Source organism: Cervus canadensis, chromosome 16 (assembly GCF_019320065.1).
Source record: "Cervus canadensis isolate Bull #8, Minnesota chromosome 16, ASM1932006v1, whole genome shotgun sequence".
In the NCBI taxonomy this organism is placed as follows: Eukaryota; Metazoa; Chordata; class Mammalia; order Artiodactyla; family Cervidae; genus Cervus; species Cervus canadensis.
This window is the reverse complement of record NC_057401.1, coordinates 41401879-41546057: the sequence shown is the minus strand read 5'-3', so window position 1 is coordinate 41546057 and position 144179 is coordinate 41401879. Positions and strand designations below refer to the sequence as shown.

The following is a 144179-nucleotide window of genomic DNA, read 5'->3' as shown; positions in this document are numbered from 1 at the left end:
CTAACTACTTAAGAGAAGAACAATGTAGCAAGATGAGGGTCACTAGGTCCCTTTGGTGGCTAGAGAGTTATTTTGATGGGGAAAACTATTCCAGAAAGAACAGCATTTTTTTTTTTCAGAGCATGGAATCAGAAAACCAAGAGCTGTTGTGGAGACAAAGAATTTGGCTAGAGAGTCTTATATGAATGGGAGCAAAGCACCATTGAACTGAATATATAGATGTATTCTTTGGTCTTGGAGGCTTTGAATCATATTTGTACTTCAGTTAGTAGGCAAAGATTTTGAACTGGGTCTGTGCCTGAAACAGAACTGTTATTTAGGGAAAATGTAAGTTTCATTCTAGTCTATATTTGAGTTCAGGGGCATGTTAGAATTTTATTTTTGGTGTTGTTGGTATGGTGTCAATGAGACATGTGACAGGAAGAGACTATAATTTTCCTATTTTGAGCAATTACCTTCCAGAAAGACCAACCAGAAAATACAGGAGCACCAATTAGGTAATTAAAACAGTAGTCTTGGCAAGAGGTCATGAGGCTTCCCAGGTGGTGCAGTGGTAAAGAATTCACTTGCCAATGCAGGAGATGGAAGAGGCATGGGTTCGATCCCTGGATTGGGAAGGTCCTCTGGAGTAGGAAATGGCAACTAGCTCCAATATTCTTGCCTGAGAAATCCCATGGACAGAGGAGCTTGGTGGGTTACAGTCCATGGGATCACAAAGAGTCAGACATGACTGAGCACACCACCCCCCCAACCCCCCCCCCCCCCACACACACAAAATGAGGCTTCAACTAAAATAACTCCAGGAGTGGAGAAGGATGGAAGTTTTAATACTGATTTCTGGTCTGTTGTCTGGGCACAACTCTCAGGCACCTGACCTCAAGAATGGTAGCATTACTTTATATCAATCCCCTTAATACAGCATATTTACCAGAATGCTTTAATCAAACTCAACACAGGAATAAAAAGTTAAACATGTAGCTAAGACACCTGCCTTGGTCAAGTTATGGCAAAGAGAACACAAGTGTCAGAGAAACATAAGACTACATGAAAATGGATTCAGCAAGAGCTTCTCAAACTTGTAGGGACATCAGAATCACACGGGGGATTTTTTAAAAATAAAAATGAAGATGGCTGAATCTCACCCTGGAGAGTCAGATTCAGCAAAAGTTGAAGTGTTTATACCACATACTCATATTTGTAAGAGATTTTTATGTGATCCTGGTACATAGTCAAGACTTTACTAATCTACAAATGAGGATCTGCTAATGAGGGCATAAGCTGAGCACACACATCTATCAGGCCTTTAGGGCAAGCTGCTTCATAGGTGATGATCTGTCTCTGGCGTTTGCTGTGTTCCTACATGATTCTGTCCCATAATGTTCCCTCTGCTGCTGCTGATTACTACTAGAGTTTGTCAACCTGAACTTCGTGTTTCTGTGGACATCTTGATAACACAGTCCTGAACCTCTGAACTGTAGCATGAACTCCATGACAAAATGTTGACTCAACTAAAGAATCTTCACTCTGTTGTCAGGAAACTCAGGTTTAGTGACCTGATGCTGACTTCTTTAAAAATGTTCTGCCACTAAAGTCTACCTCAACTGTAGTTAATTCAGAAAAGAAGATTCAAAGCTCTGTAGCTTATTTATCAAGAAATTCAACAGCTAAATTGAATGTTTTGTCACAAGAGAATTTTGTAAAAGGTCATTTATATATCTATGTGTTTTTGGTTGTGAAAATAGATATGTACCTCTCTCTCTCTCTCATACACTCGTACACACACACACGGCTCTTAAATTTTACTGGAATAATTAATTCACCTAACATGGGTTGGCAATATCTTTCCAGAGAATAGTTTATACTTTTGGACTCATCATTTATCTTACCAGGTCAATTTACAGCAGAGCTGTTTTACTGGAAGAAATGCCAAAAAGTAAAATTTACCTTTCATCTTCTTTGTAATAAATTAGCTTAATTTTCTATGTTATTTTTCTTTGCTTCAGCTTGCTCTTGGAAAAACTATTATTTTATCTCACATAGGAGTTGCCAGCCACTGTCCATGGACTGTCTCCATCAAGGAGATATATTTCATTTGGCTAGAGAAATATTTCATGGTATTTAAATTTGAAAGTTTTAAGATAACAGTATATCATGTCCAATTAAACAATTCATAACATTTTATATTGTCTCTGACCTGAATCTATCTCCATGCATGCGTGTTTCTTGACTTATCTTTAATAGAATTTGAGCTTGAAATATCTGATCTAAAACTGGCTTTATATATCACCATACACAAAATCCAGTTACAATTTACATATGACAAAATGCATCAATTTTATGTGCATAGTTTCTTTACTGACAGATAAATACACCCATGAAATTAACACCACAATCAAGATACATAACATTTCTATCACCCTGAAAGTTTCCTTATGCGTTTTTGTTCTAAAATTTAACATAAATGTTATCATAGAATATGTGTTATTCTATTAGCTTAATTAGATTACTATCATTTTTGCCTTTGAGATGCATCCATGCTGTGTCTCTATTGCTGAATAATAATTGCATTCCAGGGATATGCCACTTTTTTAAATTGATTGACAAGTTGATGGACACTGTTTCCAATTATCAGTTATGATGAATATAACTGGTATGAACATTTGCACACCTTTATGTTGATATTTGTATTTATTTTTTGATCCTACAGGCAATAGCGTTGCTGTCCCCTTAATTTTCAAACAGTTCCATACTTTTTCTTATCTAATCTGAGTTCATTTCAATAAACATCTATTGAGCAACTATTATTTGTCAGGCACTGTAGTAGACTCTAGATATACAAAACATAAAAGCCAAAACTTGTTTCTCATAAGAAAACAAGTCCAGAATAATAAAGCAACTTTTGGCCTTCCCTGATAGCTCAGTAGGTAAAGAATCTGCCTGCAATGCAAGAGACCCCAGTTCGATTCCTTGGTTGGGAAGATCTGCTGGAGAAGGGGTAGGCTACCCACTCCTGTATTTTTGGGCTTCTCTTGTGGCTCAACTGGTAAAGAATCCACCTGCAATGCAGGAGACCTGGGTTCAATCCCCAGGTAGGGAAGATGCCCTGGAGAAGGGAAGGGCTACCCCTCCAGTATTCTGGCATGGCCTGGAGAATTTCATGGGCCGTATAGACCATGGAGTCGCAAAAAGCCAGACATGACTGAGTGACTTTAACTTTCATTTTTAAAAAGTACCAAATGGTATGATATTTTCTAAAGTATATTTAAATCATAATACTTGAAGGGGGCAGCAAACTTTTCAAAAAGGAAATGTGAACATAAGATAGCAAAATATAAGAAATTCCAATTGGTGCTAACACCACAAACAACAAAGAGTAACACACTTTAGGGAACTGCAATTAAATGAATAGGCGAGGATATAAACTCCATGACAGGTATTAAGTATAGATAGGTAGGCAGACCTTTTGAATCTTATTAAGATGAAGAGAGCATAGGAAAGATTTTGAACAGGGGAGTAAAAATAAATACATCAGAGCTTTGTTTCAGAAAATTTGCACTGCAGCAGTATACCATGATTTGGAAGAAGTTGAAGGTCAGAGCCAAACTTCTACAAGAACTGAAGCAGCTTTGGGAAGGTTTGTCGACTGATTACCCGTTAAGAGAGAGAACTCCTACATTTTTTATTGTCTAACCCACTAGATGGAGATGCTTTTAATGAAGGTTTAAAAATATCTAACAATTGGTATATAAAGATAAAATTACCATCTTCTTAAATTCTCAAGGAGTTTGAGGTTTTTGTGGTACATCTAGGTGGGTATGTCCAATAGGAATTTTGTTGTACAGATCTGAACTTCACAAGAGGGTTCTAGGCTACAGGGGCAGATTTTTGATTCATGGGATAAGTATCTGCTAAACTTATGGATGTGAATTAATTCATCCTTATTGTATGTGGAATGATAATGAAAATTATAATGAGGAAATCTTGGTTATCACCAGCAGAAAGGAGCCAAGGGAGTTGCAGTGTACCGAATATTCAAATCCCTCCAAAATCCATATTTTGAAATCCTAACCCCAATGCGATGGTATTAGAAGGTGGGGTCTTTGGGAGGTAATTAGATCATTAGACTAGAGCCCTCAAGCCTGAGGTTGGTGCCCTCATAAAAGAGAACCCAAGAGCTCCCTCTTTTACCAAAGAGTACAGAGAGAGAAGGTGGCATCTATGAACTAGGAAGCAGGCTCTCACCAGATACCAAATCTGCTGGTACTTTGATCTTGGACTTTCCAGCCTCTAGAAATGTGAGCGATAATTTCTGTTATTTATAAGCCACCCAATCTGTAGTATAGCCGTCCCCAGGAGACAAAGAGATAGTGGCTTTCAGTAAGGAGATTGAAAGGAGAAGCAGGGAGAAATATGGTAAGCCATGAGAGGTACAGAAGACATAGTAGTATCTCAAGATGAGGAAGTGAACAGAAAGGCCAAAGCTGAAGAGGTTAATGAATTTTTAAAATATGATGGTTAGGAAACTGTTGAATCTACAAAGAAGTTATGTAGAAGAATAACATGGATTGAAGGCAAGAATATACAGCAATGAGAAGTGGGTGTTAGGTTAATAAAGCTGAAACATTAAACAATGTAGTCAAAATAAAATTATGTGGCTACTAGTTTGATAAATATAGGGTCATCAAAAGGTTTTCAAAATTGGAGATATTTACATATGATTATGTTTTGAAGGATAAATTAAATAAAAATGAGAGGAAACAACTGATTAAGATAAAATGAGCTGTAACGCAAGGCAGTTGATGAAGTTAAACTTCAATAGAATGCAGTTCAGCTCTTGCTTTTTTTCTTAGACATGCATTTCTCAAAGTGTTACCTAAACCAGCAGCATCAGCATTTCCTTGGAAATTACTAGAACAATTTTTTTCAAGTCCTACCCTAGATCTACTGAATTAGAAAGCCTGGACTTGGAGTCCAGCATTCTCTGTGGATTAAAAAAAAAAAAAATCCCTCATGTATCTCTTCTGCACAATAAGGTTTGAGAACCACTGGGTCAGACAAAAAGGACAAAACAGATTGCAACAAGTTTAGAAGGAGACAAGCTTAATAAGCTGAAGGAAATCAAGTTATATCTAGCTTCCACTATATCTGTGAATTTGACAATGAGGCCAAGGACAGAGATGATATAAACATATAGAGAGAAGTGATGAAATTCTTCAGTATCCATCCCCTGTAATAGAAGGTGAATCTGGCTGCTGATGGGACATATAAAAGGATTGCTAAGTGTCCCTGAGTGTCCTCCTGAGACCAAAATGCATCCTTCTTCACAGTTATAGCATTTTTCTGCAGTAGTTTTCAGACACTTTTGGTGAACAAAGTGGGGGCCTTATCTTGGAAAATGTGCCAAAGAAATGCAGACCCTGATATCACTCTAATCATTGTGCCTTCTCCTCACAACCCTCTAAATTCTAGTATCTTAAAAAAGATGACAATTCCTTTTGTAACTCTCTTTTTCAATACACCGACTAATTTATGAGTAGTGAGAGCACCTGGGATTTAGATTCCAGTTGTGAGACACACCGGTTGTAAAGCATGTGATTTCCTTTAGTTAAATTGCTTGTAGCTGTATGAACTCATGGTGGTACTATTAATGGCTGTGTTATCTCCCCTCTCCAGAGCCATTAATGTGTCTCCACTGAACTTGCACGCAACAGAGTCTTATTTACCTCATTAAACACTGCGCCTGGCTGGACTTCTTTGGAAGCAATGTTTATTTCCTGCATGAAAGGCTATGAAGTTAAAACTTCTACAGGCCTTGTGCAGTATTCTGAGGACTATCTACTAAGAACTTGACAATACTTTCTTACCAGTAAAATTATTTGAAAACATCCTTATTTAAGAGGTACTAGTTGCAACTTGCCTCCAAAAATCAAATTCTTTCTAGAGAGTTAACAGAAGGGTTTCGATAGTAAGGATTCTGTATTTTCTTTTGACACTTGCTTCACCTAATAGTTTTGGAGACTTTTTCATCTTACACTTTACAAGACAGTAAAAGTTTTAAAGGTGAATTCCACATAAGCAAAGTTCCAAAACTGCTAAACCTCACTACTCTCCATAACCAGACAGAAGGATTCATGAAAATGCATATTTACTCTGGTATTTTACTTCTCTTGTAGTTATTGTTGTAATATGCATAGCTGGTCTTACAAGTTTAGAAGAAAAAGGAATAATTGAAATACTCTAGTTGATAAACTGTACATCGTTCAGTCATTTTAGTCAATCAAAAAAAGTACATTAGTTGCAAGATGATAGCTGTTTAGTAGAATGTCATTTCATCTCAAATAGGTGAATTAAGTGGCATGTAGTGAGGGCACAAGCTGGAGTTCTATATTTTCCAAACTGACATTTAACTGACATTTCCAGCATGAAAGGTAATGATTTTTTATAACAATCATATTATGATGATGATTGCTTCTATATTCAGTGTGTTTCAATTTACACATGGGCAATTTGAGCGTGTCCATAGTAAGTTACAATCTCTCCACATCTAAGCTCGTTCCGGGGTCTAAATTATTCATAAGGTCCTTATCATCTGGTGAGAGAATATGACTTATTTTCAAAAATCTATATTGAGATTACTCAAAGAGACTGGCCATTAAAAATAGAGAGAAATAACAAAGTCCTGTATATTATGTAAACAACAAACAGATGCTATAGAGTATGATTAAGTAAATAACTGGTCTTGAAGGAAGAGAGCAAAGATAATGGAAAGGCAAACTAACAGGTACTTTGCTAGGACAGAAGCTGAATACCAAACAGTCAGAGCTTCCAGCTGCTTTTCTTCCCTGCAAATCTTTTCAAAAAAATCTGTCCTTAATTTATTTACTATCTATTTAGGTTTCCTTTCTAGATCTTAGCTTGAATTTGGAAGTAAAATGAAGAAAAAGAAAGCATAGCAGTTTGAGATAACTCAGAGAAGTAAAGCTATTTTAAGTATTACTATGGATTCTTATTGTCACAAATTGTTCAGTTGTATAGGAAGACAAAATATTACACAAATACAGCAAAGACTATTAATGCTCCTTTATATTTTCTTAATGTGCTTTTGCTGATGCCTGCTGAGACAAAAATAATCTGTTAAATCCACCTACTTTATAAGCATTACATGAGTTTGGTTTTGTACTTTGCATTTTAGGCAAACTCTTTAATACCTTTGTATCTTCTTGAATAATTTAACTCACTTAAGGGGAAAAAGTTAACATATTAATATATTAAATTATATTCAACGAACTATTATGAAATGTTATTGCATCAGTCTCTTTGCTAGGCACTAGGGTTTGGAAGTTAATAAAAAGATGTGGCTTTCAAGGTGTTCACAGAAGAGAGGGGAGATAAACATATAAAGAGTGATACATTAAATCTAATAGATTTATTAATGCAGATAGAGAGGAAGGTAGAAGGGGCTTTGGAGGGAGGTGTAGTTAACTGCAGCTGAAAAGTTCAAGAAAGAGTTCACAGGAAAACTGATAAAAACTCTTTTTTCTCAGGATAAAATATTTTTTAAATGATACTATGAATCATTTTATGACTTTGGAATTACAACCATTTTTATAAGTCCCTCCATCAGTTTTAAAGTATATATTCATATGTATATATTTTTTATTATTACATATATTTATTACCTATTGTATTTATGTACCTATATAGGTGTGAAATGTTTTTCAGATGCTACACAAGGAACTGAAAATAATAACAATAAAAGATACCTACCCCCTTCATGGATCTTTGCCTTGTCATGGCAAAGGGGATTGCATAACTCAATGAAGCTATGAGACATATCACACAGGGGAACCAAAGACAAATGGGACACAGGGGAGAGTTTTGACAAAACATGGTCCACTGGAGGAGGGAATGGCAGACCACTACATTATTCTTGCCATGAGAATCCCATGAACATTATAAAAAGCAAAAGATGATATGACACTGAGAAATGAGCCGTCCCAGGTTGGAAGGTGCCCAAATGCTACTGGGGGAGAGTGGAAGGCAATTACTAATAGCTCCAGAAAGAATGAAGCAGCTGAGCCAAAGAGGAAATGACCCTTAGTTGTGGATGTGTCTGGTGGTGAAAGTAATACCCGATACTGTAAAGAACAGTATTGCACAGGAAACTGGAATGTTAGGTCCTTGAATCAAGGTAAATTACACCTGGTCAAGCAAGAGATGGCAAGAGTAAACATCAACATCTTAGGAATCAGTGAACTAAAATGGACAGGAATGGGCAAATTTAATTCAGATGTCCATCATATCTATCACTGTGGGCAAGAATCCCATGGAAGAAATGGAGTGACCCTCATAATCAACAAGAGTATGAAATACAGTGCAATTTTGTAAATATTTTGTAATTTTGTGCAATTTTGTAAATAAAATTGAGTGCAATTTTAAAAAAGACAGAGTGATTTTGGTTCATTTCTAAGACAAACCATAAACATCACAGTAATCCAAGTCTATTCCTCAACCACTGATGCTGAAGAAGCAGAAGCTGACCATTTCTATAAAGACCTAGAAGACCTAGAACTAACACCCCAAAAAGACGTCCTTTTCATCACAGGGGACTGGAATGCAAAAGTGGGAAGTCAAGAGATACTGGGAGTAACAGGCAAGTTTGGTCTTGGAATACAAAATGAAGCAAGGCAAAGGCTAACAGAGTTTTGCCAAGAGAAAGCAAACGTTCTAACAACACAAGAGGTGACTCTACACATGGGCATCGCCAAATGGTCAATACCAAAATCAGACTGATTACATTCTTTGCAGTGGAAGATGGAGAAACTCCATACAGACAGTAAGTACAAGACCTGGAGGTGACTGTGGCTCAGATCATCAGCTCCTTATAGCAAAATTCAGGCTTAAATTATAGAAAGTGGGGAAAAAAACACCAGGCCATTCAGGTATGACCTAAGTCACATCCCTTATGATTATACAGTGGAGATGACAAATAGTTTCAAAGGATTAGATCTGGCAGACAGGGTGACTGAAGAACTATGAACAAAGATCCTTAACACTGTATAGGAGGCAGTGACCAAAACCAGTCCAAAAAAAAAAAAAAAAGAAATGCAAGAAGGCAAAGTGGTTGTCTGAGGAGGCTTTACAGATAGCTGAGAAAAGAAGAGAAGTGAAAGGCAAGGGAGAAAGAGAAAGGAACACCCAACTGAATGCAGAGTTCCAGAGACTAGTAAGGAGAGATAAGAAGTCTGTCTTCAATTAACAATGCAAAGAAAAGGAGGAAAACAACAGAATATGAAAGACTAGAGATCTCATCAAAATTGGAGATATCAAAGGGATATTTCATGAAATGATGGGAATGATGATGGACAGAAACAGTATGGACCTAACAAAAGCAGAAGATTTTAAGATGAGGTGGCAAGAATACACAGAAGAATTGTACAAAAAATGTCTTAAGGACCTCGATAGTCACTACAGTGTGGTCACTCACCTAGATCCAGGCATCCTAGAGTGTGAAGGCACGTGGGCCTTAGGAAGCATTGCTATAAGCAAAGCTGATGGATGTGATGGAATTCCAGCTGAGCTATTTCAAATTCTAAAAGATCATGCTGTAAAAGTGCTACACTCAATATGCCAGCAAATTTGGAAAACCCAGCAGTGGCCACAGGACTGGAAAATGATCAGATTTCATCCCAATTCTAAAGAAAGGCATTGCTCAAGAATGTACAAATTACTGGACAATTACGCTCATTTCCCATGCTAGTAAGGTTATGCTCAAAATCCTTCAAGCTAGGCTTCAGCAGTGCTTGAATTCAGAACTTCCAGATGTACAAGATGGGTTTAGAAAAGGCAGAAGAACCAGAGATCAAATTGCTAACAGTCATTGGATCATAGAAAAAGCAAAGGAATTCCAGAAAAAATCTACTTCTGTTTCATTAACTACGTGAACGCCTTTGACTGTGTGGATCATAACAAACTGTGGAAAATTCCTGGAGATGAGAATACCAGAACACCTTACCAGTTTCTGAGAAACCTCTATGTGGGTCAAGAAGCAACAGTTAGAACCTTACATGGAACAACTGCCTAGTCCAAACTTGGGAAGAGCATGACAGTGCTGTATAGAGTCACTCTGTTCACTTAATTTATCTGCAGAGTACATGTGAAATGCTGGGCTGAATGAATCACAAGCTGGAATCAAGATTGCTGGGAGAAATATCAACAACCTCCAACACACAGATGATACCACTCTAATGGCAGAGAGTGAAGAACTAAAGAGCCTCTTAATGAGGGTGATAGAGGAGAGTGAAAAAGCTGGATGAAAACTCATTATTCAAAAAAGTAAGATCACGGCATCAAGCCCCTTCACTTCATGGCAAACAGAAGTGAGAAAAGTAGAAGCAGCTACAGAATTTCTCTTCTTGAGCTCCAAAATCTCTGCAGATGGTGACTCCAGCCAAGAAAATTAGGAGATTCTTGCTTCTTGGAAGGAAAGCTTTGGCAAATCTAGACAATATATAAAAAAGCAAAGACATCATTTTGCCTACAAAAGTCCACCTAGTTAAAGCTATAGTCTTTCCAGTAGTCATGTACTGATATGACAGTTGGACCATAAAGAAGGCTGATCACTGAAGAACTGATGCTTTAGAACTGTGGTGCTGGAGAAGACTCTTGAGAGTCCCTTGGACTGCAAGAAGATCAAACCAGTCAATCCTAAAGGAAGTCAACCCTGAATACTCACTGGAAGGCCTGATGGTGAACTTGAAGCACCAATACTTTGGTCACCTGTTGCAAACAGCTGACTCATTAGAAAACACCCTGGTGCTGGGAAAGACTGAAGGCAAAAAGAGATGAAGTTGGCAGAGGAGGAAATGGTTGGATAGCATCACCAATTAAATGGACATAAACTTGGACAAGCTCCAGGAGATAGTGATGGACAGTGAGGCCTGGTATGCTGCAGTCCATGGGGTCACAAAGAGTTTGACATGACTTAGAGAGTGAACAACAACAAAAAGATACCTATGGCTTCTTATTTCATGGACCTTTAACCTATTATTGGTGTCTAACTGGAGTTGAATGCATTCCAGATGACATGCAACACAGGCAAATTTGGTTTGAAAAGAAATGTTAAAATTTTTATGGATATATGTTTTAATGGAAAGGGCAGAAATCAGGGGCACATTTACAGTAATGTCCTCAGTTAAATACTGATCCAGGTTATACTTCTCATACACTCTGCTTTCATTATTCTGGTGTGAGTAGAAATCCACGAAGAAAAAGTGAAGCATGCCACTCTCAGCTGTACATTTTTGATATGTGTGCACCCAATTAAGTCAAATTTTGGACACTTCTTCTAATATAAACTGAAGTTTAGCTGCTAACCCAATGCTAACAAAATTGAAGTGTCTTATGTATATTCTATTTAACGGACTATGGTTTGATGAAGACTATTATTATGCAAACATAAGTGCAATAAAAGAGACAGAACTGACCCTTTTTCTATTGCATAAATAATCTTATCATTAGCCCAACGTTAATCTATCCCTTCAAGGTAAAAGTGATGCTGTGAACAATGAGTGGGTAAGAAACTGCTACTTCAAAACAATTTGGGCTAAGAAGAGATAATTGTCAATACACATAAATTTTCTTGGTTTTAATTTCTTTCATTTATTGTCAAAAGTTAGCTTCCTAGCTTAGGCTGAGATGCTGAATTTGGGGTATAAGATGTCCATCAGGGAACACCATCTTTGACGGGAAGTGCATGAAGTACAACTGGACAAAAACAGAAGTCAAATAATGACTCAGACCCACAAAACCTTGGCCAATACCTGAGTCAGCTTGGGCTGCTAAAACAGAAAACCATATACTGAATGGCTTAAAAACAGCAATTTATTTCTTGTAGTTTTGGAGTTTTAGAAGTTTGAGATTACAGTGCTGATCAGGTTCTGGTGTGATTTCTCTTCTGTGTTGTAAAGGCCATTTCCTCACGGTATACTCACATGGCAGAATGGGCAAGAGAGCTCTCGTGAGTCTCTTTGACAAGGGCACTATTCCCTTTCACGATGGCCCCACGCTCATGACCTAATCATCTACCAATGGCCCTACTTTCATATCATATTGGGGGTTACAATTTCAACATATGAATTCTGAGGAGACGCAAACATTCAGTCCATGACAGCAACCCCACCAGGAGCTCTGGAGTAACTATTTCCCATCAGAATTATCTGATGCCTGGCTAAGATGCTGCATCTTAACACTCCAGTGGTGCTCAGTTATCAGATACAGAATGCCCCAGGAAGCCATGAACTTTGGTAAGAGAGCTTTCTGCAATTCTGTCAGGCCCTAAAGGGTCACATTAGCGTTGAATTCAATTTTTTAAAGATATAATACCTTTATATTCAGTTTAGAGACTCTCTTGATTGATGGAAGTTAGAAATGTAGTGCCTACTAGAACAGACATCACTCTTATCAGTGGAAAAACATTGAATTTATGATTGATGTCTATGAAATCTAAGAATCTATGAAATTAATATATGTATGATTAAAAATCTTTGGACAGGATGAAGACTATCTAGGGATCATGTGAACAAAAATAATAAGAAAAATTTTTTCACACATCAAGTCTGTTTTATTTAGTATAAAATTTACAATTTTCCTATCTATTGTCCTCACAGAGATACAAAACTATAAAACCAGGAACTAAATTTTGTTACCATCCATGTCCTAATCTACATGTAGTTAGCTCTAAGTATACATTCAACAAATAAAGACAGAAAAGAGACCAGTTCAAAAAATATAAAAAGGGAGATGCATGTTAGCTAATCCCTACTACTAAAACAATCACTAAGTGATAATGAAGGAGAAAATAGTATAAATTCACAAATACTAAGTTATAAAAACAAGATAACAGTAATACCAACAATTTTTTAAAATGCAATGCAGGTGGATGAACGGAAACCAAAGTAGCAAACCAAAGAATGAAAACTATGAGCTAAATGGAAGAAATCAAGGTAGGAACTTCTGGGTGAGAGAAATTCAGTGTGGCTTAGGAGTCTAAGGTACTGGCAAGTCCAATGTGAGGTATATATGCTACTGAAACAATATTGTGACTTCCACTTTCAGAGATGGCATGGAATAAATCTGGAAATTGCCACTTTTGTCTTTTAAAACAAGAAAAGCAGTAGAAACTAAAATTAAATTATTTTTCTTATACACATTGTAGAACAGAGGTCACAGGGCAAATTATCACCTTGAAATCTGGAGAGTCAGGCAAATTCAGAGTGATACTGCAATTAAAATCGGCCAATCTAGAGATGAGATGATCGGCCAGTGGATGAGATGGTCGATGGCATCACTAACTCAATGGACATGAGTTTGTGCAAACTTTGGGTGATGGTGAAGGTCAGGGAAGCCTGGCATGCTGCAGTCCATGGGGTCACAAAGAGTTGGACAGGACTTAACTGAACAACAGCAATCTAGAGCAGAAGATACTGATACATAAATAGGTGAGACCACTTAAACGGTGATTTTGACTAATGCAAGAGGCTTGTTGTTCAGTTACTAAGTCATGTCCGACTCTTTGCAACCCTGTGAACTACAGCATGACAGGCTTCCATGTCCTTTACTATCTTCAGAAGTCTCCTCAAACTCATGTCCATAGAGTCAGTGATGCCATCCAACTATCTCATCCTGTGTCACCCCCTTTTCCTCCTGTCCTCAGTCTTTCCCAGTGTCAGGGTCTTTTATAATTAATCGGCTCTTCACATCAGGTGGCCAAAGTATTGGTGCTTTAGCTTCAGCATCAATCCTTTCAATGAATATTCAGGGTTAATTTCCTTTAGGATTGACTGATGTGCTCTCCTTGCAGTCTAAGGGACTCTCTAGAGTCTTCTCCAGCATCACAGTTTGAAAACACCAATTCCTCAGTGCTCAGCCTTCTTTATGATCCAACTCTCACCCTGTACTTGACTACCGGGAAAATCATAGCTTCAACTATATGGAACTTCATTAGCAAAGTGATGTCTGTGCTTTTTAATATGCTGTCTATATTCATTACAGTTTTTCTTCTAAGTAGCAAGTATCTTTTAATTTCATGGCTGCAGGTGTAGACTAATAGGGAAGAAAAACTTCTGAGTTCTTTGTTGAACCTCCACAGTTTCATGGTTTCTCTTGACATCATGAGGTTCTATGGTGAATACAAGAAAGATCCCCTCATGTCTGTGGCATGAGGAAAAGAGTATTCATTGTGAAACATGCTCAGAACCTTCTCCAAAAACTATGTGTATTCTCCAGGGGAAAGAGCTTCATGAGAGGGTAATTCTAAAAATCTTACCCCAACTGACAAAAGGGAACTCCTCCCCACAGGACACTGCTTCCAAATTCTACCTAACTGAAGGGGGAAAAAGCAACAACAGGGGACAGTGCTTCAAGAAAATAGGTGGAAATGTCACTCAGGATGGGAGAATCATACAGGGGAAAAAGTCATTTCACTAGAGAAATACCTGTAAAAGTAACAGAACCAAGAAACAGGGCCATTTTAAAAGGGATTTAGTCAGAAGACTACAGAATGTTTCACCTATCGCACATTTTATCACCAAACCAACAAGGTATAACATTAAATTACATCTGAAAAGGAGAAAGAAACAAAGTCTTTTGAAAGAGTACATATGGAATCCTGAGAGTCAGGAGAGACTATTAAAACAAGGACACTAGAAAGATTAGAATCCTGGCACCTTTATCTCCAACAAGCTCCTGCAATCAATAAATAGTGAATCCCTGGGACAGATTCATAGATGTTATCACACTAAAGATCCATTTACTTCACTTCTGGGCTTCCCTGGTGGCTCAGATGGTACAGAATCCATCTGCAACACAGGAGACCTGGGTTTGGGAAAATCCCCTGGAAAAAGGCATGGCAACCCACTTCAGTATTCTTCCCTGGAGAATTCCATGGACAGAGGAGCCTGGCAGGCAACAGACTATGGGATTGCAAAGAGTCAGACATGACTGAGTGACTAACACTTTCACTACCTCCCTTTCTACTGACCCATATGTTAAAACCCATATAGGTTTATAAAAAATTTTACAAAGCATGAAAAAAAATGTTTTGTTTTTTTTTAAAGCAGTTTGGGGAGACAAAGTTATAATAAAAACCAGACTCGGATAAGATACAGATTTGGGGATTATCAGACAGAAGGGTTAAAATAACTAAAATTAATTTTAATCTAGGGAAACAAATAATGTTTACTAAAAAGTATAACTGGTGAGCTCAGAGAAGAAAGAAAATGTAACATATAAAATGATCCATTAAGATCAAGGAATGTAATAAAAAGAGGGAAAGAAAAAGAAACAGAACAAATTCAACAAACAGAAAACAGTTCACGGTTTGGTATTTTATAAATCCAGACTTTCCCTAGTGGTTTATTAGGTAAAGAATCTGTCTGTAACGCAGGAGACACAGGAGACACAGATTTGATCCCTGGGTTAGGGAGATCCCCTGGACCAGGAAACGGTAACCCACTCCAGTATTCTTGCTTGGGAAATGCCATGGGCAGAGGAGTCCAAAGGGTCACAAAAAGCCAGACATTACTGAGTGACTAAGCATCACTCACTCAGATTATATTCAACTGTATCAATAACTACTGTAAATGTAAATGTCCTAAATTCACAAAATAAGACAAAATATCAGTGTGGATTTTTTTTTTTTGAAAGGAAAACCAGTAACAAACATGTTACCTACAAATAACTCAAGATTCAGATAGGTTAAATGTAAGAAAATACAGAAATATATACATGTTAACATTAAAGAAGAAAGCTGAAATAGCTATATTCATTTAAATTCTAAAATTTAAGATAAGAAAAACTATAAAATATAAAGACGATATTGTTCCATAACAATTACTAGTTCAAATTTCTAATAAAAATACAATTTTTAATTTGTATGCATCTGAAAGTGTATCAAAATAAATGAGATAAAAATGATGGAACATTTAACAGAAACAGAAAATTCCACTAAAGTAGTTTTAGGCATTAACACTTCTCTATCAGTAATTTATGAATGACGTAGGTAGAAAACTAGGAGGTATACAGATGACATATAATGCACTATGAACCAATTTTATGAAACTGATATTGATAGAGTGCTCCACTTAACAACAGGAAAATACAACTTTTTTTTAAGCTCACATGGATCACTCACCAAGATAGTCTGCATTCTGGGCTATAGGACACTCCCTAAAGATTTATAAAAATATAAATAAACCATGTTTAGAATGTTCTCAAAGTACATGGAATTAAACTAAAAATCAACTAAAAAAAAGATAGCTGGAATTTTCTCCCAAATATTTGGAAATTAAACAGAGTGACTCTAACAATCAATTGGGCAAAGAAGAGGTTTCAAGAAAAATTTTAAATTCTTTGTATCAAATGAAAATAAAAACAAAATTATGGGAATTTGGGAGATGGAGTAAAAACAGCAATTAGAGGGAAATTTATACCATTAACCAAATGATTAACTCAATCATTTGGTCTTTATTTCTGGCCACTGTAATTTCCTAGATCATACAAGTAAAGGTGATAAAAGCATCTTCATTTTAATTTAGGGGTTTTATTCCCAATGTCCAAAACAGCACAAGAGAGATAAAAGTGAAAGGAACATCTTTTGTTATTCTTAGCATGCCCCTTTCAGCCACCGTTTATGTTAATGAGGTAAGCTCTGGAAAGCCCTCTGCATGTAGGCTGGTTGCCAGGGAAACAAACCACTTATTACAGAGTTGGAACTTTCAGCGATTCTGGGCCTCTGTAAAGAGAAGAGGGGCTGGAGACTGAGTCCAGTCACCAATGGCCAATGATATTTTACTCGATCAGGCCAACGGACGAAAGGAAGCCGCCATAAAAATCCTGGGTCAGGGAGCTTCTGAGTTGGTGACCACACGGAGGCGCTAGAAGGGCGGCATGCCTGAGAATGGCATTGAAGGCTGCTTGCCCTTCTCCCGCACTCTGCCCTATGCATCTCCTCCACCTGGATGTTGTTGAGTTATACCCTTTTATAATAAACTGGTAAAGCAGTAAATAAACTGTTTTGCCTAAATTCTTTGAGCTATTCTAACAAATTATCAAAACTGAAGAGTGGGCAGTGATAACTCTAATTTATAACCAATCAGTCAGAAGCACCAGAAGCCTTAATTTGAAATTGGCATCTGAAGTTGAGGGCAGTATTGCAGGCCTGAGCTCTTAACCTGTGAGATCTGGTGAGAACTCTAAGTACATAGTGTCAGGATAGAATTGAGTTAAATTGAATTGAATTGTAGGACTCCCAGTTAGTGTCTGAAAGTGAAAAGTGAAAGTGAAGTCGCTCAGTGGTGTCCAACTCTTTGGGACCCCATGGACTGTAGCCTACCAGGCTCCTCCGCCCATGGGACTCTCCAGGCAAGAGTACTGGAATGGGTTGCCATTTCCTTCTCCAGGGGATCTTCCTGACCCAGGGACTGAACCCAGGTCTCCCGCATTGCTGGCAGATGCTTTAACCTCTGAACCACTAGGGAAGCCTCAGCTAGTGTCTAAAGACTTGGAAAAGTGGTTGGTGTAGGGGAAAAAAAAAATACATTTGCTGTCAGAAGTGTAATGTGTATGTATAGTAGAAAGAGCCTGTCTTTCCTTTTAAGAACTAATGAACTCTATATGCAAAACAGAAAAAGAGACACAGAAGTACAGAACAGACTTTTGAACTTTGTGGGAGAAGGTGAGGGTGGGATGTTTCGAAAGAACAGCATGTATATTATCTATGGTGAAACAGATCACCAGCCCAGGTGGGATGCATGAGACAAGTGCTCGGGCCTGGTGCACTGGGAAGACCCAGAGGAATCGGGTGGAGAGGGAGGTGGGAGGGGGGATCGGGATGGGGAATACGTGTAACTCTATGGCTGATTCATATCAATGTATGACAAAACCCACTGAAAAAAATAAAATAAAATAAAATAAAAATTAAAAAAAACTAATGAAAATTTGAGCAACATTAATTAAAAAAGGCTAAACTATTAGCCAAGCAAGCCAAGAAAAAAGGATAAAATCCCATAAATTACCAGTATCAGAAATGAGAAAGGGTCCGTCACTAATAATTTGATGGATATAAATGGATACAAAAGGGATAACATATTCAAGTCTATGCCCATAATTTAATAAGTTTCATGAAATTAAACACTTCTTTGAAAGACAAAAAATATTCAACTCACACAAGAAGAAACAGAAAGTATAAATAGAACTGTATCTATTGAAGAGATTGAACCAATAATTAATAAACATCCAAAAATAAAACTCCAAATCCATATGGTTTTGCTGGGGATTTCTACCAAATATTTCAGGAAGAAATGATATTAATTCCCCCAAATTTTTTCCAAAAATTAGAAGCAAAGATAATATATCTAATTAATTAACAGATAATAAAACCAGATAGAGACACTACAAGAGGAGAAAGCACCAAACTAGTATTTTTAGTAAACACAGATGGAAAATCCTTAAAGTATTAGTGACTTGGATGCGCAATATATAAAAGACATATATGACCAAGTGAGATTATTTCCAGGAAAGCAAGGCTATTCAATATTCATTCATTAAGCAATCTATGCAATTCCTTATATTAACAGATTGAGTAAGACAAAACATATGAGCATACCAATATATGTAGAACAAGCATTCAATAAACATTCATGATAATAATTCTCAGCAAATAAATAAGAGGGGAATCAGCTTAATTTAACTAACAAAATTTACAAGAACCTACACAAAACTTCATACTTAATGGTGAGAAAGTGAACCGTTTTGCACTAACATTAGGCATATGTCCAAGGTGTCCTTATCATTTTTTTAAACCTTATATTAGGTGTCCTAGTAGCTGCTCTAAGACATGAAAAAATATAAAGAGAGAGATTGGAAAAGAGATATTGTAATAAAGGTCTTTATTCAAACATGACAGAATTGTCTGTATGTGTATACCTGAGTGCTCAGTTGTGTCCAGCTTTTTGAGACCCCATGGATTGTAGCGCACCAGTTTCCTCTGCCCAAGGAATTTTTTAAGCAAAGATACTGGAGTGGGTTGCCATTTCCTTCTACAGGGGATCTTCCCAATGCAGGGATCGAACCCACGTCTCTTGTGTATCCTATATTTGCAGGCAGGTTCTTTACCAACTGAGCCACCAGGTAAGCAAGTATGCAAATGTCACAGGATACAAGAGTCACCTACTTAAAAGTTAAACACTTTCCTCTATATGCACACTTTCCCCTACTCCTTTTATTGGAGCTTTCCTAAACATTTCAGTTTGGTGCTGCCCTACTGGAATGGATATTTACTCAAATAAACTTAAAAAAAATTTTTTTAAGTCAGTGTCAATCATGATATGTCAGCTAAAAGCAACTGGAATTTGAAATTAAAAAACAAAAACAAACAAACAAAAAAACCTCTATAATAACTTCAAGAAAGTCAAGTACTTAGATATAAATCTAACAAAATATTTACAGGATCTGTAATTTAAAAAACTATACAGTGGTAATGAAAGAAACCAAAGTAGATATAAATAGAAGGTGAAACATTCTATGTTCATATACTGGAGAACTCAATATTGTGAATATTCCTTATAATTTGATCAATGGATTCAACACAATTCAGATCAATGTCTCAGCAAGCTGCTTTGTAGATACTAACAAACTGATTCTAAAATTTACATAGGAAAACACAGGATTTGGAATTACCATCGCATAAGGAAGAAGTCAGCGACTGGTTGGTTTCCCTTTCAAAGCTATCAAGTGTGAAAATTATTTGGAAGTATGAATCAAAATATAGCTACGTGATTTAAGAAAATGTTTCTGTATTCAATAAACTCAAGTGAAAGCAAAAGAGAGAGAGACAGCAGTAAAGAAGCAAAGTAGGAAAAATAAAGGAGGAAGAAGGAGGAAAGGGGGCAGAGAGGAAGAAGGAAAACAAAGACCAGAAAGAAACAGAGAGGAGGGAGCAAGGGGTAAGGGAGGGAGAAAGGGAAGGAGGGAGGGCAGGAAAGAAGAGCAGGAGAGAGAGAGGAAGAGAGAAAGAAAATAAAGAAGGAAAAGAGAAGAAAACACAAAGTATGTATATGTTAGTTAGAAGCATAGTTTGGGGCTGCTTACAAAAGTTAATTAACAAATTCACCAAATAGGCTTTTTTCCTTATTCAGAGCATACTCATGGATGGATTTTGTCAACTTCAAACACAGCTTCTGTACATGAAGTCACAAAGCTTATTTCTGAGGTAAATGAGGTATCTCTTGTTATCAAAATATTAACCATCTTTATTGCAACTTATAATTACTTGCGGACAATTTTCTAACCTCTGATTATTTCAAAATTCTCTTATTTTCTAAATCTCCATGCTTTCTTTCAGGTAAAGTGATAGGTTCATAAGCTTTTTGTTTTCAGTGAAGAATATACAGATGTTTTAAAAAGTTTAATTATCCCAGGACTCTTAATACATTTAATGATATAGAATGAAATGCTTTCATATATAATCACTGTAAAAGTGAAATAAGATTATTGAAACAACAAAATCGCTTTTAATGGAAACAACCCATAAGAGTGATAAAAAGTTGTGCTCTCTGTTCAGAGAAGAATGAGGATTAGTTAGTCGGTCAGTTCAGTCGCTCAGTCATGTTCCACATTTTGTGACCCCATGGACTGCAGCATGACAGGTCTCCCTGTCTATCCTCAAGTCCAAGAGTTTGCTCAAACTCATGTCCATTGAGTTGGTGATGCCATCCAACCATCTCATCCTCTGTCATCCCCTTCTCCTCCCGCCTTCAATCTTTCCCAGCATCAGGGTCTTTTGCAATGAGTCAGTTCTTCACATCAGGTGGTCAAAGTATTGGAGTTTCAGCTTCAGCATCAGTCCTTCCAGTGAATATTCAGGGCTGATTTCCTTTAGGATGGATTGGTGGGATCTCCTTGCAGTCCAAAGGACTCTCAAGAGTCTTCTCCAACACCACAGTTCAAAAGCATCAATTCTTTAGCACTCAGCTTTCTCTGTAGTCCAACTCTCACATCCATACATGACCACTGGAAAAACCACAGTTTTGAATAGACAGACCTTTGTTTGCAAAGTAATGTCTCTGCTTTTTAATATGCTGTCTAGGTTGGTCATAACTTTTCTTCCAAGGAGCAAGCATCTTTTAATTCCATGCCTGCAGTCACCATCTGCAGTGATTTTGAAGCCCAAAAAGATAAAGTCAGTCATTGTTTCCATTGCTTCCCCATCTATTTGCCATGAAGTGATGGGACCAGATGTCATAATCTTAGTTTTCTGAATGTTGAGCTTTAAGCCAACTTTTTCACTCTCCTCTTTCACCTTCATCAAGAGGCTCTTTAGTTCTTCTTCACTTTTTGCCACAAGGGTGGTGTCATCTGCAAATCTAAGGTTATTAATATTTCTCCTGGCAATCTTGATTCCAGCTTGTGCTTCATCCAGCCCAGCATTTCTCATGATGTACTCTGCATATGAATTAAATAAGCAGGGTGACCATATACAGCCTTGACGTACTCCTTTCCCGATTTGGAATAAGTATGTTGTTCCATATTCAGTTCTAACTGTTGCTTCCTGACCTCCATACAGATTTCTCAGGAGGCAGGTCAGGTGGTCCTTACTGAGTTATTGTAAGAATTATAGTAAGAATATATTCTTACTATATCATTATAGTAAGAATAAAAAGCCAGCAACCTCATCAATGGACTATATTAAAGTGGCATTTCTTGATACAACAGAGTTTCATATGGTGAGACAAAATAGAAGAATGAAATCAATTAAACGAGGTCTTTGACATCAGGGCTTCCTTTAAAAAAAAAAAAAACAAAAAAAAACTGAGTTATAACTAACACTGTTGTTCAGTCATGTCCGAGTCTGTGACCCCATGAAATGTAGCACACCAAGCTTTCCTGTCCTTCATTATTTCCTGGAGTTTGCTTAAATTCATGTCCATTGAGTCAGTGATGCCATCCAGCCATCTCATCCTCTGCTGCCTGCTTTTCCTCCTTTCCTCAATCTTTCCTAGCATCAGGGTATTTTCCAATGAGTTGGCTCTTTGCATCAGGTGGCCAAATACTGATATTCAGCTTGAGCATCAATTCTTCCAATGGATATTCTGAGTTGATTTCCTTTAAGATTGATTGGTTTGATCTCCTTGCTGTCCAAGAGACTCAAGAGTCTTCTCCAGCACCACAGTTCAAAAGCATCAATTCTTCTACCCTCAGCCTTCTTTATGGTCCAAGTCTTTCATTCGTACATGACTGCTAGATAAACCAGCTTTGATTATGTGGGCCTTTGTTGGCAAAGTGATATCTCTGCTTTTTAATACACCATCTAGTGTTGTCATAGCTTTATATTAGTTTTGGCTTCCCTGGTGGCTCAGTGGTAAAGAATCTGCCTACCTATACAGGAGATGTGGTTTCTATCCCTGGGTTGGAAAGATCTCTTGGAGAAGGAAATGGCAACCCACTCCAGTATTTTTGCCTGGGAAATCCCACGGACAGAGGAGCTTGATGGGCTGCAATACATAGACTCACAAAAGGATCGGCACTACTGAACAACTAAACAACAACAACAATTAAACTATGCAGATTTTCTACTTTGTAATTATTCAGTCTTGGAAGATTTTTTTTTTCTTTTTTTTAGTCTTGGAAGATTTTATGTTTCTAGAAATTTACCCTTTTTTTGTTTTCTAGGTTGTCTAATTTGTTGGCATACACTTTCATAGTATTCTCTTATGATCCTTTTTATTTTTGTAATTCAACTGTAATTTCTCCTCTTTCACTTTTACTTTATTTATTTAGGCTATTTGTCTTTTATTCTTGATGAGTCTGGCTAAAGTTTTGTCAATTTTATCTTTTCAAAGAACCAACTTTAGTTTCATTGATATTTTCTTTTTTCTTATTTAATTATTCATTTCACTTATTTCCACTCTGATCTTTATTATTTCCTTCCGTCTACAGACTTCTGGATTTGATTGCTCTTTTCTTCAGTTCCTTTACATATACATTTAGATTGTTTTTTTGAGAGAGTTACTGTTTTTTAGTGTGGGCCTATATCACTATGAACTTCATTCTTAGAACTGCTTTTGCTGTGTCCCATAGATTTCAGAGAGTTGTCTTTTTATTTTAATTTGTCTCCAGGTATTCTTTTATTTCCTCTTAATTTCTCGGTTGGCTTGTTGATATTTCAGCATGATGTTGTACAATTTCAATATGTTTATGAGTTTTTTCCAGTTTTATTCTTGTAGTTGGTTTCTAGTTTCATACTGCTTGATATAATTTCAATCTACTTAAATTAACTGAAACTTTTTGTGGCCTAATACGTGATCTAATCTGGAGAAATTCTCATGTGTACTTGAAAAGAATATAAATTCCTCTACTTTGGAATGGTCAGTATATATCTATTAAGTTCATTTGATCTAATGTGTCATTTTATGCTAGAGTGTACTTATTGAATTTGTCTGGATGATCTACTCATTGATGTAAACGGGTATTAAAGTCCCCTACTGTTAATATATTGCTGTCTATTTTCCCTTTGTATCGGTTAATATTTGCCTGATACATTTAGGTGCTCCTGTGTTGGTTCATGGGGCTTCCCAGGTGGCTCAGTGGTAAAGAATCTGCCTGCCAATGCAGGAGATGCAGGTTCAACTTCTGGATTGGGAAGATCCCCTGGAAGAGGAAATGGCAGCGCACTCTAGTATTCTTGCCTGGAAAATTCCATGGACAAAAGGGCCTGCAGTCAATGAGATTCCAAAGATTCAGACATGACTGAGCAACTGAACATGCAAACACTCATATTGATGCATAAATATTTACAAATTTTATACCCTCTTGATGGACTGACCCACTTCATCATTGTGCAACTCCCTGCTTTGCTTTCTGTTAGTCTTTGTTTTAAAGTCTATATTTGTCTGATATGAGTATTGATACCCCAGTTATTTTTTTCTATTTTCATGGAATATGTTTTTCAACCTTCTCACTTCAGTCTCTGTGTTTCTTTATATCTAAGAAGAGTATCCTTGAGGCAGCATTCAATGAATCTTTTTTTTTTTAATTCATCCTGCTGCCCTTATTACTTTTAATTGAACTATTTTATCCATATATTTAAAATAATTATTGTGAAGTATGTATTAATACTTAACTGTCATTTTGTACACTGGCTTCTGGTTATTAGTTCTTTCTTTATTAAAATAATAATTTGTAGACTCACTAGCCCTCTAGATTGATGTATATCATCATATAAGTTAATATGTAAACATTAAACTATTTCAATTGTAGAAGCTGGTCACAAATTGTTTTGAAGTAATTTAAATGTTTCTTGTTGCCAGTGTATAAAAAATTTCCAGAAACAAAACAAAACAAAACAGAGCATTGCCAATGACAAAAATGTAATTAACATTTGCATATTCCATGTTTTATTCCTTGTGTATGGCCCATCCTTGTCTAACACTCTGTCAGAAATTATACTACGTTATAAAATTAGATAGAAAAGTAAAATTTAGCTATTTTGTAAATATATCCATTAATTATTATGCCTTAGTGGTAAAGAACCTGCCTGCAATGTGGGAGATGTGAGTTCGATCCCTGGGTAGAGAAGATCCCATGGAGAAGGACATGGCAACCTATTCCAGTATTCTTACCTGGGAAATCCCATGAACAGAGGCACATAGAGGGCTAGAGTCCATGGAGTCACAAGAGTTGGACATGACTTAGTGATTAAATGGCACACATCACATATACCTTAGTATCAAATAAGTATATTCAGAACTCCTTATTAATGAACTTCTTTTAATAAGACAATAGCAGTTTATGACAAACCTAGACAGCATATTGAAAAGCAGAGACATCACTCTGCTGACAAAGGTCTTTATAGTCAAAGTTACGATTTTTCCTGTAGTCATGTGTGGATGTGAATTGGACCATAAAGAAGGCTGAGCACCAAATAACTGATGCTTTTGGACTGTGGTGCTGGAGAAGAACAGAAGGCAATGGCACCCCACTCCAGTACTCTTGCCTGGAAAATCCCATGGATGGAGGGACCTGGTGGGCTGCAGTCTATGGGGTCGCTAGGAGTCAGATGCGACAGAGCAACTTCACTTTCACTTTTCACTTTCATGCATTGGAGAAGGAAATGGCAACCCACTCCAGTGTTCTTGGCTGGAGAATCCCAGGGACGGGGGAGCTTGGTGGGCTGACATTTATGGGGTCGCACAGGGTCGGACACGACTGAAGTGACTTAGCAGCAGCAGCAGCTGGAGAAGACTCTTGAGAGTCCCAGCAAGTAGATCAAACCAGATAATCTTTAGGGAAATCAACTCTGAATATTCATTGGAAGGTCTGATGCTGAAGCTAAAGCTCCAATACTTTGGCCACCTGATGCAAAGAGCCAACTCAATGGAAAAGACACTGATGCTGGGAAAGATTGAGAGTAGAAAGAAAAGGTGGCAACAGAGGACGAGATAGTTGAATGGCATCACTGACTCAATGGACATGAGTTTGAGCAAACTCTAGGAGATTGTGATGGACAGGGAAGCCTGGTAAGCTGTAGTCCTTGGGATTGCAAAGAGTTGGACATGACTTAGCAACTGAACAAAAACAAGTTATTTCAAAATCATATTTTCTTTTTTTTTTCATCATTCCTAAAATGGATGTTTCCAAAGAACTTAATTTTTCTTTAGATCATATGTGCCAAAAATGAAATGTCTGATGTTCTGCAATATCACTTTTGTACCCACATAAAGTCAATGTTTCATCATTAAAAAAAAATACAGAATGCCATTTCATTATATAGTATTTTGAGAAAACAGGGGAAAAAAAAATCATCCATAGGCCTACAAACTGAAAACAATTACCATTAACTTTTGACTTGTTACTTTTCAGATATTTTCTTAAAAATAGTTGTTTTGTAATTCTTCTTTGCTCTATAGACAACAATACAGAAATTAAGAGTTCAAGCTCAGAGTCAGCCAGAATAGGTTTGAAATAATGCTCAACTACTCAGTTATTTTATTCCCCAGATTCCTCATCTGTAAAATTGGTGTCAAAAATGTAGGTATTTTAACTCATAAGCAGTAAAAATTAAACATGATAATGTATACAAGTAAAAGTTTTGACATAGGAACTCTTCTAAATTAGTGCATAACTGTGTATGTATAATATATTTGTGAATTTAATTCTGCAATCTTTTATACATATATTGCAAACATAAGACTTTTACATGTTATAGAAACTTCTTTATCATCTTCAATGTTATGATACTCTTTGACATTTATATAACCATTAAAACATATTTAAATATTTAAATTGTTTTAATATATGATATTAAAAGCAACAGTGATAAAGGAGCCAAATAATAAGAAGCTTCTATTAATCATGAAATCAGCAAATTTAAAACTTTTATGAGACAATTTATTTACAAATTTATTTCAGTGAATTTTAAAAGATAAATTTTCATATCACTTTTATTAGAGTTTGTGAGTTAATATGTTTCTGTATGTTGAAAAATTATAAGTCATTTCAAAGATATGGAATTAAATATGTAGCTATCAAGCTAGCAAATGACAACATAAAAAGAAATGAAGAAAATCTTATCAGTGAATTTTAAAACTCTTAAAAATGTTTTAATGTTTAATAATTTAGATATTTGTTAAAAATGAATTAAAATTTACAGAAATATTTATTTTTTCCTTCTTCCATGTTTTTTTCACTAGGGTCAATCATTATGAATTTTATGTGTGCATATTATATATTTTTATATGAATATACACATGTATTTACAAATACAGTATTTTAAAATATTTAATATTTTATCAAGATTTAAAAATTAAAATTATTAATTTTTATTAGTTCATTTTCTCTTTTACTCCAATTGATAGGCCTCATTAATTTTTTGGCATGGGTAATCTGAATAATGGCCCCCAAATATTGCCTGTGTCCTAATGTCTGGAGCCACTGAATGTTACCGTATATGGCAGAAGAGACCTCTCAGATGTGACTGTCTGATGCTGATAAGGAGATTATCTTCTATTATGCAAGCAAAAGAGCCTTTATAAGAATGATGGAGAAGGAGTCAGAGGAAAAGATCATGTGATGTTGGAAGCAAACATTGGAATTGATGTGCTTTGAAGATGGAGGAAAGCCTCTCAAGCCAAAGAATAAAAGTGGCCATGAAAAGATGAAAAGGGCAAGGAGACAGAATCTCCAGGGAAAAAAAAGCCCCCCTTGAGTTATTTTAGACTTCTGACACCCAAAACTGTATACTGATATGTTTGTGTTGTATTAAGCCACTAAATTTGTGGCAATTTGCTAAAATAACACATTTTTGGAAACTAATATACACTATACTATAGTAATAGTCATAGTTTATTTTATTATCTTTTCTTTGACTTAGCTATCATAATTTTAGGTATAACATTTAGTACTAATTTATCTTATGAGTTGATCAAGTAAACAACAAAAGCCCAGTTTAAAAATACCAATTTGAAGTGAATACAATATCTTTGATGTAGTGTAATTAGTGATATGATATATTTTCTCTTAGATTGAGTGTTCTATTTCTTTTCCATAGCTTTTTACTTGCATGTTTGTCTACCTACCTGGTCTTCTTCATTTCTATTAGATCGGTAAGATTTTCTTCATTTCTTTCCATGAGTTATCTTCTACTAGCTTGACAGCTTACATATGTAATTTTGCATCTTTGTAATTACCCATAATTTTTCAACATACAGAAACACATTAACTCACAAACTTTAAAGTGACTTGGAAATTTCTCATCTTATAAATGAAATAAACAGCATATTTTAACTACCTCTACATCAATCCTATCCCATTATCACACACTGATTTTTATGACCATTGTTTTCTGCATCTCACTCCTTCTTTCTGTGTTTTTTATTCTTACTGGAAACTATTCTTTAGTACTTGATTCAGCATGATTATGTGTGCTCTAACCTGTTTTCACTTCTGTATGTCTGAAAATATAACTTTACCCTAAACCTTGACTGTCCTTTAGGCTTGATTTTAAATTCTAGCTTGATGGTCATCTCATTATTATTGTTGTCAAAGTGAAGATAATTCACTGTTGAATGTTATTCTTTGATATGTAATTGGTGTCTTTTGTATAGCTTTTTTAAAGAGTTTCTTTTCTTATTTAGCATTCAGGTTTTTCCTTAGCAAATGACTGTATTTATTTTTATTTATCTTAATTGACGCACACTGAATTTTAAATGCATTTTTCTACAATTCTAGAAAGGTCAGTTATAATGTCTTCAAATACTATAATTTTAATATGTCACCTAATCTTGAATTCTAGAACTATTTTTGGATGCTTTAAACATATTACCTATTATTTTATCTCTTTAACTGTTTGCGTAGACTTCTGGGTAAATAAACACACATTATCTTCCATATTTCTAATGCTTTCTTTTATCAAATAATTTCTAAAATTCATCCCAAAGACTACGATACTATCTTTGAATATCAATACTGTAATTTTCACTCTTAATATTTTTGTTTATTTTTATACAATGCTTTTGATTGTTATCTGCTATTTCCATAGCATGCTTTATCATTTTTGTGTATGCTATTTTTTCCATTAGCACTTTGAGGAAGCTAAACACACTTATTTTAAATTATTTTTATAGTACTCTTATTTTCAGACAAATTGATGATAACTATAACTTAGTGGGTAGCATTCTTCAAGCTCTTTGAAGAGGTTCTTTATTGTATATTCACCTTGAATGAGAATATGCAGTGTGTGTGTGTGTGTGTGTGTGTGTGTGTGTGTCTGGTTATGCTTCCATTATGGCAAACTGCCACTTCACTCCAGTCTTGTGCAATCCTTTCTAAGAGTGAAGTTTTCAGGCTCATATCACCTAATTAACATCATAGATCTTTTCACTGAACCAGTGAACATCTTGGCACAGTTCCCATTTTGTGGCTACCTCCTCCTTCTTTCTAACTTATTACTGAAAGGTTTTATAAAAGTTTCAACTCCAGAGAGCTGCCAGAATTTTTCTCTATATTTTAAAGAAGTACAGCCCAGATCCTGATATAAAATGATGGGCCTCACTGAATTCTCAGTATCATGATGGGAAATTTGGTCATAGTTAACCATACTGGAATCAAACTACTCCAAGGTTTTTGCTGAAAATCCTGTGACTCACGTGGGATTACCCTCCACATATTATTGTGAGAAGAGTTTTCTACTTCTGAACTATAGAGAAATTAGTCATTCCTGAGCATGGCTAATCCCTGGTAGCCCAGATGGTAAAGAATCTGCTTGAAAGTAAGAGACCTGGGTTCGATGCCAGGGTTGGGGAGATCCCCTGGAGGAGGGCATGGCAAACCACTCCAGTATTCTTGCCTGGAGAATCCCATGGACAGAAGAGCCTGGTGGGCTACAGTCCATGGGGTCCCAAAGAGTCAGACACGACTGAGTGTAAGCACAGCACAGAACATGAACTGTATTATACTTTAATATACTTTAATATAAAATAATATTATACTTTAATATACTGCAATATAATTTAATATTTAATAATTTAAATATTTAATATTTAATAATATACTTTAATATTTAATTATACTTTAATATCATTATTGCCACATGTTATCTGTAGCTCCAGAGAATTAAAGTATATAGTAATCATACTATCTTTATTAGGATGCAATTTATATCTCTGTATATACAGATACATACATAGAATGCAATTTATAAAATATAAATAGAGTGCAATTTATATATATATGTATGTGTGGTGTATATATGTGTGTGTATATATATGGATACACACATATATATATATTTTCCATTTTGGGTTATTTTTAGGGCACAATTGAAGAAATGGAATTATTTAATTATGACAGTATATACTGTCTTAATTCTCTTGATATCATTGCCAAATCTCTATTCTAAAAGGTTAAGAATTAATTTTGTATTGCTGTTTTCAAAAGCACTTTTTATTTTAAATTAAGAATGCTGTAAAGGACCAACAAATATTTTAATACCATTTTTATCTGACACAGTCATAAAACCTGCTCTAATTCCTATGGATTTAAAACATCCTAAGTGTACTATATTTATGTGTTTTATCCTATTCTCCATAACTGTTTTGAAACTTAGTGCTTGTGAAACTAAAGAAATAATTCATGTTTTCTTCTTTTAGAATCAACACTGAAAACTGAATTATCTTTTAGTCACAGAGTCTGCAATAGGAAGAATAATCCTGAAAGATCAGAGCTGAATGAGTCACGGATTGAATCTCTTAGAAGATTTCTATAGAAACACACTGATGAACAGGGAAATACAGACGTCACGTGGTACTTTCAGTATAGGAATGGTAAGACAGACACAAATAGGCTCTCTTATTAAAACAGGATAAGAAGGGCAATTGTAAAAGCTAATACATACTATCCACACTATAAAAGTAACTGACCCAAATATATGAAAAATTAGTAGCTCATAGCAAAGTGAGATGACCAAACATAGAGTATAAATGGTGTACTCTTGACCAAGAGTTATTTCTCATCAGATTGTGTGCATGTTCAGTTGTGTCTGACTCTTTGCGACCCTATGGACTGTTGCCCATCAGGCTCCTCCATCCATGGGATTTTTCCAGCAAGAATACTGGAGTGGGTTGCCATTTCCTCCTCCAGAGGATCTTCCCTGCCCAGGGATTGAACCTGCATCTCCTGCATTGGCAGGTGATTCTTTACCACTGAGCCACCTGGGAAGTTCTCTCATCAGATTATTTATTTCCTATTCCAAGACATGTTGTTAAAAATTCTAACGAAAGAATGGCCTGACCTATAGAATCATGAAAATGTTAATGTGTTCTTAGTTCTAAGTAAAGAAATGTGCCAGCTCATGAGAGGAGGAGAGGAACAAAAGGCAAGGGTCTCTCAGTTGACCTTGGATTGGGTGGTTCTACTAATTCAAAGAAATTGGAAGCTGAGATATAGATGGTAGTTGTATTTAGCATCAGTAACTTTTTTATAAGGGCATGTGTGCCTTTGGGTCTTAAGACAAAAATATTATTTGTCTACTGCACCTAGAATTACAGTCCAAACAACCAATTTTAGCAGCTTTATTTTCCCCCTCTCTCATAGAAGATGGCTTTTTGCAAAAACAACATTTTTATGTCAAGATGGCATTTTGTCTTGACAGAAAGACATTGGTGGGCATAGACCTAGATATGCATTCCTTTAATGCAGCTAAAAGCAAAATAACCTTTGCATTCATGTATAGGTAAAATAGAGTTGAATCTTGAACAATATAGGGATTAGGGGTGCCAACTCTAACACAGTGGAAAATCTACCTACTGCTAACTTTGCCTCAAAAACAAATAAGTTGATAAATAGTTCACAGTATACAGATTTTCTAATATTTTGGAAGTCATAATGATGGGATTAGCTGTATAGTTTTATAAATCTTACGTACACATTCTGAATAAATTAAGATACTGGACTAGATAACCCCTTAAGATAATTTGATATTTTATCAATGCCAGTCTATTCACATAATGTTTGTGCACATGTATAAAATATAATTTCCTAAACCACTATTTTATTTAAACTATTCTTAATAATGCCAGCTTATTATTACAATAATGATTACTATTACAATTAATAATGTAATATTGTGATAATATTACAAACAATAATTACATAGTTTGAGTTAACTATACACCACGCAGAGTTTTGTGAAGATTCAAACCATCATGGAGTCACTGAGAAATTCCACAGTATGATCTCACCATATCAGATGCCAGAAAATAAAAATGAAAGTGAAGTGTTAGCTGCTCAGTCATGTTTGACTCTTTGCGACCCCATGGACTGGAGCCCTCCAGGCTCCTCTATCCATGGAATTCTTCAGGCAAGGATACTGGAGTAAACTAAAATAATGAGAGTATTATCTCTGAATTTACCATACGTCCATATTTGATGGAGAAGGCAACGGCAACCCACTCCAGTACTCTTGCCTAGAAAATTCCATGGATGGAGGAGCCTGATGGGCTGCAGTCCATGGGGTCGCTAGGAGTCCGACACGACTGAGCAACTTCACTTTCACTTTTCACTTTCATGCATTGGAAAAGGAAATGGCAACCCACTCCAGTGTTCTTGCCTGGAGAATCCCAGAGACGGGGGAGCCTGGTGGGCTGTCGTCTATGGGGTCGCAAAGAGTTGGACACGACTGAAGCAACTTAGCAGCAGCAGCAGCAGTATTTGACATGAGCATTGATTATCCTTTTTATAATTGTGATAAAAATTTTTAGGCAAGATACACTCCTCAGTTGATTCACACACTCTTGTTTCCCATTCTTGATACTACATTTGAAATGAAAAGAAGTTTCGCTCACTTTCTCTTGTCTCAGAACCTCCACTGCACTGCCTGACACATTCTGTTCTATAAAACACTTTTCCTTCCTTATAATTGTGTCTTTACAGATTGAGAAGCACTATATTTACAGTTGTTGTGATTACTAAATGAGTTAGTATATATATTTAAAGGGTTTCCGAGGTGGCTCAGTGGTTAAAGAATCCACTTGCAATGCAAGAGACACAGGTTTGATCCCTGGGTTGGGAAGATCCCCTGGAGGAGGGCATGGCAACCCACTCTAGTATACTTGCCTGGAAAATTCTATGGACAGAGGAGCCTGGCAGGCTGCAGTCCATAGGGTCACAAAGAGTTGGTTGTGACTGGTCGTGTGCACACATGTATATGTAAAATAACTGGAATATGCCTGATGTATGCGTGATATGTAACTGTTAGGGAAAAAGAGGGAAAAGGTACATTTAAATAATGTGGCATATCTCTTTCTTAAATAGAATTTGGTGGACATTATTAGAGATCTTGTCATCATATAATATTTGATGGATTTCTTTTCTATTTTCTCTGCTAGAGAGTGAGCTAGTCGAGAGCTGGTACCATGCCTCATTCACCTCCACATCAGTGCTTAATATAACAGCACCAATGGAATTCAGTGCTTTCAAGTAACAGATAAAACCCAGTTGATATATATTAAGTTTTATTGCTGAATTTCTCATCAATAATTTTTGTTAAAATAATACACATTGAGATCACTGCTTCCAAAAGGGTGTCTCAAGCTTAATTCAATTTCATATCAAATTATTTTTCTTTTTTAAGTAAGATATACTGGGATACTTGAGATCTGTGTGTGTGAGCTCTCAGTATTGTCCAACTCTTTGTGACCCCATGAATTGTAGCCTGCCAGGCTCCTCTATCCATGTTTTCTAGCCAAGAATACTGGAGTGGGTTTCCATTTGCTCCTCCAGGGGATCTTCCCAATCCAGGGATCGAATCCACATCTTTTGTGTCTCCTGCACTGGCAGGCAGAGTCTCTATCAACTGTGCCACCTGGGAAGCCATACTAACTCATATTTTAGGTATAGTTCAGAATGAATTAAATCAGGAGTCTATGGTCTTTCTGTAAAAGCAAACAAAAAACAACAGTAAATATTAGAGGCTTTGTGAGTCACACAAACTCCATCACAACTAGTCCACTCTACTACTGCAGTGAGAAATGAGCCCCAGACAATGAGTGAATGAATGAGTATAAAAGTTCAATCTCAAAAAAAAAAAAAAGTTCAATCTCATTTTATTTATAAAATGGGCAATGGGCTAGAATTAGTCCATGACCATGGTTTGCTGAACCCTGAATTAAATCAATAAATAGTTTATACTAAAAGTTAAGACCTCACTGCATGGAGTGTTAGGTTAATTGACTTATCTAGTTCTCATTAAAGTATATAAATACTTTGTCCTCATTTGTTAAAATATCTTGTAAAATAAAGAGTTTGGATCAAATTGACTTCCTTAAAAGGCTATTTCAAAATACACTGATAAATGCACTTGAATAATAATTATGTGGTTAATATATTTGGAATGAAGGCATTTAAATGGAGCCTGCCAGGCTCGTCTGTCCATGGGATTTCCCAGGCAAGAATACTAGAGTGGGTTGCTATTCCCTTCTCCACGGATCTTCCTGACACAGGGATCAAACCTGGGTCTCTTGCACTGCAGGCAGATTCTTTACCATCTGAGCCACCAGGGAAGCCCTTGATTAACATTTTACTATATGATGCTATTGGAGAAGGAAATGGCAACCCACACCAGTATTCTTGCCTGGAGAATCCCAGGGACAGAGGAGCCTGGTGGACTGCCACCTATGGAGTCATACAGAGTTGGACATGACTGAAGTGACTTAGCAGCAGCAGCATATGATGCTATATCTATTAATATGCTTGCTGTTGTTGTTCAGTCACAAAATATTGTGTTATTCTTTGCGACCACGGATTCTGACATGCCAGGTTCCTCTGTCCTCAACTATCTCCCACAGTTTGCTCAAATTCATGTCCATTGAGTTGGTAATGCTATCTAACCATCTTATCCTCTGCCATCTCCTCCTCCTTTTGCCTTGCATCTTTCCTAGCATCAGGGTCAGTGAATTGACTCTTCACATCAGGTGGCCAAAATACTGCAGCTTCAGCTTCAGCAACAGTCCTTCCAAAGAATATTCAGAGTTGCTTTCCTTTAAGATTGACTGTTTCAATCTTCTGGCAGTCCAAGTGACTCTCAAGAGTCTTCTCCAGCATCACAAATCCAAAATATCAATTCTTCAGCACTTAGCCACTTAAGATCCAACTCTCATATCCATACATGACTACTGGAAAAACATATGCTTAGACTTAAAATTGTCTAGTTGGTGATACAGTAGTCAATGTCTGCTAAATCTATTTGATAAGAAAACAAGTTTTCCAATAACTATTTCACTGAACTACTATCCAAGGGAACATACCTTGGAAAACACTGAAAAATACAGAGACTACTTTCCCTTTAACTTCTGACTTTCTATGTAATATGAAATTCAGTTTTTTTCAGAATATAGTCTCAGTTATTAGAAATAATAATGGTCACTGCCTCAACAGGGAAGATGGGACCTTTTAACATTTATAGAGTCTTTCCATAGGGAGTTTCATACTATCAATAGGAGTAATCTCATTTTCTTTCCTCAGAATCCGACCTGATTTTAACCATTTCTGGAGGATAAATATCCTGACTATTCATTATGATTTACTGTAATATTTTCTCTTTGCTATCTCTTATGGGAAAGACTGCAATTATCTTTAAGCATTCATTTTTCTCTTCTTATTTTAGTCTTTGAACTCCTACATTTTAGTTGAGTGAATGAGCCCCTTGTTGGAGACTATAATCACAGCCTCACTTGCTTAAGTTCTGGGAAATAAGATACTGGCTCCTCCCCGGTCACCCTCACTGAATGGAAATTGCTTGTCCTCCATTTCCTTTTCTCCTGTTTGTGGGCTGAGAAGTGGATATGGTTGTGGTGAACTATCTCTGGTGATGTCAGGAGGTGACTGGCAGTAGGCTCCAGAGGAAGAAAGTACAAGAAGCCTCAAAGCTCACCTGACTGAGCAAAAAACATCACCTTGCCACTCCTAGCATATCATGCCTAACACAACAGAGAAGTAAACTTCTATCTTATTACACCACTGTCATTTTTTTGATATAGTTAAACAAATAACCTTATTAATGAACTTTACTTTTAAAATGTCAGAATGTGGGGTTACTTCTGATTTTGCTCTCTAGTCCACTGAGCGGACTCTGGTCTACTGGTCAGATCTACCAGTCAAACTGGTTTGTAACCTTAACCCATACTTTTCCCTGCAGACTGGTAGCACCATGGTATTAACTGGACCATCTCAGACAGAACTAACCTAGAGGAGACTTTGGATTGCCTACATGGAAACATAAGGTTCTAAAGGCAGAAATACAGACATTCTTCTCTTTCTGTGTTGAGTTAGACAGTGGCGCATGCATTTTATTATCTGCATGTACTTTAGCAGAAACCATATCAACCACTTTGGATCATTTACTTACAGAACTGACAAAGTGGATATATTTGAACAAACGTGTGAATATGTTTCTGTGAACATGCATCTGACTGCACAGCAATTTTCTGAATTACTTACTATTTTCAATTATCCATGCTTCTGTAGTCTTCCATCAGCATGGATAATCAAGTGTGTTCAGTTAACAAACATGAATGTCTGGAAGGCATTAATAAAGCCTGCAAAATGCATTACTAAGTATTATTTTCATGTTGAATGAAATTAAATAGAAAAATTAGTGTAGATGTTAAAGAAATAGGGAACAATATGATTACGGCTCAATTTAGATATAATTTTTTATATGAACAATAACAAATAAAATCTTAGGAGAAACATGATTATAATTTTTTATTGCAGCAAACAGTCTATCTGAGGACTGCTACTTGAATTAATATAATTCAAAAAGCTGTATTTTAATGAAGATTCATTCATATAATTACTTATCTGCATAAACTTTAGATTCAATATAGGAAATAGGCAATCAAGTGCTATCATGAATAAGATAAAACATTTTAAATATTAAAACTCTGATTCTAACTTGATTTTATCCCTTTGCATCCAATTTTATAAACTAACATATTATGCACATTTTGGAAGTTTAACAGCTTTTTATTTTTAAAAATAACCTAAATGCCACATTAACAATTTTTAAAAACCAACTGAATTATAAATGCATAAGTTCATTTGGGGATATATATATATATATATACACACACACACATATATATATATATATATATTATGTTGGGAAATGTCATCACATCCTTCATCTTCACATTTTTTATGGCTTCCTGTGGTGAACACCTGTGGCTTGTTGGCAGTGAGTTTGGTTCTTGGGACTATTAAGCACTCTGTATTTTTAGAGTGGATCAACTTGGAGTTATTCGACACAGGTGTTTCTATAATTATGATACACTGGGAAATCTATAGTACTCAGTAGCTTTCAGGTTCCCATTTCTACCTAGGTAATAAAGCCCTGTCCCTTATACAGGGCAGCTTCACTGAAGTATTAATAGAAGGTTAAACATAAGTTTGCTTAACTGACTTTTAATAAACTAACCAGATATTTTCTTTTGAACATCTGACATTTAGTAACACATAGAATAGCTTCTCAAGTTGATAATTTTCATAAGGCAGGCCAAGTTACCTCAAATATCTTAAAGGAATATCAGCTATTATATTTAAAAACTATATCAATCAGGTATATTTACATTAATAGAATTTTTGGAGCCCATGTATTTTATGCACTATTGCATGTACTTAGCTTTTGAATGCATTTATATACCTGGCATACCCACTTATTTTTTATGTGTCAAAATATAAAAGTAATGTTTTGGTATTATATGTTATAGAAAATATAATATGCACATGTGTGGGCTTAATTTTAAGGCAGAGCATGTATAGAGAGCAGTTATCTTCAGGCAAAATCATCACTCCTAATATACCTCATTCATCTGATTTTAGGTACTTCAAAACTTTGCTTTAAAGCCACTAGAACTCCACCGTGGTCTACACTGAGTTTTAGATTCTTATCAATAGGAACACTTGAATGTGACACAACCAAAGGTAAATATCTTTCTCAAAGAAACATGAGTTTATAGGGAAGTTGTTTGGTTTAACAGTACTCTAATTTCATCTTCTGCAGAAGGAAGTGGCAACCACTCCAGTATTTTTGTCTGGGAAATCCCATGGACAGAGGAGCCTGGTGGGCTATCATCCATGGGGTCTCAAGAGGTGGGCATGACTCAGCCACTGAGAAATCTCATCTCCATTTTCATAACCAGTACTCACTCATCCCTTTCCCTCTGAAGTGGAGATGAAGGGGCTTGTTCAAATTAATTACCGACACTAATAACAAGGGAGAGAAGAGGAGAAGAGTGGTCTCAGCAACCTCAGTAGAAGCATGAATTTACTCCATGGTGGAGCTGCTGCAGGAACTGTGGACTCGGCTTCATTCAGGTTTGCATCCCTGCCTAAAAAAGTCACAAGATACATAGTAAACACCTAATGCATATTGCCAAGAAACATGTCTTGGTAAATGGTAACTGAAGAGAAGGTCCTCAGCCCTCCTGAGACTCTCAGATCCTTTTGCCTTTACACAGGTTTCCAGAACATCATGGTGATTTCTGCTGCTACTGTTGCTGCCGACAACTCCATCCATACTAACAGATGAGAACATCATTCAGAGAAAAAACACAACCAACTGACAGTGTGGATATTGAACAATAGTGCTATGCAAATAAGTTGGAAGCAGGATTCCTTAAACACCTAATGGACAAATAACATAAAACAGGGGAGTTAACAACCATAGAAATAACACTCCAGTCCTTGCATTTGCCCCTAAAAAAGTCAGTTTGATTAACAGTGCTTCTATAGTTCTAACAGTGTTATAGCAGTTTTTTATTTTCCTGCATTCATAGGCTAACATGAATCTGCAAAGACAACACCATTTATTTTGACACTAATTTTATTTATTTTTTGGTATATCTTTCTATCATGACTTTGGATGACATTTAACTTTATAAGTAAGGCTTAATTTAAAATTTCCTGAAAAAACTGTGTGAGTAAGCTAACTTACTCTGCTTCTAACTGTAATTTTTTCTTTACCTCCTGATTTCCATTCTAGGATTTTATAGAATTAATTGTTACTACCAAGCTAACAATGGTCTTTATCTTTTTGTTTCTAAATATTTGGAAATTCATAAAAGGGCATAAACTAGAGCCATATATATGAGTTTCTTTAGGAATCAACTTGCTGTCAACTAATACATCTGGTGCTTAATCCCTGTTGTAACAATAAAAGCTGCCTATTCTGCAGAAAATTTAATAGAAATTAAAGCTAGGATGTGAACTTTTCCACTTTAAAAGAGTGAAATTTTTTGAAGTATCACAGTTCATTATATCATAGGAAAGCTGTATTTGTTCAGCACCATGGAGCAAACACTTATATATTTCCACTCAGCCTGTGTCAAAATCTTGCTCCTCTTCCTTAAAGTGAAACATAAATATCTAGTACAGCTAATCTTCTAAATTACAGCAATAATGCCAAATTTTTATATATGAGTTCCCATTCAACAAACATTTTAAGTATTTTAAGTGCATGGGTTATCTTGTTCGCACAACAAACATGTAGTTAGATATCCCTTTACAGATAGGGAAAATGAAATATAGAGAAGAAAAATAACTTAAGGTAACACATCTGGTTAGCAGTAGAGCTAACATTTAAACCCTGATAGTTAACCTCAAAAGTCCCTGCTTCTAAATGAAATACTACTATACATTCCCCAACACTATATGTGCAATTGTTGTGTGGTTCTAGACCCACACTTTTAGTAATCTTCATGTATGCCTGAAGATTTAGTGGTGTCTGACTCTTTGAAAACCTATGGACTATAGCCCTCCAGGCTCCTCTGTCCATGGGATTCTCTAGGCAAGTACACTGGAGTGTGTTGTCATGAACTCCTCCAGGGGATCTTTCCGACCCAGGGATCAAACCTGTGTCTCTTGTGTCTCCTACATTAGATGGTGGGTTCTTTACCACTAGCACCCCTGGGAAGTATGTTAATACTTGATCATTAACATCAAATCAAATACTTTCATATACAGTCTTGATAAATTTGATGAACTTAGCAAATTGTTCATAGATAAGATTTGACTGTTAAAATTCCTAAGTTGGTGTGTCCTTCTTAACTGATTTAAGGGCTGAAACAATTAAAGCAGCTTTTCTTTTCCTCTCTTACAGATACTATTGAGTGATTTATTGCTAAGCACAGGTTTTTAGTGTGAAAAGTTTTCTGATATATTTGATGAATTGGGCCTAGGAAAAAACATCTCCCTTAAACAACCATTTTTTGAATCAACTGAGTATGATATAAGGTTCAGAGAGAAGTACTGTCTCCACTGGGACCACATATCTCTTTGATTTGAGCAGTCTTCCTGGCTACCCCAGCCAGTTTACTCTCAGGATGAATTATGGGGTGGAAAAGCTTGTATCCAGAGACATAAGCAGTGTGGGAGGGAAGGAAAAACAAACTCATTTTAAGCCAAAATGATCCCCATTATTTTGGTTCATTGTTGAATGAGAAAGAACATGATGTTACCCACTCCCCCCAATATAGTGTTAATTACAATGTGGAGTACATTAGAGGTAGAACACAATTTTAGATTTATATTTATGAGTGTGGAGAAGCTGCTGTCTACTTTCCATAATTGTTGGTAATATAGAAACTATTAGAACTCAACATATCAACACCAAATCTGCAGGTCTGGACTATCTTCCCAATTGTCTACAGCCTTGAACTCTGTCAAACTGATGTTCCCTATGACAATGTTTAAACTTGATAACTGGTAAAATGTTTTTGTTTCAAATGAATTCAGTATTTTCCCTAAAATATGTTATTCTGAAACACTGAAGGCAAAATAAAAGGAAAAAGAAAACAAACAAAAAGTATATAAAATACAATCATTTGATTTGTGAGTTTTAATTCTAATGTCCTAGCACTTAACATTTAATCAAAAGATGATTCTTTTAAAATATATATCTGATCATGGCATTTTTCTTCTAAAGGCTGCAATAGTTGCCCATTACACTTAGGAAAGAATAAAACCAAGATCTTTACCAAGATGCAAGGGAGAAAATTGGAATTATTTAAAGCGCTTTGTTTATCTCACTGACCGTGACACGCTGTATTTGGTAAGACCAGACAGTAGGACATTCTGAAATTCAAAGACAATGAATGCCACACCACAAAGAACTGCCCTGCTTGTTTCAGTACTTTTTACTGTCTGGCTCAGACTCAAACACCACTTTCAATGTAAATTACTTCCCCATTACAGAGAAGACAAAACTTATGCAAATCAGGTGAAGTTGGGTCTGAGTTTTCTTCGATTTTGCCAAGCACTGTTCACTTTTTGAGCAATCACATAGCCGTAACCTAAAGGGTCTGTAGTGCTGAGTTGCTAATTCAGACTACAAATATGGCTACAAGGGTCACAGTGACTCTACACATGAAGGCAAGCATCCAGCAGTTTTGTCGTGTCTTAAAGTACAGTTGAGCCTTTGTACTGAAGCGCGCTTTTATAAGTTATTTTAGTTTTATTTTTTCTTCATATTACCCTGTCAGGATGGTATATTCGCTTTAAAAGCATTATATATGCATAGCTTAGGCTTCCTCAGTGGCTCAGATGGTAAAGAATCTGCCTGCCATGCGGGAGACCTGGGTTAGATCCCACGGTTGGGAAGATCCCCTGGAGGAGGGCATGGCAACCCACTCAGGTATTCTTGCCTGGAGAATCCCATGGAGAGAGGAGCCTGGTGGGCTGCAGTCCATGGGGTCGCAAAGAGTTGGACACGACTGAGTGGCAAAGCACAGCTGCACAGTGTATGATTAAACACACTATTATTTTCATTTACAGACAGCAAAAACTATTTGCTATTGTTGTTCAGTCGAGTCCTACAAAAAGTCGAGTCCTTTTTCCTCTGCCCTCCTAGTTTCTCTGGCTGGGGCCCTGTGAATTAAACTGACAAAAGACAAATTAATAACAGAAAAGACAAATGAGGGATATTATCCTATACAGCGTGCATACATGCAGGAGAAACTCAGTGATGAGTAACTCAAAGGAATGGTTAGAAATTTAGTTTATCTAGAATGTTAATAATAAATATGTAGAGAAGAGACAAGACAAAAGGAAAGACTTCAGGCTTCCAAGGTGATAAACTGTGGGAAGGCAAACATATGGGGGAAACTAATGGAGTAGTATTTGTACCAGTCCATTTCAGTGCCAACTTTTTCTGTTTACCATGGTCTTGAAACTTCCCAGGAGAGGGGATGTATATGGCAGTCATCATAACTCAAGAGTTTAATCAGATAAGGGAAGCTCTGGGAAGACTTCTTTCCTATTGGTTGAACTTCAAATGCCTTCAGCTCAAAATAACAGGCATATTTTGGGGCATCATATTTCAATTCCCTATTTTAAATATGTATGTGGCTTCCTGGTGCCTCAGACAGTAAAGAATCTGTCTGCCAATGCAGGAGGTTTGGGTTTGATTCCTGGGTCAGAAAGATCCCCTGGAGATGAAATGGCAACCCACTCCACTATTCTTGCCTGGGAAAAGGCATGGACAGAGGAGCCTCTATATGTGATTTCAAAGAATTGGATGCTACTTCACAGCTAAACAACAATATGTATTATATATATATGTATAAACACACACACATTTGTCAAAAGTGGAAGTGCTCAATTCAATACACCCAAGAAGCACTGCCTCATACCTCTCCACGTGGCTGACATTACGTCTTAACCTGCCGTCATCTTCATAGTTACTCAGTTCCAGTTGTATTATTCTCCTTGTATTTTCTGAACACTTTCCTAAACATGCTCCTATCTCAGGGCTTTGCACTTGCTCTTTCCCCTCTCTACCTGGAATGCTGGCACCTCAAACATTCACATAGCTCTTCCCTCCCTTTCATCAAGGTTTTGTTTAAAAGCCACTTCATCTGAGAGGCTGCTTTATCAGCTCTAATGAACAATACCAACTCTCATCGCTACTTGTCCTCTCTGCTTCCTATAGCCCCGTAGCATTTATCACCAGTCTACAGAGTGACATGTAATGGTACCAACATCTTGGATATATTTTTGTCTCTTCTCATTAAACATAAATTTCTTGAAACCTGTAGATTTAATTTATCTACACTGATATATGAGGTGCTGTGCCTAGTCACTTAATTGGGTCCAACTCTGTGACCCCATCGACTATAGACCACCAGGCTCCTCTGTTCATGGGATTCTCCAGGCAAGAATACTGGAGTGGGTTGCTGTTACCTTCTCCAGGGGATCTTCCGGACCCCTGAACCCGGGTCTCCTACACTGCAGGCAGATTCTTTACTGAGACACCAGGCAAGCCCATATACATGCATACAACATACATATTCAAGTTTTCCCTTTTCTAAAGGCATGATGCAAAGGAAGTATGAAAGAGAATAGTGACAAGGAGTGTCTGGGATTAACATTTCCCAGATGTTTTACTTTTAGGGGCAAAATAGATTTACACCTTAGTATAAAGGACAAAGATCTACTATAAATGGGACTGAAAATACCATCTGAGTGAACACACAATCAGCAAAGTATTTGAAGCACAAATACAAGGGCAGGGACGCACCTTTGGTAAAGATGCTGATAGAGACCTTTTAATGGTACTGTACAAAAACAATGTGACATTGGTTTTATTGAAAGGAAACACTAGCTTCTAGTATTTTTTTTAAATTCAGACAGGATTTAGAGGCAAGAGTCTATTGCATCTCTTTATACTGAATGACTGTTGAGAAATAAGTACTTTCTTGAAATGATATTGAAAAGCACAGTGTTAGCTTTTGTAAAGATTATGTGAAAAAGATAATAGGGAGAAGGGTATAATTCTCGATCTAAAGTGAAGAACCTGTGAAGTGACTGTCAAAGATAGTACATACCCAAAAGTCAGAAATCAATGGCTTATTTTAACATGCTGTAAGCCATACATTCTAATGGATATACACTATGCTACTTTTTTTTTTTCCCCTCAGTCAACACTGGCTGAAGGAGAACTTATATTTAAGTACAGAAAACTCAATAGTATACACGTGGCCCAGTTTGGTGGCCAGTTCTTTGTCCTTTGCCTTTTCCAGCTTGGGAAGGAAGCCACCAATTTCAGACCCAGGACAGTGCCTCCCCTAGTGATGGGGAACCTCTCCTATCTGTCAGTGTAATTGGTCCTGATATTGTGGCTTCCAGCTGCTTAGCCAGAACCCCTTTGTCTTATGAATTACCTTGTGTGAAGGTGATGCTGGTATAAATCTTGCTGTGGACTATATGCCCCAGCCTAGGCTTCACCTTGATAATGCAGTAGGAAACCCCCACTTTAAGACACAGGCAGAGAAGAAGACAACCAGCCCAACAGGGTCCACATTTGTGCAATGACCACCAGTTGAGCTTTCTTGTTCTCTACCAAGGTGGGGACAGTCTGCACCCCCGCTTGAAGGACACATGGCCTCTTAGTTGGGACATCCCCTTTGCCCACAGCTTTTTTTCCTTAAGTGCAGCTAACAATCTCTTGCTTTGTCTCTGGTCTCTACTTGATGGCCAGCTTAAGCAGCCGTGTAGCTGTTCTGCTGTCCAAGGCCTGGTTAAATGGATGAACTGGTTCATTGCAGGAGGCACTTTCAACTGCTTACAGAGGATAGCCTTTTGTACGCCACCTCAGTGCATCTTGGCCATTTCACAAATCAGTAGAGTGCCTTTTTAAGCTGGATGTCCTTTTCCAGAGACAGAAATTTTCGGTCTTTCCTCAAACAGGTGGTTTATACCACCTTCTTGGCTTTCTGATTCTTCATGACAGCAGGGACCAGGGCTACCTTCACAACTCTTATCAAGTAAATGCCGTGATTTTCCACTGCTAACAGGAGGAAAATAACATATAATCACATAACTGATATGTAACGAGCCAGGATTTGGGCACAATTTGACAGTCACCAGAGACTATCACTTTTATTGTACAATATAAATAATGTTTAGTAAAATTTTAAACAATCGATCCTTTAACAGTCCATGAAAAGAAATGAGAATACTCAATGTTCTTTTTGAGACACTGGGCCTAATATTCATAACACACGCTACTATCATGAAGGAATAATCTCTAGCTATTCATGGTTATCTGAAAACTTCAAAAAACTCAAACCAATGGTACAGTTTATAAAAAGAAAGAAAAAGGAGGGATAGTGGGATGAAGGGCAGAGGCCAAATCAATGTATAGTTTTTAGTCTGGAAAACTCTTATTCTTTTTGACCAGATTAAAATATCCCTGCCCTCAAAAGTTTTCTATCACCAATATATCATTTGTTCTTTGTTCCCTTGTACTTTCAGAACATTTTTTTCATATTACCACAGTGATATACAAATTCTTACCCAACTTATGGAATAAACTGTGCTATTTATAACACACAAGATAAGAGCTTTTTTATGTAGAAAGCGTCATGGATTTATGATTAACCTAACTGAGTTTCTGATCACTTGCTTGATGCAATATTTCAGGATGTTACTCAACTAACAACTTGGCAATATGATTGAAAAAATATTTATAAAATGGAAAATTAGCTTACTGTCACAACAATTGGATAAATATTATAAAGATAATTCCAAGTATCAAAAGCATATAATATGTTGTTTTGCTTACATGCTGCAGTTATGTATTCATAAAGTGATTATATTGCAACAAAATAAAAATACTGTTTGTAAGCCAACTGGTAACCAGTCTATATTCCTCATTCTTTTTTAGCCCTAAATAAATCTAATGACATGGAAAAAAATTTGTAAGTATATTGTCATATTTACATAAATGTAATAACTGTTATTTCAGTGTGAAAAGGCTGCTTGAGAATAGAAATCTTAAATATGCTATTTTGTAAATAGCAATACCAACATAGCAGAGCTCATTAACAACTGATGCCGACATATAACACAAGAAGTTGTCCAACTGTTGGTAGCTGCTGATAAAATATGATATTGATATATCTTCAAAATATGTGAATTTATTTCATGAGACTTATTGTAAGGTCTTCTGCTATATCTTTTGTAGGAAAGATGCTAAATTCAATGGGTATGCAAAGAAAGCAGAAATGTAGATGAAAATCCAGATGATTTTGTTTTTGTGATAAAAATGAAGCATGAAGTACTAATTGGCTAAGTACTTGGGTGATTCTGTAAAACAGCAAATTGAAAAAATATAGAAGAAATTTAAAACAAACATCTGAAAGTTACAGCAGCAGATCTGTTTGGAAATGTATTCAGCAGGCTTCCTCTGCAAGCGATGTATAAAGTTTTGACTTGTCAGATTGCTTAAATGAAACTGCATTTCACCATGAAAGATATCTCCAAATCCTTAAATTAAAGAGAAGACAATTTCAGACACTCATCATTAAGGAGACAATAAAGAAGCACACATACACTCTTACTTCTCCCTTACCTTAGCTGAAAATGAGCACTAAATACTACTTCAAAAGTGCATTACACCACCTCCAACAAGAATCTGGCAGGTGACAGTGAGGAAATTGTTGTTCTTTGCTATAATATTAAGTTTTCAACTTAACTGTTAAAATGTTTAAAAGTTAAGTTGTGATATAACAAAAGTTTGTTGAGATTTCATATGTATTCTTAGAAACAGAATTTTTGTGGGATAGTGATATTTGCCCCTCACTCCCAGCTTTGGTCAAGACACAGGATTTGGATAATAAATCCAAAAAAAATAGAGGAAATAAAATAAAACCAAATGCAACCTTGTCAAAGAACACAGCCACTTACTTTGACAGTATTAGAGAATTGAATTTGCTTTTTAAGGAAAGTTTTACATTTTCTTATGTAAACTGGAGGTTGAATAACTCCTTTTGCCATATCCAAAATGCAAATTTCCTTTTATCACCCACTGCTCCTTTAAAATATACTCAGTGTGGTAACTGTCAGGATTCTCCTGCCCATTCAGATAAAACTTGTTCTAGGGATACTTCACACTGTTTTTCACACACACAATTCAGTAATCATAATGTTGAGTCCAAGATATCCATCACCACTCAGAATCTTTATTTAATAGCATATTTTTATGACTTAATTATATTAACACCAGCCTATTTCAGGTCAGATGCCTTTAAGATTAAAAATGGGGAGTTGACTTCTATTTGTTTACTGAAACCTCTCATAGACAATTCTTTCCCTGCCCTCTTTTCTAGATAAAAACAGTTCTTTAACCACCATTCAGCTCTAAGGTCCTGGATATCTTGCAAGAGTTTCTTTTCTGACTTCTGACATTCGCTGCAGTCCAGCTCTCTCTCCCCTGACATCAGTTCTCCATGGCCCTTTGCCGATCTGCCCTGAGCTGGGAATGTGCACCTTCAGTTCCTTGCCGCTTTGTTCCCTCCATGACTCCAGGTGGCGCTCTTGGACAGGATGACTTGCTCTCCGCTCAGTTCACATCAGATAAGAGAGAACCCTACAGGCATTCATCCATTGTTGGGACTTATCCAAGGAGTGTATGTAGGTCGACCCTAAAATAGCATCACTAGCCAAAGAGTTATTAAGTCCTTTTCTCTTGCAAGAATCCCACAGTGAGAGTCAGATCCTAGTCCACCCTGCCTCACAAATGCAGGCATAGTGTATTAAACTTTTTGTAGACCCCTGTCATTTCTCATATACTTGAGGTGAGAAGATTCAAGACACTAAGATCAACATGTTTTAATTATTTTAAATTTTCTTTGTAGATTCTTCAAATGCTGATTCATCTTTGGAATGTCACTATCTATTGCACATTAGTCAAACTTAAGCTGTTCTACTTAAAAAACCTTTATCATACAATCATGAAATGACACTAGCTTCAGAAGGTATCTTGGATCCTCATTATATCCAGATGCACTTATAAGAAGCATTTGAGAAAGAAAACACCAGAAGATTAAAGGAAGCATGAAAGAATCAGGCCATAGACCAGAAAAAACAATCAGTTTCTGACACTTAGGATCCTGGAATACATCTTCTGTTGAAAGAGAGTGATGCTGAAGATATAAAATAGATTCCTGAAGAATTTGTTCACTTATTTGTTCCTTTGTTCATTCATTCATCAAGTCATAAAAATAAACATTAATATCTTGAATGTAACACACTAAATGCAGTGAACTGGAATGCTGTGTAGGAATATCAAACAGTCATATTTTACAGAACTAATTATAATATCTTTCCGATAAGAAGTTCACATATCTTCCAAATTTTCATTAAAAAATCTCTTAAAGGTGATGTTACATGATGTTCAATATAGGAAGATGAACATGTTTTCCTTCTTGCCTACTACCTAATATTATTGGTTTAATTTGCTTTCGGTATGTTATAGTTGTGTTTGAGCTTTGCATTTTTACTCTATTAATTATGAGTCCCTTGGACTTTCAAATGAGAATTCAAGTCAACAGTAAAATACCAGTCTTAAAAATTAACTGAACTTTTGCAGGTTTAATCTGGTGATCTCAACCATATTAAACTAGTCATAGTTTTAATTTAAAAAAGCTGTGTTTCAGTGATGACAAATTATGTAGTCATAAAGTTAACTAAATATACTCAAACAAGAAACTAGCAAGGAACTATTACATCATTTATACAATTACAACACTAAAAATTACTAATTAAATTTATTACACTAAATACTGAGGAATTAGATAATAACTGAATGCAGCAGATAATGTTTTGCTGAAACTAAATCACTTCTTAAAATACAAAAAGAGTTTTGTCACACAATTAAGGATATTTTGAGTTCTGTATACTTACTTTAGTTTCAGGTACATGATGATTCCATTCTGGAATCAATTTTGGTTTTATTATTCAAACTACTCTAAAGTAAGTATATATACCATGAGGTCCCATTGGCTTAGGAGGAATATTTATTTTTTCCCTAAACTTCCATTCTTTTCTCATTAACCTGAAACCATTAAAAAGTAAAATGATTTGTGACTCACAAATCATAAAGTAAATCCATTTACTGAATTAAGTCTGATTGTTGCCATCACAGTTGTAGGTAACCATAGAGCTCTAAGGTAACCACTGAAATACTGCAGAATATACTTATTGCTTAAACTTAAAATTGAAGTAAGTGCAGACACAAGCTTTTCTCAGGGTTACCACCAAAAAGAAGGAGGACAGAGAGGAAAAGAAGTGGAAGACAGAGAAAGAAGAGAAATTTTCAGGACATCAGGATATATGGCTCCCTGGGAAATATAAATTTAGACCTTGTGTTACCATGTAATCTAAAGTACAAAGTTTAAAGTTATTTTATAAAACATTACTTAATTTTATATTAGTTTATATAATTCCTTTTGGAAGTTTTATTCATTATTTTAATATATATATATGTGTGTGTGTGTGTATAAAATGTATATAAAATGACTTGAGAGTCCCTTGGACTGCAAGGAGATCAAACCAGCAAATCCTAAAGGAAATCAACCTTGAATACTCATTGGAGGGACTGAGGCTGAAGCTGAAGCTCCAATACTTTGGCCACTTGATGCAAGGAGCTGACTCATTGGAAAAGACCTTGATTCTGGGAAAGATATAGGGCAGGAGGAGAAGGGGACGACAGAGGATGAAATGGTTGGATGGCATCCTCAACTCAATGGACATGACTTTGAGCCAACTCCTGGAGATGAGGAAGGGCAGGGAAGGCTGGCTTGCTGCAGTTCATGGAGTCGTAAAAAGTCAGACACAACTGAGTGACTGAACAACAACAACAAATAGATATATATACAAAATATGTGTGGCATGCATATAAACTTTGAAGCATAACAGAGTACTTGAGAACCTACTGGCAATTTAAGAACTGCAACCTTAATCTAAGGAATTCTGTCACTCTCCATCCAACACTTCCCTCATTCAGGATTTCAAATCCCTAATGGTCCCCTTCCCAGAAAAGAGGTGATAACATCCTGGATTTTAAACTTATCATCCTTGGCCTTTTTATACTTTATCACATGTTTACATTGAAACAATATATTGTTTCATTTCACTTATTTATTTTTTTTTAAATAATGTACTCCATATCGTTCTTTCTGTTTTTCCCCCTTATTTACTTGTTGCTAGCTCACTTTAATAATTCTAGTTTTTTTCTTCATATAATCAATTGTTATTTATTTCTTAAAATGTCAGCATTCAAGTCCATGAAAGTCTAAATTTTTTGCGACTTTTTTGCTCCCACAGATTCTCATTCATGGTGAGTGAGTGAGAATGTGTATGTGTGTGAGAGAGTAACAGAGAAAGAGAAAGAGACAGAGAGAGATGTGACTGTGGAAATCTGGGGCCTAAATCAATCATGCTTTCCCTCAGAAAGAGCTTTCATTTCCTTCTGGTGGGATCAAGGCTGTGCTACTGACACGGGACCCACCCCATGACAAAGGTCTTATCTCCTGCTGGTATGGAAATCTAACTAATCTCTCCACCCCACAGAGAGGGGTTTTTCCAGGTGGCTCAGTGGTAAAGAATCTACCAGCCAAGCAGGAAATGCCTCCCATGCAGGAGCTGTGGGTTTGATCCCTGGGTCAGGAATATTCCTTGCAGAAGGGAATGGCAATCCACTCCAGCATTCTTACCTGGGAAATCCCATGGATATAGGATCCTGGTGGGCTACAGTACCTGGACTTGCAGAGTCAGACATGACATAGTGACTAAAGAGAGCCCCACAGAGAACCCTACCATCCCCATAAGCTTAGTACTAATTTTGACCACTGAAAGTCTTTTATGGTGTGGTGTAAAACCCCCAAATCCATAACATTTATTGTTTAGCAGAATTTAGTTCTTTCATAGTAAGCACCCAATGATATCTTGTCAGGAAGACACAGTTCATACACTTGTAATAATTGTGCAGAAGTAGGTACCATAAATGGTCTGATAATAAATTCAGATTATGTCTGAGTTTATATCATAAATATCACAAATTCAGATTATATCTGATTGTTTTTATCATACATATGTAATACTGGAATTTTTTTTTTTTTAAGAAATCAAGAACTTTCATATAACCAAATAATAGAGACTAAAGAATCATGGGATTTAAATAATTGATTGTTCACACTTAGCAATATTTATCCCAAAATCCATTACAAAAGTATACATCAATCAAGTATTAATCAATTTAATATAATCATATAAATAGTCATACTATCGAGCTTCTCTGTAGACAACCTTTGCATGTGTTTGCTGGAATGGAATTCAAAGAAGAGCTTCCTGTTCTAGTTTTCATGTACTTTTGTCTATTCATATAATTTGCATAGAAAGAGATCATCAGCCTTTCATTGGTAGTATCGCATGAGTTTGAATTAATAATACACAATGTATACATTAGCACATTAAAATACTAAAAAAGCATTAGTTTACATTGGAAGATTCCAGTTACTAAAATGATAGTTTCTACTCAACTTCCTCTCCTCTACTTCTTATATTCAAGGTACTGCAGATGCAGTCATCATCTGTTTTGACATGACAATATGGACACCTAAGCTGGGTTTGGCTAATCTAATTTCTCAGCATAAGAATGTATAATTAGGACAAATCTCATATGGACTGGACATGAAATGAAGAGCCATTGATCATGAGAGTTATGTGGTGGCTAGCTTCTATTGACCTTGAAGATAAGGGAACAGAAAATATTAATCTAGAAAGAAGAAAGACTAAAGCAGCAGAAGAAAAATATAAGAAGTGAAAGGTGGAAATGTGATTCTAACTGCTTATTACTGCATGGTTCCAATATCTTTATTAAGACCTCCTATGTTTGTAAGGGTGCTTGCTCCTTGGAAGGAAAGCTATGACAAACCTAGACAGTGTATTAAAAAGTAGACACATCACTTTGCCAACAAGGGTCTATATAGTAAAAGCTATGGTTTTTCCAGTAGTCATGTATGGATGTGAGAGTTCCATCCTAAAGAAGGCTGAGAGTCAAAGAACTGATGCTCTCAAACTGCAATGCTGGAGAAGACTCTTGCGAGTCCCTTGGACAGCGAGATCAAAACCTCAATACTAAAGGAAATCAATCCTGAATATTCATTGGAAGAGCTGATGCTGAAGCTGAAGCTCCAGTACTTCAGCCACCTGATGGGAGGAGCCAACTCACTGGAAAAGACTTTGATGATGGGAAAGATTGAAGGCAAAACAAGAAAAGAGTGACAGAGGATGAGATGGTTAGATAATATCACTGACTCAATGAACATGAATTTGAGCAGCCTCCAGGAGATAGTGGAGGATAGAGGAGTCTGGTGGTCTATAGTTCACGAGGTCACAAAGATTCAGATATGACTTAACAACAGAAGAATAAAAACAACACTTGTGTTCCATGAGATGCTATGATGCTAGTATATATATGTATATGTGCCTCTTCTTTCTTGAATTTATTCTGTTATTTGCAACCAAAAAGCCAAACTAATGTCAATCTAAGCTGTGGATAAAAGCACAAAAAAGAAAATTTCTTTGTTAGCAAGATTATTATGCTTACCAGATCCACGACATGACTCTGATAACTTATTTCACCTGTCTTGCATAAAATGCAAGTGTGGTATTCCTACTGTTTGTGACAACTTAGTGACTCGGTACCTAAACAATGTGTAAAACAGTGCCTTCACCTGGTAAGAACTGTATGTGTTGATTCTTACTAATATCATCCCCATTTTGTAAGAATTTTAAGTTTATCAATTGCATGTTATATGCCACATTTTAGTGCAGCAGGGAGCAATAATCCATCATGAGGTTGGTTAACAGTGCTTCTTTAAGGAAGGGAAGAGAGGTAAAAGAAAAAAATTAAAATAATTACTCATAAGTCAGTGCTTTATCTGATACATGAAAAAGTATTTTTTTTTTAATTGAAAGTAAACCTTTAAAAAAAATGTGTGCTATATTTTAGGTCATTGTTTCTAATACGTACCATGTTGTCATTCTGGAAAGAAACCAAAAAGCTCACAATAATGCAAAGTAGCAATCCTTAAATATATCACAATTTCTCTTTGGGGTTTCACGTTCAACATAACCTGCTGCTCTGACATAAAAAGACACTTGAAATGAAAATAATTCACGGTTAATGAAACATAGCGTCATGGTCACAGTAATTTCTTGTCTGCAGTGAAGTACTTCCTTTAGTTTTTTAGCCTTCTCTAGAAGAATTGGTGTATTCAGCTTTAAATAATAGACTAAACTGGTCTCTTTTGTGTCAGAACATGGGCCAGGTGGCCAGAAAGATAACATGACAACTTTAGGAAGGAATTTTCTACTCCTTCATACCTTATGAACTAATTCTTTCATTCCTCTTCAAATGCTAGCAAGCAAAGCAAGAATGTTCTTATGAGAGGATGGAAGGAAAAGGCACATTTCAATTCAGTAGGGCAAACACATACGTGAATACAGGCATATATTTCTAAAAACTAAGCCCATATGTTGCCTCCATTTTCCTCCTTTCTTCAAAAGGCTGAATTATATGTATAACTATATATATATATATATATAATTTAAATATGTAAATCTGTATCTATATATACATATATAGCATTTCGAACAATGGATCTAGGGACTCTAAGCTGTAAAGCAGAAAATAGAAAATTTTATGATATTTATCACAATTTGAGTAAAATGTAAAATTACTGTGAAAACTATCAAAGTATATAAAATAGATTCGCGTGGTATGTTAAGCTAACTTTTTTTTTTTCTTCTACAAAGGAAGTGGCTTGGGATTTTATAAAATTGGCATCAATGTCTGTATGCATTCATGTCTGTAGACTAGTTGTCACACTTGTATCATTTCTTTCACAGACGCTCAGGAACTATTCCTCTTCTGCCAAATGCACTGTCTGAAGTTTAGGTGTTGTCTGCGGTCCTAGGTGCTCAGTTCGTACCCAGTCTGCTCGGACTTGGAGACAGCAGGAGAGCCCCCCTCAGAAGACGGGCACCACACTGGCTTTCTACTGATGTTATAACAAACACTGCAAGGAGTGACTTAAGACATTTGATATTTTACAGCTCTGTAGAAGCCTGTCTGACACAGGCTTCCCCTGGCAACTTCAAGGGCTTGGCAGGACTGAGTTCTTTTCTAGAAAGTCTAGGGGAGCATTTGTTTCTTTTTCACTTCTAGCTTCTTGAGGCTTCCTTTAAGCCTTGGATCAAGACCACCTTTTTCCAAATTCAAAGCGAAGACTAAATCCTTCTCAGACTGCATTATTCTAACTTTCCATTTTGCATTTCGATTCTACTTTTTGGCAGTAACATTGGGTCCATCCCAATAATATAGAATAATCTTACATTAATGTCAGCTGCTCAACAAATTTATTTCCACAAGCAACTTTAGTTACCTGTTGTCATGTGACAGAATATATGCACAAGATCCTGGGATCAGGATGTGGATACCCTAAGGGGTGAGGAAATGCATTATCCTGCCTCCCACAGGGACAATATGGACTTTCTCTGCTATTATGTTCAATCAATGCTAATTTTCATAAAAAAGATCACCAATTTCATAACCTGATGTCTGCATTTGATAAAAATTTTAAAATATGGATATAAAATAGAACCATTATTTGACATTCATGTAAGAGACCAGTTATTGTCAATAAGAAGACAGAATAATCATTGGAGAAACTGTTTCATTTCAAAGTGAAATTAGTGACAAACTGTGGATGCAATTTACACTATTATTGAAAATCACAATAATGAATGTCATATGGAGTATTCATTATTCCTTTCATGAGCTCAGTTTGGCCATTTTATAAATTACTAAGCAAACTGTCAATATGACCACATGATAAAACCAACTAGGGTAGTTAAAAAAAAACATAGATAAAGTAACTTGAAGGGGAATTAAGAACATGAATTACAATGTTGAATAGAACAAACAAAGCAAATCCGCTGCTAATTTTAAATTAAAAATCAACACCATCTTCTTTAAAGACCTTGACTAAATTATACCTCTGGCCAAGCAATAAATAAATGAAGCGCAGCATGCATGAAACACAAACCTGCATTTTTAGTTTCCATTTTTAAGAATTATTTTCAAATTAGGTATAATTTTTCTAGAAATAACCCAAAAAATGAACATTTGTAGTAATTTTGTATACTGTACTTCGGGTCCTCCTGACATAGTAAAGCTAATTATAAGCATTTATTATGTGTGAGAAACAAAGATTTTTACATATTTTAATTCATGCAGCCTTCAAAAAATTAACACATAAGTCAATAATATCCCCACTTCATAGATTTAGATTCTGAAGCACAGAGAGATTAAATGACTTGTTTAGGAAATATCCAGGCAGTAACAGGTAAAGCTGAATTTCTAATCCATGCACTGTGGCTTTACAAGCAAAACTTTTAAGTGGTGCCCTCCTGCCTTCTGACTTGGATCATACGCAAATATTTTCCCTCTTAAACATAAGATGACTAACAGTTTGAACTGTTGCATTTTGAGCAGGGCTAGCTAGATAGCTAGATACTGTGAAGGGCTTCATTTCTCAGGGGTTTCCTTGGTGGCTCAGATGGTAAAGAATCTGCCATCAATGCACCCAGGAGACCTGGGTTCGATCCCCAGATTAGGAAGATCCCCTGGAGAAGGAAATGACTACCCTCTCCAGTATTTTTGCCTGGAGAATTCTGGGGACAGAGGAATCTGGTGAGCTACAGAACTTGTGGTGGTAAAGAGTCAGACATGACTAAGTGCCTAACACTTTTCTTTCCTTTCACATAGTATTAGATGATTTAAATATCTTAGAAAGATTGTTATTATTATGATCTTGCCAGAGAAAATTAATGTATATCACATTATATATATATAATAATAAAGTATAATTTATAATGCATGTGTGTTAGTGATCCAGTTACTACATTTTCAACCTCAAAACACAGATGTCATGCCTTCCAAATGTAAAAAAAAAAAAAAAAAAAGATAAACAGAAACTTCAATTAAATAGACTCAACCAGGAGACCAGAAGGGGACGTTCTCATACCCTACAACAATAGCAAAGCCCAAGAAGAAGAAAGACCCCTCTTCTTTCCTGGCAAGGACTCAGTCAGTAAGAAGCCATGTTCTCTTTGTTTACTCCAGCCCTCCCAGTTTCCTTTTCCTCTCTAGAAAAGAGGTCTCCTTTCATTGCCCTGCACATGGCTTGCTGATACTTGCAATTCTCTGCTGATCCTGAATAAACGTATGTTTGCTGGAGAAATATCTGGTAGTCTCTCTGTTTCAAGTCAATATTTTGGTGGTCCATACAGGCACCAGTGAAGACCCACAAATGTTCCAGTGCTGGTGAGCAAATAGGTGTGATACCTACAATTAAGCTCATCATCACTCTTTTTCTCATTGACCCTGGAGCTTGACCACACATCTCTTTCTCCTTGACTCAAGTTCACACTCTCTTTGCATTTGAAGTTCTCCAGGCTTGATTTGGGATCTATTTTAAAAAGGTTTTGTCTTTGGTTAAAGCCTTGTTCTGTATGTGGGTACTTGTTTAGTACTTCAGTCTGATTTGACAACAGACTTTGTCAACCAAAGCTGGCTAAAAATATCTTTGGCCCATTCCTTATAAAGCAGAGACTGTTTCACCAAAATTGTGCCAGCTGTCCGGCCATTGGCCTATTTCCATGAAATTGGGATTATTCTATGGAAGTTGGTTGAAAAACCTCTGGCTTAAAAAAAAAAAAAAAAAGAAAAGAAAAACCTCTGGCTTGACTCTTCTGGGACCAAGCTGTTTCCTTAGAATTGGCTGGGATTAGCTTGCAAGCTGTTTGTGTTGAACTATTTGAGCTATAAGCTATGTGAGCTATTGGAAAACTTTTACTCTAGAGAAAATCCTCTCAGAAATGGGATTCCACTCATCTAAGTATTTTGACGGTGCCCTCATCTACTAGGATCTGTTTGATTTTATAATTAAAAACTGTGGTCCTTCCTCATGTGCCTTTCTAAATAAATGGGCCAATGTGACCAAAACCAATTTAGAATGTCAGTGGTCATTATGGGGAACTTTTGAAATCCCCAAATTTAATATCTGTAAAACTAACTGGACTACAACAGCTTAAAATTTCTAGAACTTACTGGAATGTTGATTGTGATTGATATTTTTGAGGTTTCCAAGCATTGTCAGAATCCTCAAAATGCCTCTATGCAAAATAAGATTTTAAGATTAACTGATACAAACAAATGATTAAAGAAAAGATAAAAAGGCTCCCAAAGCCTTGGGTTTCTCTTCCTTCACTTCCTTGTCTTAGGCTCAGCCTCTGCCACCATCCTCTCTCTCTCTCTTGGCTCCCAGTGGCCAGATTCCAGGGCTTTCCAGGTGGCTGAGCAGTAAAGAGCCCACCTGAAATGCAGGAAACACAGGAGACTCTGGTTCAATCCCTGGGTTGGGAAGATCCCTTCCTCCTTCCTTTTTATGCCACCTATGACTCTTCTATACCCTAAAATCCCCCTTTTTCTTTCTTGAAAATTCTACCTTCTTTTTTTTGAATTTATAAGAACTTCTCCCTTTAAAATTAAGTCTTCTGAGGACCCAGCAGTTTAACTCTTAATTTCTGATATTCCCTGGACTAAAGCTGATCTGTGAGCTATAGTCAAAGATTTTCCTAAAACAACCAAAGATCCTTACATACTTGCTCAGGAATTTAATAGTCATCCAAACTTATCAACCTGATTTCTATGACTTGTATAAGCTGGCCCATATGCTTGGCAGTGAAGGCCAGGCCCAGCATTGGATGAAAATCATTAATTGGGAAAATCCTGAAGGGTCTCTAGAATTACAACTGGGAGACCTGTTCACTGATTTATTGTATGATCAGGCTTGGGCAATCACTGGGTGACTTCACTGAGCAATTCCTCAAGGTTTTTCAAAACCTGTTTGGAACAAAATTTACACTTGCACACTCACACACACACAAATCTGGTGAACCTGTTCACGACTAATACAAACTTCAACTTGCTTTTAAAGAAAATTCTGATTTTCCTCCAGATGTTTATTTTACCCAGGTATCTCTTAAGTTTATATTTATGAATAGAGTGAACCAGGATCACTCCCTTACAGTAAAAATTGTCAGGAGAGAATAGAAAACCATGCCCACTCCAGATTTACTGAATATGGCAAACCAATTCTCTCACACTCTAGATGAATCACCTCAAAAACAAACAAAAAAACACCAAAATTCTTAATCTTCAACTCCAGTAAATGAACACTTCTAAATGAAACCCAAACCCTCCTAGTTTGTGCTATTACTTGCAAACAGCAAGACCACTGGAAAAGAGACTGTTTACAAATTAAGCACCTTAGGTGCCTTCAGCTCACTTAACCAGCCTTCCCAACTTCCCAGTCCTCAATGAAGGGGTTCCAAGGACCTACAGGGGCTCTTTCCAATCCTTGCTCTTAATTGGTTTGGAGAAACATTTCTCCAGATTGACAATGAATCTCTTCCATCCCGATTTACATGAAAGTGACATTGTGGAAGCTGAACCCCACTACCCACTAGTGTAAAACAGTCCCTGCCTTGAAGTACTAAACTAGTTCAAATAGTAGGGACCACTCCCCAGTATCTCCGTAGGCTGGAATCAAGGCTTTGGTAGGGAACAGAATCCAATTTTAGGCTTGAAGTTCATTTCCAAACTCAACATCTACTGCCAATATTAATTTCCTTATAATTTGAAAGGATGGAGGTCCTCAGCTCTAAGAGGCCACTCATTGTCTTCTGGACCACGGCTTTCACAGCATGGCAGTTGGCTTTCTCAAGGCCAACAGAGGAGCATCTTTCTGATGCTTCAGCTTTCTTTTAAATTAAAGTGAACTGACTGATCTAATTACAAGGAAGGCATCTCACCACATGCACAGGTTCATTACACTCAAGAGGAGGGAATTACATTGGGTACATATATCAGGAGGCAGAAAACTTGAGGTGTCTTAGACAATGTCTACCATAGGTCATTTTTCCAAATCTGATACAAACATTATAAACTTACTTTCTTTCAGGTGACTGATTAGAAAGGGCTTTAATTCTTAAAAATCAGCTATTTAATGGACCTTTAATGTCCAGATGCATGCTTTTTATGCACATTTTAAAGGTAAAATGCTAAACTATATTCTATTTGGAGACAGTGCTTTTAGCTACACTGATGTTTTTCACACTTCAGTTTCTCCATCCTTTTTCTATGCCAAACTGCTGTTTAAAAATATGAAAAATATTTCAGAAAAATATGAAAAGTACAGACTTGCATTTATTTTAAAATTAGTTGTGGTAAACATATTAATACTGTACTTTATATCATCTCAATATATTTTCATATACTTGGTTTATTGAAAAATTGAGACTTCATTCTGCGTTAAACCAAACAAAATGATCTATGTTAATAAAAAAATAGACACAACAAACTAAGCACAACATAAAACTAAGAATTTAAGGAACTGTTTCACCCTAGATAACAGTTCCTTAAAATCTTAGTTTTATGTTGTGCTTAGTTTGTTGTGTCTATTTTTTCTGGGAAGACCCAGAGGGATCTGGTGGAGAGGGAGGTGGGAGGGGGGATCGGGGTGGGGAATACATGTAAATCCATGGCTGATTCATGTCAATGTATGACAAAAACCACTACAATACTGTAAAGCAATTAGCCTCCAACTAATAAAAATAAATGGAAAAAAAAAGTATTTAAGGAACTGAAAACACCCTACTGAATCAAGGAGGTTCATGGGTGCCTCAAAACAACAGAAAATTCGAATCCTTGTTTGGGAGTCTCTGAAAGGGAGAAACTTAAGGCCAGTTGGGCTTCCTTGGAAGCTCAGATGGTAACGTATCCGTCTCTATTGCAGGAGACTTGGGTTGGATCCCTGGGTTGGGAAGATCCCTTGGAGGAGGGCATGGCAACAACTCCAGTATTCTTGCCTGGAGAATCCCCATGGACAGAGGTGTGTGGTGAGCTACAGTCGATGGGGTCACAAAGAGTTGGGCACGACTAAGTGACTAAGCACAGCATGAGTGATAGCAAAAGGAAAATACTGTCATCTTCACACGTTTGTTTTCTCGCCCTCAAAAATATTTTCCCGTGGTGAGTAAAATTCTTTCTCTGACTTTCAATCTTATGCTCACTTTCCAGATGCTGGTGGGAGATTCTATACTGCAAGAAATATCTTCCAACTTCATGGCAGGAACCAAAATAATATTAGCTGAAATGTGGAATTATCCCCCCCCATTGGGACCAGGAGGCCAAACAGGGAAAAGCCTTATGTATTATAGCATCTCCTATGATAGTTTTTAGAATTGGATGTGTCTCATAAAGAATTTCACCTGGTGGCAATCTACTGAAATAACATATGGCCACAGCAGATGCTTTGCTACAGCTTAACCTGGAACTGAAAGTTCACTGTAAAGGTAAGCAAAGTTAGCACTCCTCTGTATAGTAGGTTATATGACTAAAAATATATCTACTTATTATTCATAGATTATAATCATGGGCTTTTTGAATATGCATGCTATATTTAAAAACAAAGCTTAAATGATTTACACTGTTCGCATAAGGTAATTGAGCCCCATGAAACAAAATTAATTCTCACATTTAATTATCTGTTTATAACCTAGTTCTCTAATATGCAGAATATCATTTCTCAAGAAACAATGTATTATGCTAAATAGAGTCTATATTCTCAAATTATCATGTTCTCTTCAATATATAATTCAAACTAGTGCAAGTTAATGGCAATATACTTAAATATATAATTGTTATTCTAGCATAGTTTATTGCTATAAAATAAAACAAACTACTAGTGAAAGTACTTATTATAGTCAAGTTCATTAGATTAGCACAAAAACTTTCAGTTATACCCTGGCTTCTAAATATAAATTATACTGTTTTATTAAATATTATTTTACTTCAAGTCATCTACTTTGCATCCCTTATAAAGTATATCCACTACTGTTCATAATTCATGTGAGTCTCAGCTTTGATTAGGATATAATACTATCTCCAAGGTAAAATACAAGGACAGTCTGATTTACTGCCCCTATCTTAGCTCTATTATATAATATGTATTCTTTCAGATTATCTATTGTCATAAGTTCTTGAGGTCATTAACCCTCTGTTGCCACCTGAATTCCTTTATCATGGGTTACTTCTTGGATGTTTAAAATTTTGTGCACATGATCTTTGCAGTTGCTTCTGTTGTTTTTTGCTTGTTTTGCCCTTGTAGGAGGAGGATTCTTCTATTTCAATCATCTTATGTTGAGTAACCAGTCATGTTACTCATGTACAATTGGCTTAAAATTAAATATATATATATGCATATATATATATAATTTCTCATGGTCTTGTGGGCTTCTCAGGTGGCTCAGTGGCAAAGAATCCACCTGCTTGCAGGAGACTCAGAGACGTGGGACCAATCCCTGGGTCGGGAAGATGCCCTGGAGTAGAAAACGGCCACCTGCACCAGTATTCTTGCCTGGGAAATCCCATGGACATTCTATGGGGTCTGTGGTCTATGGGGTCACAAACAGTTGGACACAACTGAGAGACTGCCCACACACACGCAGTCTTGTGTCTTGACAACTCTCCAACGGATGATTCCCACGTGGCATTGCTCGTGTCGTGTGGGTGTGGTCAGATGGTAACAAATATTCAGATCTCACAGTCCCAAAAAACCACAGATCTCAAATTATTTCAGAACTATTTTTATTTTGGCTACCAACTGACACACCTAGGCATCCTGTCACCTCCTTCAACAGGTGCATGGTTGTTAACTCCCTCTTCAAGGAGGATACAGCCCTTCTTTGGAAGGTGTAAGGTAGTTTTCTTTCTTTTTGTTTCTTTTTCACATATAGAACAATTTATTCCAGAATAGTTTGTTGAAAATATTTTTTTTCTCTCATTGAATTGTTTTTGTACATTTCAGGTGTTAATTGGACATACAGGTATGAAGGAGTCATCTATTTCCTAATTCCCTATTCTGTTGCGTTAATCTGTATGTCTGCTCTCAGCATAGATATCATATTATCAGTTATAACTTACATCAATTGATTAAGGGAGGCAAGATGTGTCCCTTTTTTAAATATCTGCCCTTTAATACTGTTCTTTTCCAAATAAATCTGCACTATTCTAGGTCCATTACATTTCCATATAAACTTTAGAATCAGTTTCTCAATTTTTATTTAAAAAAGACAGTGTATTTGAGTAGGATTTCTTTGAAATTACACATCACTATGACAGTATACATATCTTATCAATACTTAAGTCATCAAATGCATGAATACTGTACAACTCATCATTAATTAAGGTTGTCTCATTTCTTTCAGCTATTTTTGTATTTGTTTTTATTGAAACTAGAAATAAATTGATCACTTAAGGATTACATTTTTGATTCTATTTGCCATGTTTGCTTTTTAATAAAATGCAATTAAATTTTACAAACTAATCTTACATATACAACCTTTTAAAAATTATTATAAATAAATAGTATATAAAATATTTATTTTGTATATTTATAAAATAGCTACTTATTTGTTTAAAGCTATATATTTGTTAGGTAGGCAGTTAAGCATGAGTCAAGCTGAAAGGGATGCAAGCTTATCTCTAAACCCCATCCCAGACACTCCCAGGGGAGCTCACAGATATTCTACAAAATAACCAGAGACTTTTCCAACTCTTAAGCATGCACTCTAGGCACAGAGGATACAAACTAACCAGAGGGGCTTTTCCAGTGCCAGCCTATGTCCTCGAGTGACCTTTAGGCAGCCGGGAGTTCACTCAGTTCAGTTCAGTTCAGTTCAGTTGCTCAGTCATGTCCGACTCTTTGTGACCCCATGGACTGGAGCACGCCAGGCCTCCCTGTCCATCAACAACTCTCGGAGTTTACTCAAACTCACGTCCATCAAGTCGGTGATGCCATCCAGCTATCTCATCCTCTGTCGTCCCCTTCTCCTCTTGCCCCCAATCCCTCCCATCATCAGGGTCTTTTCCAATGAGTCAACTCTTCGCATAAGGTGGCCAAAGTGTTGGAGTTTCAGCTTCAGCATCAGTCCTTCCAATGAACACCCAGGACTGATCTCCTTCAGGATGGACTGGTTGGATCTCCTTGCAGTCCAAGGGACTCTAAAGAGTCTTCTCCAACACCACAGTTCAAAAGCATCATTAGGGGTTCATAAATATTCTATACATACATATATCTGATTACAACAGACTGAATTATGTAAAAGCCATGCTCAAAACAGCATGTCGTCATGCAACTTTCAACTGTCAATTAAAACTATCAGTCCACGCCTGTCTAGATGAACATGTAAAGGCCCTGTCTTGAAAAACCCCCTTACCTCATCACTTCAATGCCAGTGCCTCTCTTGGCCTGATCGACCTCTACCAGAGGTTTTCTTTCTGTTCATTCTTCTCTTTCTTCAATAAACTTGTTTTTGCCAGGGGTAAGACCTCTCATTACCCATAATGATTACTCATAATCTCATCAGATTTTTCTTTGTGTCCATACCAAGAATCGAGGCCCACAAGTGAGGGTCCTCTTCGACCCCCTCCCAAGTCTGGCAACATATTAATCTTGAATCACAAATAATTATTTATCATTTATTTTTAAGTACTCATAAATTAATATATAAGGATAATACATTGATCATTAACATCTAAGTATATATTTTTCCTGACTATAGTTTCAGTCTAAATAAGGATTTTGAATTTTATTGGTGCTTCTGAAGATCTAGGTTTAATTGATATTATCTATTGTTTACATAGTCTATTGATAATGCTCTTATTCTATCAATATCAGTTATTGTAATCTTATTTTTTTCTAATACAGTAATTTTGTGGTACATGTCTTTTTCTCTCAGATTCTCTAATTGCATCCCCAAATTTTGGTAAGTTGTATCTTTGATAATAAAGATACATAAATCTTCACAACCAAATAAATTCTACTTGCCTTGTTATTTCATATTTGACACAGACATACACTAGAGTGGTTTCTAAGTTTCCAAATGTTTGGATATTTTTAAAGATATCTTTCTGGGTTTTTAATCAATAAAATAATTTATCTGAGGCCAGAGAATGCATCTGTCATTTCAAATTGAGGTGAATATCAAAGTCTAGTGTATGGTTTATTATGGCAAATGCTTCACGTATACTTTAAAAAAAAATACATATGAAACATGTATATTATCAAGGATGAAACAGATCACCAGCCCAGGCTGGATGCATGAGATAAGTGCTCGGGCCTGGTGCACTGGGAAGACCCAGAGGAATCGGGTGGAGAGAGAGGTAGGAGGGGGGATCGGGATGGGGAATACATGTAACTCCATGGCTGATTCATGTCAATGTATGACAAAAACCACTACAATATTGTAAAGTAATTAGCCTCCAACTAATAAAAATAAATGGGAAAAAAAATACATATGCTTCAGGTTTTAGTTGTATTGTTGCACCAAGAAAATTAGGTTGAGTTAGTTGATAATACATGTAAAATCTTCTGTTTTATTTTTGATATTTTAAAAATTTTAGAACAGATTAGAAATGTATAAAGACAGTACAGAAAGTTTCTTTGTACATATTACCCAGTTTCTCCTATTTTTAATATGTTACATTATTATGGTCTACTTATTACAGTTTTAGTTGTTGGGCTTCCCTGATGGCTCAGCTGGTAAAGAATCTTCCTGCAATGCGTGAGACCTGGGTTCGATCCCTGGGTTGGGAAGATCCCCTGGAGAAGGGAAAAGCTATCCACTCCAGTATTCCAGCCTGGAGAATTCCATGGACTATATAGTCCATGGGGTCGCAGAGAGTCAGACACGACTGAGCGACTTTCACTTCACTTCACTTATTATAGTTAATGAACTATATTGATATATTATTATTAATTAGAATACACAGCTTATTCCAAATTCCTTGTTTTTTACCTAATGCCTTTTTCTCTGTTCTAGGATTCCATCCAAGATAGGACATTACATTTGAATATGATTTTTTTCCTTAGGCTCCTTTCATCTGTGACAATTTCTTAAACTGTCCTTATTTTTTTCTGATCTGGATGGCTTCTAGGAGGATTGCTCAGGTACAGTATTGGGATTTAGTGATATTTTTCTCATGTTTATAGTAGGGCTATGTGTTTGGAAAAGAAGAAAACACAGGTAAAGTGCCATTTTCATCACACCGCTATAAGGGTACTTACTATCAACATAAATTAACACTTTTTATGCTGACCTTGATCACAAGGCTAAGGCAGCATTTGCCAAGTTTCCCCACCCTAAAATTCTTTTTTCCTCACTTCCTGTATTGTTCTCTTCAGAAGAAGGTTGCTATGGCAGCCCACACCGAAGAGGTGGGGATTTATGCACAAATTCCTTGAAGGGAGACTATGTCTATATATTACTGGAATTGTTTTACACATGAGATTTTTTATTCTCCCCATTTATTTATATATTTAAATCATTTACTAGTATCAGTTTGGACTCAAATGTTTTACATGGGGTCATTATGCAATTTTATTTTATTTTACACTCAAAATGTTTGGAGTTCTTTCACTTGCACCAGCTATGGATCTTCGCCATATTCCCACAAATCTGTGTGTGGCAGTTGGGTCAATGTTTTTTTGTAACATATTCCATTCTCATCTTTTATATTTTGCATATTATGGGAACCAATACTAAATCAGCCATTTCTCCAGGAAACCTTGGCTCCTTTTGTTGGAGAATGGTATCAGAAATCAAGATGTGAGTGCTGGGGATACTTGTTGATACTGGAGTTTTCACTTCCAGGCTCTTTCAGCTGAAAGAGCATGGAAATATACTCCTGTATACTACTACATATTTTCACTTATCTATATACACTTCTATACGCAACCATCTGTATCTATATTAAGCTATGCACAAATTCATTCTGATGTTTCCAACTAGAATTCATTACCCCATGCCTCATTTTAACTTCCTGTTCAGGCTTATCTATAAATTTCCATTCCACAAGTGAAAACTTTAGCTCCCACCTTATGGCATTAATTTACACATTTTTTTCAGTCCCACATGCATGATTAGAGTGTTAATATTGTTAACCTGTGCTCTCAATGTAAGCAACATCATGAGTTAATGTACAGTATTTATGTCCAGTTATTTGCCTTTGGATTTACAGACTCCAATCCTTTTCAAAGTTACTTAGGTCAGCACTACTTTTGTCACCTCAGTCAATATGCCTGTTGGATATATTTGTAATATAGTTAGATTTATCCTGCTTCTGTGTATATCTAGTAATTTTTTGTTGTATGCTATCCATTGTTAATGCTATAATGTTGAGAATAAATTTTAAGTTTTTTTGGAGGGACAGATAGCTAATTTAATAAGTCAGCTCTATCTTTAGAATATTTGTTTTTAGTTTATATCAAACATTTGAAAATTAGTCCTTTGGTATATATGTTCTTTTTTTTTTTTTTGGTGATCTGGTGGCAATTATTGCCTTATAGCCAGAAGCAAAAATCCCATAGTGACAGTTTGAAACAACTTGTGTGATTTCTGTTTGAGAAAAAGTGAGTTTTAGAAAATTTAAGTATCTTGCCCAAGGTTGTAAGTCATCACTGGAGCAGAGTTACACACCCTAGTGGTCTATTGCCCAAGCTAGCTATTACAAGAATTTGCTCCTGCTTCTGCTAAATGTGCTTATATCAGCTTCTTAGAATCTTATGAAAAAGCACTGGGGACATAAGTTATGCTCTTTAAAGCACTATACTGTAACCCATGAGTTGGATATGAAGGACCAGAGAGATATGGTACTAAAGTGACATAAATTGTTTGAGGTTAACATGCCTATACACTTTTAAATATATGTTTATAATGAAAATAAATATTAATAGTAAGTGTATACTTAATACAATCACTCCTGATTTCAGTATTATATCTATATTAAATAATAAGGGGAAAGAGGAAAAAATACATACTACTATACTCTCAAGTATATCAGATTAATTCCATTAGAGTATGAATTGCTTCCATTGCCATTATTTTAGAAACCATTAAATCTTTTAGACGAGGGAAGAGTTGAAAAATGAAATAGGACATAGCAAGCATTCTGAGGTTGAACAATGATATATGTAGTCACATTAGATGCATATTAAAGTAGATTGCTAGACAGAGAAACTGACAAATAACAATCAAACAGATAAATGGAATATGTAAAATAGGCACGTCAACTCCAGTTCTAGATGGAGAGACAAATGAAGCGGGCCAAGCACATGAATATAGATATTCACTTAAATACTGACACAGTCCTAAAGATACATATGTTTATTCTGCCATATCCATCACTGTCATATACACTGCACGTACATGTATTGAAATATTCTGAGAGAAGTTAAAATCTTTAAAAATGTAAGTGAATTTAGTTTACTTATTGTTATATGTCTGCTCTACTAGGAAGGTGTATAAGGAAAATAGACAGACTTCAGGCATGAAGGAAGCTGTGCATAAGTGAGTAAGGGCAAAATTTCTTCCTCACTTTGAATCTAGGGACTACATCTTTTTGGCTGTGAAAATTTCAGCCAGCTCTCAATACCTAAAGTCTTTCATTTAAAAATAGATACTTCAAAGGTTCTATAAAATAAAACTTATTTTTGCATAGTACCTAATATTATATACCTTGTATAAAACATTTATCATAGGAAACATGGTAACCACTTATTAAATGCATATCTTAGCATTTCTTATGAACATACAACATCTATGAACAAATTACTTTTTTCAAGGTTGATTCCAGTATATATTGGAAGTGCCACGTACTCCAGGAGATGATCACCCCCCAAACCACATACATTTCTGGACCTTATCTGTGTGTGTGTGTGTGTGTGTGTGTGTGTGTGTGTGTGTGTGTGTGTGTATGCGCTAATTCACTTCAATCATGTCTGAATCTTTGCGACCCCATGGACTGTAGCCCCCAGGCTCCTCTGTCCGTGGGATTTCCCAGAGAAGAATACTGGAGCAGGTTTCCATTTCCTCCTCCAGGGGATCTTCCTGACTCAGGGATTGAACCTGTATCCCTTATTCCTCCTGAATTGGCAGGTGAGTTCTTTACCACTAGCGCCACCTGGGAAGCCCTAGGAGGGTTCAACGTAGCTACAGAAATAGATGTGTCTAACACTGCCAAAGCCAGAAGGACTGCCCAAAGACATAGGGAACCCATCAACACCCGCAAACCTACTACTGAACACTGCCCTGCCCTTCAGAGATGAGAACAGCTCAATCAACCAGAACATTAGCTCCCCTAAGGTTAGCTCCCCTAACCAGGAAAACATCATAGAATGGTAATGATGATATATGCAATCCACCTTCAGGATAGCTATATAGTGTTTTGGTGGGTTTTTTTTGTTTGTTTGTTTTTAGTATTACCATTTAGAGATGTTATTTATAAATGTTTGAAAAGCAAGCAACTTACTAAAATTTTGATACCAGTTACCTTTCTTTTCAAAAAGGAAAATATTTCACCTTTCCTAAAGGTTGAATTTGAGGACAATCAGCCTCCAAAATGTTACTGATGCTGAAAATTTACCATCTAATAAGGCCACAATCTCTAAACCCAGTGAGATTTTGGGGGGAGTATGAAGGAGGATATCCCCATACTTCCAAGTTCACAAGGGATAACATTTATCTAATGGACTTGAACATGAGAATAGAAAAAAAACAAGACACATACCTTTCATGCATGGATTTGTCAAGGCCCCCTGTGTTTAAAATTGTAATGACCTGAAGTGATGGCAAGTGGAGTATACAGCTGTGGGAGATGAGAAACAACAATCTTTGTCTAACAAATATTGGTATGATAGAAAAGAAATAAGATACCTGATGTGATCAAAATACCAGTGTCAGGGTTTCAAAAACATAACCTCGTTTTGATCAAAATACGAAGTATAACTACAGACTAAGTGCAGACATTAAATTTTTAAAAGGCCAGCCTATTCCAGTATCCACATGCTACAAACACTCAATAAAATCATGTTCAGTTTGAGTGACTTGGGCATGAAGAATGAATGTACTGTATTATATAAAACCAAAAGATTTTAAAAGATTAACACAAATGACCTGCCTACACAAGGAAAAATGAACAAATATCCCTTTAGAGCTATTTGTTTTTATATTTCTCTTGCCTAACATTTAGATGTTAACCTTTTTCAAAATGTTGTTTACACATATGCACCCACTTTAAACACTTTGATTACTTACAAAATTCCTGTGAAATAAAAAGAAAAATAAAGGCTATTTTAAGTTCTCTTTCATATAATACAAAACTGAAATCCAAAGAGATTGCTTGGCCAATTTTCATAAAACAGTAATCAATAAACCAGGAGTCACATCTTGCCCCCCACCCCCCAAACCATTTTTGTTTTGTTTTCACATTACTACACAACAGGGAGATGTTTATAAAAAATTCACTACCAAGTATATGAAGACAGACTATTTTATATCCCATTATTTCATGATCACAATACTATCTGGCTGTCAGAGAAGATAAATTTCTCTAATGAGATACCTTATGTAAGCTGTTAGAATTTCCACAGTTTAACTACCAAGTCAGGTCAATAGTATCCACCAGTGCTTTAATAGAAGGGATCAGTCTTCTCAATGGTCTTAGGAGGCTTTATGATAAAAGATCCTGGGGAGGCAATAACTTGCACACCTTAGTGCCCTTAACTCCGCACTTTGGCTTTATCTTATTCTCAAAACTCAAGTACCCCGAAATAACATAGAAATTCTTACACCATGGTCTTGACTTTGCAGTTCTTAGATTTCTAGCCTACTTAGTTTTATATTTTGTACTAATTTTAATGAATCCTATAGGAAGTTTATAAAATGAATAAAACAATATGAATACAATAATTTTTTTAAATTTTCTTTCCTTTGGTGTAAAGTATCTTTCATCATCTGTTCAACATCTTCTCAGGTTATGCATTGTACATATGAAGGCTGTGGTTACTGAGGAGAAACTTTCCAGGTGACAAAATCAGTTACTTTCAGGATTTTTTAAACTTTTGGTACATTTAAAAAATATATAATTTTAGTGAAAATTCACAAAATATAAATGAGTATATAAGTCCATTTAGATCTATTAAAGCTATTTGCATGAAGATTTCTTTTTAATATTCTTTATTTTTAATGATGTATTTGGCTGCACCGGGTCTTAACTGTGGTATGTGGGATCTAGTTTCCTGACCAGGGATCGAACCCAGGCCCCCTGTGTTAACAGTGTGGAGTCTTACCACTGAGCCACAAGGGAAGTCTCAGGTAATTATTTTTTAGCAGAATGTTGGCTTTTTAACTTTCTTCAGCTCAATGTGAAGCAGAATGCAGAAGGAACCAAGAGAATGACATGAACTATTTTCCACCTGGCCTAAACATACAGTCCTAAGAATCTTTGATGTTTTCTTGATGCTTATAATGCCTTCACTTCACTTTAAAAAGTCAGTCAATATACATTCAATTTGCTAATATCTATTTAGCATCTGTTTTTTTCACCCCAAAGTTGAATTACTCAGGGGACTGAGTAAGGCATGCAATTGCCATACACTAATGCAGAAGAAGGTGGGGGAGTGTTCGACACATGCACAATTATAGCTGCAAAATCTCAAACCTTACCTATGCAAGCTGTAACGATGGCATATTCCCTTTCTCTGTGGATTTTGGTGGTCAGGTAAAATAAAGGACCACTAGGCAACAGTATGCATAAAGGAGATAGATATCTCAGAGAAGAAAAGCATATTTAGAGGGAGAAAAAGTTAGAAAACACAGATGTAGTGGAACACATAGCTGACTGAAGTCAGCTGTATTTCTATGGAAACTTTCTTTCTTTAATTTGGGTAAGTTCCAAAAAGTGGAGGCATTTTTTTACCGTCCTTCTGTGGCACAGAGTAAATAGTCAGATACTGTTTACTTAAGAACTCTGAGCAGATGAGAAAAAAAAAATTCACAGGCTTATAAAACCAAAGTGGTCTCTTCGTCAAATATTCAGCCTCTGGTGATGGCCAGTGTGTTTGTTTTCTGAGAATTGCAGGTTAAATGAATCAGCCAGTTAATGGAATCTAATTTCTCCAGAGGCAGATACTTCCAGAGAGAACCTCAACACAAGATGAAAAAATTTCACCTCCAGAATCCATTAAAACAGCTTAATCTAAATTATAATCCTTCAAATTTTGTAAAAGTAGTTTTGTGCAAAATCAGAAAATATTAAGCCATTCACTAATTCAGGCTGTATCCTTGAGGAAAAAAAATTTTTTACCTGACTAATGTCAAGATTCAACACTGATTCCACAATGAGCTAGGGAATCAATATCACATTAACTGCACCTATAAATAAGTGATCGTTTATTTATAAAGCATACTTACAGCCTGTGTAATTAATCCTTACTATCCTAATGGTACAGTCATACTAATTATAGCTTAACAGGGAATAAAGATGATAAGGTCTCATATAATGCCACAGCTATAGCATGGGCATTAACAGCCTAGAGTTCTCTAGTCAATATATTGAAATCTTATTTCCCCTTTCTGTCTCGTATAGGTTAAGAATTTAATGACCTCTTTAGGAGCTCTTCAATATTATAATCTCTCTAAATAAGTATTATCAAAAAATATTGTTCATATAGATTATCAAAACTTCTCAGGTTGCTTGAGATTTGTCAGTGCCTTAGTAAGAGTAAAGATCTATTTTCTTCTTATTTAAATGACACTATTTCAGAAGTAGAAAATACTTTCAGAAGCTGTTTAGTAAAAGATAGCAATATAAAACAACTATCTAATTGAGATGTCTAAACATTCAGTTTCACGACCAGTAACAGCTTCATGCTGGCCTGCCAGACTAGATCTGCTTTAAGTCCTATCTTGCCCACATGCAAGAGTCTAATCTGAAATGGAGAGGAATGGGTGAATATACAACTGAGTTCAGGAATATTTTACTATCTAAATTAGTTCCAGGATCTTTTTTCAAGTATGCCATTTGTCTAAAAAGATAATCCAACAATTTTCAACAGCCCTAATCCCATTCTAAACCTGGAAATAAAAATCTCTCATTTCTGTTTTTCTATTACAAAGCTTTGGAGGGACATTTACGTATTAACTATTTGACTTCTCACCTTTGACTTTGAAAAGATCTGATTGAATAATTAAAAATAAGTAGAGGATTTAAAAGAAAGAGGCATGTCTCTAGGTATGCTAGTTCATGGGAAACCACCTCAGGAGCTCCCCAGGTGAAATCTGAACCTGGTCCCCTACACGGATTCAAGGGGTGGTAATTTAGAGTCTGTGATACAAATTCAGAAAAACAAATATCATATATGAATGCTTATACATATATGGAATCTATAAAAATGGTACAGATGAACCTATTTGCAGGGCAGGAATAGAGACACAGACATAGAGAATGGACATGTGGACACAGAGGGAGGAAGTGGAGGGTGGGAGGCATCTGAAGAGTATCATTGACATGATTACACTACCGTGTGCAAAACAGATAGAAAGTGGGAAGCTGCTGCATTGCACAGGTGCTCAGCTCGGGTCACCTAGAGGGGTGGGATTGTGGGCTGGGAAGGAGGTGCAAGAAGGAAGAAGTATATATATACACATGGCTTCCCTGGTGACTCAGACAGTAAAGAATCTTCCTGCAATGTGAAGACCTGGGTTCGATCCCAGGGTTGGGAAGATCCCCTGGAGGAGGGCATAGCAACCCACTCCAGTAATCTTGCCTGGAGAATCCCATGGACAGAGGAGTCTGGTGGGCTATAGTCCATGGTGTCGCAAAGAGTCAGACGTGGACATGACTGAGCGACTAAGCGCAGCACATATATATATGTGCACAGTGCAGTGTGCAATATATATATATATAGACATAAAGATGATTCATTTTGTTATACAGCAGAATCGAATGTAACATTGTAAAGCATTTATACTTCAGTTAAAAATAAAAGGAATTTACTTATGAAAGACAGGAGATGGAGAAGAGTGAGGAGTCCTGCATATTTCTTCTTCACTGGATACTAATCTTATCAGATCAGGGACCCACCCTTGTGACCTCATTTCACCTTACCTTCTTAAAGGCCCCAATTCCAGATACAGCCAAAAGAGGAGTTAGAATTTCAACATATAAATTTGAGAACACAAACATTTAGCATTAGAGAGAGCTTATGTATCTCCTGGGGAGAAGGTAAAAGAAGACGATTGTCTTCAATTATTGAACTGCCTCTTTGAACAATCTCGAATATCTAACTATTTATGTTGCACCTAAATAGGACTACCCTAATCTCAGCAAATAATAGCTCTTATGGAGCAATTCACATTTCAGGTTACACTGAAGATAAAGTAAGTGCAAACCTCTTTATATAAATGGTAGATTTCCAAATAATCTCCCATTTTAATCTAGTCTAACCTAGAGCCAGTTCATAACAATATATACTTTTATAAGACTTTTGGACCACTGATTTTTTCTGAACACTAGGAAGTATGCAACTGAGTCACTAAATTAAGCCAAAACAATTTAAAATGTAAATGGAAAACTTTCTAAGGAAAATGACTGAAAGTGTAAAGTACTGGAAATTGCACCATGGTCTTTGTTTATTACTTTGCATAAATAAATTAAGGAAGCCATAATATTTTATATTAAACAGAATGCTCTCACCTATAACTCTTAGACGGTGTATAATAACCATATTAAGAGTGATCGCTTGAAGACAGAAGATAATACACAAAGATGCCCTCTATCAGTGATATAAAAATGGAGATCTCAAACTGGAGTTCAATAATTTATTTTTTTAGATCTTCAAGTTAACTCCAAACTCTTTAAATAAACATATGGTGTGTGTGTGTGTATATATATATACATATATGTGTGTGTGTGTGTATGTATATGTATATATATATAAAAGTATATAGGATATAGGTCATAAATATTGATGAGAGTGTTAATGAGTGTACACTCTATAAATGGGATGGAATTAGTGAGGATGTTACAGTAAGATGCACAGTGTTTGAACATAGGTGCTATACCTCTCCATATATGAATTTTCTTGTCTAAGAAGAGGATAACCATAGCAGCTACTTCATAGAAATATTGTGATAAATAAATGGGATAATACACTAAAAGTGATAACAATGCTTAGCATATAGGAGGTCCCAGATCAATTATAGAACAGGATTATCATTCTCACCATCACATCCATCATCATCATTATCATTTTCATGATAAAGTACAATAGGTGATTTCTTTTTCTCTATTTGCCTTTGGATACCAAGCAGTTTCACTGGGCATAACACAGCCTGATAAGAAAAGAACAGAGGCAAATTTAATTGGCAAATAAGCATTTCCTGTCATGTGGCGGCCAGATGGTATCATGCTCCACTGCACCAATTTCATAGTAATTCAAAGAGAAGGCTGTTAGGATAGTGTTGAGTCATCTCTCACCACACAGGAGTATTAAAGGGCCATTCCCCCTCTCCCATTATCTGATTAGAAGTAATAACTGTAGAAATATATGCCTAGTCTTTGGTCTGTGTGTATTTTGTATTATTAACATTAAAACAGTAGCATTTACTCATGAAGTTCAAGGAGAAATGTTTACTTTAAAAGGTGAGCTATCTACCATATAAGTACACAAAATATTTCAATAAAGAAGGAAGATAGCTTGTCTGTCCTCATAACCGACAGGTTGATAAAAGAATTGCATTGTCAATGGATGCTAAGTTCTCTAAGCCATAATTTTCTTCTGGCAAAGTGAAAGCGTTTATCTTAAAAATCTCATGAGGTACTAACTGTTCGTGATTCAATATACTACAGAAAAATTACAGCACCTTCATTCGAACCATGAATATATGTACTGAATTTTGATCAATTTGGATATCTTCATTCTTTAGCAGAATAAACATCAAAATAAAAATTAGGAAAAGCAAAACTGTGCTAGCACTAAGGGCAGTCTCAAAGATGTACCTGTCTTCAGTTTAAGGACCTTACCATCAAGGACTTAAGAAATTTTAAGCATTTGTTTTTTTTAATTCCGTTCAGTTCAATTCAATTGCTCAGTCGTGTCCAACTCTTTGCGACCCCATAGACTGCAGCACACCAGGCCTCGCTGTCCATCACCAACTCTTGGAATTTACTTTCAAACTCATGTCCATTGAGTTGGTGATGCCATCCAACCATCTCATCCTCTGTCATCCCCTTTTCCTCCTTCAAAGTTTGAAGTTCCTTCAAACTTTCCCAGCATCAGGATCTTTTTCAATGAGTCAGTTCTTCGCATCAGGTAGCCAAAATATTGGCATTTCAGCTTCAGCATCAGTCCTTCCAACGAACATTCAGGACTGATTTCCTTTAGGATGGACTGGTTGGATCTCCTTGCAGCCCAAGGGAGTCTCAAGAGTCTTCTCCAACACCACAATTCAAAAGCATCAATTCTTCAGCACTCAGCTTTCTTTATAGTCCAACTCTCTCATCCATACATGACTACTGGAAAAATCATAACCTTGACAAGACAGGCCTTTGTTGGCAAAGTAATATCTTGGCTTTTTAATATGATGTCTAGGTTGGTCATAACTTTCATTCCAAGGAGTAAGCATCTTTTTATTTCATGGCTGCAGTCACCATCTGCAGTGATTATTACTAATTCCATAATAATAAAAAGATGACAGACCTGAGCTACTGTGATTGTGAATCACGATCTATAACCAGAAAAGCTGTACAGAAGCATGTGTACCTTATATCCATCTCCCTTAAAAGACTTCAGATACTAGGTTAATTAAAGTAAATATTATTCTATTCTTACTTCATAAATGCTTAGTGTACTACTGAATCTTAATAAATATTTAATAATATTAGGAACCAACAGAGTGGCAAAGTCATTTTCCATTTATAGATACAGCTTTTTAACTGAAGTCAAGGAATTTTATCTATAAAGGCCAAATGTTCTATAACTAAAGTATTCAGAACCCATAATCTTTAAGAGATCTCCATAGCAGTATGTACATTAGCATTTAAATGGAGCAGTGTTTTTTGAAACAGGTACCTCTGTTGAAATAATATGGTAGATTAATACAAAACAATCAGTTGAGCTATGATTTTTTCAATAAAATACACACACTGCTTCTAGAATTTGTCTAGAATAGATTTTGTTTCTTTTACTTAATTTTAGTTCCAACTAAACTTTCCATTTCTTATCCCAGGAAAATTCCTTCAAAGCTCTTATTGATTGGAAATAACAAAACTGACATATCAAGGTGTTTCTACGTAGGATTGCATATATATCATATATGTAGCTGTAAATAAATCTCTGCAGTCTTTAAAGTTTGTATTATGAAGCAAAATAACTGAAGACTACAATTAGAGTTGCTTTTGATAATGAGTTTCAAAAATTCTATGGAAAACTAACATGACTTTTTTCTTTCGTTTTGTACGAATATTATTGGAAACCCTCTTCTTATTAAACACCTTCCCTAGCTGTTCTAGTTAGCTTAGATTGCATAAAGTGAATATGAAGTATAAGCCATGTCACAGCTGCCTTTTGCATACCGTGTGTACTATGAAGTAGAAAAGTTCTTTCATGGACTGAGCAAGCAAAGGAGAAGGAATAGATGTATGAAAAAGAAAACGTACCATTTTCCTTGGTTCCTCACCCTTGTATTTTCCTAAGAGACTTCCCTTCATTGCCCAATGTATTCTTCTATTTCCTGAAACTTAAGGATTTTGAGTGACAAATCTTAAAATATTAAAATTTCGAGTCTAAATGAATATCTAGGAAAGAAGATAAGGCTAATTATTGATTTTATTTCTTTCACATAAAACTGTAAACTCTCCTAAGTAGACAACATATAAATATCTTAGGAGATCTTGTTTCAAAGAAGTATAGTAATTTCAAGGACTTATTATCCAAATGGTGGGTTAAGAAAATCAATCTGTCTCATGCTACTATCAAAGTTTATATTTGTTCACAGGTGAGATTATTCAGATTGGCTGAGGTGGTCTGATGGACATTAGATGAAAATTTTAAGCTAGGCTCAAATGGACTGAATATACATAAAGAAATAGGTTTAATTTTCATATTATCTTTGATATTTACTTATCTAAATATTATTTAGAAGTTTTTTTACATCAGTGTTTTGTAAAATGCTTCAGTTCAAAGCACTGTGGATAATGTTAGCACAGGATTAAGATCTGTTATGATTTTACTTTCAGAAAATCAGAATAAAGCTTAATTCAACATTGCATTCTCTAGGATTATAACCTCCAACTAGGTATAAAAATGACTTATTTTTGTTTTTACTGTTGTTTTTACAGCACTTAGTCCTGATGCTTACTCCCTACTTGGAAGATGGGACACTTGCTCAATTCAGAAAAGCCAGTGCTAGACAATGTATATGAGTGGATGACATCAAATAATGGCTCCTAGTCTGTTGTCTAGGGGTACATTTTGGTTGCTTTAGTAGATTACACTCATTCATTTTATGATTCAACACAGAAGAGCATATATTTCATAAGGTAGCACAGGTACTTAAATGTCTTAGGAAATGCCTCTACACATAAACACTTGTTCAATATGAATAAACTTAAAAATATTGAGTTCATCTATTTCTGTTGTTGTTAATATTGTGCCTAGATTTTTGCACATGTTAAAGCAATTGACCCTCATACTGGAAAAGATTGAAGGCAAGAGGAGAAGTGGACGGTAGAGGACGAGATGGTTGGATGGCATCACCAACTCGATGGACATGAATTTGAGTAAGCTCTGGGAGTTGGTGATGGACAGGGAAGCCTGGTGTGCTGCAGTCCATGGGGTCACCATGGGGTCACCAAGAGTCAGACACAACTGAGCAACTGAACTGAAAGCAATTAAACAAGAAGTCATTAGACTGGGGTGGCTCTAATCCCTCGGTGACTTATGTAAGTTAACAAAAACCTAATCCAGAGTCAATTGTGTAAATGCATTCGTATCCCAGAAAACAAAATTTAAGCACAGCCAATCACAAACAGCAAACACAGTCAGTTCAGTCACTCAGTTGTATCTGACTCTTTGTGACCCCATGGCCTGCAGCAAGTCAGGCTTCCCTGTCCATTGCCAGCTCCCAGAGCTTGCTCAAACTTATGTCCGTTGAGTCAGTGATGCCATTCAACCACCTCATCCTCTGTCATCCCTTTCTCCTCCCGCCTTCAATCTTTCCCAGCATCAGGGTCTTTTCCAAGGAGTCAGTTCTTTGCATCAGGTGGCCAAAGGATTGGACTTTCAGCTTCAGCATCAGTCTTTCCAGTGAATATCCTGGACCAATTATTCAGCAAACTAGGCTTTCCCAAATAAGGCATGTAAGCTATAGCTAATCAAGCAAGATCCTCACTTAGCTTCTGGGTCTGCCTTATGAAGGGCTTCCCCAGTGGCTCAGCAGTAAATAGACAGCCAGTGAGAATTTGTTGTATGATGCAGAGAACCCAAAACCAGTGTTTTGTGACAACTTAGAGGGATAGGATGCATGCACGCATTGGAGAAGGAAATGGCAACACACTCCCAGTATTTTTGCCTGGAGAATCCCAGGGACAGAGGAGCCTGGTGGGCTGCCATCTATGGGGTCTCCCAGAGTCGGACACAACTGAAGCGACTTAGCAGGAGCAGAGGGGTGGGATGGGGAGGCAGGTGGGTAGGTAGTTCAAGAGGGAGGGGCCACACCTATACCTATGGCTGACTTCTGTGGATGTGTGGTAGAAATCATCACGATATTGTAAATTAATTATCCTCTAATTAAGCATAAAAATTAAAAAAAAAAATCTGCCTTCCATGCAGGAGACACAGATGTGGGTTGGATCCTTGGGTCAGCAGCCCCTGGAGGAAGGCATGGCAACCCACTCCAGTTTTCTTGCCTGGACAATCCCATGGACAGAGGAACCTGGTCGGGTACAGTCTATAGGGTCCCAAAGAGTCAGACGCAACTGAGAAAACTCATATACACTGCACTATTTCCCAACTTCTGTTGGCAGAACACTGCTAACAACTTTTGATTTGTCCACTGCAAGATTAGAATCAATCTAATTAAGTAAACTCTTAAAAATTCTAATATAGTTCAGCTAATCTTGGACGAAATTGTAGAAATGGCTTTTCATAATCCGTGCATTCAACACTGGGTGAAAAATACACTTAATAAATAGAAAGAACACATTTATCTGACTCAACAGACTAAAGTAATTTTTTTCAGATATAATTCTAGATAATTTGAATTTTGGATAATATCACTCAGGTAAGAAACAAATGTCTAACCAGTTCTGTTGTTTTCTAGATAAGGACAGTTCAGTTCCAAACTATGAAATCCCCTTGGCCACTGTAGTCAGAGAAGATACTGATGATGTTACACAAAAAGCATCATTTTTTTTTCTTGTCCCTGTCTAAGGCAGGATTAATTGCAGCTTAGATTCAATCATGAAATTATACTTAGCAAGAAACAGATCTACTAAAATATCACTCATTTTTATGAAGAAAGTATAGGTGGATCAATATGTTGATTTCAGATTTAAAAAAGAGGAGAAGTGTAGATTACTGGGAGAAGGAACATGAGCCATTGTGGTATAGCAGACATAATTTTATTTTCTAAAAAAATGATTCACTTTTCCACTAGTCACACAAGAAGAATAAATTATCAGTTACCTTTAAGTGTGACTTTGTTCTGGCCACAGGAATATGACATTTTGAGCCTGGTTTCTTAAATGTTGTCTGTTCTTCTGCATATATATTGGCCTTAGGCCTCAGGGATGAATTTGAAGAATAATGATATGACAAAGCCACAAAATGGAAGAAGCCTAGACACTTCTATTAGTGTATAGATACTGCAGATTTCAAGAATCAGGTGAGCCAGATTCTTTGCATGCCTTTCATTCTTTCCAAGTAGGAGATTTCATTCCAGTTATTTTTTCTCATTACATCCATGTATATTTAGAGACAGTAGGTGTGTGTGTGTGTGTGTGTGTGTGTGTGTGTGTGTGTGTGTATGCATGCAAAAATTTGTCTATAATTATTCATAGGTCCCTTTTCTGGAAAGAACTATCTGGACTTAATGGGAAAACCTATGAGTAAACTGGAGATTGGGGATTTGATCTGCAAAGGTCGAGTGATGAAATTTTGTGTTATCACTCTTAGGGCAAAAGTGAGGGCATTCTATGTATTAAAAGAAAAATGAAATGTAATGCTTGGAAAAAAGGATGGAGGAGATGTCTAAGAGAGCCATTCAACCTTCATTAAACTATGGAATTAACTAGAAATTGTTTTAAGATGCTGAGATTTGGGAGGTTTTATTATAAGAATTATCATGACTTGTTCCTCTTAACACACACAAAAATACAGATGGTGGTGTTTAAAAAATGGTGATTAGAGCAAAATAACCCTTTTGAAAAGTATGACTGAAAAATATGTAATTATTGTAAACTTTGAATATTTAGAGACTTAGAATTATCTGTGCATAGTAATATGGATACTAATATAGGGTGTGGTCAGCCAAGAACATGATGATATGGACATGAATAGCATGAATTAGGATCAGTAACAGAAGAGAAATTCAAAACAAAAGAGAACAGAGTTAGTGCTGGGTTTTAAAATGTCGTAGTCAGGAAGAAACTAAAAATTAGTGTCTGAACCCCCATAGTCTATCATTTAGATGTTTGTGCATATGTAGTTAATTTACTAATAAAATATTCATCTAGGTTCTACCACTATCTTAGGTTAAGTTCTTTATATTAATTTATAGAACATTTATATCCATTGCATTTCAGAGTATGACTCCCATAGTTTTCTAGCTTCACATTTTTGTTAACTTTATCATCAAGAAACATTCCTAATGTTACTGTTATTTGGTAGACCACATATGACATGTGCAGCAGGGATAACAATACCAAATTGGGCAAACAAGTCGAAACTATATTGCATGTGGTCAAGTCTTAAGAGATATTACTGTTCACTCTGCATTACTCTAGGATGTTTAAAAATTATTAGTATTATGTCTTTTGATGTAGAATCATTGCCACAATTCTATCTGTTATTATTTTAAAAAGTAATATGGGAATAACACTTGATCAGGTACTCCTTAGAATTAAGTATATCCCAGATATAAATCATTTCCTTAAGGATACATTTCTCAGTTCCTTGATTTGTATTGTTTCTTTCAGTTCAACCAAAATGCCTTAGCAATCTTAAAATGAATAGTTTGTTCCTATATAATATGCTCATCTACAGGAAGTAAAATACAGATGCAAGTAAAATTTTATACTCCTTTCACTTTTTTTCTAGTACATCAGTGGTTCTGATAATGATCAACTCTATTTTTCTTCATGATAATAACACTCTTTGACACTGTCTCATCCATAAACTCATATTATTATCCAGGCTGCATGCTGTAAGTATGTTACCAAGTCTTCCTTTGGAGCATTTGGAATACCCTGGTTTAATTGTCTAAGAAAGTACACAAAAGCAGAACATACAAAGTCACACACAGTATCAGAACTGAGGTTAATATCATTTGGCTAACATGTCAATGGAAAGTGGGAACCTAATTCACAATTCTGTTCCTTTCATCTTTATAAACCAGCCATTCTTTAGAATTGTGAATCTTTGTTTTCGTATGTTTGGGGTTAGGAAAAGAGTAGGGACAGTTCATTATAATCATCTTTAGAGGATGAGGAAAACAGACAATTAAACTAAATATTAAAGTAATTAACGACAAAATCATTGCTTTCAATTCTGAGATCATCCTTTCTATGCAATTTGAACAGTTTATAGATAAAATTGCCTAGATAAATGCAGCTTTGGATATTCTGATTCCTCATCTGATTCACAGTGACCAAATTTTCATTGTTTGGAGCCAGGGTATTTGTGTCCACCACCATAATTTGTGAGGTGTAAAACTGAGACATGCTTTTAATTTGCATTCTTATATTTTCTCAAGCAATGCAGCTTCCTCCCAGGATGTTATTCTTCATTACTCATCATTTTATCTTTTATGCATGGAAATAAAATACTCAATGGGGAAAAAACCTCCATGAAATCATGTCTTTTATCAACTATTTGGTTATCCTATTGGTTTTAGCAGTGATTTTACTGCAAGACAATTCTGGACTTCTTGAGAAATAGAAGTTTTAAAAAATTTAAACATGGGATATTATAGTGTAATTTTATTGCAAGTCTTGTTTTTTCAACTAGCCTAAGGCTTAGAAGAAAATGGATAAATGAGTTTCTGACTGTTGGTGATTTAACGTACCATCTGGTTGAAGGAAAATATTCACAGCATTTTAAAGCCTATGAAACACAAGAGTTTATTCTTTGAAAATTCTATTTAATAGTTACTACACAAATATCTGTCGATACAATTCACATAAAGTAACTTCCATGAGAGTTTTGTGTGTGTGTGTGGCCCATTGTCAATTTCCAATAGACACTTGATAAATAAATGTTATTTAAATTGAACTAGTTGGATGGATATTATGAAAGAACAATAGGCTTAGATTTTTTTTTTTGTAAATTCACACTGTATACTACTTTTTAAAAAAACATGTCACATAAAGCATACCTTCTCTAACCATCAATTTTCGTATTTATAAATGAGCGATTCTGCTGTTCAATTTCCATGGCAGTTTTTGCTCCAAAGTAAAGTTCTAGCTTCATCCCAAGAGTTCCACTTTCAACAATGTGTAGTAGACAATGATGTGAGTCCCCAAGCCTCACCCATAGCCTCTGGCTGCCACACTGTCAAGAGAGAATCTTCCTCTCCTTCTCTTGTTCTAATCCCTGTCTGTGACCTTATGCATTTGGTATCACCACAGAGTGTTTAACGGGTTCATCTCTGCCCCACAGAAGCCATAGAGGAAGCTGACTGATAATTCTCTCTCTTCCTGGATCTTGAGGGGAGTTATTAAAACAGCACTTGTGTTGAAAAGGGAAACATATTTTCAGCTTAGGCAGACTAAAGTAACTAGAATGGAAGGGAAATAGGGTACTTTAGGGATATGAGCCAAAAACAAATATTATGTCAGCTTCCTGGAGATAAGATAAAGTGCATTTTCTGCCTCAGGTTAAAAAGCACATTCTTCCAAATAACCTGAAGTCTACTGGTCCATAGTTCAGGCCCAGGTTAACTTTCTTTTTTTCCCCATGAAAAGAGTTTACATAAACTACCCTTATAACAACCTACTTTCATGTTTTTATGCCATTACATTTAAATGAAATAGTAAGATGTAACTCAGGCTAAGGTGATTAATTTTAATTTTATTGCATTGTACATGCTGAAAGCATAGAATTTATGTTAAAAAAGAATACAATTTTAAAGTTAACTCTTTTCATTTCCATGGTATTTACACATAGTATGATACCCCAAAAAAGAGTGCACACTCTTTGAAATTGAAGACTTACAATATTTAAACATTTTTTTTCTTTATATGTATGGCAACAGCTGATTTCTTGATTTCTAAAATTTGACAAGTAAAATGAAAATTTACCTGGAATGAACCCCTTCCCTAATCTCTCCTTGCTGATGCTTCATTTATTTAATTTCTTGATGGCCCAATACTTTCATCACAAAAAAGAATAGATTCATGTAGGAAAAACAGAATTATGGAGTCAAGATGATGTATATTTCATCCCAATTGAAAACTGAAAACCATATATATCTATTGGCTTCCCTGGTAGCTCAGCTGGTAAAGAATCTGCCTGTAATGCAGGAGCCCCAGGTTCGATCCCTGGTTTGGGAAGATCCCCCGGAGAAGAAAATGGCAACCCACTCCAGTATTCTTGCCTGGAAAATCCCATGGATAGAGGAGCCTGGCGGGCTACAGTCAGTCCATTGGTCACAAAGAGTTGGACACAACTGAGCACCTACACACACAGACATACACACATATAATTTATAACTTGCAATGTGTTAAAACTGTTATCATAAAGAAAACAAAGATCTGTCTTCAGAGTAAACCCATTTAAACTTTATAAGTTCTTCTGGTTTACATCTATGTGTAACATCAAGAAATATGAGCTAAGGAAATATCCCATTTTGTGTAAATCAACAATAAGAGAATGTATGAGAAAAACAGACAGCATTGAGCAAGAAACTTGGCTCTTACAAGCCCTTCTTCTTTTTCAGTTGAAGAATTCTGGGGAATTTTAGTGATGGGCCGCTTAAGGCTTGGTTTGCCTATCCTCAGTGAAAACCATGGTCCTGAGAATAAGTAAAGTTTATTTCCAGTTAGTCAGAAAAATATGTGGTTACCAATACCAGATTGAGGACTCTTAAATAAGTAACAAGGAGTCCAAGAACCTTTTCACCTGGCTGATTTTAATTAGCCACACAAATTTTTACATGAAAAATTAACTGAACCACTCTTTAAGTAATTTCCAGTGAATGAAGCTATAATTTATGTTTTTATGGAAATAGAAATACTTACACAGTTAACCTTATAACCTAAAACTGACTTGATAGCATATATCAATAATGGTGTTCTAAACACTGGGAAATAGATTCTCCCAAAGAACTTCAGATTATTATTAGTTTAATTATAAATTTCATCCACTTAATATAATTTAGAGAAAAAAAAACTGCAAAGATCTTTCTCTCTTTCTAAAGCAACAGTAGTATGTTTTATATTATTCATTTTCCCATTTTCTGTTTTATTGTTTTTAGGTATTTCACAAATACAGAGTACAATTTATGAGTTTATCACTTTCCATAATAATTTTTGTCTAGCTAAGTAGATTGTAAATTATTTAGGATTATGGAAAAGTTCAATTTTCTTTCCCCACAGAGTAACTTGCTTAGATTTTATATCATAAGAGATGTTTTTATTTATAGATGAGAAATAGGTCATAAAGGAATATGCACTTAATTATTTTAGTAGTTTACACAAACTCAAGTTTTTCACAACCATTGAAATATATTAAAATAGTAATAATTTGCACCATTAATCATTCCATTCATATTAACAGTACAAGTATTTTTCCCCCTACAGAACTCTTGCTTCTTCAATAGATGAGGTATTGTAAGTGAACTTTAACTGGAACAGTACTTGAAAAAGTCACACCACTCCACTATCAGCAAATACACAATCTGATTAGTTCTGACACTAAGACCTTTCTGGTAATCTAAAGTATGATGTCTCATGCACGTTATTGTTTAACAATCACACTGAAGGTTAAGTAGCAAAAAGAAGATGAGTGTTTCTGGACACCAGCAGTATATCATCAGCAATATTTCTGACAAATAAAAGTCATTAGTTTGCCAAAAATTTTAATGAAATCATGATTAATAAATGCATCTCAAAGGTCTGCATCAAAGTCAAGGCATTTGGGTGATAAATGTAAACATGCAGAACTTGCTTTGCCAAAAGCTGTGTGTTTCACTTACACAGCTCCACTGATTGATCTGTCCATTATTCTAATGCATAATTTATCACATCAAGAGAGACAATTCATTATATGCATAGTATAACCAGGGAGTTCCAAACGCCAAAACCTTTAGGAGACTTAAGAGGTTGCCTAGGTACTCAAATTATTTTTTCATTATGAAGTGAAGACTTCAAAAATTAACAAAAATAGCATTTACCAAAACAAAACAAAATCTCAAATGTTTTAATTTACTTAAGAGCATTTGACACATTCTTTCCTCAGGTAACATTTCTACTGCCCTCACTGTTTTCATTCCTTGTGAGGGGTCCATCTATTGTTAAACTTAAATCAATAAGAAATGGGATGGTGTTCCAATCCCTGTCAAGGAAGAATTTTGTGACTGTATTGCTTCAACCATAAACAGCAGTATGTACCATTGCTTCAAAGCTCATTGAATTAAATTATAGATTATGGTATTCCTCTCTCTTTAAAACATGAGATATGGAATAGTATAGCACATTGGGGTTTCCAATCATTCATTCTTTGATGCAGTCATCCAAAACCTCTAAGCTACTGTCATATTTTGATTTAATCTAGAACTCAATAAATGAATTTAAGAGATCCTATGAATATCTTATTAGGAAAAAATACATTCTTTTGTTGAAGATAAAAACTGTGGTGATGGATAGGATATTCCTCTGAGTTTTTGATATGTACTTGATTTTTAGAAAGCTAAGAATTTGAATACAACCTTCAGATAAATAAAGAAGGTAGCACTATAGAAATGCCTTTACATTTTAAAACATAAAGTGAGAACAGATGACTGAGCATAGTGATTAGTTGATAGTACCAAAGTTTATGCCCCCAGAGCTCACAATCACTTAACTGTACTTTCTTCCTTCTCATCAGCAGAATTTAAAAAAAAAAAAATCCAACAATTAAATTGTGTGTGTGTGTGTGTAAGTTAGGGGAAATGCACTTAGAAATATCTAGTTCTGAATTACAACTTTAAAACTATATTTTAAAGTTAAATTAATCTATTGCAATTTGATATACAGAAAAAAATGAGCCCATTTAAAAGGATCAAATGTTTGACATTGTTTTTCTTACAGATAATATGAAAATTAAGTAATTGAAATGAAATATATTTATTTGATAGCAGCACCTAATTTAGTAAGGAAAACTGTCAGAAATTATAACAGGAGACAACCTTGCAGGTTTATATACACATGATTATGTTTTCGATCTGACTGGCAATATAATCAAAAGAGCGTAATAAACAGTCACAACATTAAAGACCTCCATTTTCTACTCCTAAAACAGTTTTATATCCTGCTCCAAAAACTGCCTGATCAACTTTCATTCAGCCTTCAGTAAATTTAGTGGCTATTTTGGCATAAGGAGATATAGAATCAAAGCATTTTGGAGGCTTCTAGAACTGATTTACAAATCCTAAGTCCTAAAATTTGAATTTTAGTTTGGTTAAGTAACTGCCATTATAACTGCATTACTTTACACTCCAAATAGTCCATTTAACATTATTTGGATAGGGATTATCAATATGGTGAGATAAAAGTCTAAATATTTCACATATTTTACTTTAATATATTCTATTTGCATCTACAAATGATTATTTAGCTTTTCAGTTCATATAATTAGTATCTCTCCTGCTCTTTGGCTCAATCACCTGTGCCCTTTCAGGCCCATATCACCAGAACACCTACTTCTGAGAGGAGCTATTTTATCCCTCATAAACGTATTTGTTGGCTGTGTCCCTAAATGATTCTGTAAACCATTTCAGAGTGTGAGAGAAAAGAACTTGTCTCACCTACAGCTTTGTTCATAATGTTATGGACTGAATATTGGTGTCTCCCCCAAAATTCATATGTTGAAAACCTAGCCCCAATGTGATGATATTTGGAGGTGGTGATTTTAGAAGATAATTAGACAATGAGGGTGGAACCCTCATGAATGGAATTAGTGTCCTTATAAGAGGAGACCAGAGAGGTAGCTTGCTTTCTGTCATGAGAAGACACAGCAGTAAGATGGTTGTTGGCAACCAGGAAGAGTTCCCACTAGACACTGAACCAGACTGCATCTTGATCTTGGAATTCCCAGCCTGCAGAATTGTGAAAAGAAAAAAAAAATTCTGTGTTGATAAGCCACCCAGTTTATGGTATTTTACTACAGCAGTTTTATTATAGCAGCATAAGCTAAGTCAGTAATATCTGCTGGATTTTAAATAAGACAGTCAATTTGCTATCAGTTTGCCTTTAAAAGTATTTGTTTATTTGTACTTATTAACACTGATTTTTTTTAATATATTTATTTGCCTGTTTTTAATCAACAGATGCTTTCAATTTGAATCAACCAAACTATTTAACTGATAAACTATTTCTGAAGGGATCAAAAACGTGTATGTCATCAAAGACTGTGGAGTGAGAAAGTGCACAGAGGTGTCATATCCCTAGGTTAAAATCTCATCCTGCTCTCCACTGAGCAGCCCTGAGTAATGACCCACTCTCTTTAAACTCCAGTGTCCCATAAAATCAGAGGTTAATTTTACCATCTCATCTCTAAGATAACTTATGAAGTGGCTGATGTATAGGGAAAAAATAGCTAATATAACCTTCAAGTAATATTTGAAGTACCATTACTGTATCCAAAATTCATAGAACATCTGTCTTTACTTTCTAAAAGAAGTATAATACAATTCTGAAAATAAATAGAACAAATTAAAGACTAGAAATAGTTCCTTCTCAATACTTACTGTGCTAACAATAACCAGAAAGCAAAGAGGACAGTTGATAAGAGAATCTTATTGATTTTTCTCCCAAATTACGTTAGGCAGATTCTGTTCATCCACTCTCTTAAATGGATATGAATATGAATTCCCAGAGGTATCTTTAACGAGATTTCAGGGAAAGGTTTCCATATCACTGCACTAACAGGTTTTGCATGTAATTGACAGCTTTGGCACATAAATTAAATAAAACTTTATTGATGTGTTAAAAAAACATGCCATTTACACAAAATAAAGCAAAGCTAACATTTATTTTACATGCAACAGAAAATAAGAAACATTTGCCCTGAACCAAATGTTAGTCTCACTAGAAAAATACTTGTTTGTTTGATTTTGTTTTATTTTTGTATGTATGCTTTGCAACAGCAACAAGCAAATGAAATAAATGTGAAATTTCAGTAATTATGAAATAGGAACTCATATATGTCTGTAAAATAGATTATTTGGATGAGCAGTTTAAAGTTAAAGCAGAAAAGTAAACAGAATATGACAAGACCTGAGTACCAGTTCTCAGTCTGTCATTAACCGTATTTCTTATGTGAATTGAATAGTTTCTTTAGTGTTGGGTTCCTTATTGTTAAAAATAAGGTTTTTCAAAGGCGACTGCTAACTATAAAATGCTATAGTACCATCATAATTTGAAACCGAACGAAATCGTACTGCCAATAAAGAATAATTTACATAGGAAATAGCTTAACACAGGGAGCATCTTGTTCACAAAATGTTCCTGTATTTGTTGCCATCTCCCATTTGCTTTTCAGCGATTTAGTCAAACATGATTCATGCACTTATCTAAAATGTTATGATCAGTACATTTTATAAAGCAAAACAAAACAACAACAGCAACACCCAGAAACATTCTTCAATGAATTGCTCATGAAAGCAAATCTGAAATCCACATTTCTGACAGACCAATGGTATCATGTACTTCACACATTGAATGAATCACTTTCATAAAATCAGCTCAGTAAGCTTTCAAATTGGTAAGGAAATGTCTTCAGCTAATCCCAGGAAGAGCACATGGCTATAGGCCAACAGAATATGCATTTCCAAAAAATAGTTGGGGGCGGGGAAGTCTTGATATTGGCCATTGTCATGCAATAAAACCAAAGCCTAGTTTTCAACACATCAAGAACCGAGGAAGAGATGGTGAAAGAGGTAAACTTTGCCATGAAGTAGCACACACATGACTCAGTTAGAGAAGCAGAGGCTGTGTTGTTGATTGCTCTTATCATGCTCTTAGATTGCTCTGCAAAATACTACAGTTAATGGGCTTGGGAGGAATGATATGCAGAGAATCAACTATTTTACCCAAAATGCCAAGGGCTAGATATAGGCAGAGATGAGTGTAAAGGAATGTGGTTCATATGACTTCTTAATTACACATGACACATTTTTCCTGTTAAAGCAATGACATGGACAATTGTATATCTGCATATTTTACCTTCAAATAAAACCAGTTCTGTCATCTGCAAAGGTGGTTTTTTAAAACACAAGTGGTACATCTTCTAACTTGAAGATTAGAAAGATGATAAAACTATCACCATACTTAATTGAAGAAAGAAGAGAAGCGAAAGAAAATGGAGAAAGGGAAATTTATACCCAACTGAATGCAGCATTCCTGAGAATAGCAAAGAAAGATAAGAAAGCCATCTTAAATGAACCATCCAAAGAAATCAAGAAAAACAATAGAATGGGAAAGACTAGAGATCTCTTCAAGAAAACTGGAAATGTCAAGGGAACATTTCATGCAGGATGGGCATGATAAAGTACAGAAATGACACGGACCTAACAGAAGCAGAAGAGATTAAGAAGAAGTGGCAAGAATATACAGAAGAACTATACTAAAAACGTCTTGAAGACCCAAGTAACCACAATGGTGTGGTCACTCACCTAGAGCCAGACATCCTAGAGTGTGGAGTCAAGTGGGCCTTATAAACATTTATTATAAACAAAGCTAGTGGAAGTGTCAGAATTCCAGCTGAACTTCTTAAAATCCTTCTTAAAAAGGATGATATGAAAGTGCTGCACTCAATGTCAGCAATTTGAAAAACTCAGCAGTGAACACAGAACTGGAAAAGATCAGTTTTCATTCCAATCCCAAAGAAGGGCAATGCCAAAGAGTGTTCAAACTAAAATAAAATTCCACTCATTTCACATGCCAGCAAGTTTATACTCAAAATCTTTCTAGCTAGGCTTCAGCAGTATGTTAACCAAGAATTTCCAAATGTAAAACTGGGTTTAGAAAAGGCAGAGGAACTAGAGATCAAATTGCCAACAGCTGTGGGATCATAGAGATGCAAGGAAATTCCATAAAACCATCTAATTCTGCTTCATTGACTATGCTAAAGCCTCTGACTGTGTGGATCACAACAAACTGTGGAAAACTCTTAAAGAAATGGGAATATCAGACCACTTTACCTGTTTCTTGAGAAATCTGTATGCAGGTTAAGAAGCAACAGTTAGCACCATACATGGAACAATGGGCCAGTTCAAAATTGGGAAAGGAGTATGTCAAAGCTGTATATTGTCACAGTTATTTAACTTTTATACAGAGTACATCATTTCAAATTGCTGGGCTAGACGAATCACAAGCTGGAATCAAGATTGCTGGGAGAAATATCAACAACCTCAGATATGCAGATGACACTACTCTAATGACAGAAAGTAAAGAAGAACTAAAGAACCTCTTGATTAGGGTGAAAAAGAAGAGAGTGAAAAAACTGGTTTAAAACTCAACATTCAAAAAACTAAGATCATGGCATCAAGTCCCATCACTTCATGGCAAACAGAAGGAGAAAAGTGGAAGTAGTGACAGATTTTCTTTTCTCTGTCACCAAAATCACTGTGGATGGTGACTGAAGCCATGCAATTAAAAAAAAGTTTGCTGTTTGGAAGGAAAGCTAAGACAAACCCAGACAACAGAGTCATCAATTTGCTGACAATAATATATAACCAGTGTTATAGTTTTTCCACTATGGATGTGAGAGTTGGACCATAAAGAAGGCTGACAACCAAAGAACTGATGCTTTCAAATTGTGGTACTGGGGAAGACTCTTGAGAGTCTCTTGGACAGCAAGGGGATCAAACAGGTAAATCACTGGAAGGACAGATGTTGAAGCTGAAACTGCAATACTTTGGCCACCTGATGTGAAGAGTTGACTCATTAGGAAAGGCTCTGGGTCTGGGAAAGGCTGAAGACAAAGAAGAAGGGGGCAGCAGAGGAATAGATGCTTAGATAGCATCACCGACTCAATGGATATGAATTTGAGCAAACTCCGAGTGACAGCAAAGAGCAGGGAAGCCTGGCACGTTTCCATGAGGTTGCAACGACGTTCCAAAGAGTCGGACACAACTTGGCGACTGAACAGCAACAACAAATTTTTAATTGAACAGAGATAGGACAGCATTTACAATCTTTCATTTTAAATCTATAGATAATAATGTAGGTATAATTTTGAAATTTTTGCACTATCTCATGAGTGGATATTCTTTGATTTTAGGTAAAAAATTAATGATGATTTGCTCAATGAGCCAAGGAACAGGCAAGATTATAGTTTTGATTTTATCCGTACTGAAAAACTGTTTATCAGTTATCTTAAGGATAAATTGTGGACAAAAATGGAAAGACCAAATAGTAAAACAATGGATTAGTTATACGATAAAAGAATATACCTACTCTTTAAAAGTATCACCATTGAAATAAATATTCCTTTGCAGTTTCCACCAATATGCCTTACTTGTCAATCATTGAGAAAAAGTAATTTAAATATGTGATAATCACTACTACATCAATATTTTCAGAGTCATATTTAGAACTGGTACTGGTAATCATAGCAAGTTAACTTTAGGAACAACTAACTACCAAGTTCACTTATTACACAACTATCTGCCCATTACTTCCATATACTGTATTTCATATGGAAAAGCATCACACTTGCAAGACAAATCTTGTCTGCTGTAAAAGAAAGAAGTATTGACCTTCTTTGACTGTGTTTTGAGTATTACATCTTGTTGCTTTAGAATTACATAACTGGGACCAATAGTGATATTTTGTGATAAAGGGATCTTGAAGCTACGTTAAGAACAATAACTTATTTGCATGTATGTACTAGCTGGGGTTTCCCTGGTGGCTCAGATGGTAAAGAATCTGCCTGCAATGAAGGAGACCCAGGATTTTTTTTCTCTTTTTTTTTCCATTTATTTTTATTAGTTGGAGGCTAATTACTTTACAACATTGTAGTGGTTTTTGCCATACATTGACATGAATCAGCCATGGATTTACATGTGTTCCCCATCCTGATCCCTCCGCCTGCCTCCCTCTCCAACCAATCCCTCTGGGTCTTCCCAGTTCACCAGCCCTGAGCACATGTCTCATGCATCCAACCTGGGCTGGTGGTCTGTTTCACCCTTGATAGTATACTTGTTTCAATGCTATTCTCTCAAAACATCCCACCCTCGCCTTCTCCCACAGAGTCCAAAAGTCTGTTCTGTACATCTGTGTCTCTTTTTCTGTTTTGCACATAGGGTTATCGTTACCATCTTTTTAAATTCCACATATATGTGTTAGTATACTGCATTGGTCTTTATCTTCCTGGCTTACTTCACTCTGTATAATGGGCTCCAGTTTCATCCATCTCATTAGAACTGATTCAAATGAATTCTTTTTAATGGCTGAGTAATATTCCATTGTGTATATGTACCACAGCTTCCTTATCCATTCGTCTGCTGATAGGCATCTAGGTTGCTTCCATGTCCTGGCTATTATAAACAGTGCTGCGATGAACATTGGGGTGCACGTGTCTCTTTCAGATTTAGTTTCCTCGGTGTGTATGCCCAGGAGTGGGATTGCTGGGTCATATGGCAGTTCTATTTCCAGTTTTTTAAGGAATCTCCACACTTTTCTCCATAGTGGCTGTACTAGTTTGCATTCCCACCAACAGTGTAGGAGGGTTCCCTTTTCTCCACACCCTCTCCAGCATTTATTGCTTGTAGACTTTTGGATAGCAGCCATCCTGACTGGCATGTAATGGTACCTCATTGTGGTTTTGATTTGCATTTCTCCTATAATGAGTGATGTTGAGCATCTTTTCATGTGTTTGCTAGCCATCTGTATGTCTTCTTTGGAGAAATGTCTGTTTAGTTCTTTGGCCCATTTTTTGATTGGGTCATTTATTTTTCTGGAATTGAGCTGCAGGAGGTGCTTGTATATTTTTGAGATTAATCCTTTGTCTGTTGCTTCATTTGCTATTATTTTCTCCCAATCTGAGGGCTGTCTTTTCACCTTGCTTATTGTTTCCTTTGTTGTGCAAAAGCTTTTAAGTTTCATTAGGTCCCATTTGTTTATTTTTGCTTTTATTTCCAATATTCTGGGAGGTGGGTCATAGAGGATCATAGAGATGTCGGAGAGTGTTTTGCCTATGTTCTCCTCTTGGAGTTTTATAGTTTTATAGTTTCTGGTCTTACATTTGGATCTTTAATCCATTTTGAGTTTATTTTTGTGTATGGTGTTAGAAAGTGTTCTAGTTTCATTCTTTTACAAGTGGTTGACCAGTTTTCCCAGCACCACTTGTTAGAGAGGTTGTCTTTTTTCCATTGTATATCCTTGCCTCCTTTGTCGAAGATATGGTGTCCATAGGTATGTGGATTTATCTCTGGGCTTTCAATTCTGTTTCATTGATCTATATTTCTGAGGAGACCCAGGTTTGATTCTTGGGTTAGGAAGATCCCCTGGAGAAGGGAATGGCAACCAACCCCAGTATTCTTGCCTGGTGAATCCCACGCTTAGAGGGGCCTGATGGGCTACATCCCACGGGGTCGTAAAGAGTCAGACACCACTAAGTGACTAACACTTTTTCACTAATTGTGAAAAATGTGAAAATTAATGTGTCACAAATGCATTGTTTCATTTATTCATCACCAAAATCATGCAAGGTAATAAAATAGGTTTTGGTCATGTCCACTTCACAGATTAGGAAGCTAATGCATTATAGGATTATAATCCCCAAATCTAAAATCTGTATGTAATGAGTACAGACCAGTATTTATACCTGTGGTTTTCTCCATTCCTCTGACACTCCTCCAACCCATGACAACATAAAATCATCTGGGATGTTCTGCATATGTAAAACATCATCAAATCCCTGAAGGCAAGGCCTAGGGACGAGGATTTACTTAACGTTATAGAGGTGATTTTTGGGTTTCCCAGGTGGCTTAGATGGTAATGTGTCTGCCTGCGATGTGGGAGACCTGGGTTTGATCCCTGGGTCGGGAAGATCCCCTGGAGAAGGAAATGGTAACCCACTCCAGTACTCTTGCGTGGAGAATTCCAGGGACAAAGGAACCTCACAGGCTACAGTCAATGGGGTTGCAAAGAGACGGACATGACTGAGCAACTTCACTTCACTTCACTATAGAGGTGATTCTTAATAACATGGTCAAGACTACAGCTTTATATCAAGTATTCTGACTCTAAATTCACTTTATTTTCTAGTCTCCCACAATGGCTTTGATAAGCAACCTCTGAATATAAAATCAGCCTAACCAGAACAAATAGCCAGCCTTTGACATAGGATAACATAATGGTTCACATCACAAATTTTAGACCCAGAAAATCTGGATATGAACTACAGCATAGTAAAAAATATTTGCAAACCATATACTGGATAAGGGGTTAATATTTAAAATATATAAAGAACTCACACAGCTCTGTAACAAGAAAACAAACAATAAATTTCAAAAATGAGCTGAGGAACTGATAGATATTTTTTCCAAGAATACATCCAAATGGCTAAAAGGTACATGAAAAGATATCCAACATCACTAATCATAAAGGCAATGCAAATCAAAACCACAATGAGTTATCACCTCTCATCTGTCAGAATGGCTTTCCTGAAGAAGACAACAGAGAACAAATGCTGACAAGGAAGTACAGAGAAGTGTCATACACTGTTGGTGAGAATGTAAATTGGTGGAGCCACTATGGAAAAAACAATATGGAGGTTCCTGAGCATGTCCAGGCTGTATATTGTCATGCTTCTTATTTAACTTATATGGTGTGATCACTCACCTAGAGCCAGTCATCCTGGAATATGAAGTTAAGTGGACCTTAGGAAGCATCACTACAAACAAAGCTAGTGGAGGTGATGGAATTCCAGTTGAGCTATTTCAAATTGTAAAAGATGATGCTGTGAAAGTGCTGCACTCAATATGCCAGAAAATTTGGAAAACATAGCAGTGGCCACAGGACTGAAAAAGATCAGTTTTCATTCCAATCCCAAAGAAAGGCAGTCCAAAAGAATGCTCAAACTACCACACAAATGCACTCATCTCATATGCTAGTAAAGTGATGCTTAAAATTCTCCAAGCCAGGCTTCAGCCATACGTGAACCATGAACTTCCAGATAATTCAAGCTGGTCTTAGAAACTGCAGAGGAACCAGAGATCAAATTGTCAACATTCACTGGATGATTGAGAAAACAAGAGAGTTCTAGAAAAACATCTATTTCTGCTTTATTGACTATGCCAAAGCCTTTGACTGTGTGGATCACAATAAACTGGAAAATTGTGAAAGAGATGGGAATACCAGACCACCTGACCTGCCTCTTCAGAAATCTATATGCAGGTCAGGAAGCAACAGTTAGAACTGGACATGGAACAACAGACTGGTTCCAAATAGGAAAAGGAGAACGTCAAGGCTGTATATTGTCACCCTGCTTATTTAGCTTGAATGCAGAATACATCATGAGAAACGCTGGGCTGGATGAAGCACAAGCTGGAATCAAGACTGCCGGGAGAAATATCAATAATCTCAGATATGCAAATGACACCACCCTTATGGCAGAAAGTAAAGAAGAACCAAAGAGCCTCTTGATGAAAGTGAAAGAGGAGAGTGAAAAAGTTGGTTTAAAGCTCAACATTCAGAAAACTAAGATCATGCCATGCGGTCCCATCACTTCATGGCAAATAGATGCAGAAACAATGGAAACAGTGGCTGACTTTATTTTTCTGGGCTCCAAAATCACTGCAGATGGTGACTGCAGCCATGAAATTAAAAGACACTTACTCCTTGGAAGGAAAGTTATGACCAACCTAGATAGCATATTAAAAAGCAGAAACATTACTTTGCCAACAAAGATCTGTCTAGTCAAGGCTATGGTTTTTCTAGTGGTCATGTATGAATGTGACAGTTGAACTATAATGAAAGCTGAGAACAGAAGAATTGATGCTTTTGAACTGTGGCGTTGGGGAAGACTTGAGAGTCCCTTGGACTGCAAGGAGATCCAACCAGTCCATCCTAAAGGGAGATCAGTCCTGGGTGTTCATTGGAAAGACTGATGTTGAAGCTGAAACTCCAATACTTTGGCCACCTGATGCGAAGAGCTGACTCATTGGAAAAGACACTGATGCTGGGAAAGATTGAGGGTAGAAAGAGGAGGGGATGACAGAGGATGAGATGGCTGGATGGCATCATCAACTCAATGGACATGGGTTTGGGCGGATTCCGGGAGTTTGTGATAGACAGGGAGGCCTGGCGTGCTCTGGTTCATGGGGTCACAAACAGTCGGACACCACTGAGCGACTGAACTGAACTGCACTGAACTGAAGAGTACATCATGAGAAATTTTTGGCTGGATATTGTACAAGCTGGAGTCAATATTGCAGAGAGAAATATCAATAACCTCAGATATGCAGATGACACCGCCCTCATGGCAGAAAGTGAAGAGGAACTAAAGAGCCTCTTGATGAAAGTGAAAGAAGAGAATGAAAAAGCTGGCTTAAAACTCAACATTCAAAAAAAGAAGGCATCTAGTCCCAGTACTTCATGGCAAATAGATGGGAAATCAATGGAAACACTGAGAGGTTTTATTTTCTTGGGCTGCAAAGTCACTGCAGGTGGTGACTGTGGCCATGAAATCAAAAGACACTTGCTCTTTGGAAGAAAAGCTATGATCAACCTAGATAGCATAGTAAAAAGCAGAGATATTACTTTGCCAACAAAGGTCTGTCTAGTCAAATCTATGGTTTATCCAATAATCACGTACAGATGTGAGTGGTGGACCATAAGGAAAACTGAGCACTGAAGAATTGGAGCTTTTGAACTGTGGTATTGGAGAAGACTTTTGAGCATCCTTTATACTGCAAGGAGACCCAATCAGTCAATCCTAAAGGAAATCAGTCCTGAATATTGATTGGAAGGACTGATGCTGAAACTGAAGGTTCAATACTTTGGCCAAATGCTCTCTGATGCAAAGAGCCAACTCATTAGAAAAGACACTGATGCTGGGAAAGATTCAAGGTGGGAGGAGAAAGGGATGACAGAGAACGACATGGTTGGATGGCATCACCGACTCAATGGATATGAGTTTGAGCAAGTTCCGGGAGTTAGTGAAAGACAGGGAAGCCTGGTGTACTGCAGTCCATGGGGTCGCAAAGAGTTGGAAATGAGCTACTGAACAACAACAAAAAATTAAAAAGGGAACTACAATATGACCCAAACCCCACTTTAAGTACATCCTCCAAAGAAATGAAAATATGATATTGAAGAAATATATGTACTCCCATTTTTACTATAGAATTATTCATGACAACCAAGATATGGAAACAATCCAAATGTGAATGTGTAAGAAAAATGGACTTTATACGTACATCTGAATATTACTGAGTCATGAGAAGGAAGGAAATACTACCATTTGGGACAACATGGGTGGATCTTATAGGCACTATGCTAAAAGAATAAGCCAAAGAGAGAAAGATAAATACTGAGAGGTATGTCTTATACATGGAAACTAAAAAATTAACCAAACTCACAGAAAAAGTGGATTAGAAAAGTGGTTGTCAGGGACTAATATGTAGTGGGGATAGGGAGATGTTGTTTAAAAAGATACAAATTGTTACCTATAAGATAAATAAGTTCTGAAGATCTAATATATAGCATGCATTAAATGGCTATAGTTGTTAACACTGTATTGTGTAATTGAAATTTGCTGAAAGAAAAACTTAAATGTTCTCACTGAAAGTGTGCATGCACACACACACACACACACACACACGTAAGGTAATGGATGTGTTAACTAACTAAATGATAGGTATCTTTTCATATGCATATGTATACCAAACCATCATCATGTATACTTAAAAAAGCCTTCAACTATACTACTTCAGCTATGCCTCAATAATGACAAAAAAATAATATTTAGAAAACTAGCAAATAAACAAACAAAACACGAGACAAAAGATGGAGTTAATATCATCAGAACTCCTTGTAAAGCACTCAGAATCTGGTTTTTCTTTACACTTTAAAAACTGAATTAACCAGCACAATTGTAAATCCTCATTATTACTTTTACTTAGAAAATTATCCAGATATTTTAAGTAGTCACCATTTAGGATAAAATTAGTTTTAGAACCAAAGCAAAATTAGTCCTGTTCAATCAGAGACACATCCTTAGGCTTCTGCAAGAGTGCAATAAAATTTCCTGAATTTAAAATTACATACAATTTAAAAATTAAGAAATGAGATAAATGACCTATTACATACTGTCAGTAGGAGGATACATGAATTAATAAATAATATTGAATAACACCAAAAGGACTCTACACAACATTCAAATATATTTGCATACCCATGTATGTTATTGAAAGAATAGCAAGAAATTAGGAGCAAAAATGATAGGATTTAGTAGTCATCTAACAAGACTTCCAGAAACAAGGAAATGAAGAAATATAGGGCAATATTTGAAAAGGACATTGCTTAGAAATTTCCAGAATTACAGAAAAGCAAAAGTTTTCATATTTGAGACAAGCTCTAATTTGTGAGCAGAAAAAATAAAAGCAATTTTGCCTACAGAAATCCTGATGAAACTTCATAAAACAAAGAATAAAGAACATTACGCTTACCAATGTATAGCTTTATTTAAAAAAAAAAAAACAGAGTATCATTAAGGGATAATTGAAATGCATATAGTCACACAGCAGCAAACAAACAAAAAACATCAAAGCATAAACTACGAAAACAAAATGGTAGTTTAGTTCAGTTAAGTACCTCACTCGTGTCCGACTCTTTGCAACCCCATGGACTGCAGCACACCAGGCCTCCCCATCCATCAGCAACTCCCGGAGTTTACTCACACTCATGTCCATTGAGTCAGTGATGCCATCCAACCATCTCATCCTGTCATCCCCTTCTCTTCCTGCCTTCAATCTTTCCCAGCATCAAAGTCTTTCCCAATGAATCAGTTCTTTGCATCAGATGGCCAAAGTATTAGAGTGTCAGCTTTAGCGTCAGTCCTTCCAATGAATATTCAGGACTGATATCCTTTAGGATGGACTGGTGGGATCTCCTTGCAGTCCAAGGCACTCTCAAGAATATCCTCAACACCATAGTTCAAAAGCATCAATTCTTCAGTGCCAAGCTTTCTATATAGTCCAACTCTCACATCCATACATGACTACTGACAAAACCATACCTCTGACTAGACAGACCATTGTTAGCAAAGTAATGTCTCTGCTTTTTAATATGCTGATTAGGTTTGTTATAACTTTTCTTCCAAGGATCAAACGTCTTTTAATTTCATGGCTGCAGTCACCATCTGCAGTCAGTGATTTTGGAGCCCCAAAATATAAAGTCTGTCACTGTTTCCATTCTTTCCCCATCTACTTGCCATGAAGTGATGGAACCTGAACTGGACATGAACAGACTAGTTCCCAATAGGAAAAGGAGTACGTCAAGGCTGTATATTGTCACCCTGCTTATTTAACTTCTATGCAGAGTACATCATGAGAAATGCTGGGCTGGATGAAGCACAAGCTGGAAACAAGATTGCTGGGCGAAATATCAGTAACCTCAGATATGATGATGACACCACCCTTATGGCAGAAAGTGAAGAAGACCTAAAAACCCTCTTGATGAAAGTGAAAGAGGAGAGTGAAAAAGTTGGCTTAAAGCTCAGCATTCAGAAAACAAAGATCACGGCATCTGGTCCCATCACTTTCATGGCAAATAGATGGGAAAACTGTGGCAGACTTTATTTTTCTGGGCTCCAAAATCACTGCAGATGGTGACTACAGCTATGAAATTAAAAGATGTTTACTCCTTAGAAGAAAAGTTATAACCAATGCAGACAGCATACTAAAAAGCAGAGACGTTACTTTGCCAACAAATGTCCATCTAGTCAAGGCTATGTTTTTTCCAGTAGTCAAGTATGGATGTGAGAGTTGGACTATAAAAAAAGCTGAGTGCCAAAGAATTGATGCTTTTGAACTGTGGTGTTGGAGAAGACTCTTGAGTTCCTTGGACAGCAAGAAGATCCAACCAATTCATACTGAATTCCAATGAATTTATTCATTCCAATGAATGTTCATTGGAAGGACAGATTTTAAAGCTAAAATTGCAATACTTTGGCCACCTGATGTGAAGAGCTGATTAATTTGAAAAGACCCTGATGCTGGGAAAGATTGAAGGTGAGAGGAGAAGGCGACGACAGAGGATGAGATGGTTGGATGGCATCACCGACTCGATGGACATGAGTCTGAGTAATCTCTGGGAGTTGGTGATGGATGGGGAGGCCTGGCATGCTGTAGTCCATGGGATCGCAAGGAGTCAGACACGACTGAGCGACTGAACTGAATTGAACTGAACTGATAGAAGCTGATGCCATGATCTTAGTTTTCTGAATGTTGATTTTTAAGCTAACTTTTTCAGTCTCCTCTTTCATCAAGAGGGTTTTTAGGTCTTCTTCACTTTCTGCCATCAGAGTGGTGTCATCTGCATATCTGAGGTTGTGATATTTCTCCCTGCAATCTTGATTCCAGCTTGTGCTTCATCCAGCCCAGCGTTTCTCATGATTTACTCTGCATAGAAGTTAAATAAACAGGGTGACAATATACAGCCTTGACGTACTCCTTTTCCTATTTGGAACCAGTTTGTTGTTTTATCTCCAGTTCTAACTGTTGCTTCTTGACCTGCATACAGGTTTCTCAAGAGGCAGGTCAAGTGGTCTGATATTCCTATCTCTTTCAGAATTTTCCACTGTTTATTTTCATCTGCACAGTCAAAGGCTTTGGCATAGTCAATAAAGCAGAGAAAGATGTTTCTCTGGAACTCGCTTGCAAAGAATGATCCAGAGGATATTGGCAATTTGATTTTTGGTTCCTCTGCCTTTTCTAAAACCAGTTAGTACATCTAGGAGTTCACGGTTCACGTATTCCTGAAGCCTAACTTGGAGAATATTGAGCTTCCTAAGGACCACTTAACTTTGCATTCCAGGTCTAGGTGAGTTATCACACCGTCGAGATTATCTGGGTCATGAAAATCTTGTATGTACAGTTCTTCTGTGTAGTCTTGCCACTTCTTCTTAATATCTTCTGCTTCTGTTAGGTCCATATCATTTCTGTCCTTGCTGTGCCCATATTTGCATTAAATGTTCCCTTAGACTGTGTGAATCACAATAAACTGAACTGAACTGGTATCTCTAATTTTCTTGAAGAGATCTCTAGCCTTTTCCATTCTATTGTTTTCCTCTATTTATTTGCATTGATCGCTGAGGAAGAGTTTCTTATCTCTCCTTGCTATTCTTTGGACCTCTACATTCATATGGGTATATCTTTCCTTTTATCCTTCGCCTTTGCTTGTCTTTTTTTCACAGCTATTTGTAAGGCCTCTTCAGACAACCATTTTGCCTTTTTGCATTTCTGTTTCTTAGGGTGGTCTTGATCCCTGTCTCCTGTACAATGTCACAAACCTCCGTCCACTGTTCTTCAGGCACTCTGTGTAGCAGATATAATCCCTTGAATCTGTTTCTTACTTCCACTGTATAGTCATAAGGGATTTGATTTAGGTCATACTGAATGGTCTAGAGGTTTTTCCTACCTTCTTCAATTTAAGTCTGAATTTGTCAATAAGGAGTTCATGATCTGAGCCATAGTCAGCTCCCGGTCTTGTTTTTGCTGACTGTATAGAGCTTCTCCACCTTTGGCTACAAAGAATATAATCACTCTGATTTTGGTCCTGACCATCTGGTGATGTCTATGTGTCGAGTCCTCTTGTGTTGTTGGAAGAGGGTGTTTGCTATGACCAGTGTGTTCTCTTGGCAAAACTCTATTAGCCTTTGCCCTGCTTCATTCTGTAGCCCAAGGCTAAACTTGCCTGTTACTCTAGGTATTTCTTAACTTCCTTCTGTGGCATTCCAGTCCCCTATAATGAAAAGGACATCTTTTTTTTGGTGTTAGTTCTGTAAGGTCTTGTAAGTCCAGCATTTTATACCCAGATATCTACCTTTCACGACTAGAGGCAAAATGTTATGAAGATTATAGAATGAAACCTTAGAATAGCTGATCTCGCACTGAAAGAACTCTTAAGGAAATGTACTCCAGCTAGAAAAACAAAAAATTCAGAGGGAAAGCATGTGAAACAATTTTAAAAATAATAAATATGCAGGAAGATTTACTAAATGAACTATTTCTAGAAAACAGAAAAGCTTAACAAAAAATATATACTTCCAACTATGGTATTCCTCTTTAGCTACATAGAGAATATGATAATACTAACAACGTATATGCAGTAGGTAGTATAGGTGCTGATGAGAAAGAAAAAAGTATTCAGATAATTAAGATATTTATAAGGGTAGAGAAGCCAAGGTACAGATATACTATATGTTTCACTAATGGCAATAAGAATAGTGAACAATGCATTTGGCAACTATTATAGTTAGATCTACACTGCTTAGCAAAAGAAAGACATATTGGGACTTCCCTGGTGGTCCACTGGTTAAGAATCTGCCTGCCAATGCAGGCAACACAGGTTATATCCTAATTTGGAAAGATTGGATATGCCCTGGGACAACTACGCCCATGAGCTGCCACTACTGAGCCCGTGAGCTGTAACAACTACTGCAACAAAAGAAGTCACTGCAAAGAGAAGCCTATATACCACAACAAGAGAAAGCCCGAGCATAGCAATGAAGACCCAGCACAACCAAAAATAAATAAAATTACACATTTTTAAAAAATGAAAAACTTAAAAAAGACATACTGATATTAATAATACTAGTATTTGTATAAGAGCCACTTAATTGGCTAAGTGAACTATCACATTAAAACCCCATTATTTTTCAATCCTTTTTTCCCCTTTATTTTCAACATAATTTAATGTCAGCCTATTTTTGTGTCCTATATTTCTAGTCCAACACACTTTGCAGGGACAAAATAAAATTTTTGTCAAAAAAAGCTTTTTTTTTTGAAATGTGATGAGGAAATATAACTCTTCTATATGTCAAGGAAATGTGATGGTAAAACAAACACAGTTTGTTATTTTAAGCATTTCTTTTCAAATGGAAGACTTTCAGCTTTAGAAAGCATTTGTTTTACTCTTAGGGGGCTGTGCACCCTGTGGAGAATAAATACATAGAGAATGTAACCTTTCTTGGGCCTCCATTTTAATCACACACTTGCCTAATCTTCATTTTATTCCTTGGAGGCACTAGTCATCCTTCAAGAATGCCTTATTGTAATTAAAAAAAATACACTGGGTTTGATGTGTTGATTTTGCAGATATTTTTGTTGGAAGTGTTATACTGAAGTATAACGTAAGTGGGGTACATTACAATTATATTTATATTATGAGATCAGTAATAAACAGAAGTCACAGAATTGCAATCTACAGGTTTTGTAGATATTTCACACCTCTGTGATTGCTTCATTAAAGGTATTACATCTATGTGTGTGTATACATGCATACATATATATATATAATTTCCAAGGCTTTTGATCGTTCATATAAAATATGATAGATCTGCCACTAAAGAAATGAATTTAAAAATATTGTCCTGAGGAAAGCAGAGCAGGGGAAACTGCATTTTTCAACTATCAAAATATTTAGGGACAAAAATACTGAAGGTCTGACAGGCTAGAGTACACCATGTTACTCATATTGTTAGGGGAAGCCCACGGACTGAAACCGCCCACCCTGGCCAGGCAGCATAGCAGCCATCTACATGAGTTGTTTCATGACAGGAGGTCCTGGTAAGGAACACGGAACTAATAAGCCACCACCAACTGGAAGAGTTCTGGAAAGATCAAAAGGAGACACCGCATGTCCGACAACCACCTCCCAGGATCCTCGCTGGCATCCATCTTGGTTGGACAAGGCGTGCACCACCAGGAAGAACTCTGAGTCATAACGATCAGTTAAAGACAACCCAGAAACTAATCCCATCACCATAAAACCTGAGCCTGTGAGCCACGTGCCAGAGCAGTTCTTCTGGGTTCCCTTACCCTCCTGCTCTCCGCCCGGGTGCCCTTTCCCAATAAAATCTCTTGCTTTGTCAGCACGTGTGTCTCCTTGGACAATTCATTTCCGAGTATTAGGCAAGAGGCCAGTTTTGGGCCCTGGAAGGGGTCTCCCTTTCTGCAACAATACCATGTTTTTTTCAAGTACAATATATAAAAACATTTGACCTCTATATTCAGTCTCAGTACTTCTATATGTAGTTGGGTTATGTATCCAGGCTTAAAAGCCAAAATGGTGGGAGCAACTGGCCGACTTAGCATCACCCCACTTAATCCCTGTAAGGCATCACACTGTATGAGTCCAGTGCTTAATCTCACTTACAGGGAGGATTTAGAAAGCAGGTAGTTTGTGTGTGTGTCTTGGAAGAAAGGAGGACAAGAGGAGGAAGGATGGAAAAAAAGACAGGGAGAGAGAGGGAAAATGTGGGCTTGAGAGAGAGAACAAGAGCGAGCAAGGGAGCATACCCGTTTGTTAGAATATTACTGTAGTGTTCACTTCAGGTCCTGAAGAATTTCTCCAAGTGCAGATATTTGTTTCCAAACTCTGTGAGCTCAAGTTCCCCAAATCACTGACCCTTAGGAAAATTCCTCTGGGGCTCAGGAAATCTCACAGAACTCATTTATCACACTGTGTTTTTACTTATTTCTGGGTGTATGTATTAGTTTCCTGTTGCCACTGTAAAAAATTATCACCAACTGAGTGCTCTAAAAGAGCACACATTTATTCTCTTAGAGTTCTAGAGATCAGAAGTTTGGAGTCAGTAACACTGAGCTAAAGTCAAGGTGTTGGCAGGGCTGGTGTTCTCTGGAATCTAGGGGAATCTTCTTGTCATCTTTAGCTTTGAGTAGCCTCCAGTATTCTTTGACATATGGTCACTTTCTCTGAACATGAGTCCAGTTTGTCTTTCCATCATCACATTGCCTTCTCTTTTCCAGTGTCTTTGATCTCCTACCCTCCTCTTAGAAGGACTTATTTGATTAACATCATACCTTCCTGGCTAACCAGAATAATCCACCCCTCCATCCCCCATCTCAAGATCCTTAACCACATTTGCAAAGTCTCTGTTGTCATATAAGGTAACATACTGGGATATGGACTTTTGGGGAGGCCATTATGCAGCATACTATAGTGTATAAAACCACCAGGTTAAGAAAAGTAGGTTTTTCATCCTGGTACTCAATAGATTTGTGATAATACAAGAGCTTATTCTGAACTTAGAATGCAACAAAAAGACACCAAAATCAAGACATATGTTTTGTACTTTATAGTACTGACAAAAATCTTTCATATTAATCATTGAATTTAACTTTCACATTGTACTTATACGAGACGTATTGTTTCACATTTTGCAAATGCATATGCAATCAGAGAAGTTAATGACTTGACCAAACAAGCCTAATTTTTATGTCACCAAATTGACTGGTTTCAGCTTTAACATGTAAAGAGCTTGGAGTTGTGGGTCTCGCCCTTGTGTTAAGAAAAAACTCTGGACAAATAGAAAATCAATGACTTTTCTTGGGTCCACCAGAGAAGTATAGTCAGAAAATAATCTGTTGCCCTGAGATTTGGAGAACAGGTGCCTCCAGAGTAATAAAGCAACCTAAAGCTGCTTAACTGGGGGAAAAGTTACCAGAACCATAAACTGGTAGGAACACTTAAATGGTAATTTCGTTCAATTGAGGGAAGATAAGCGTGGACTAGCATGCAGGTAAGAAAGTGAAGGGAGGAGAGCTTTACAAGAGCCCACAGCTTCATGGATGTTCCCTCCAGGAACCTCACCAGATTCTCAGGGTGAAGAGTGAAAAAGATTCCTTCGCAGCTATGGTAAGGAGAGTAGAGTATCACTGTGAAATATTCCCAGGGCATTCTCCATAACAAAGGTTTATTCTTTAGCAGAAGAAACTTTGTTAGTACCTTATGGTAGCTAGGAGAAGGGGAGTTTTATTCCACTCTATTATCTTCAAGCCTTTCTGTCTCACCTACAGGAAAAGCAAAATAGTCAACAGTAGTGAGCTCAAGTAAACAGAATGAGAAAGTTTCAGTCAGGGAAAGGAAAAAAGAACCAGCAATAAAAAGCCACACCACTGTATAAACACTTATGAGGGTCACAGTCCTAAGCTACAGGTCCATGAAAAGACAGCAATTTATTCAGAAGACTGTAGAAGTCTGTCATCTACCCACACTTTACCCACACCAGGAAAATTTCAATGCTGTAGCAGAAGATTACAGATACATACTCTTTCTGAGTAGTAATATCAGAGAAATCCAGGCTGTCACCAGAATGGGATTCAGACACAAAAGTTGCAAGTACAAAACATGCATCAAAAATAGAAAGTATAAGCAGAGGTACACATCCTAAGAAAGAAGGAAAAGACATGATAGAAATAGAAAGCAAAGCAACGGAAATGAAGAATGCCTTTCATGAGATCATTAGTAGATCCCATACAAATTAGTAAACTAAACCTGAAGATGGGTCAATAGATACTTCTCAAACTGAAGGACAAAGAAAAAAATACATAGATAAGCAGAATAGTAAACATGGAAGCTGTGAGAATGTCAAAAGATGTAACATTCACAGCTGGGCTTTCAGATGAAGAAAGACCAGAGAAAAAGAAGAAGTGACATAGAGAAGAAGGGAATAGTGCCCAAGAAGAAATCCATAAGGTAAAATAAATCCGTTATTTTTCATATTCTTAATCAATCTAAAAAATAAGTGTTTAGAGAAATAATAGTAATAATGTATTGAGTGAGTATATCACACAAGTAAGTGAAGTGAACAACAGCAGTGTCACAAGGGAGAGGAGAGAGGACTTGGGAAGTCCCAGTTCTAAGTTACCTGCACTATACACAAAGCAATACAGTGCATTTGAAGGTGATCATTGGCTTACCAGATGGCTCAGTGGTAAAGAATCCACCTGCCAATACAGGAGATGCTGGCCACAAGGGTTCATTCACTGGGTTGGGAAGATTCTCTGGAGGAGGAAATGGCACCCACTCCAGTATTCTTTCTTGGAAAATTCCATGGACAGGGAAGCCGGATGGGCCACAGTCCATGTGGTCTCAAAGAGTTGGATATGACTGAGCACTGCATTGTTCTGTACTATGTGAGATATTAACCCAAATATATCAATAAGCATTGGCTTCCCTGGTGGTTCAGTGGTAAAGAATCCACCTGCCAAGCAGGAGATATGGGTTCAATCTTTGGGTCAGGAAGATCCCCTCGAGAAGGAAATGGCAAGTCACTCCAATATTCTTGCCTGGGAAATCCCATCGACAGAGGAGCCGGGTGGGCCACAGTCCATGGGGTCACTAAAGAGTCAGACACAACTTAGCGACTAAACAACATGGCCACCAAATATCAATGAGCACTTTATATGTGAATGTCCTAACTACACCACTGACAGATATTTTCCAGAGGAGATAAAAACTTGACCCAAATATACTCTGTGTAAAATAAACCACTTAAAATATAAACAATCCACTAAGTTAAAAATTAAAAAAAAAAACAGAAAAAATATACCATACTAACAATAATCAAAAGAAAGCTGGCACAGCTATACTAACCTCAGACAAATTCAACTTCAGAACAATGACTAATACCAAGTTTAAGGAGAGTATTATATAATGATAAAGGGGCCAATTCTCCAAGATGATATTATAATCTTAAATGGCTATGCCTGTGACAAAAGGGCTTCAAAATATATCAAGCTAAAGTTAACAAATTTAAAGGAATAATAGACAACTGCATTGTACAACAGTTGGGGAATTCAACACCCTTTTTTCAGCAATTGGTTGAGCGTGAGATAAATCAATAAGGATATAAACAAATTGAAAGCACTATCAACCAACCTGATCTAATTGACATTTACAGAATATAACACACAAATGACAGTATAATACATATATCTTATTCCTCTATCTCACATGGAATGTTTATAAGACAAGACAATACTCTTGGCCATAAAAACCCTTAACAAGAAACCACACAAATTAAGTGCTCAAGTAACAATGGAATTAAACTAGAAATCAGTATCTGAAAGACATCTGAAAATCCCCAAATATCTGCAGATTAAAGGACATACTTTTAAGTAAATATATGCATTAGAAAGGAGAAAATATAAAAATAACTTAAGCTCTGCACTAGAAATCTTGAGAGAGAAGAGCAAGTTAAGTCTAAAACCAGACTTAAAAGGAAATAATAAAATTAGAGCAGAACTCAAAAAAATTGAGGAAAAAAAACAGAGAAATATAAGAAACCAAAATCTTTTTTTAGCAAAACATTAATAAAACTGACAAATTTTTAGGCAGACTAACCAAGAAAAAAATAGATAACATACAAATTACAAATATCAGAAATGAAAAATGGTTTATCACTACTAATACATGGACACTAAAACATTAACAAGGGAAAATGATGAATATATGCAAATACAACTGAAAATTTAGATGTAATGAGCCAATGTCACAATAACCAAAATTCACACCAGGAGAGACAGATAACATTAACCTATAAGAAAACTTTATCAATAATTGTAAATCTACTAAATATATAAGAAGAAAATTTTTATTTGCCAAAATCTCAAGAAAATAAAAGCAAGAGAATCAGTCCTTACACATACTGTGATGCAAGCATAACCCCAAAACAAAACTGATTCAAATATTCCAAGAAAGAATAGTACAGAAAAAACTCTCAGAAAATTCACACAAAATTCTCAACAAAACTAACAAAGTATAAAAGGAATTATTCATCAAGACCAGGTGGGATTTATTCTAAGCATATAAGGCTGTTTCAGCATTCAAACTACACAAATTTAACCTACTATATCCACAAGTTAAAGGGAAAAAATTTACATGATCATATTCATTGATACAGAGAAAGTATTTGAAAAACCCTATACCATTCATGATAAATAATTTCACAAATGTTCCAATTAAGGAACATTCTGAAAATTACCTCATCAGTAGTCTTCAAAATTGTCCAGGTCATCAAAACAAGGGAAGTCTGAAACATGACAAAAAACATAATGTAGTTTTCTGGATGGGATCCTGAAGCAGGAAAATGACATTAAACAACCTAAGGAAATCTGAATAAAGTAGCTTCTTTAGTTAATAATTACGATGTATCAGTACTGTTTCATTAATTGTGACAAACATACCATGTATATATGTATGAATTATTAATAGTTGGAGACAATGGGTGTGGGGTGTGTAAACACTCCATTCTTTTGCAACCTTTCTATAAATCTAGCACTCTTCTAAATTTCAGAAAGGTTTATTTCAAGACAGTCAACAAAAATTAGACTGAGTAAACTAACACATTTTCTTCAAATACTGGTCCCTTTAAAAAGAATATGTAAGCCTTTCCACAAATACAAATGGTGCTATTGTTGAGAGTCATTAACTAATTTGAAGAAATAACGAGAATGTATAATGCTGTATAAGATAGTAATATTGCAACCTACAAAGAGAATTTCTGATTCATTGTCAGAACTCTTTAAAGACAGCTTTCAATTAGACCTTTAAAATGTTTGTACTTAAAATTGTTTTAAATTGTAAATTTGTCCTCTACCACCAACTTTTTTTCTAACCTAAAAATAGCTAGATTCTCTCATTTGAATTTTAAAGTATTCTCAGATCTTCAGTGAGTGTTAAAACCATGTCTTTATTTCAAATACATGTTTCAGTATAGTAAAAGACTGCGTGTGTGTGTGTGTGTTTGCACACTCACATGTGCATTTTGGCAATTTATATATTTTGTCAACAGATTCTATGAATTACTCATTTTGAAATGTCTCAACTCATAGAACAATAAAGAAGTGTTTTATATGACTGCTTCATTGAAGGTAGAGTAAGTATATTACTTTCACCTGTACCATGAAAAAAAATAGTTGAACTGGGGGTTAATTATTCGGCCCTTTGGATTTGCTCCATTTAACCCAATATCTTTCACAGGCTAAATTTTGTGAAGTGTGTGTGTGTGTGTGCATAAGCATTTGTGTGTCGGTACACAGAAAGGTATGTACACTTTTGGGGCATTAGTCTGACTTTTAATTTTTTCCCTTTGATATAATGTTAAGTAAAAAATATTAATATGAAACAAACAGAAATGCATAGAAAGAGTATTGATTGGTACTATTTTTTGAAAGGAAGACATAGGCCAGCTTATTTGAAAATCACCAGCATCACTAACCCACCCAAGAGAGGAGATTGATATTGTGGTTTTTCTTGTTTTCCAACACTGCTTTTTAAGAAGGGAGAAAATGAATATCGATGTTGTTATTATTTAGGGCTTCCCCGGTGGCTAACCAGTAAAGAATCTGTCTGCAATGCAGGAGACGCAGGAGAAGCTGGTTTGATCCCTGGGTCAGGAAGATCCCCTTGAGGAAGGTATGGCAACCCACTCCACTATTCTTGCCAGGAGAATCCCATGGATGGAGAAGCCTGGCAGGCTACAGTCCATGAGTTCGCAGAGTCCAACACAACTAAAGCTACTGAGCAGGCACGGACATCATTACGTTATTATTATGTTATTAAAATGTACATTTAACTATTTATGACTTAATCCTTTCCATATAAACCACTAACAACTGTTGTCTTAGCTCATTTTAATATATTCTCAGCTGATTATACAATAAACTACATTCAAAAAAAGAAAATTTATTTTTGAGCATTTTAAATTAGGAACTCTCCCAAATCCTGAATGGATTACCATTATCTTCATCTCTCACCCTGTATCTACACTTCCAGGCTGTATTGAAAAGGGAAGAGGTAAAGGAAAGAAAAAAAAAAAGGGAGGGAGGAAGAGAGGGACAGAAAGAAGGAGGAAGGGAGAGAGGAAAGAAGGAAAGAAGGAAATGGAAAAATCTAAACTTTGTGTTGATGCCCAAAGCAATTCATCTACATAAATATCCTCAGAATGTTTTTCAAAAATGCTCATATCTATAAAAAGGTTAAAGAGGGAAATTAGTGATATGAAATGCTATAAATTCTAAAAATGATCTGATTGTTTTTTAAGAATGGATTCTGCATATGATAAATCATATTCTTGGTTTAAGTTCATTTTTAAAATACTTCTCTTCAAAAATAATATTTTAAATACAAATTATCTATAGTTTTGTTAAAGTTCCAAGGACATTATATAATAATATTTCTTCTAAAATTTTTTAAATTACAGATTTTTATTACTATAAGAAGTAGACTTGCATATTTCCTAATGTATATATCCATGTTGTGTACATGCTTTTTTGCTGCAGTTGTGTCTGACTCTTTGTGACCCTATGGACTGTAGCCTGCCAGGCTCCTCTGTCTATGGGATGCTCCAGGCAAGAATACTAGAGTGGGTGTCATGCCTCCTCCAGGGGATCATCCTGACCCAGGGATCGAACCTGCATTTCTTGGGTCTCTTGCAATTGCAAGTGGGTTCTTTATCACTAGCGCTACCCAAGAAGCCTGTATATATCCATATTTATTGTCAAATAAAACAGACTATATATTGTAAAATATCAAGCATATAGGCTTCCCACTTGGCCCTAATGGTAAAGAATTTGCCCGAAATGCAGGACGCACAAGAGATGCCACTTCTATCCCTGGGTTTGGGAAGATTCTCTGGAGGAGGGAGTGGCAACCCAATCCAATATTCTTGCCTGTTGAATCCCATGGACTGACGAGCCTGGAGGGCTACAGTCCAAAAGGTAGCAAAAAGTTGGACATCACTGAGCAACTAAGCACTAGCAAGCAAGTATATATATAACAAAAATGTGGCTTATTTTAAAATGATAAACTGTCTAACATATTTTTTAGAAAATAAAATTTTGAATGTTAACATGTAATAACTAATATGTTTATTTTTCATAAAACGTATGAAGAAATTACCTTTGAAGTACTTTAAAGTTTTTTTTTAATTCTTTTTAAAATGTGTCTGGGTTACTCTTGGTTCTTTTCTATTGAAAAGCAAAGTTGCAAAGACAGATTATAGATAGGTAGATAGAGTTTGAAATATATAACAAGGAGCTTCCCCGGTGGCTCAAATGGTAAAGAATTTGCCTATAGTGCAGAAGACCCAGGTTCAATCCCTGGATTGGGAAGATCCCCTGGAGAAGGAAATGGCAACCCACTCCAGTACTTCTTGCCTGGAGAATTCCACAGAGAGTGGAGCCTGGTGGGCTACAGTCCATGAGACCACAAAGAGTTGAACATGACTGAGCGACTAACTTTGATCAGTTTCTCCTTATTTTATTTTTCTGATCTTCTTTATCTGTGATAAGAGTAACAATTTATTAGATGTCCATGCTTCTTTCCAAACTTTACATCTTTGTTAGAGCAAAATGTATATTTAGAGCAGAAATCAAAAGCTGAACAAAGAAAGAAAATAAAAATTTTGGTGTGACCAGTTTTACAAAACACTATGGATTAATTTAGACTTTCACACCATAAACTTTATATCTGGGCAGAGGAATTCATTGTGTTGCAGGTTAAGCAACATTAAATTTTAAAACACCACCATGATTTCATCCTATGAGCATTTGAGAAACTTTTATATTTTAGCCCAGTTGCATATTTAATGGGTTATACTCTACTAGGCAGCAGCAGCATTATGAAACTTCTGAATAATTGAGGTCTGTGGGAATGACATATAGGAATGTTATTAGGATTTTTCATTTTTTATTACAGTCAATTAGACACTGATATGCTAATAACTTTTGAGATCACGCATTTATCTGCTTAAGAGAGCAGGCAGGGAAAAAATTATCTGTGTTCTAAGCCATAGAATATAGTAGCATAGAAATATTCACAACCAAAATTTCAAAGATCCTGTTTACTCAGCAGATTGAGACAGCTCTAGTGACAAGAGGGACAAATGGGTTAGCTATTATTTACCAAACCTCTTAAATAACATTAATGGATGCAACATTTAAATTACCAGTCCTAGTAAATCTGTGTCTATCTTAAATTTATGCTTGCTTGGGCAAAATACAAGCATGTTATTTCAAGGCATACTGCCAGGCTCTCAGGGTCCCACTCTACAAGATTACAATTGTAGTTTGCAAAAACTATGCATCAGTATTGGGTATTGTGCAAAAGTATCAGCTAACCATATATACATTCAAAGTTTGTAGAAACAATTAGCTTTCACTCAGAGTTTATCCATCAGGTCACATTATGCTCTGGCTGTTCTGAAACATGCTCCTCTCTCTCCTCATGAAATCTTCTACAGTGATTTAGATGTCTGAGTTTCACACTGTTTTCTTAGCTTTTTTCCACTGTTCTGGCCTCAGCCCTCACTTGATTTAGGCTGGCCCATACGCTCATACATCACATCTCTGTCAGCCCATAACGAAAGTCAGACAAGTGACAGAGGTGCCAGTTATAGCGACAGTTTGGTTTCTTCTGAGACCTCTCTCCTCGGCCACCTTCTTGATGTGTCATCACATCGTTTTTCTCTATGCAGGCATTCCTAGCTTCTCTTCCTCTTCTTATAAGGACACTAGCTATGCTGGATTAGTCTCCACTCTTAACAGCCTCATTTTAACTGAACCCCCTTTTTAAATAGACTTCCCTGGTGGCTCAGACGGTAAAAGCACTCGCCTGCAACGCGGGAAACCAGGGTTTGATCCCTGGGTCGGGAAGGTCCCCTGGAGAAGGCAACGGCAACCCACTCCAGTATCTTGCCTGGAAAATCCCATGGATGGAGGAGCCTGGCAGGCTACAGTCCATGTGGTCACAGAGTCAGACACGACTGTGAGTGACTTCACATTCTTTCTTTCCTCTTTAAACAGCTTACATCCAAGTTTGGTTATATTCTAAAGTAGTGGATTTGGGACTAAGAAATATGACCTTTTGGAGACAAAACTCAGCTCCTAACAATGGTCTTTGGGTGGAAAGTGAATTTAGTCATAAAATGCCACGGAGGACGCTGCTCAAATCTGTAATAACCTAAATGGGAAAAGAATCTGAAAAAGAATAGACACATATAACTGAATCACCTTGCTCTACACCTGAAACTAACACACATTGTTAACAAACTATGCTCCAATATAAAGTAAAAATAAAAAAAGAAAAAAGAAAAAGAAAGTGCCAGTACATAGAAAATGCTTGAGGAAAGTGAATGTCAGGGATTGTAGTAACTCACAGAGCCAGAGAAGAGATTTGGAGGAGGCCAGAAATAGAGAGATATTGTAAGGCAAGTAGGATCAGAGGACCACATCACAAAATTCTTCAAGATAAGTGGTTACCAAAACCCAGTGTTCTTCTCTTTCTCCTGAGTACGCAGTCTAATTTCACTTTTCAGGCTTCTTTGAAGCTATTAATAGATGCTACTGTAGAACTGATTTCCAGCCAATAGAAAATCGGCACTATTTCTAGGCTTTTCAAAAGTGGTAGTGTCTTTTTATATTACCCATGATTTGTTTTCTGACAAATGTAAGCAGAGTATAAAGAGCCAGAAGATGGGAAGAATGTGGGTCCTTCAATGAATGTACAGCAGAGATCTGTCTTAAAAAAATATTAACATTCATGAGGCTAATTCATAAGCAAGAAATTTAATATCTTCTATCACCTGCTATTGTACACTTTGGGGAATTTATTTGATTCTACAGCCTAATCTACACTAACCTATCTATATAATTGGATTTATACACAGTCAGCAAAAACAAGACCTGGAGCTGACTGCGGCTCAGACCAAGAGCTTCTTATGCCAAAATTCAGGCTTAAATTGAAGAAAGTAGGGAAAACCATGGGGCCACTCAGGCAAAATCCCTTATGATTATACAGTGGAAGTGATGAATAGATTCAAGATCTGGTAGACAGATTGCCTGAAGAACTACGGGGGAAGGTTCATAACACTGTATAGGAGGCAGTGACCAAAACGATTCCAAAGAAAAAGAAATGCAAAAAGGCTAAGTGGTTATCTGAGGAGGCTTTACATATAGCTGAGGAAAGAAGAGAAGTGAAAGGCAAGGGAGAAAAGAAAAAATTTACCTAACTGAATGCAGAGTTCCAGGAAATATTTATAGCAAGGAGAGATAAGAAAGCCTTCTTCAATGAACAGTGCAAAGTAGTAGAGAAAAGCAATAGAATAGGAAAGACTAGAGATCTCTTCAAGGAAACTGGTGCTATCAAGGCAACATTTATTTCAAGGACGGGCATGATAAGTGGAAGAAATGATAAGGACTTAATAGAAGCAAAAGAGATTAAGATGTGGCAAGAATACAAAAAAAGGTCTTAAATGACCTGATACCAAGACAATGTGTTCACTAACCTAGGACCAGACATCCTGGAGTGTGAAGTCAAGTGGGCCTTAAGAAACATTACTAAGAACAAAGCTAGTGGAGCTGATGGAATTCTAGCTGAGCTATTTTAAAATCCTAAAAGATGATGTTGTTAAAGTGTTGCACTCAATATGTCAAATTTGGAAAACTCAGCAGTGGCCACAGAACTACAAAGAAGAGCAATGCCAAAGAATGTTCAAACTACCATACAATTTCACATGATAACAAGGTATGCTCAAGATCTTTCAAGCTAGGCTTCAGCAGTTCAACTGTGAACTTCCAGATGTACAAGCTGATTTAGAAAAGGTTCTCATGCAAAGTTTTACATGAATATTTGACCAATTAAGCTGGTCAACATTTTTTTTATTTCTCTAAAATATTGGGAGTTTGAGCAAGCTCCAAGAGATGGTGAAGAACAGGGAAGCCTGTTGTGCTGAAGACCATGGGGTAAACAGAGAGTTGGACATGTTGAGAGAATGAACTGACTGAAAAGATTGGGAAGAGAAAATAAACTACAGAGCATAATAAAATAATATAACAAATGTACCCACATGTAATTTATGAAAAATTATCTTTGAAATATTTTACCAAAAGTAAGTGATATGCTAGTCATTTTCAGCTATTTGCTTTTCCATGTACACAATGCATACATGTTTGTGTACGTGTGTGTGATTCAGATTGTCAAGAGAAATTCTTTGTAGATTTTAATTTTATTTTATTATGGATTTTATTTAATATGTATCAGATTAAATCTATTGGACAACTTCTTAAGAACTGACATCTTAATTTAAATTCTTCTAATATCAATAACCTCAGATATGCAGATTATACCACCCTGATGGCAGAAAGTGAAGAAGAACTAAAGAGCCTCTTGAGGAAAGTGAAAGAAGAGAGTGAAAAAGTTGGCTTAAAGTTCAATATTCAGAAAACTAAGATCATGGCATCCAGCATTCAAGGCAAATAGTGGAAACAGTGGCTGACTGTATTTTTGGGGGCTCCAAAATCACTGCAGATGGTGAGTGCAGCCATGAAATTAAAAGACGCTTACTCCTTGGAAGAAAAGTTATGACCAACCTAGACAGCATATTAAGAAGCAGAGACTATTTGTCCACAAAGGTCCATCTAGTCAAGGGTATGGTTTTTCCAGTGGTCATGTATGGATGAGAGAGTTGGACTATAAAGAAAGCTGAGTGCTGAAGAATTGATGCTTTTGAACTGTGGTGTTGGAGAAGACTCTTGAGAGTCCCTTGGACTGCAAGGAGATCCAACCAGTCCATCCTAAAGGAGATCAGTCCTGGGTGTTCAGTGGAAGGACTGATGTTGAAGCTGAAACTCCAATACTTTGGCCAACTGATGCAAAGAGCTGACTCATTTGAAAAGACCCTGATGCTGGGAAAGGTTGAGGGCAGGAGGAGAAGGGGACGACAGAGGATAAGATAGTTGGATGGCATCACAGACTCAGTGGACATGGGTTTGGATAGAGTCTGGAAGTTGGTGATGGACAGGGAGGCCTGGCGTGCTGTGCTTCATGGGGTTGCAAAGAGTCGGACACGACTGACTGAACTGAACTGATTTGAATCTATAACATGTTATATATCTCAGTTTATGCAGGTCCTTTTTGTTCAGTCACTCAGTCATGTCCAACTCTTTGTGATCCTATTATAAAGGTTTATTAAAATATTTTCTATACTGGTTGTTTACAGCTTCTGTTAGGTATATTCATTTTATTTATGCTTTGAAGCAAATCATCTATGTGATTTTTAATTACATTTACCTTTGGGGTAATGGTGTCATTTTTAATGTCAATTTTGTATCCAGAATCCATGTTAAATTCTCCACAGAATTTGCCTGCAATGAGGGAGACTTGGGTTTGATCCCTGGGTTGGGAAGATCTCCTGGAGAAGGGAATGTTAACCCACTCAAGTATTCTTGCCTGGCTAATTCCCTGGACAGAGAAGCCTGGTGGGCTACAGTCCACGGGGTCACAAAGAGTCAGACATGACTGAGAGACTAACACAAATATTTTATGTATAGCATTTAGGGGTTTCTATAAAAATAATCATATCATTCAAAAATAATAACACTTTTGAATACCTTTACAGTCTTTGTACCTCATATCTCATTCATCTCTGTGTAGTATTTCCAAAATAATATTTAATAAGAGTGTGTAACCTCGCTTTTCTTTTAATCTTGAGTTACCATTCTTTTAGTATTTCAGGATTAAGTATAATATTTGCTTCATATTTTTAAATATATTTTATGTAGCAAAGACCAATGACTGTTGATGAAAATCTATCCTTTCTTACTTTATGAGCAAAATGTTTGACCAAATTTCCTAGTCAGGCTTGCAGTTCCATAAGCTGTATGAAAAATTTCAACACATAAAGCTGCTTAAAAGTCATACATGTAATTTCAAGATGGCCCATTAAAAATTTCTCAGGTTAAATCTTTGTATTCTTTCATATTCTATGAACCGTCCTAAAGACAGAAATTGCTATGGCCAAGAAGGATCCTTTTGAAGGATGACCAACTAGACTAGATTGTCTGGGGCAACAATGACTTAAACCTGGCATTTTAACAGAACGATTAATAGTCCTCCCAGTCACTGTTAAAGATATTTTGAATAATATAAGTTCATCTTATTTTATAAACATATGATGACACCACTATTTGTTAGAAAAATGCAGATGAAAACTACAATGAGGTATCACTTCACACCAGTGAGAATGGCCATCATCAAACATCTGCAAATAATAAATACTAGAGAGGGTGTAGAGAAAAGGGAACACTCTTACACTGTTGGTGTGAATGTACATTGGTATAGGCACTGTGGAGAACAGTGTGGAGATTCCTTAAAAAACTAAAAATAGAACTACCATGGTGGAGGTTGTGGTTAAATCACTAAGTCGTGTCCGATTCTTGTGACCGCATGGCCTGGAGACCCCTAGGCTCCTCTGCCCACGGGATTTCCCAGGCAAGGACGCTGGAGTCGGTTGCCATTTCATTCTCCAGCAGATCTTCCATATGACCCAGCAATCCCACTTCTGAACATATACCTGAAGAAAACCACAGTTCAAAAAGATACATGCACCCCAATGTTCACTGCAGCACTATATACAATAGTCAGGCAGGGAAGCGGTTGGGATGGATTGGGATTTACATACATGCACTATTACATATGAAATAGATAACAAATGAGAACCTACTATATTGTACAGGGAACTTTACTCGATGCTCTGTGGTGACCTAGGTGGGAAGGAAATCCAAAAAGAGTGGATACATGTATACATTTAGCTGATTTACCTTTCTGTATAGAAGAAATTAGCACAGCATTTAAAGCAATCATACTCCAATTAAAAAACAAACACACGATGAGACAGAAAGCAACTGACCCTGAGGTCACCAAGAGACAGCTGCTCAACAATGGGAATCCATACTGAACTCAAAATAAACTTAAGTGAGCTCAAAATAAACTTATCATATTTTTGAATACAAGATACAATTTAATTATTCTGATAAGGTTATCAGGCAATGGAAATACCCTTTAATAATTAGATTAACTTTTTGTCACAGATGGAGAAATTTTATGAAAATACTTATGCTGTGGCCTATTACGTAAACATTATGAATTGCTATTCTGCTAACATGCCAGTGAATTAGATCATCTAATTTTATAATGTTAAATAAACCTTGCAATCCTAAAATAAATCCAATTTTATTTCCAGATTCATGATTCTACCACAAATGTCTAATTTAATATTTTTACATTCATAATCATGAGTGAAATTGGCATAATTTTTTTCATTTGATAATGTCTTCATGGGTCTTTAGGTCAAGGCTGTACTTCTCATAAGATAAAGGCTCTAAAATAGTTTGAGTAAGCCTGAAACTTATGAAATTGGCAGAATTCACGGAAAACAAAACCTAGGCCTGTTACTTTATTAAAAGATAAGAGAGTCAAACATGACTTAGCAACTAGAAAACAACTGTAATATTGATTCAACTGAATATATTATTACAATTTTAGTAAGTTCTTCTTTAGGGTCATTTTTAGAAATTATTGAGAAATAAATTCAAGTTTTCCTAGTTATATACATTTTAATTAATATATCTTTATTTTATATTTACATTTGCAGAACACCATTTTATTTCATTTTCTTCTGACATTCCTTATTTTTTCTTTAATCCTCTTTAAATATTTGTCTATACTGGTAACTGAATGATGACATTATTTTGGCACTTTTGATATGCTCTATTACATTTTTTTCTATTTCAATAAACTATGTTTTGTGTATTTTATATGCTAAATTTAATATACCTTGTATATATGTATATATATATATATATGTTATACACATATCTGTTCTTTTTCAGATCCTTTTCTCTTATAGGTTATTAAAAATATTGAGTATAGTTTGTTGAGTACAGTGGGCACTTGTTGGTTATCTGTTTTATATATAGTAGTGTGGATACATTAATCCCAAACTCTTAATTTATCATTCTTCCTTTCCCCCTTGGTGACTATAATTTTGTTTTCTCTGTATGGGGGTCTATTTTTATTTTGTGTATAAGCTCATTTGTATCAAATTCTTTTTAGATTCCACATATAAGTGATATCATATATTTGTCTTTCTCTGTCTTGCTTACTTCGTTTAGCATGATAATTTCTAGGTCCATCCACGTTTCTGCAAAAGGCATTATTTAGTTCTGTTTAATAGCTGAGTAATATTTTACTGTGAATATATACCACATCTTCTTTATCCATTCAGCTGCCAATGAACATTTAGGTTGCTTTATGTCTTGGTTATTGTAAATAGTGCTACTATGAACATCAGGGTGAATGTATCTTCTTGAATTATGATTTTCTCCAGGTATATACCCAGGAGTAGGATTGCTGGATAATATGGTAGCTTTATCTTTACTTTGCTTAGGGAAACTCCATATTGTTTTCCATAATGGCTGCACCAATTTAAATTTCCACCAACAATGTAGGAGGGTTCCCTTTTCTCCACTCCCTCTCTAGAATTTATTATTTGTAGACTCTTTGATGATGGCCATTCTGACCAGTGTGAAGTGATATCTCATTGTAATGCTGATTTGCACATCTCTCATAATTAGTGATGTTGAGAATCTTTTCATGTGCCTTTTGACCATCTGTCTCTCTTCATTGGAGAAATGTCTATTTAGGTCCTTTGCTCATTTTTTGATTGGACTGTTTATGCCATGAGCTCATTTATTGTGAGACCTGTTAAAGGAAAAATTTGAGGCCAGCGTTGAAGGTAGTTACTCTGGAGAGAAATTGCTCCCATTTCTACATCTCACATGGAAGCAATGTCACCTCCAACAAATTGTTCACCTGAGATTGCCTGATATCCAGACAGTGTGAATTTGGTATGCAAACCTGCTGTGATGTTGACTTGCGATTATGAAATCTAAAGAAAAAAAAACAAAAAACAAACATTCCCCTCCTGAAAGCTAAGGTTTATATATAAGGCTGTTCTCCTTGAAGTCATGAACTGTGTATACTCTAGAAATAAGGTTGGGCAATTATAGTTAACTGTTTCAGTAAGGATTAAGCCTTATGTATCCAAGTTTAATGGAGCAAAGGGTCTCTTATGAGTGTTCACACAATTCAGTAGACTATGGGCTTTATCCACAGTGGACTGAAAGTTAATAAGTTTTATCAAATGTTTTCAAGGCAAAAGAGTTTTAATGCTCTGGTAAACTCTCTGCATCCCTCTTACAATGAGGTTTCAGCTTTCGAATATTCTACACCTCTTTTCCAACTGATTAAGTTAAACATATTTTAGCCACCATTCTCGTTGTTTTTAGTATAAAGATGGGTACTTAATCTGCTTAGTTGCTATGAACAAAAGTCTGTAGGTATTTTTAAAAGTAATACACACACATGTGCACACACACACATATACACGCATCCTGAGGGGAAGTTGTTTGACCACAAAATTATCAGAACATTTCATGATAGTAACGTTAGTCAAGATAATGAACGTTATAAATATATAGTTACATATGAAATATTTTATTTACCAAAGATTTGACATTATTTCAGTCAGAATATTTATCTTTACTTTTACACACACACACAAAGCATATAGATGCTTGACCAAGATTCATACCAAGATGCTTGGTATGAATTGACCAAGAAACACCAATATCTTGAATTTGGCTTTCCACTTTCCCTAATGCTACAGCTTGATGATTATACGGTCTCTATTCTGAGGCATACACAACTCTTTAAAAATGTTTTGCACCTGATAAAAGAAATGAAAGTGAAAGTCGCTCAGTCGTCACTATACAGTCCATGGAATTCTCTAGGCCAGAATAATGGAGTGGGTAGCCATTTCCCTTCACCAGGGGATCTTTCCAACACAGGGTTGAACCCAGGCTTCCCGCATTGCAGCCAGATTCTTTACTAGCTGAGCCACAAGGGAAGTCCCATAAATGAAATGACCAGCCTCCAAAAGTCAAATACTGAAGTTAGCCCCTTGCTTCTGATGAATGGGTGAAACTACTTTCCACTTAAAATAAGATAAATCCCACCCAAAGGAGCTAAAATTTAAGAACAAAAAGATCTCCCATAGTAAAATATACAGAGGTAGAATTACTCCAGAGTTGGTTATTTTTATCTTCACACTTTGATTTCATGATCATGTCTTTATAATTTTTCAAGTGAGTTCTCCTTATGTTTCTAAAAGATGACTTTTTCATTTTCAGATGTCACATTCAAATAGGACAATGTTTGCTGTAGGTAGAAATTCATTTTTTATGATAATGAGGAAAAAATTTCCTAGAATTTACCAGAGGACTTGCTCTTTGCTGTCACTGCCAAATTGATGCTGCTGTACATACCATTGATTACCATATTACCAGGATGAGCTTAACCTAATTAGGACTTACACCTGAGCATCAAATAAGGCATTGCACTGAGGACAGCATTTTAAAAATCACGTCGTTAATAAGTATAGGGGAGAGAAGGGATTATTAGTATATCCAACTTTAGAAATTCCCTGTGAAGACTGTCTTCTGTAAGCCCTTACAATATTGATAATTGCAAAAGTTCAAAAATAGCTGTGGTGGAAACCTGTATCTAGTATCGTCTGTGGGCCTATCATTGTCATTGGTGGTTGCCAGAAGCCAATGGGGGGATTTCACATATTGGGTAACCGAGGAGCCTGGTGGGCTACAGACCATGGAGTCGCAAAGAGTCGGGCACGACTGAGCACAGTACAGAAGCAGCAGCAGAATATGTGTGTGTGTGTATATAGTGAAACGTAAGTTTTAGAAAGACTAAGCAACATTCCCAGAGACATAAAACTAATACATGGAAATCTGAGTCTGTCAATCCTTAGAAACAGTGTCTCTATCTGCAGGTACAGCTTCCTATATATGTTTAAGCACAAACATGTAAATACAGAAATGAGTAGTAACATACATGTTTATTTTAATGTATTTCAATGTAGCACTTATTCATTGCATATCATATTTTTTAATGGCTGGAACCATCTACCTTGCATCTGTACATGCAAAAACACCAAATGTCAATGTATGACATTTTTAGTCAAAACAAGAGTGAGGTTTACACTAGCTGTGCCTAAACTCTGGAGGTTTTGTCCTATACCATGATTCTAATGTTGACGCTGACTACAGGCTTTGAAATCGTTCCTATGATGATGTGCTATCCTTCACTCAATCTTCTGAAGGGAAGTTTTACTAGACTAGAAAAATTATGAATGATTAAATATTGCTATACTCATTTGTCCAACCTCATTTTTTCCTTGCAGTAAATATATATGATGAAAGATCTTCAAAAGGAATGCCTAGAGGAGAGGAAAGGAGATGTATTACTGATTCTTAGCAATTTAATTACAAATGTGTTTCTGGAAGAGGGTCTTGTCTTCTTTTTGTCTTCATCAGTGGTTAGAATTTCTTTCAGTTTACAAAAATAATGTTATTTTGTTTAAAAGAAAAAAAAAACAAAACACCTGATTCTTTTTGCCTCATCTTAAAATAAGTTAAAGGACTTCTTGGATTTCATTTTTCTTTTGCTGTCTAAGCATTACCACCCTTCTCCCTCCTTACTGGCAGCACTCTGAAGAGGACAGCAGCTTGTATGTTCACCTAATAAAATTAGTGATAAGTTATATATTAAGGGGGAAGAAATGAAAAGATTTCTTAATTTACCACAGACTAGCACAAAATAAACATAAGATGTTTTCTTCTGAGTCTCAGCCTTGCTTTTCCAACTACTAAACTCCTTTCTAGTTTACTCTGGTCTCAATAGCATTTAAAAGGAAAACTCCCTTTGGTTTCTTAGGTGTGATTTATAACAAACATTAAGTTTAAAATTAGTTTTTTTGTTGGAATTTCTCTGAGTCAAGTACCCTTAGGAAATTACCACCCTCACTTGAACCGGCATGTTCTGTAGCAGATGAGTTATGGCTCAAAGGACAACATTCATTAAGAAAAAGTTAAGAAGGACTGGGGAAATTAAAGAGGTGGCAAGAACAAAATTCTGATTTAATTTGTTCAGCCAGTTTCTGAAAGGACTGAGTTCTCCCGTCTCTACCACAAAATGCAATTTACTTTACAAAAAAATAAAGAGCATCATCCTTTCACAATCACATGCATACTTCATTCCCCTTAGGAGAAAGTGAACAGGCTGCCCTAGAGAACTTAATTCAGGAGCTTTCACATTCTTTTCAGTGGTAGATTTTGGAAGCTAGTTCAATATAAAAATAAGGTATGAATAAAGCTAAAGAATGACATAAATGCTATTATCAGGAGGAACTGCCCCTATATCATTAAACCTAAGACATTAATTTTTACAGCAGCAGATTGATTAGGCTTTATCTTGTTGAGAAATAGGTAAGTGAACGTTAATTAAAGGAGCATTTAACCATAATCATTCCTCTTTAAAAGACTTTACAAAAAACTAATTCTAATGAATACTTACACAAAATTTATACAAAATTTCATCATAGGATAATGAGTGGAATAAGATCAAAACCATACGGTTTAAACTAGGGTGGGCAAGATCCACTGGACAAGAGTTTGTGCAAGCTCCGGGAGTTGGTGATGCTCAGGGAAGCCTGGCATGCTGCAGTCCATGGGGTGTCAAAGAGTCGGACATGACTGAGTGACTGAACTGAACTGAACTGAACTGAGGGTGGATAAGATCCCCTGGAGGAGGAAATGGCAACCTACTTTAGTAATCTTGCCTGAAAAATCTCATAGACAGAGGAGCCTGGCGGGCACCAGTCCATAGGTCGCAAAGAGTCATACAGGACCACGCAACTACGCGCACACACACAGAAATTTACTTTCTTGCAGTTCTCGAATACTACAAGTTCAAGTTTCTGGCGGATTTGGTTTCTGGTGAGAACTCTCTTTCTGGCTTATGGACAGGGATGGAGTAGGGTGAGGCTGGGAGGATAAACTTTCTGGTCTCTTCTGTCTTATCTACCTATGTTCATAGTAATATTATTCACAATACCCAAAAGGTGGGAACAACCCACATGCCCATCAGTAGATGAATGGATAGACAAACCAGAATGGAATATTATTCAGCCTCAAAAAAAGGGAGGAAATTCTGACACATGTTACAACATGGATGCATCATAAAGATATTTATGCTAAAAAAAGATAGTGCTGAGTGAAATAAGCCACAGAAGTACAAATACTGTGCAATTCTACTTGTATGAATTACCTCGAGTAGTCAAATTTATAGAAACAAAAAGTAGAATTGGGGGAAAATAGAATGTGGAGCAGTTTGATGGGTACAGTGTTTCAATTTGGGAATATAAAAATTTCTGGAAAAAAAAATGGGTAGTGATGATAACTGCATAGCAAAGTAAATGTACCAATGTCACTTAAATGTACACTTAAAAATGGTTAAAATGGTAAATCTTATGTATATTTTACCATATTAAAAATTATTTGAAAAGTGTGTTGCTAAGTGAATTCAAACAATACAAAAATACACGAAGCAAGTATATCTCACTATTTATATGTAAATCTTTAATTCATTTGCCTTTATTTTGGTGTTAGGAATGAAGTGGGATATACATTAGTTATTATTGCTGTTGTTTAGTCGCTCAGTCATGTCTGACTCTTTAGCAACCCCTTGGATTGGGATTATCCAGGCAAGAATACTGGAGTGGGCTGTCATTTCCTTTCTTCAAGGCCTCTTCCTGACCCAGGGATTGAACCTGCATCTCCTGTATTGTGCACAGAGTCTTTACCACTCAGCCACCTGGGAAGTCCAGGAATAAAGTGGATCCAGCCGTAAAAAAATAAAAAATAAAAACTATATGGGAGGTATTACTACTAAACTATATGGAGAGATATTACTGCTGATCCAGTAGATACAGGCCTTATGGGTTTCTTTTTTTTTTTCTTATCCATGTAGTTGTTGTACTTGTGGATATGTACACATACAGTCACACCTAGGTGTCTTAGAATTAGTGATATGTGATAGGTTTGAAGAATTGAGACTGACTGGTCCAGGGCTAGAATTTGTGTAACATGGTGAATAACCATTTGTTGGTTGACTGTAAGCATGTTTTCAATACTTAAGATAACTATAAAACAGTTAAATCTAAAGAAATAGACAATCACTTTTTCTTCATAAATACCTCAGTCTAACTAGGAAAGAGGATCATAAAACTGTAAAGAATTGCTCTTCCTCTAATCACACAAAGATCTCTCTCCTTCAAAGGTCTACTGAGATATTTTTAGTTTTTGCACCTCATTGCACACCTATATCTCACCTCACCTACAACTTCTTCTTGAGAAGAAAACTTGACTAAAAATAAATCCTGAACCACAGGAAGGTAGGACTTGAGACAATACTTAGGAAAGAAATTATTTCCTTTGAGTCTCAGTGTTTAATAAAGAGAAAAAGAGAGAGAGCCCCACTCCCCAAGCCTGCCGGCTTCATCATGTCTAATTTGCGTCATCAGAGTTAAAATCAATTTTCTTTTCAGACATAATGGATACAGGGGGCAAAGTTTACAAGACCACTTTACATTGCTTGAGTAGTGGGATAAGGTTGAGGGTGAGAGAAATAGGAGGATCCTACTCTCAAAAATATGAAGCTAGAATCCGAAGCCAGAATTACCTTCATTTTGATATCAGAAGTGCAAGGCAGAAATTTAAGTTCAAGAACTGCTAATTTAAAAACACTCTAATCTTTGCCACTGCCCATATCTAAATTGTTTAGACTGTTCTGTTTCCCTCTGGTGATTTGCTTTAAGATCCATTATAAGAAAACTGTTTATCAAAGAAATATACATGCAGTACAATCTCACCCACATTAAAACATAAAAACACCGAACACATAGAAACAGAGAGTAGAATGGTGGCTTCCCAGGACTGAGGGGTTGGAAGAATAGGGAGATATAGGTCAAAGAGTGGGCTTCCCAGGTGGCTCAGTGGGTTAAGAATCGGCCTGCAATGCAGGAGACACAGGTAGATGCGACTTCATGCTCGGGAAGATCCCCTGGGGGAGGGTCAGCAATAAGAGGAAATTCAGTTTAATCTGTAGAGAGAAGCTAGGTCCCGAAGTGAATATGCCAGTGATGGAGGCTTCTGAGATGTGAGAAAATCAGCCTGCAATAAGTGTCCTTAATTAGGGGATGAAAGGAAAATGCAGGGCAATGATTTAAACTTGAGAAGGGGCGTTGTACCTCAGCATTTATAAGAGAGCCTTGAGGAAGGTAAAGTTAAAAGGTAAAGTGAAAAAAGTTTGGAGTGTACATATGATACCAAAGCATCAGAATGAACTTATTCTACACAAGCTTTCACCTATATACATTTGAGTTTTAGGAAAGAGAAATAGGTTCTATGCTGTCAAAATCTGTCAAACACTAGAAATAAAATTTTATTTTGAAGTATCATAAAACCTAAGAATTTTTTAAATCCTAAAGTTTAGGAACAGCCTTTGCTGTATTTCCGCCCAGTGCCTGACCCCCTAGATTCCAACTTTAGCCCTTTTCTCGTCTTCCTCCTCAGAACAGCTGAAGAAATCCTTCAAGATTTTCAGTGGTTTAAATTACTTTAATCATTACTTACAGGCTGATAAAATGCAACTTTGGTGCCAGTTTTCCCCTTTCTGTACAATTTCCCTTGGCAGTTCCAATCATCTCAAATCCATTGGAGGCTCAGGTGGTAAATAATCTGCCTGCAATCCAAGAGGCCTGGTTTTGAACTCCTTCACTAGTTTCCAGAACACTCCCGGGACCTGACGTCCCTCGGTCCTTTCATTTTAGTCCTTCTCAGTCATCTCCCAGCTATATATTATGAAGGTTGTGCTTAGTCGCTCAGTCATGTCTGACTCTTTGTGACTCAATGGACTGTAGCCCCTCTGTCCATGGGGATTCTCCGGGCAAGAATACTGGAGTGGGTTGCCATGTCCTCTTCCAGAGAATCTTCTGAACACAGGGATGGAATCCAGGTCTCCTGCATAGAAGGTGGATTCTTTACCACCTGAGTCATTAGGGAAAACTATGAGGGTAGATGAGAGAAAAAGTAAAAATTATTTCACTCCAGAAGAATTTCTGGAGTATTCTTTTACCTCTAAGCACTCCTGTTTGGTGTGCATTGACTTTTCTCTTTGCACTTATTTTCTTGGTGATCTTATCCAACCCTAGTAACTTTCAGTTTTGATCTCTCACCAGACTTCTATAGGAATTTCAGACTAAGACATGTGAGAGCCTATTAGCTTTTTTTTCTTTTAATGTTTCTAATTAGCCCATCAAATTTGGCATTTCCAAAACTGATATTCTGAACTCCTTGACTCCAAACCTGTTCCAATTGCTGTTTTCCTCACCTCAGCTGATGGCAGCTCTCCTCCTGCTAGACTAAAATATCTCTGAGGAGGCATTTTTAAAGTTCTCTTTCTTTCTCCCTGGTGGCTCAAATGGTAAAGAATCTGCCTGCACTGTGGGAGACACGGGTTCAATCCCTGGTTCTGGAAGATCCTCTGGAGAAGGGAATGGACACCCACTCCAGTATTATTGCTTGGAGAATTCCATGGCTAGAGGAGCCTGGCAGACTACAGTCCATGGAGTCACAAAGAGTTGGATATGACTGAATGGCTAACACCAACTACAGCTAAACCAGTTTTCTTAGACACTCACCAGTTACCACTTTCAGTCACTGTACAATACCACCTGCAACACATACCTATATAAACACAACCAGAGGTCATCTCCCAATTATATATTATGAGGGTAAGTGTACCCTCATAATATAAATGTATGCTCATAATGTACTTTTATTTATTATCTCTCCAGCAATTAACACTATATTGAGCTTATAACAGAAGTCCATTATATGGTGAAGTATTAAATGTATAAAAGAGGAGAAATTGAGTAAGGTAGTCAATGACTACCAATGACTACCAATGACATCCAGTGACTAAGTAGTGATGGGAATAAAGTGAAGTCTAGATCTAGGGAAATAACTTACATGAGAAAGGCTCTGAAGGAGTTTAGGCAGACAGAACACAAGCATGTACAAAAGGACAACCATGGGAAGGCAGAATGAGAAAGCGTCATCTGTAGGCCAAGGAGAGAGACCCGGAGAAGACCCTTCCTGTACAGCCCTCAGCGGAAACCAACCAACTTTGATCTTGGACTTCTAACCTCCAGAATTATGAGAAAATGAATTTCTGTTGTTTAAGCCATACAGTCTGTGGTGTTATGTTAGATTAGCCCTAGCAGACTATTGCAGGTTTTAGCAGGTGATGTCATTATATGCCAATATCAGTATGTGGCAGTTAGTATGTCTAGAGGAGAAAATTACCTCTTTAAATTTTTTTTTTCTATAAATTTTTTTAAAAAACTGGGTCTTCTACTTGAAGAGTAGACTAGAGTTCAGTTGTAAGCTTGTATATATAATCTGAAAGAGGAAAAGCTATTTGATGAGAAGTTTCTGTTTTCCATCAAGATTTAAATGCAATTATAATAAAACCATGTTTGCTTGCAGTAGAGTTAGATGTTTAAACAAGTCGATAAATTTTTGGAAACACAGGAAGGAAAGATGTTTTGTTTACTTTTATTTCCACATTAATTTTAGTACTGACAGAGTGACAAAGCGATGGCCTCAGAGACCACTAAAACCATTTCATTCACAAAATGGGTGTTTTATGAGTAAGCACTCTGCAGACTGCTCCTCTGTCAGGAGGACTGCTCAGGGCTCAGCAGATGGTCACTGGAGTTTGAATGCATCTGTTCACTCTCTCTCCTCTTGTCAGTACAGAATCCACTAAAGATAAAGTCTTTCATATAATAATGTTATCTGCCCACAAAGACCATGTTATATCTGGCAAGGACCTGGAAATTGGATAATTTTGATAAATGTGATCAAAATAGAATCAAGGTGTGAAAATGTTTTGATGGCATAATAGAGGCTATATCCTACAAGACAGAGTAGTAAATGCAATGTCATGAACTGACTGATGTTTGAGCTCATGAACTGACTGATGTTTAACTCACAAGTTAAAACACAACTGCAGTAATGAAATGAGTTTCAATTTCAAAAAGTTACAAAGTAACCCAAACCCTGAAAAAACTTAATTTTCTAATATATGGTTTTTTTTTTTCATATGAAAAACCATCACACTGAAAATATTAAGAACCTGCTTGGCTCATACAAAGTAGTTAGCTCTGAGGGTTGGCAACAGTAGAAATAGTATTTCTGCCTTTCAGAGCTACAAACACTTTAAAACAAAAGAGATACCAAAAAGTAAGAATAATGTAAGGGAAGCACTTATAAATTATACCTGAGTGGTCCACCCAGTCAGGTGTAAAGATGGTCAGCTAAAATGTCACATGGAGAAGAAAACAGGTGAACTCTGAGGGATTGGTTGTGACAGAGATGTAGGAAATAGGCATCATTCATAGTGAAAGCATTATTAAAAGAAGGATGCAGTCAGCATTCCAGGGGTGAATTCAGTTATACTGGCTAGAGTAGTCTAGTGGCTTTCAATCCTTTTTAAGACACTGACTACAATATATTTTACTACATTTCATCTTGTTTTAGTTTCAAATTTACAGATAAGTTGCTTCATGCTTTTTTCACACTCATCAGTTGTTGACAGTTATCCTTTTTTACTTTAACATTCTTTATCTCTTGCTCTCTCAGAGTATGTGGCCCTCCCCTGACCTGCCTCTATGATTCTCTGGTGCTTTAATGCCTGGAACTACAGGATAGCCCAGACATGCATATCACTTTCTCTGGCTCATTCCTATTATTAGCTACACTCCTTCTTCCTTTTTTATTGGCAACAGTTCTTAGAAAATACAACTGGACACTGTGTATATTCATAGCTTCTACGCCCTACCAGTGAACAGAACTTGAACATATGCATATTTCTGTATCTACTGCAAAGAGCTGACTCATTGGAAAAGACCCTGATGCTGGGAAAGATTGAGGGCAGGAGGAGAAGGGGTTGACAGAAGACGAGACGGTTGGATGGCATCACTGACTCAATGGACATGAGTTTGAGCAAGCTTTGGGAGATGGTGAAGGACAGGGAAGCCTGGCGTGCTGGAGTCCATGAGGTCTCAAAGAGTCAGACATGATGCAGCAACTGAACAACAACACAGCTAATGAACTCTTATTGATGTCTCTAATTTTATCCAACACTTTAGGAACCTTCTAGATATATTTTTCTTTTTAACATTTTTAACTCCATTCCAAACCAGTGAGAAATCTGGCCCTCATTACACATTTGCTTTAACTCAGCAAACAGAATACAGTTTCAAAATGGGTAACATACTACTAAACAACAAACAAAAAGGAAACCTACAAACTAGAGTTCAATATTTGTTTACTTTCTTTTTATTTTTTGGTTGTCAGGGAATGTTTGACGGGAGGATTCCTACGTGCTGTCTCTCATGAGTCCTTTGTCCCTCTTCAAGCGGAACAGCACGCTGCTCCCAGGGACTGAGGTCATTATGTGAGGCAGGCTTGGGTCTCCTTTAGTAAACATTCTCTTTAGGACAAAACTGCTTAGTCTCATTCCCCTTTCTTGAGATATGGATTGTGTCCTGACCTTGTGACTAACATTACCCCTTGTTCCCTTGGTAACGGTTGCTGTACGTTTGGTTTTCTGATCTCTATCATTCCCGAAAGAAGTTTCTTGTACCACAGCCTATATATACTCATAGGAAAATCATTAAAGCACCTTTGCTCCACCAGAGCTTAGGTCCCTGGGTCTTTTTTGTCTCTCTCTCTCTCTCTTTCTCTCTCTCTCTTTTTCTCTTTCACTTTCTTATCGTCGACTCCATACCACAAGGTTCCGGTCCATTAAAGGACCCCAACATTTGGTAGTAAAATTTAATTAAAGTGTAATGAACAAAGCTTAAATGTATAACTTATTGAGTTTTAATAAATGCATATACTAAGAATATTTCCATCACCTCAGAAAGTTAACATTTGGCTATTTTTCATCAATGCTTTCACCCTCTAAAGAGATAAACAATGTTATAATTTTTTTCCATCATGGATTGGTTTTCCTTGTTTTAGAATACATTACAAACAGAATCATACAGCATTTGGAATCATACAGCATTTCAAGAAATCATAATTTCTTGAATTGGACTCGTTTGTCAACATTTTTGTGAGATGCATCTATTTTTATATGTATTAGTAGCTTATTATTACTGATGAGCAGTATTTTTGTTATATGAATTTACCACAGAATATTTATGTATTTTCCTATGGACAGCAGAGCCACTTCACATTTTTTACTCTTCTATAAAGCAGCTCTAGATATTCTTGTGTCAGACTATTTGTAGACATGGAATTTCACTGATCTTGGTAGGTAGAATTTCAGGGACAGGTATTAGCTTTATATATACCTTTCTAATAGGCAACCAAATTTGGTGTTGTTTTTTTTTTTGTAATAGAAGGTGGATTATTTACATTCTTATCAGCATGTATGAGAGAACTAGTTGTTAGGAATCCTGACCAACATTTGTTGTTAACAGACTTAAATTTTAGCCGAGAGAGAGAGAGAGAGAGAGAGAGAGAGAGAGAGAGTGTGTGTGTGTGTGTGTGTGTGTGTGTGTGTGTATTTGACTTTAAAGTTTTCCTTATGAATAACATTGAACTTTTCTCTCATCTTTATTTCACACTTTACATCTTTCTTTGTGAATTATCCAAGGTTTTTGCCCATTTCTTAGATTGCCCATTTATTGTTGAGTTTTAAGAGTATTTACATATTTTTATTCAGGATTCTTGTGTCAGTTAAAAATTTTGCTTTCACTTATTCTTTTGGCAGTTCACTGTCCTTCTTTAATCTATAAATTATGCTTTTCACCAAATTCTAAGAATTACTGGTGTTAATTTCCAACTGTGCTTCTGTCCTTCTTTCAGTCCTCTCATTCTGCATTTGAATAACATACATGTTAGACTGTTTTTTATATTATCACAAAGGTCATGGAATCTGTTATTTCTCTCTTTCATTTTTTACTTCTGTGCTTGATTTTCAGATTAGGTCATGTCTTTTGATGTTTTTTCAAGCTCAGGGATTATTTATTCTTGCAGCCCCTAACTGTATTGTCATAATCTAGTGAATCATGTTTGAGCTTTTCACTTCTACTATGCTCCTTTTTAAAACAGGTTTCATATTAAATGTTTTTTAGTTGCTCTAAAAACAAAAAGAACTTCAACTAGGAAAGAAAAAGAAAAGGAAGAAAGTCCCTCCCAGGGCCTGGGTGGTATTCTAGGAGGCTTCAGTTCCTAGGCTGGGGCTGGAAACCAGGTCTCTTCACTCAGGTGGGAGGGGATGGCTAAATTTTGTCCACCTGCTTCAGGCCAGTGTTGCCTAGGCTGGAGGCAGAAGCTAAAGAGCTTGCAACTGCCAGCTGGTAACACCTGCCTTTGATGGGATCAGTGGATTGCTGTTGAAAAAACCTCTAGTCCAGAATCCAGTCAGACTCTGGAAACTTCTAGGTGGTACTTACTATTTTAACACCTCAAGTAGGAAGCAGAGGACTAAAAACAATAAATAAGTCCCAGAGGAGGACCCTTGAAGATGATGCAGAGGAGAGAAGGTTCAAGGCTAGGAAGGGCCAGCCGTACTGGGAGCATCTACTCACCTTGCGTCATCTCTCTTCTCAGGAGCCTACTGCATCCGCTCAGTACCAGCAGGGCTACCATTTCCCAGACCAACTTTGCCCACGAGATGCTGGCCAAGAACAAAGTGAGGTGGGTTCAGACAGTGCCCCGCGGAGATATGGTTAAAGTCTATCTGCAACACGGAGCCGGGGCGTTCGGGTGGCCTTGTCTGGCCTTGATGTACCGAATGCAGGTTACAAATACTGACACATTTGAGAGAAGCTTCCAGCGGCTGCAGGTGATCTGAATATCGAAGGCAAGGTCAGGATTCCAGTTTCCTTGGGGGCTTCTTTGGAAATGCCCCTCCACCTTGGGAATGATGGGAAGAGGAGTCAGCCCTTCTTGCCCGACGGACCGTAGTGGGAAGACCTTGCGGGCCAAGGCAGTAGCTCCCGAATCCCTGGTGCTGTTCCTACAAGAAGCCGCCTGGAGTCCATGGAGCGAGGCCTCCACCCAGAGCCCGGCAACGCATACACCGCGGGGATCCACGCCCGGAGCAAGAAGCACTCCACCCGCGTGTCCTGCTTCTCCAGCTCCGAGGAGGGCAGATGCTCAACTACCTCCTGGTGGAGATGGACGGACTGGACATCCCCGACCAGCCGTCCTGGCGTCCACCCACGAGCTAACATGTCAGAGTCTCTCCTGCTGAAGCCGGAGCCCGGGCCCTGAGGCGCGGCCCCGAGGGTCTGGGAGGAGCCGCAGGCCACGCTGCGTGGGATGCGCGGGCAGGTCCAGTTCCCCGCGGCCCGCGTGGAGCGCATCACCGCCTCCAACGTGCTGAGAGCGAGCTTCTCTCCAGGCAAAGGCGGACGGTGGCTGTGTTTCTGAGTCAAGCGGTGCTTCTGTCTGCAGGTGGCTGGAACACAAGGAGCCAGTGAGGACGGTCTCCATCACACCAGAGACAAACGCTCGTAGACTAGACTGCTCAGATGCTTCCCAAGAATCTAGCACCTCTTACCATGATCCGCTTTTGGAGATGCGCATGGCTCCAGGGTGGCCGCTACCCTCTGAACACCATCTCTCTCAATAAAGTAACTTTCAGGGATGGACGACCCCCATCTACTACTGCAGAACTTGCGGCGCGTTGGCGGGGGCGGGGTGGGGGGGTTCCTGATTTGCTGGGGTTTCCTTGTTCCGCAGCAGGTCAGTTTTACCACCTAAAAGCCTCCAGGACTCACTGCTCTCCAGAGAACACAGGTGATAAATGTGAGGAACAATGGGGCTTTTCTTTTCCTAGCTGTGGTCTGAGGGTGTCATTCCAGCAAGACCTCATCCTAATCTGTTCTGGGTCCCAGGATTGGAGAAGGGGCTGAAATAGTATCTTGGTACTTAGGACTTGATCCTGTCGTTGGGCTTAGTATAAAAACATCATTTTATAATCTTAAATTTAGATGTAGGTGTATTGTGTTAAAATAAGAAAACACAACCATATACAAGCGACCTTAGACAGTTGGAAATGCACACACCGCATTCACTCATGAGCAAGGCAAGTAGAAGGGAAGACTCGGTCTTTCAACAAGTAAGGGGAAACAGAACTGTCTTCAGGGAAATTAAGGAAAATGTAGGCTTGAAAACAACTATTAGTTATGTGAATCCCTGATATTTTTTGACAGTTGAGAGGGAGGAATTTGGAAGAAAGAATAGAGTTGGCATGGAAAGGCAGTGATTGGGAGACACTAATCCTTAGATATTAGTCATTTTAAAGGAGGGCCGTAGTTGAGAGGTAAAATAATAGCATCAGTGTTCAGTGGTCATCTCTGTGTTGGTTGATGAATTTAAAAGTTACCTGCTTGATGAAATTAAAGTTATAAAGGAGAATGAGAACTGAAGCAGACAGGGCTTGGACTGGTCTGTAACTGAAAACTTAAGTAGAGAAATTAGTTTTTGGCAGTGGTGCAGATGCTTTCTGGCCTGAGGCTAGAAGGTAGGAAGAAGGAGCTATGTAGTAGAGAATGAGGACAGACGTCACTTTAGATAACTTTGATTTCTCAATAAATATGTGGGATTAATATCAGTGAATATGAAACTGAGAAAAATGGAAAAGTTTTGGAACAGATTTGGGGAAGTACAGCCAAAAATGAATGGATGATGATGTGAAAGTCACTCAGTCATGTCTGACTCTTTGCAACCCCATGGACTATACAGTCCATGAGATTCTCCAGGACAGAATACTGGAGTGGGTAGCCATTCCCTTCTCCCAACCCAGGTATCGAACCTAGGTCTCCCGCATTGTAGGCGAATTCTTTACCAACTGAGCCACAAGGGAAGCCCAAAAGATGAATGGAAGTATTGTAAAAATATTTGGGGGCTGAATAGATCTTAGTATCATTTCCATAGTAAGAATTCAAAATGTTGATATAGTATATGATTATCATGAGATAAGAATTCTGCATAAATAAAAAGAAAACTAGCCTAGATAATGAATAATCCATAATTAAAGAAAGCTATCTTAGAGGAAAACAGATTTTTATCCTTCCTCTCCCTCTTGAATTCAAATGAATGATTTTTAAAACATGCTTACATAAAATCTTATCAATATCACAACTTATTATCCTAAGTGCTTTTAAAGATCATTTCATTTGAGCATAGATCCTGAAGAATATGTTTTCCTTACTTTTCCTATAATTTTCTTTATCCTTTCTTTATTGATTATTAGCTTATTATTAATGTCCAAATGGGCTTTCCTAGTGGCTCAGACAGTGAAGAATCTGCCTGCAGGGAGGGAGACTTGGGTTCAATTCCTGGGTCAGGAAGATCCCCTGGAAAAGGTAATGGCTACCCATTCCAGTATTCTTGTCTGAAGAATCCCATGGACAGAGGATCCTAGTGGGCTACACTTCATGGGGTTACAAAGAGTTGGACACGACTGAGCGACTGTTCACTTTCACATATAATATATGAAATAAACAAAGTTTAAAGAAATCACCATTCAGGTAAAGCATTCTTTTAAAGTCTAACATTCATGAGTAGAGAATAGTGATATATAATATTATGCATTCTAGTAATGATGGACAATGTATATAAGTAAAAAACTCTGTACCAACAATCTGTTTGTACAATTAAAATATTGCATAAATTCAATTCTGCAGAATTTCTTCAAATAAAAATGTTATAAGCATTCTGTTGTGACAGGAACATCATCCTTTGTATCAGACCACAGAGATCTTCCAGAATGATGCCAACTTAAGTGTATACATGTTCTTTTGTAGTCCTTTGGATGTGTAAAGTTGGTTCTATGCAAAATGTTTCTTTTCTACATAAGAGGACATGACTTTTTATGTGTGGTGATAGGACATATGGATGAACACTGTACAACCATAAATGGTTGTAATATACCATCCATTTCTTGAGAAAAGTCCCAGGAATTGAATTTTTAAGGATGACTTTAATGGAAATCTTCAGAAGAAGAAGAAAAAAAAAAAACTCAGCTTATGTTATAGTCAATATTATTTATATTAGTTATTAGAATTATTAGCTGAGAACTTCAAATTAGTTCAATTGAACAACTAGGTAAGTTACATATTTATCCTGATATTATAAAGCAAAAAATGAAAATTATATTTCTCTAGTTATTAATATTTTATTACCTTTCCTATTGGATTTCCTTGATTTTTCTGTCAGATCTCTATTTCAAAAAAAAAAAATTCTTCTATAATGTATATTAATGTCTTCTTTTTCCTGAGTTTCCTTTTATGTTTCTTTTTTCTTTTCCCTTCCTCCTACCTTTCCTTTTTGTCTCCTTTCTTTTTCTCTTTCTTTAGAGGACCATGTTTTTCCCCTTTACATATATTATCTTTGCATTTTTTCCTCACCTACAAACATTGTTTCTGTTGTTCATTTAGCATATTGACATTATCACTGTAATTTCCTATTACATGCTTATCTCAAATGTTAGGTGCTCCTTGGCGATTTATATTTAACACTGAGGCACAAAGAATCAGCTTAGAACATCCTTCACTACACACTGGCCCCACTGCCCCATTACTGACTAATTGGGTCAGCACTAAACAATAAAGAGAATTTTCTGGTCATACTTGCTTTCTAGAAAATAATAACATCATCATTTGTTTCTCTCATAAGTTTGACTGTTATCTTTCTAAATATTGAATTAGAGAATGGGTGCTGGGGATCAAACTAGTCAGATCAAATCATCTTAGCTTCTTGCTTTTCTTTTCGAGTCCCTTGGACTATAAGTAGATCCAACCAATCCATCCTAAAGGAAATCAGTCCTGAATATTTATTGGAAGGACTGATGTTGAAGCTGAAACTCCAGTACTTTGGCCACCTGGTGTAAAGAACTGACTCACTGGAAAAGACCCTGGTGCTGGGAAAGATTGAAGGCAGGAGAAGAAGGGGTTGGCAGAGGATGAAATGGTTGGATGGCATCATGAACTCAATGGACACGAGTTTGAGCAAGCTCCAGGAGTTGGTGATGGACAGTGAAGCCTGGTGTGCTATAGTCCATGGGGTTGCAAAGAGTTGGACACGACTGAGCGACTGAACTGAACTGAACCTATTGCATATTTTTTTTTATTATTGGTCAAAAAATGTTTTTCAGGTTTTCCCTACTGTATAAACCTTTAGGTAGTAGCAAATCAGTTAGTTCAGCATAAATTGTCACATGGAATAAAATACACAATGCAAATTCAGGGCTAAAAAGTTAGAGAAATAAAATGAATAAACATAAATAAAGGGAGATGAGATATTTTAGTATAACCATAAGAGGTCTAATTTTTTTTTCCTCTTTGCAAATTTGTATTTTGGGTAATAGAGTTAAGCTGCCTCACTTGTTTCTTTTGATATGCATTCCTTTATATTAAACTGAAGGACTTTGAGACTCAAAAATGGATTTCTCCAAAAAGATTCCTCCAATTTACATCATGCACTCATGGTTCAGTTCAGGATCAATGCCTTCATTAGTGGAGAGGCTCTATCATTTTCTGGAAGTAACAGTTCCTGGAATGGTAAAATATTTCACATTTGATATTGGTGGTAAACTAGAATTTATGACCTATCCTAGTTGGCTCTGAGAGCCCCATTTTCCCTCTCCAGCCTGCCCATTGTCCTGATCAGAAAGAATACATTTTCACTGTTTAGCCAAGTTACATCTGAGATGGTTGCCAGGGTTTGGGAAGCACTTATGTAGCCTTCTTCATTTTCACACACAAAGAATGAGCGGGTAACATTTACTATGAATAAATCAATAAGACTGATGTACTAGAAATGCAGTTTGAAAAGGGCAGCAGCCTTCTAAAAGCTTTGGAAGCTAACTTTTAACTTTAGAAAGAGAGGTGAAAGTTGAAACTCACATAGAGGACTTATAACCATTATCTTCTTTTATGTGTATAAGAGAACTATAACTCACTGGGGCTTACAGCTACAGTAAGAACTTTTCCAGGAGATGAAGAAACATGATAATTGTTCATTCATGCTGCAAGACACTTTGTTCAGTTTGCTTTTTAAAAAGCTGTTTATTTTACACAATGTCCATGTATTGGTCTGGAATTAGAATAAACCTTAATATATGGCAATGTTTATAACAGAGCTATTAGAGCAGAAAACAATCTTTATATTTTGAAATGTGATTCTGTATGGAATAGACTTTCTTTCATAAAATTAGAAAATAATAGAATTCCCATCCAATAACATATTATTTTCTGATTAAATAATAATCACAAGGTACATTTGTTTAAGAATACTTATAAAGCAATAATTTGTGATAGTGACACTTTTTGGTTTACAACCCTTAATGAGGTACTGAAATTCTGACTTCAAAAACATTTTGGAGAATGCAATGTTTGTAGCTGTAAATAATAGTAAGAAATTGCAAGATACAAAATAACACCTGTGAAACATCTTAAATTCTTTCGTAGGCAAATGATTTATTTCCAGAAGCAATGAAATAGTGGGGCTGCAGGTAATAGAGCTAATCCATTTTTATTTTAAGGTTATGTTTAGAAGATAAAGGAGTGTAGAGATACTCGTTCCTAAGGCTTACCACAGCTCCTAGAAAAGTTTATTCTTCTACACCAAACTTGGCAAGAATTCCTCAAAAACTAGGCAAATAGTATTTTATTTCAGGCTGCTTTATTCTTTAAGCAGATAAGAGGTATATTTTAAAGTTTCTCTGTTTCTTTAGTAGGTTGATTTTAACCATAAGTTAATTCCAAAGGCTTGAAAATGTCTCTTTTATTTTCTGGTTTATTCCATAAAAATGGGTAATAGGAACAGAGTTATTAGACAAAACGGGGTTTAAAAATTAAGATGCTTGGTGTTTCGTCACTTTTAAAAATACTGTTGTAAAAGTGGCTGGTGTGCTGTATCTAAAGCATTATTTTAGATTCTGAAGAGATGAAACAAGTGGGAGTTTGTGGAGAGAGTGATAGATGATGAATGTATGGCCTCTGTCCTGTAAGAATAATACTGTGTAATGGAAGAATCAGACAATCACAGACATCAGATGAGAGTAATTTAAATAGAGGACCACAGAGTATGGGTTGAGAGGAGAGAAAGCTAGGCTTTATGTTGCCATTTTGTTTCTCCTATACCTCAAGAACACATAGAGTTAACTGATATGATAAGATCAAGTGAGGAAAGACTAAAGTTTGCCTTATGTCAACAGTTCTTTGGAAGAAGACTGACTAGGGGGAAAGATTCACATTATACTTATATCAGGGAAATTTTCATGACATTTCTAATTTGGAATCTCTGTTCTAGCAGCAAAGTTCCTTTTCTCTGCAATGTAATTTATCACTTCCATCTTTCATCATTTGAAGACCTGCTAACTTTTTTTTTTCTGAATTCCCCTAAACAATTCATTTTTTCTCTTTAAACTTCCACGCTTGGCTTAACAAACAGAAACCTGGTGATTAGTAGAACAACACACACTTTCTAATGCATATTTCCTGAGGACCTTATGACCTTCAAGAACATATTCCAAGGATCTTATTAATATATTTATTCCAGCAAATAAGGACCTCCCTAGAATACATATTCACTGCTTTAATTTGAAGATCTTCTCAGTGTGGATATACAGATGTGAAAAATCTCTGTCATTCAAATTTCTACGTGGAAACAGAGATTTTACTACTTAGAAACTAGTTTAATAAAAGCACATTTTTTCCCAAAATGTAAATTTTTTTCATATAATTGCTGATAACCCAGTCTTAGAAATGAAACTATTGTATTGTTATAGTAGAAGCCTTGGAGAAGGAAATGGCACCCCACTCCAGTACTCTTGCCTGGAAAATCCCATGGACGGAGAAGCCTGGTGGGCTACAGTCCATGGGGTCGCGAAGAGTCGGACACGACTGAGCGACTTCACTTTCACTTTTAAATTTCATGCATTGGAGAAGGAAATGGCACCCCACTCCAGTGTTCTTGCCTGGAGAATCCCAGGGACGGGGGAGCCTGGTGGGCTGCCGTCTATGGGGTCGCACAGAGTCGGACACGACTGAGGCGACTTAGCAGCAGCAGAAACCTTTCTCTCCATACCCCTCTCTTCTCTGTCAAGTTTTCTTTCTGTCTCTCTAAAAGCTAAAATTATTGTAGTTGTTAAAGAAGGTTAGTGAGAAACCAGATTCAAAACAGTGGTCCCACTAATAAGTCTTCAGAGAAAAGATGAGAAATTGAAGGAAGAAACAACGGAGAAGTTGGAAGAGTGAAGAATGAGTAGCACCCATTGAAAATCCAGAGAACTTTGTAACTTGACTAAACAGGGCACGGGCATTGAGAAGAGAGTGTTCCTGGTTTGGTTAGTTGGGACAACAGTTGAGGTGGTTTCTGTCCATTGCAGTACAGATTACCCAGACGAGAATCATTTTGGAAAGACAGAAAATCATTTGAAAATCAGAAGAAAAAAAAAATGTCTCTGAGGTATTGGGATAATCCACAGGCCGTTGTTAAGCAAAGAGTTCAGTATATTAGGTCTCAGGTTAGAAGACCAGACTTAAGGCTATATATTGACATTTGAATTTCCCTGAGTTTGGCAATAAATGAAAGAAACAAATAGGTATGATCCCATGAAATGGACAGGTAAATACAAGGAAAAGATCTTCATGGAGATCTGGGAAACAAAATTTAAAAACTGTGTAAAAGGAAGCGAGTGTAATATGAATTATCACAATAATAGGGAATCGGGAATGTTCTTTTCAAGAAGTTCATCAGAAAGTCTTTTCAAGAGGTGGGTTATATCTAGTAGAAGGAGATACTGCTGAGAAATTAAGGAAAATCAAGACTAAAAGATTGTCTTTGCAGTTAGGGAAATCCTAGAGATTTAGTGAGACTAGTTTCAATAGAATCTTGATAAGATAAAGCCAGATTGTAATGAGTTGTACTTATGGATAATGAGCAAATGATGACAGGAGGTAGAGTATTTTTTGAATGAATTTGTCTATGAAAAAAGGGAGGAATTAAACCAGTAATAGAGGAGGAGAGGATGAAGTAAAATCTTGTGTGTGGGCCAGTGATGGGTGAAATGGGACTCTTAAAAGTTTTAAGAAGAGTAAACTGAAATAATAATTTAGGTTTATAAGTTTGCATTAAAATTTTATAGCCTATACAACCATGGAAAATAAGATGTAATTAAACACTATTTACTTGACTGAGATTAAATATGTATTTCTCATTTCTGTGACTAAAATCACAGAAGTCTATGAAAACCAGAGTCAGTACTTTCATTGCTAATTTGAAATTCCTAACAATGTTAGTGGAGAATTTCTGTTTAATCATAAGATTTAAATTCTGAGAACTGCATCATCACTGAGATTATGAGATGAGAACTCATAATCTGAGTTTTCATAATCACTGAGAACAACTGATGTTCTCCAATAGCATTTTCTAGTATGGGACATCTGTGCCTGTGTGGGTGTGGGTGTGGGTGTGTCTGTGTGTGTCCTTGATATATTTATAAACTGTTTTGCCTTTTGAATATAAGGAATTTTATTCGATGATCTGCTGCGGTCCACCAAGTACTGATTTTGTATATAGACGGCCACAGCACACGAGCGCATGTAGTACCACCCTTGATTCCTGTCTAAAGTCAGGAAATGTGAGGCTTGAGTATCAACTGAATCAAGCAAACATGCAGACATTCTTTTCATTTCATATCTATGCTCTCATGATAAATGTCCCAATGACTGTGATTTTCTAGAAGACGATCCTAAGAGTCCTAATGAAATGTAAAATTAGTTGAAAAATATTCAGTATTCATGTTTAGGAAACAAAATATTGATACAAGTACACTTAAGTTTATGTAAGAAGATTTTAATACATCAAACATTTTACTTTTTATACCCTGGGAACAACTAAAACAATTCATTAATGTATTTTATTCTGTTTATCTAGCATTGCTCCACTTTGTCAGAATATATTTTTAAAATGTTTCCCCAGTATTCACAGCATCTTCCAAATTCTCTCAAGAATGATCTACTCACTTCAAATCTATTGATTTGAAATTTCATCTGGAGTGCAGAAATGTTATCTACTTTTTCAAAAATTTAATAAATATAATAACTGCCATGTCTCCATGCTCCACAAAACAGTAAGAAAGATTCCAAGTAGTATGCCCTTTGTGAAAGAATCATTCTCACATGCTAAAAAATGTTTTAAAGACGACTGGAAGTTGTGGATTTCTTTCACTCAGTACCAAGCCATTATTTTTTCCCTCATTATTTTATGTCACTGTGATAGCAATGCTCATTCTCCTTGCTCTGTATGGATCTATCCAGAACAATAAAAGTAAGTATTTAAAATTTACTAACACAGCTGTGGTTTTTACTGGTGTCAGAAATCTGTCAAAACTAAAGACGGGTCTTTTATCCCTAACATTTGGTCTCAAGGTGTCTGATGTCCTTCATAACGTCAAGAAAGAAACTTGTACTCACTGTTCCAAGGCTGAGTTCTATCAGTGCTGGCCCAAACACACAGGAAACTGAAGTGCGCGTCTGAAGTAAGACTAATCTGAACTCAAATGCACTTACCATGTAACTGGACAATTTTCTTATCTTCTCCACTACCATGTCATCTTTATTTTTCTGAATATTGCAACAGGTATTTCAAGGATATCTGCCACCACCTTTGCCTCCCTATGAATGTTCTTTGCATAGTAACAACCTGTGAAGTGGTAACTGTCTGAAAAAGACATCAGGCAAAATGTCACATTAGGAAGAAGTGCCATAAGCAGAACGAAACTCCAAAATTGTGGAATCAAAGATAATCAAAAGCATTTCAAGACAGCTCTCTCTCTCTCTTTCACAACCACACACAACTGCCAGCATCACTAAGACATTCTTATACATATAGGAGGGCAATACTTTTTTGGAAAGCTAGTGTCTTTCCTTTAAAAGCATCTTATGGAGTACAAGTGAATATTTTTTAGGATGCAGTTGTTAAATCTTAATATTTAATGGTCTGTCAGTTATTACATTCCTGAATGCTTTCTCTTTGATTATACATCTCTTTCACAAAAATATACATGAATTGTAAGAGAAAGTATGGTTCAATTGTAATAGAAATAATCTTGTCTTTTTAGTTACTATTTAGGCTATTTAAGCATTTAAACACTTAATCCAAAGAGGTTAGCTTTACTTTAATTTTAGTGTAGAAGATCTAATAATGACATGAATTTAAGTTTTCATTTGGTTAATTACTTGAGTAAGGGTCATCTATATCTATCATCAGAAGCAGACAGCTGAAGCTGTTAAGTTACAAAAATAAGTATATTCTGTAGAACTGGGTGGGTAGGTAGGTATTGGGATGCAACAAAATAGAATGAAATATAGATGTCACACAAAACATGCTAGGAGAGTAGCTCATTTTCATACTCAGGACAAAATTTTTGTTTTTGATCC

At 36.5% G+C, this 144179-nt stretch overlaps 1 non-coding gene and 1 pseudogene across 1 annotated transcript; one reads left to right on the top strand and one right to left on the bottom strand.

Moving 5' to 3' along the window:
- Positions 1 to 43526: 43526 nt before the first annotated feature.
- Positions 43527 to 133320, bottom strand: LOC122454304 (annotated as a pseudogene).
- Positions 83126 to 83197, top strand: TRNAY-GUA. Its single transcript has one exon. It is a non-coding gene; the product is annotated as a tRNA-Tyr (tRNA).
- Positions 133321 to 144179: the final 10859 nt, after the last annotated feature.